This window comes from Coregonus clupeaformis, chromosome 28 (assembly GCF_020615455.1).
Source record: "Coregonus clupeaformis isolate EN_2021a chromosome 28, ASM2061545v1, whole genome shotgun sequence".
NCBI lineage: Eukaryota > Metazoa > Chordata > Actinopteri > Salmoniformes > Salmonidae > Coregonus > Coregonus clupeaformis.
Window position 1 is genome coordinate 22,712,128 of NC_059219.1, and position 135,273 is coordinate 22,847,400.

Consider the following 135,273-nt stretch of genomic DNA (forward strand, 5'->3'; position numbering starts at 1 on the left):
GCCTTCAGCGCCTGCAGTCTCAATAAGAGGAGTGCTGTTCTTCACAGCTGTGCCTTCAGCGCCAGCAGTCTCAATAAGAGGAGTGCTGTTCTTCACAGCTGTGCCTTCAGCGCCTGCAGTCTCAATAAGAGGTGTGCTGTTCTTCACAGCTGTGCCTTCAGCGTCTGCAGTCTCAATAAGAGGAGTGCTGTTCTTCACAGCTGTGCCTTCAGCGTCTGCAGTCTCAATAAGAGGAGTGCTGTTCTTCACAGCTGTGCCTTCAGCGCCAGCAGTCTCAATAAGAGGTGTGCTGTTCTTCACAGCTGTGCCTTCAGCGCCTGCAGTCTCAATAAGAGGTGTGCTGTTCTTCACAGCTGTGCCTTCAGCGTCTGCAGTCTCAATAAGAGGAGTGCTGTTCTTCACAGCTGTGCCTTCAGCGTCTGCAGTCTCAATAAGAGGAGTGCTGTTCTTCACAGCTGTGCCTTCAGCGCCAGCAGTCTCAATAAGAGGTGTGCTGTTCTTCACAGCTGTGCCTTCAGAGGAAAGGCGAGAAAGAATAACAGAGAGAGAGGGCTCTGTCACTCTGCCTTTTCTATTACCTGCCTGACATCCCTCTCTCCACAACCCTTCAATCACAGTTCACATCCCATTGACCTCTGCTGAGAGCCTATTGTAGCCACACACATAGACCGCACACACGCACACACACGCACGCCAACACCACACACGCACGCACACAAACACACACGCTAGAGCAGAGGCGTCAAACATGTAGCCTGGGGCTATATGCCTCCTGCCATCTGATAATGTGTTCCCAATGCAAACCTCTTCCTTTGGAAAAAAAACATGGAGGCTGGAGAATAACAATTCCCATTAATGAAGTTAATGAATTCAAACGTGATGCTACTTAGGCAACGAGACAGCTAATATTCTCTGAACATATACATAGATGTAGAGGGGGAAATATACATTTAGTCATAATTTCTTTAGCTGATGGGCAATGGTCCTGGCATTTGCCTTTACAAAAATGAGAGCGAGAGAGAGAGAGCAAGAGGGGAGAGAGATGGGAGAGAGAGAGAGAGATAGAGAGAGAGAGAGAGAGAGAGAGAGAGAGAGAGAGAGAGAGAGAGAGAGAGAGAGAGAGAGAGAGAGAGAGAGAGAGAGACAAAGAGACAAAGAGACAGAGAGGGGGGGAGTAAAAGAGAGAGAGATGAGAGAGAGAAAGAGTGAGAGAGAGAGAAATATAGTTAGAGAGAGAGAGAGAGAGGGAGAGAGAGAGAGAGAGAGAGAGAGAGAGAGAGAGAGACAAAGAGACAGAGAGGGGGGGAGTAAAAGAGAGAGAGATGAGAGAGAGAAAGAGTGAGAGAGAGAGAGAGAGAGAGAGAGAGAGAGAGAGAGAGAGAGAGAGAGAGAGAGAGAGAGAGAGAGAGAGAGATAGAGATAGATAGATAGATAGATAGATAGATAGGGGTGTGAGTCTTTTTCTTAATAGGACTCCTTCAAACACACCTGCTGCCAGAAACGCCATTTAATGTCAGCCGTCCGTATCGGACCCACACACTGGCCCCTGTCCCATGAGCCTCCAGGGTAAGTTCAAGGTCGGCCTGCCAGGCTGATGCCATGGTCTGTGACTCAGACCGGAGCGGGTGGCTGAGCAGGCTGCCAGTAGAAGATGCCCTCAGGCACAGGTCTGGAATCAGCTTACCCTCACCATCCCAACATTTACCATAAGGGGTAAATCAACTACACATTATAATATACACTGAGTATACAAACCATTAATAACACCTGCCGTTTCCATGACATAGACTGACCAGGTGAATCCAGGTGAAAGCTATGATGTCACTTGTTAAATCCACTTCAATCAGTGTAGATGAAGTGGAGGAGACAGGTTAAAGAAGGATTTCTAAGCATGGATTGGGTATGTGTACCATTCAGAGTATGAATGGGCAAAACAAAAAACGATTTAATATTAGGAAGGTGTTCTTAAAGATGCAATATGTAACTTTTTGGGCGACCCAACCAAATTCACATAGAAATGTGTGTTATAGATCTGTCATTCTCACTGAAAGCAAGTCTAAGAAGCGGTATATCTGTTCTATGTGCAATATTTCTATGCTTCCCGTTCTTAAGTTTCGTTTTTGCATCTTTTACTTTTGTTTTTTTACACCAGCTTCAAACAGCTGAAAATACAATATTTTTGGTTATGGAAAATATATTTCACAGCGGTTTAGATGGTAGAATGATTCACTACACTATATTTGCTTGTTTTGTCACATAAACTGAAATTAGGCTAACTATTAGAATTTTAGCAACCAGGAAAAGGCGGAGCAATTTCTGCATAGTGCATCTTTCATATTTTGTATAGTGTATGTTATAATAATGTTATAAGACATGGTATTAGATTGTGTACATTTTGATTTCAACAAGGGTTTTTGGTTGAAAACTATAATGGCCAAAGGCAAGCCAGACTCTATAACTCTGTGGGTTCCCCAGCCCTACTGGACTGGTAGCACCACCGTACACAGGGAAAGAACTATTCATCTCAATTAGCCCGTTGGACAGTCCTCTGCTACGACTGGGTGGCTACTGGGCTAAGAGATAGAAAAGAAACACACACACACACACACACTTCCTGGTGTGAGCACACTGTTGCATGTGTAATATGATGGATGCGGCTGAATCAAGAGCGCACACGCCTGTTAATATAATCTCATATAATCTGCTATTCTAATCCAATCTAGAATACTCACTGACATTAAAACCATTCATCTCATTGGCAATGGGACTTGGGTGTGTGAGGGCTGCTTCATTCATTCATTCATTTATTCATTCATGTTCTACCCGCTTCTATCCCCCCTGTCCATTGTTGCAGCTGTGTGTCTCTTGATCTAATTTGATAGATCCAACGCCTCACCGATGCAGTCCAGCAATCATTGGTGCGCTTGCTCCTTAATTGGCAATTTCTCCAAGTGCCACACACCCAGTTGGGGGCCAACTATAAATAAACCCAGCGATTGCTCTCTGAGAATAAACCGTTTTTTCCCCACCCTCACACACCCGTCTGACAGCAGCGTGTCGAATGAATGAACCAGGAGGGCGTGCAGGCAGACAGAGAGAAAACGCTCTCCCCCTAAAACATGGGCTTGTCTTTACATTTATTTACTCTGAATACCCGCCGTGGCCTCTCTGCGTAGCTCAGCTGGAATAACTCAGCCGATATTTGCTCTGATGAAAAATGGTTTGCTCCTCTGATTCAAAAGTCAGTTGTCGTTAAAGCAAATTCCCACTGAAGCGTCAGTCTGTTGTATTATTCTCTATGATGTCTCTTCTCATTTCAGAGACACGATATCCATTACGCTATTACAGTATACAGTTGGCTCAACAACCCCAGTGACTGGACCACTGATCTGACATGACAACCTATTCTGAGGTTGTTCCGGTGTATCTGGGAATCAATAGATCAACAGTGCTGTAAATTAGCCTAACCTAGAAGCATTATACTACAACGCACCTGACCGTGGGTGATTCGGTGGTCAGCATGTCACTGTTTTAATTGTGTTTGTTCCCTATAGAAACCATTGGAGGAATGAAATGGGATTGTCACATCAAAACCACTGAGCCTCAGATGAATGTCTTCTTCAGGAAATATGCATCAACTTATACTGCAATGCATTTATTGCCACATAATTAGACAATGTTGACAATAACACCACAAAAAAATGGGGAAGTCTCATGCAGATATGAGAGATGTAAGATAAGAAAAAAACGTTATTGTCCCTCAGGGGACACCGCTGTAAACATATAAGCCATGTTTCGATGTCATACTTGATTCTTATTTAATAGGAGAAAATATTCATCTCTAATAAAATCCTCAATGGTGTCATAACCTTTTCTCCGTCTGCTGCACCCAATGATAGCAGTGTCTAATGTGAATTAATGACTGCCAACATTAGCAGTGATGCATTATCAATCAACGCAGACCTTAGAATGGAGAGGGGGGCAAAAGGTTTCAAAACAAGTCTTCAAACTCACTGAGGCTTATTAGATTAGAAAGAAAGCCATTGTCACTTTGTTTATCCAATAATTTATTAGCCTACATCAGAATTTTGTCAAGTGAATTTTTTTTTTAAATACCAGGTCCCATACCAACAAAGCGTTTCAGAGTAGCAGTGCTGATCTAGGATCTGTCCATATAATTTATTAATTATGATCTAAAAGGCCAAACTGATCCTAGATGAGCACTCCTACTCTGAGAGGCTTTGTGGATCAGAACAGAAAAATGGCTATCCTTATTGGTAGAGTCAATAATAGATATAGAACAATTAGAATGACTGTCAACTGATATATTGTCTATTGGGTCTATAAGGTCTCTCCTAAGTGAAGTATAGTATGAGAGACATTCATCAATATAAACATCAGCTTCAATAACTGGATCCAGGCCAGATGAGCAGATGGCAGAGGTGTTCCCTGGCCTAGATGACAGTACAGGTTTGGCTCTGCAGGACCACAGGGATCCATCACATCTGTGATGTGCTCGCCAGCCCTGATGTTCTGTCCTCATTACTGCTGGATTCCAGAAATAAGGTGTTCATTAATCACCATGCCAACAGCTTTATTACATCACTCTTCACAAGGGGAAAACAGTACAGTAGGGATAAAAAAAAGAAACACTCCAAGAGGAGCCTTTGGAAACAGATGAGCTGGGATGAAAGGAAACAAGGCCCCAAATGGCTTCCTCTGTTCTAGTGGGAGGGGGTCTAGACGGGGTTAACAGTATTTGTGTATTAATGCTGCCTCCTACAGGAACCATTATGACATTGCAACAACCCCAACTACACCAGACCAGGCATTACTTAAACGCTCTTTCTGCTTACATTGCGGTGTTGCTATAGAAAGGAATGACAGAAAATGTTTTATTGTAAGAAGGCAACTTTATTTCACATTATCCAAGATGGGAGACAAGAGGGTAAAAGAGTTACATATATGTTGTCTGATAAATATGAACAGAAGATAAAAATCCCCCCCAAAAAAGCATGTACGTGGGGGACAGTCAAATATGAAGGATAGCCATATGGAAAGTCACGGTAGTCTCCTGAGTGCCGGTAAGAGTCTGAGTCAGTGTGATCAGAATGGCTTTATGTAAGTTTAGAGGCGGGTTTGGGTTTTGTGGCATGATGGTTATGTTCAGGTGTGTGTGTGTGTGTTCAGAAGGGCCTCCCCATGCCCATGCGTGGGTTTAGCGGCGGAGCTCTGTTGGGTGGTGTGATGGCTATGTCCAGGTAGTCTCCTATCTGGAAGCGTTGGGACTGTAGCGTCATGGAGTCATTTTCCCCCTTTCTGCCTGACACAGTGTTGCCGATGTCTTTCACTCTGTAACCATAGAGACCGGGGGTGAGACAACAGTGCTTTCATAATGACATCATCCAATCAAACAACTGAGGCCATGTTTAAATACTTTTAAAAGGCTAACACTAACACAGCCGATTCAACTAATCCACTTCCCACCAAGCTCTTGATTAAAGATAGAGTCAGCAATGCACAAAGCAAACAGCTACGTCAGGCCGACTTCCGCAACAACTACAGTGCATTCGGAAAGTATTCAGACGCCTTGACATTTTCCACATTTTGTTACGTTAGCCTTATTCTAAAATTGATTAATTCATTGTTTTCCTCATCAATCTACACACAATAACCCATAATGACAAAGCAAAAACTGGTTTAGAAATGTTTGCTAATTTATTAAAAATTAATTACAGAAATACCTTATTTATATAAGTATTCAGACCCTTTGCTATGAGACGTGAAATTGAGCTCAGGTGCATCCTGTTCCTATTGATCATCCTTGAGATGTTTCTACAACTTGATTGGAGTCCACCTGTTATAAATGCAATTGATTGGACATGATTTGGAATGGCACACACCTGTCTATATAAGGTCCCACAGTCGACAGTGCATGTCAGATCAAAAACCAAGCCATGAGGTCTAAGGAATTGTCCGTAGAGCTCCGAGACAGGAATGTGTCGAGGCACAGATCTGGGGAAGGGTACCAAAACATTTCTGCAGCATTGAAGGTCCCCAAGAACACAGTGGCCTCCATCATTCTTAAATGGAAGAAGTTTGGAACCACCAAGACTTTTCCTAGAGCTGGCCACCTGGCCAAACTGAGCAATCGGGGGAGAAGGGCCTTGGTCAGGGAGGTGACCAAGAACCTGATTAAGTGAGCAGTGTGTCAAGAAGCAGTGCGGCTTGGCAGGGTCGTGTTTCGGAGGTCACATGGCTCTCGACCTTCGTCTCTCCCAAGTCCGTACGGGAGTTGCAGCGATGGGACAAGACTGTAACTACCAATTGGATATCACGAAATTGGGGAGAAAAAGGGGTAAAAAAAGAAGAAATAATTATAAAAACCGGTTTTTATCATTATGGGGTATTGTGTGTAGATTAAAGAGGGGGAAAAAACGATTTAATCAATTTTAGAATAAGGCTGTAACGTAACAAAATGTGGAAAAAGTCAAGGGGTCTGAATACTTTCCGAATGCACTGTATATAATGGGGAATCTGTTAAGATGCATTACCATAATCTAAATGTGATTTCTGTCATTCTGAACACTGTGGGTGGACCCCCTAATGGTTATGCACCCAACGCATATGGGTCCGGTAAATTCAAATCTTCCCGCTCATGTAGTCCAGCGCCACATTTTCCTAACAGAAACCCAGGTGTGTAGTACTGGACTGGAACAAAACCATGCACACCCTGTGTCCAAGATTATAGAACATGGCTTGACTTGGATCTACAACAGCCCAGTTGCCCTTAAGGTAGACTCAACGAAATTACGTTGCCACGAGCAGCACCGCAGATCCTGCGATGAGCGAGATGCAAGACTTCGCTCTCACACAGTCACACACAGTATCTGCGCATGTGAATGGGTTCGCTTCAAGCTGTTACAGAGAAGCTGAGACTCACGCTTAGTTGTTGCTGAAATTGGCCCACTATGCTGTTTACTTTCTGCATCTACATCATATCGCTGACTCTACCTTTAAGCTAGGACTGTAGTGTAGTATACTAACCTGTAGCCATTTCTTTTGGGCTCGGGATAAACGATGGCGAAACCAAAGTGTGTTCCTTTCTTCCGAGCTTCAGGGTACACCTCCTTCACCAGGCTGGTCAGCTCCTTTAGTGAGGCATCCATCCTTCAGGCGAATAACACAACATCATATATCACCACAATACTCAAAACTATGTAGCCATGGTACCCTGCATAATACACACAACACCATCACCAGTGCTCGACTTGGGCAGGCGCTCACCAGAGCAGAGTGCAGGCACCTAATTTTTTTACTCCTTGAGTTCGTGCACTTCTTCTAGAATAGCGCAAAAGTATTGTGGAGCTCCTGCGCCTAAATATAATATAAACAGAACCGGCACCCAAAATGAGTACCGGCACCTATATTTCAGTCCAAGTCGAGCACTGGCTATCACATGACCCTAGGCGCAGGCAACCACTTATATATTCTCACCATGTGTAGATTTGCAGCTCACTTGAAGGGACTTGTCCTCGTGCGAATTCGTCCACTCTGTGATGCCTGCCACTGTTGGTCGTAAATACCCGCAGCAGAAGAGGACAAGTCTATGGACACACAAACAGTTAGCTAACTGGTTAGCCAGGCTCGTAGCTAGTCTTCTAGAAAATGTGGTAGCAGGAAAAATATTAAATGCCCGTATAGCCGCTTACAGAACTACAACCAATTAGTTTAGTTTGAAGTGGGAGTCACTTGCACAGTTCAAGCAGTGCAGCTACGTTTGCTAGCTAACACAGGCTCGTTAATGCTAGCTACGTTAGCTAATTGCCGTCTCACAAACCAAGCGAAGATAAAGTGCTTATAGCTACCTTTTCCCGGTCGATAGGCTTTTCTGGTATTTTTCGAATCTCTTCTTGTGTGATTCTTGATTCAAGAGCCATTTTAGGGGGTAAATCAATGAATTAATTCACGTTGTTGCTCACTGCAGAAAATATGCAAACACTGTGCCAAATAGTTGTTTCCGTTTCCGCCTTCGCAGCATGATGACGTAGGAAAGGTGCCCAAAAACTTTACAAAACTTTAACGATTGCCGTATAAAAAACATATACGAATAGATTGCAGTTAGGTTAATTTTACAACCACTTTTGATAAACATCTGATCTCTCCAGTCCCATTAAAGATAGTTCTCAAGTGAATGATTGTATTTCTAGTTTTCTCCCAACAGGTGGCGGTAGACAATTATAGCCATTCTTATGGTCAGTGCTAGCCGGAATCCTTGGGAGGCCCATTTACATTTTAGTAATTTTAGCAGACGCTCTCATCCAGAGCGATTTACAGTTAGTGAGTGCATACATTTTCATACTGGTCCCCCGTGGGAATCGAACCCACAACCCTGGTGTTGCAAGTGCCATGCTCTACCAACTGAGATACACGGGTCCCTACCCTAATCTTAACCCCTACCCTTATCCTAACCATAACCATAACCCATATCTAACCGTAACCTGAACCCTTAACCATTTTAAATGTCAACCTCAATGGGGTAGGGACGTCCCAGGGATCCCAGATAGCAGGGACCCCATTCTTATGGGACAGGGGTGCATCTCCATAGTCTTAATCTCCTCTCCTCAATAAGGTTCAGTTACTGTAAGTGGATGTCTACTGAGAATATTCTTTCACTTCCCAGTTCATGTCAATGCAGATAAAGGAAAGGAGAGGTGAAGAAGAAGTCACTATTGAAACTCACATTTGTCTTCATCATTTGTGTTAAGACATAATAATTTTATAGCGATTGAGGTGTGGCTCAAATCTGACATAATGCATGAATTGATTTGTCTGCAGGAGTTTTTTATTTATTTTTATTTCACCTTTATTTAACCAGGTAAGCCAGTTGAGAACAGGTTCTCATTTACAACTGCGACCTGGCCAAGATAAAGCAAGTGTGGACAGTGCATGTCAATATACAGTAGTCTACAAAGCATACCAGAGAGAGTGGGCAATGTAGTGCATGTGTAGGCTATCTATCAATGCTGATCATGTGTGAATTTCTATGTATGAGTGTGTGTGTTTGTAGTTGTGTTCGTGTCTACGTATGCCTCTGCTTATCTACACATACTGTACTGACTCTGTGAGTGTGTAAATGTACTGTATGTACATGATGGGCTCACCTCCGCTTTTGCAGTTGGGTCTGCATTGCAAGCCCCATTGTCTGAGCCTCTGGCCTGGACCTTTGTGTGCGTGCGCTCGGGCAAGGGTGCACATGTGCATGCTTGTGTGTGTGGCATGCCAGCAGGAGTGGGACCGTCCAGTCGTAAATCACCTCTGACCCCTGTTCTCAGATCAGCCCAAACCTCCCTCATCAGGAGTTACACAATACAGCTGTATATCAAACGTGTTTTGCCTTGAAATGAAATGAGTCAACCCAAATCCATCAGGTGACTTCTGGCCTTATAACACAACTAAAGACAACTGTGAGATTACTCTTTGATACAGTTTATCAGTATTCAAACTTCTGTGTATTGAAGAAACTAGAGTCGAGCACGTTCCACCCTCATCTATCACAACTAACTTGGCTGGGATCAGTGGTAATTGTCCACCTACACGGCCGAGACCTGCTGTTTGGTCACATGCAGCTAGAGCCTCTCTCTCCCACTGTCTATCCTTCCCGCTGAGAGAGCCCTCACACTGGCCTCCTCTGTTCTGCTGCTGGCTGGATGACCAGGGTCTACTCTCACTAACAATCACATCCATTTTACCCCTCTCAGCCCCACACCAGAATTCTCATGGATCCACTTGAAAGAATCTATCCGCCACTCTCTCTCTCTCTCTCTCTCTCTCTCTCTCTCTCTCTCTCTCTCTCTCTCTCTCTCTCTCTCTCTCTCTCTCTCTCTCTCTCTCTCTCTCTCTCTCTCTCTCTCTCTCTCTCTCTCTCTCTCTCTGTCTCTCTCTTCTTTCTTCTTTCTTCTTTTCTTCTCCCTCTCTCGCTTTCTCTCTCTCTTTCTCTTTCTCTCGCTCCACTCCTCTCTCTCTCTCTCTCTCTCGCTCTCTCTGTCTCCCTCTTCCACAACAGTGTGTTTTAGAGCCCTCCCGAGACACTGATATCCATTCATTGATATGCATCTGAAATAAGTGATGCTGTTATTTTCGTAATAACCGGATTACGATCAATGGCTACCCCTCCATCTCCTCTCTAAAAAGGGATTGTTTCCTCTCTCCATTTTCTCTCATTCCCCCCGAATCCCTCCGTCCTCTATGTGTTTAGTTCTAATGTATTAACTCCTCTCTTTAGATGGACACAATGGGGCCTTGTAACCCTGCTGGTGTTGGTTCTGCCTCAGGGAGAACAGAGACATTTACTGTAGCTACTGTACCTGAATCTGGTAACATGGTGACTGACTGATGTGAAAAGTGGGGATGGAGAGCGGAGGTAGACACTTCACAGTCTCTTTGAAAGGGTATACTGTAGACTGATTTTGAAGGTAATTTGGTCATTTTAGTGTGTGCTGCCCGGGTGCTGGACGTGTGTGCATGTATGTGTGTGTACGAGTCACTGTTCATTTAGGCTTTCTCTGGGCTGTGAGTGTCTGATTGCTGTATATGGAGCAGCAGTAGATAGGGTATTATGGCTAAAATGCCAAATCTCTCTGCTCACCTGAAGACATGTACTGTAATGGGGTGACATAGATGAGACCTTTGGTTATAATGAGCATACCTCACTGCCTCAACATCTTTGGTATTTGGTATTTTATTAGGATCCCCATTAGCTGTTGCGAAAGCAGCAGCTACTCTTCCTGGGGTCCACACAAAACATGAAACATGACATAATACAGAACATTAATAGACAAGAATAACTAAAGGACAGAACTACATCAATCTAACGTAACACCAAGTCATTTAGTCTCCTCAACTTGTTCAACAGCCACACCATTCATTACCAGATTCAGCTGAGGTCTAGAACTTAGGGAATGATTTGTACTAAATACAATGCTCTTAGTTTTAGAGATGATCAGGACCAGTTTATTCCTGGCCACCCACTCCAAAACAGACTGCAGCTCTTTGTTAAGGGTTTCAGTGACTCCATTAGCTGTGGTTGCTGATGCGTATATGGTTGAAACATCAGCATACATGGACACACATGCTTTGTTTAATGCCAGTGGCCGGTTATTGGTCAAAATAGAAAAGAGTAGAGGGCCTAGAGAGCTGCCCTGTTTGACATTAGAGAAGCTTCCATTAAAGAAAACCCTCTGAGTTCTATTAGATAGATAGCTCTGAATCCACAATATGTCCGAGGTTGAAAAGTCATAACACATATGTTTTCTCAACAACAGGTTATGGTCAATAATGTCAAAGGCTGCACTGAAATCTAACAGTACAGCTCCCACAATCGTATTATTATCAATTTCTCTCAACCAATCATCAGGCATTTGTGTCAGTGCAGTACATGTTGAGTTCCCTTCTCTATAAACATGCTTCTCTATAAACATGCTTTACCACTCTTGGGTAGCGGAATGACTTTGGCTTCCCTCCAGGCCTGAGGACAAAGACTTTCCTCTAGGCTCAGATTAAAGATATGACAGACAGGAGTGGCTATAGAGTCAGCTACCATCCTCAGTAGCTTTCCATCTAAGTTGACAATGCCAGGAGGTTTGTCATTATTGATCGATAACAATACTTTTTCCACCTCTCCCACACTAACTTTACAAAATTCAAACTTGCAATGCTTTTCTTTCATTATTCGTTTTTTATGCTTGAGTACGATGGCTCACTGTTAGTTGTTGGCATTTCCTGCCTAAGTTCGCCCACTTTGCCAGATAAATAATCATTAAAATAATTGGTGAATAAGCCATCTGATTCGATGAAAGATGGAGTTGAATTTGTCTTTCTGCCCATAATTTCAAGTACCCCAAAGTTTTTGTTCCATTATTCTTTATATCATTGATCTTGGCTTCATAATACAGTTTCTTCTTCTTTTTGTTGAGTTTAGTCACATCATTTCTAAATTTGCAGTAAGTCAGCCAGTCAGATGTGCAGCCAGACTTATTAGCCACTTATTTACCCAATCTCTTTCAACCATACAGTTTTTATTCCTCATCAATCCATGGAGCCTTAACAGTTCTAACAGTCAGTTTCTTAACAGGTGCATGTTTATCAATAACTGGAAGAAGCAATTTCATGTCTGGATGGTCCTTATTAATCACATCAGACCAACAAATATTTTAAACATCATCCACATAAGAGTCACAGCAAAATCTTTTATATGATCTCTTATACACTATTTTAAGCCCAGTGTCACGCCCTGACTCAGGGGACGTTTATTTGTAGAGTCAGGGTGTGTATATTCCTTGTTATGTTAAGTTTTCTATGTTAGTGTCTAGATCGTGTAGATCTATGTTGGCCAGGGTGGTTCCCAATCAGAGGCAGCTGTAGCTCGTTGTCTCTGATTGAGGACCATACTTAGGCAGCCATTTGGCACCAGTCTGTGTGGGATCTTGTTCCGTATAGGTATGTTATTAGTCTACCTTGGACTTCACGTATCGTTTGTTTGTTGTTTTGTTCGTGTTCAGTACGTTAATAAATATGTACGCTTATCACGCTGCGCCTTGGTCCGTCTCATCCGTAAACGATCGTGACAGAAGATCCCACCAAATGAGGACCAAGCAGCATGCCCAGGAAGAGAGAATAGCAATGTCTCAGGTGGGCAAATGGTGGTCATGGGAGGAGATATTCGCGGGGAAAGGGCCATGGGCGAAGGTAAATGCCCAGGCAGGAGAGGAGAAACGGCGGCAACCGTGCCGACGACGGACACCCGAGAGGCAACCCCAAGAAAAAATTTTGGGGGGGCACACGCCGTGGACGACGAGGCAGCAGGAGGCAGCGACAGGGCGAATCTGCAGACTAGGAGAGGAGGCCACCAGGTTACGGGGGCTATTGGTCCAGAGGGAGCAGGAGTTAATTGGTCAGAGGGAGGAGCTACAGGAGGCGATAAGGAAGAAGGAGAGTGTAGAGGCACGGCGAGAGGAGCTGGTTAGGCAGCAGATGGAGCGGGGGTTTATAAGTGGTACGTGTTCCCAGTACGGCCCGACCCATTCCTGCTTCCCGCACAAGGCCAGTGGTGTGTGTTCCCAGTACAGTCCAGCCCGTTCCTGCTCCCCGCACCAAGCTAGTGGTGCGTGTTCCCAGTCCGGCCCGGCCCGTTCCTGCTCCTCGCACCAAGGCAGTGGTGCGCGTCGCCAGCCCGGTCCGGCCCGTTCCTGCCCCTCGCACCAAGCCAGTGGTGCGCGTCGCCAGCCCGGTCCGGCCTGTTCCTGCCCCTCGCACCAAGCCAGTGGTGCGCGTCGTCAGCCCGGTCCGGCCCGTTCCTGCCCCTCGCACCAAGCCAGTGGTGTGCGTCGCCAGCCCGGTCCGGCCTGTTCCTGCCCCTCGCACCAAGCCAGTGGTGCGGCGTCGCCAGCCCAGTCCGGCCGTTCCTGCCCCTCGCACCAAGCCAGTGGTGCGCGTCGCCAGCCCGGTCCGGCCCGTTCCTGCTCCCCGCACCAAGCCAGTGGTGCGCGTCGCCAGCCCGGTCCGGCCCGTTCCTGCTCCCCGCACCAAGCCAGTGGTGCGCGTCGTCAGCCCGGTCCGGCCCGTTCCTGCTCCCCGCACCAATCCAGTGGTGCGTGTGTCCAGTCCGGCACGGCCCGTGCCTGTTCCACCGGTGTCTGGTCCGGCACCGGTCAGCTGCTCCACTCTGGAGCCAGAGCAATCCGCTCCACCGGGGTCGGTCCAACTCCAGTCAGCGGATCCACTCCGGAGCCAGAGAAATCCGCTCCACCGGTGCCCAGTCCAGCTCTGGTCAGTGGCTCCAGTCCGGAGCCTGTACAGTTAGATCCACCGTCGTCGGGTCCAGCTCCAGTCAGCGGTGCCAGACCAGGGGCACAACTGGGAGGTGGAGAGAAAGTGGTGGTCACGCCCGGAGCCGGATCCGCCGACGGTGGACCCGGTCCCTGGCTTGGTGCGAGGGGCAGGAACAGGCCGGACCGGGCTGGCGACGCGCACCATCCGAGGCGGAATGCCCACCCGGTCCCTACCCTGTTATGTTTATGTGGCGCGGTCGGAGTCCGCACCTTTGGGGGGGGGGGTACTGTCACGTCCTGACTCAGGGGACGTTTATTTGTAGAGTCAGGGTGTGTATATTCCTTGTTATGTTAAGTTTTCTATGTTAGTGTCTAGATCGTGTAGATCTATGTTGGCCAGGGTGGTTCCCAATCAGAGGCAGCTGTAGCTCGTTGTCTCTGATTGGGGACCATACTTACGCAGCCGTTTGGCACCAGTCTGTGTGGGATCTTGTTCCGTATAGGTATGTTATTAGTCTACCTTGGACTTCACGTATCGTTTGTTTGTTGTTTTGTTCGTGTTCAGTACGTTAATAAATATGTACGCTTATCACGCTGCGCCTTGGTCCGTCTCATCCGTAAACGATCGTGACACCCAGGTTTTGGAACTTTGGCTTTCCTGGATATAGCCACTATATTGTGATCACGGCATCCAATTGGTACGGATACAGCTTTAAAACAAAATTCTACAGGATTAGTAAAAATGCATGTGGATGATCTTGTTCCTGTAGTGTTTGTAAACACCCTGGTAGGTTGATTATTAACCTAAACCAGATTGCAGGCACTGGTTACAGTGAGAAACTTCCTCTTGAGCAGACAGCTTCATGAAACCCAGTCAGTATTCAGGTCCCCAAGAAAGTATATTGTCTCTGTTTACATCACATACACTATCAAGCATTTCATACATATTATTTTGATACTGACTGTTAGCACTTGGTGGCCTATAGCAACACCACAAAAGAAAAGGCTTTAGATGTGCCAAGTGAACCTGCAACCACAACACTTCAAAAACACTTGACATAAGATCTTCTCTAAGCATTACAGGGATATGGCTCTGAATATATACAGCAACACCTCCCCCATAAGCATTCCTGTCTCTTCTATTCATGTTATATCCTTGTATTGCTACTGCTGTATCATCAAATGAATTATCTAAGTGAGTCTCAGAAATTGCTAATATATGAATGTTATCTGATGTTAGCAAGTGATTGATTTCATGAACCTTATTTCTAAGGCTACATATATTAATTTGGGCTATTTTGAGCCCTTTCATGGGATAGCTTATCAGAGATAGACATAATATGGAAAGAGCAAACAAAGCAAGAGAAAAAAATAGACATTCAGCAGTCCGTTAATCAGTTGGTGTGTGTAAGTGTGTGCTGCGGGGTTGAAGCTACGAACCCATAGGCTTGGCTCTATCAACCCTTCCAGGCTTCTGGGAGGGAGGGTGGACAATGAGCCTGTCATAGCGGATGTAAGCAATGTGCCCACGCTCTCTAGCAGCTTTCATGGCTGGGATAAGTTCTTTCCTCTTCTGGCGCACAGCTTCCGGATAGTCCTTGTTGAGGAAGATATATGTTCCTCTCAAGTTCTTGGCTCTTTCCAGAACAGCTACCTTGACCTTGAACCTCAGGGACTTGACCACTATCGGCCTGGGCCTGTCACCTGGGTCGGTGGTGGGTTTTCCAGTTCTGTGAGCGCGCTCCACCTCAATCTTCCTGTTCTCCATCTTCAATTTCCCCAAGATAATTTCCCTCACTTTGTCCTCAGACTCCGTCCAGGTCTCATGTGGAAATTCTGCAATTCCGTCCACAACCATGTTGTTCCGCCTTGATTGTCCCTCGAGATAATCTGATTTTTCCGTCATTGTTATCATGGATTCACATACAGAACTGATGTCCTCTCTCAATGACTAACAGATTGCTGTCATCTTGCCGTTCTTCCATTTAAACTCATCGAGCTGACCCTGGGAGAACTGCAAACTGTTCTTCAGGTCCTGTGCCTCTCTGGTCAGGTCGTCCATTCTTTTATTAGTTGACTCCACCAGTATTTGGACAAAACACTTGAAGCAATTTTCTTGTTGTTGTAACAATTGCTTGTAGAACTCTTTTTGTTCATTTAAAAGATCCTTCACCTGTGATAGAGAGACACCACTGTCCTCAACGGTACTCCCACCGGCTTTGGTCTTTGTCATGGTAGCAACATAGGTCGCAGGGAAGATTGAAAACAACAACAAACAGCACGGATCTAGACAGCCACAAGCCCGGAACAATCCGCGGTCCCAGCCACAATGGTTAACCGCGTCGCGGGATGCATTCAAACCCTCAAGAAAACCCTGCTAGCTTGATAGGAGCTAGCCTACGCCAAACAGCTCCTCAGACCCAGCCTTGGTTGGCAGGATCACTGGACAGATAGCAGCAGTCCCAGCAACTGATGCCAACTGCATCACGGGATCCAAACTCAAAAGGTAGCTAGCTACTAAGAAACGTTTCAATAGACGTTCAAAACATTCCAAAACACAAACCGAGCTCTCCCTCATTCCGCGTTCAACAGGAAGTGAATATACAAATGCTAGACAGTGGAATTGGTGGATGGTGTTAAGATTGTTAGTGAAGATGTCTTTCCAATCTGCCAATAGGGTAAACCAGATTTGGAGTGATCATATGAATGGGATAAATGAAGCAGAGAATCGTGCTGAGGTGACGAGTCCTACACTCCAACATGTGTGTCTATGTATTTGCAAATGGCTAGAGGTTGATCTTTAATGAGATCGGAATGGGACTCATGCCAAGTGTGGAGAAGTGTGAGAAAATGAATATGCACATTAATCCGCCTGTTACACAAAAACATGCCATAGAAATGTAGATAGCCATCTCCACAGGGTGAAAGTTCACATTGGGTCTAACTGATCTGACGAAGTTACAAAATTAGACAGTTATGCAGGCCTTGTTACATGTGCATGGAATGTGCTGCTTCCCACACACATGTACAGAGTCATACACACACATTCACAGTCTCAATACGATACACACTCACAGTCTCAATACGATACACACTCACAGTCTCAATACGATACACACTCACAGTCTCAATACAATACACACTCACAGTCTCAATACGATACACACTCACAGTCTCAATACGATACACACTCACAGTCTCAATACGATACACACTCACAGTCTCAATACAATACAAACTTTTCTCAGATGAGCACATCACATCTGGCTGAGGAGGACATTACCAGTTATCATCGTCTCTTGTCATGCAGCACCAAACCCCACTGTCACCTCACCTCGTTGGTAAACAGAACTGTTGTTGTCGCCAAAAGGAGCCACACAAAGCCATGCCTGTACCCACTACCCACCCCACCTCAGCTCTACCCAGCCCTGTACCCCCTCCTTCCTCTGCCCTCACCAGGGTTTGTGCCCAGTGCCCACCCTTCAGCCACTCTGCTCTGTCCACCCCCAATCTACCATTGAGCATCCGCTCCCAATCTCCAAGAAATAGGAGACAACCATGTGTGTGTGTGTGTGTGTGTGTGTGTGTGTGTGTGTGTGTGTGTGTGTGTGTGTCCTCACTGTGCCCTGCTGTTATCCTGGTGGGGCAGGATGGGGTCGATTAGGGAAACCCAATCTGGTGGGAGCAGTTTGGTAGTGAGGGATAAAAGGGGGGACAGAGAGATGAATAGAAAGGAAAGTGTTTCACTTCGTCCACTGAGCCACTCAGACAGAAGGGGAGTGTTTGGGTGGACTACTGTATACTGCTACAATGCAGTTCAACCAAGGTGCATGAACAAACTGGATCTTGCAAGCACCTGGATGTGGGTGGGATGGGGTTGTGGTGGGGTAGGGTTCAATGTGTTTTTGTGGAGTGTTTAAGTCTAGATTTGGCAAACATTCATAGTGTGTAAAATATACCCTGAGGTCAACATTTTGACTACCTTTGAGTGTAAAGACATCAAGACCTGGTTTGTGCATGCATACACCAAAAACAGTGTAATCACCCAATGTGGGATTTGCTGTTTGGTTAGAACCACAAGAAAACAAAACCTCTTTTGATTGACTGACTGAATGAACTCCTCCTCTCTCAGTCAGTACACACACAGAGACACACACATAAATATATTTGAGTCAAGCAGAGAAAGATGCACATCAGCCAACATCTATGGCTTTTGTGTTTCTTATACATAGGAACATCAGCTCAAGACTCACTCAAACTGCACTTGAACTTGTTGTCGCTCCAGATTTCAGCTCCGCCCCGAAACTGATGTCACGTAGGTGAATCCACAAGTTCAGGTGCGTCTCTGCGAGTGCTCAGAGCACATCAGTTCAATTCAGCCGTAAATCAATGGTCTGCGTCTCACCCTAGACTGTCTCTCCCTGGAACTCTGTTTGATCTGACCATGGCAGAGTGAACCAAGTAGAATAACTTCATGGAGGTTCCCTGAAACACAGGAGAAAAGGTGAGGAAGACAGGTTGGTGTGTTTTTCTGTTCTCTTTCAGCTAAGTGACTTCTTTTTCTCTATTTATTTAATTAGATGGAAAATTAAAAACAATTTGGAGACGTTATGTAAAAAGTATTTTTGTTATTACATGATGGAAGTATTGTGGAGTTGAAAATAATAATTTCATCGTGCATGATGTATTGACTTTACTTATTATAATAATAATCATAATCATAATAATAATAGATTTATTTTATATAGCGCTTTTCATCACACATTGAATCTCAAAATCACTTTAAAAACAACTTATGAAGTGAATAAAAAAATAACACTTCAACTTCAGCCATATTGATATTGTATTATTATAACATGTAAAGCCCATTGATGTGACTATTGGGTGTCTTCGAGAGGTGAATGTAACGTGTAGTCATAATGCAGTTATAAAAACGAAGTATGGCTGTGTAGAGCAGCTGTACACTCTTAGGGAAAAAAAGGTGCTATCTAGAACCTAAAAGGGTTCTTCGGCTGTCCCTACAGGAGAACCCTTTGTAGAACCCTTTTTGGTACTAGGTAGAACCCTTTTGGTTCCAGATAGAACCCTTTTGGGTTCCATGAAGAACCCCAGAGTTCTACATGGAACCCAAAAGGGTTCGACCTGAAACCAAAAAGGGTTCTACCTGGAACCAAAAAGGGTTCTCCTACGAGGATAGCCAAAGAACCCTGTTTTTTTCTAAGAGTGTAGCACAGTAGAAGTGTGGGATGGATCAATAGTTCATTACAATATTGGCACTGCTCTAGCCAAGCAACTGTATTCAGTGCTCTCTCTCTCTCTCTCTCTCCTCCTCCTCTCATCGCTATACTTCCTCTTCTCATCTCATTCTTTTTCTCCTCCCTCTCTATTTAATTTTTTACCTCAACTTTCACCCCCTTTCTCCTCTCCTCTCTCCCCAGTAGAGTGGATTGTTCCTGGGCAGCAGAGGATCGATGAGCTGGGGGACCCTGTACCTAATGTTCTCCTATCTCCTCCTTCCTCTCTCTTCCCTCCAACTCTCCCTTCTTTGATCCGGCCCTCACCCCCTCTCTCCTCTGGTCTCTCCCCAGGGTAGAGGTGTGTGTTCTGGGCCAGAGGAGCAGGAGAGATGACCTGGGGGACCCTGTACACCCAGCTGGCTGGTGTGAACCGCCACTCCACCAGCCTGGGGAAGGTGTGGCTGTCTGTCCTCTTCATCTTCCGGGTCACCGTGCTGGTCCTGGCGGCCGAGAGCGTCTGGGGGGACGAACAGAGCGACTTTGTCTGCAACACCCTGCAGCCGGGCTGCGAGAACGTCTGCTATGACCACTTCTTCCCCGTGTCCCACATCCGGCTCTGGTGCCTGCAGCTTGTCTTCGTCTCCACGCCCGCTCTCCTCGTCGCCATGTACGTGGCCTACCGTAATCACGGCGACAAACGGCAGGTCCTGCAGCAGGGTTCAGTCGGGGGGCGTTGCCGCAGCGACAAGGCCCAGGCAGCCCAGGAGGCGGAGCTAGAGAGCCTAAGGAGGCGGAGGCTGCCGATCGCCGGGCCACTGTGGTGGACATACGCCTGTAGTCTGGTCTTCCGCCTGCTGTTCGAGGGAGGCTTCATGTACGTACTGTGTTAGCCCACTGAGCAAAGCCTAACAAGTCTTTATTTCAGGCAGACAGGTTACTTGAGTGTAGCTCAATGAACCATCTCCATTACCGTACATACAAACACTTAAGAATAAGATGTAGATACACTTCCTCAAGATTCATGACATCACCATGTACAGATGTAGGATCTTAATTTGATCACCCTGTTGCAGGAGAATGTTCACGCAATGCAGGAAATGTAAAACTTGTAGTGTATTTGAGGTTTAAAAAGGCTTCTGAAGTTTGAAAGTTCCACTTTGAAATGTCAGACTTGATTTGCCCTAATGAAAAATATATCAACCCCTACAAAAATGTCCATTAATAATAATCTGCATAATAATTCACATTTCCTGTTGCTGCAGGATTATTTTCCTGCTGTTGCATTTATCTTCACCTTCGTTCTCCAGGTATGCGCTATACGTGTTGTACGACGGCTTCCAGATGCCCAGGCTGGTCCAGTGTGACCAGTGGCCCTGTCCCAACCTGGTGGACTGCTTTGTCTCCCGCCCCACAGAAAAAACCATCTTCACCGTCTTCATGGCCACCTCCTCCTGCGTCTGTATGGCACTCAACATGGCCGAACTGGCCTACCTGGTCGCCAAGGCCATCGCTCGGTGCCTGTCGTCACGGCGCAGAGGGGGGAAACAGAAAGGGAAGGGTGCAAACTGTTCCTCAACCTCCTCCAAAGACAAGAATGAGAAGTTGTTGCCGTCCTCTTCGTCTGGGTCCACCTGCAGCAAGGCGGTGTGAGGACGGGGGAGCTATAGACATAGTGTACATATACACACGCAGACATGCAAAACATAAGTAGCCTATAGTACACACACACACACACCGAATCACAAATATGTGTAAATACTGTGTAGTCCACTCCAGACATGCACAGAAGCTCTCCTTCCCTGCTTCAGTCACTGGAGTAACTACGCCATCTAGTGGCCAATATTCACACACGCCCACTGACCCCTCGCAGGCAAAGACATAGGCCTACAAACAGACAGACAGACAGACAGACAGACAGACAGACAGACAGACAGACAGACAGACAGACAGACAGTTTGTATAGCTCCTATGGAATTGTGATGTTGGTAATGAAGAGATAACATTGTAAATACACTGACAATGGAATTCGCAGAATCACAGTAGAGTACTATGAGTAAACGCTTATGCAATGACCTACAGAGGATGTGTGTGTTTTAAAAACTCCTGAAATAAAATGATTATATATTTTATATACTGTGTGATCATTGAGACACATTTGAGCAAAGCTGCATTTCACAATATGGGTGATGGTGGGTGTTCAGATGATGATTGTCAATCATGTGGTTGTGTTAGTGGGCCTGAGGAAGCACATCCCAGCACTTAATCATGAGATTTTCAGATAGCACAAATGTAAAATAGAGTACTACAAAAAATATATAAAGTGCACAAAGAAGATGTTCAGATAACTCATCTATATGCATTTAGGCCTACTGTTCTCCAGCATAGTAAAGGCCATAATTTCCCCCCTGGGCGCGGAGACGCCATGCACAGTTTTGGAGTCCCGGTGTGGAATTTCGGAAGAGCAGGGTGGCAGGGTGGAGTGGGAGGTGACGGGGGGTTGACGGGTGGGCGACACCCCCCCTCCCCCCACGCGTGCACTCATGGATGGTCACACAATGTGACAGTAGCGATGGCTGGGCACGGGACGCAGCCGCTGCGCTTTGCGGGACCCCATCTCCAGGTTCCACACGCGCCCTTAGACTAGCCTCGCTTTTCTCACCCTCGCGCTGTCTCTCTCTCGCTCTTGTTCGCTCTCTTTCTCTCGCGCACGCCTGGCCTCGAACCCCGCGGGAGAAAAGAAGAGAACGCAGATCTCGACGCTTCCGGGAAAAAGTTTTTGGCCGGCCGCTGTCAAAGGAGATTGGTAAGCTGTCAGAGCTGCGACGATTTGGAGAATGAGAGGGAAGGGGAGGGATCTTTCTACCTGGGGAGGTCTGTAGGATTTTCCAACCCTTTCAAAATTTGGATAGCTTCAGTGACCACCGGATATTGCTTCAAGTGGCCAAGGCTTGGGTAGCCTATCCATCCACCCTGTCCATATGCTTATTTGGGAACGCCAAGTAGCCACTTTTACGCTCGCCAATTCCAATGCAAGTGATGTTGAATTGATTTAGCCTACAATCAATTACTGTATCAATAGGGATTCTGGTAGGATATCTACCACTGCCTAAGGTTTATCTTTTTAAATAGCTTGGGTCAGTGTGGTCAAATAGTTAAATGGTGCGGCTGCTGGAACACAATGCCGCTGATCCGTCAATAGCCAGTGCCAAGGAGCATAATGCGCGTCTGGCAGCTTCTCTATTGTCAGAGGTGACAGACGGTATTTCATCAAAACCTCAAAAGGATCAACACATATAATGTGAAGCTCGACACACACTGTCATTATAGAGGGGCATTGCACCAGTTTGATACCAGTCCGTTATTGAGCAGGCTAGGCCAGGCATAACTGGACCATGGAATCATCTATTGAAATGAATATTGAACTGTAGAAGGCCAGTGATTTGAGTTCAGCTAATATGAGCTACATTCAGCAACAATGCACCACCAATCGATAGATTAGGATACTGTGATAATCATAGTAATCAAATATTTTACAGTAACAGCCTGACTGTGTTTAAACATGAGGAAAATAGGCCCTTTTTTTCAAAGTTTGTAAAAACACTTCATTTCCAAACAGCAGTTTGTAACAGGTAGAGTAATGCCACTGGGGTCAGTTTTTTGTTGTTGTATCTATGCATTGGTGAGATAGAGCCCTCTGTAAATGCATATCAGTTGATCCGGGGCAAATATTTCCCCTCATCAGCAGTTCTGTGTTCTGATGATCCCAGCATTCCTCCCAGGCTGTTATGTACTCATTCAGACTGCCACAGATGGCCAGCCATTGTAACCCGCTTGCCCAGCAACACATAGACAGGCCTATGGATAGATTGTCGACATTCCTCAATTAAATCTGCCTTTCAAAACAAAACTAATATGTCTATCATTGATGTGGCATGCATAGGGTTCATGGTTCCATGTAGTCTGTCCAATTAGAAACCCCAAAGTCACCTATTTCAGAGAAATATAAATTTTGGGGGAAGATGATGTAGGTTTTTGACATTGAAGACATGATACATTTTTATTGGTGGCCTGTAGGCTTGTAGAAGCCAGTATAAATTGCGAAAACATCTTATCTTCAAGATTAGAGTTTTCCACTTATCTCTGAAGTGTCTATATCGTAAGTTGCATGGACAATAGGCATACAAGAGAATGGTCAATTTGGGTATTTGGGTAATGTAAGCATATTTAAATGACATTATAATGTAATTCATAACTGATATGATTTGTTTTTGCTTCCAGGTATTGTATTTCTTTTGAACCACTAGTCGATGGATTTATCACTGACAATACAACAACATTTTAGTAAGTCCACCGTCTTTCACTGCTTTGGGGTGCTTTTTTGGGTCATCGGATATCTGGTCCTTTTTTCATCTGCTTTGCAATGTGTTCAGAAGTTGTCGTGGGCACTGGATTCTCAATTATGGCTGGTTTCAAATTGATAGAACTGTAAAATGTCAGCACTGGGAAAAGCTTTCCTTTCAATTGTTGTTAATGATTCTAGTAGGCCTGTAAGAAGCACAATGGTGGTGCTCAGGATTTTTTATTGGAGCGTTTAATCTCAGTCTCCAGTACTGTGATTAGAGAATGTATTAGAGAAGTATGTGGCCTGTCGAGAGTGAAAGTGATCAAAGCAGCTTGTTAGTCCCGTATGACTGACTCGATGGCGTCGATCCTGTGTCCGAGGGAGACAAGTGTTGTTCGGTGCTCTCCACAGATTTTCTGGGCTGTGGGATGCCACATTACAGAACCTTCAGATAGAAATATATTAGAACAGATATGTCTCCTTTATGTAGAACAGGGAATCATGCCGCCTCCTAAATGCAACCCTGCTGCCTCCTTCAGTGCCAAACGCATTGGCTTTGACTGAGAGATTGTGTGACTTCACAGAGTGATGTCGGGAGAAGAAAGTACATAGGATGGATACATTATGTGTACACAATATGACAGTAATGTTTTCTAATATTATGGCTTCAAACCAGAGGTCAACTCCACCAATGTTTGTTTTGGTTTCTGAACCTGTACATTTTCATTCAAGGTTTTTATTCCCCTCTTTTCTCATGTCCCCCTCTCTCATTTCCCTCCTCCCTTTCCTGTTTCCTTACTCTCTCAGTTGTTACTCACCCGTGCCTGTGCTCCCCCTCTCCCTGGCCTATGCTCCCTCATTCTGTGTGTGTTCTCTCCCCACCTCTCTCCTCCCTCTCATCCCCAGTCGGTGCCTATGCAGCCCTATTCCCTCTCTGTCACTCCCTCCTATCTCCATCTTTCCAGCTTTCCCCCACCTCTCTATCTGCACCTCTCTCCAGCTTCACCCGACCTCTCTCCTGCCTCTCCTCCAGCCTCTCCCCTCTCCCCCAGCCTCTCCCCACCTCTCTCCCCCAGCCATTCCCCCCCAGCCTCTCCCCACCCAGGCCTCACCCAGTTGCTACTCATCCCAGGCTGTGCTCTCTCTCCCCAGGCTAGAAATCGTGTGAAGCATGGGTGACTGGAGCTTTCTGGGTCGGCTGCTGGAGAACGCTCAAGAACACTCCACCGTGATTGGCAAGGTCACTGATTGATTGATTTATACATTTATACAGTTATTTGATTGACTAAAATACATGTACATTACTGTATGTCACCTTATGACCCTTTTATTCCTATGATATATAGCCCCTTATACCCTCTGATGTGACGTTATGTCCCTTGTGTCCAGGTGTGGCTGACAGTCCTCTTCATCTTCCGTATCCTGGTCCTCGGGACGGCTGCGGAGGAGGTGTGGGGTGACGAGCAGTCAGACTTTACCTGCAACACGCAGCAGCCCGGTTGCGAGAACGTGTGCTACGACGAAGCCTTCCCCATCTCACACATCCGCTTCTGGGTGCTGCAGATTATCTTTGTGTCCACGCCCACCTTGATCTACCTGGGACACGTGCTGCACATTGTCCGCATGGAGGAGAAACGCCGCGAGAAGGAGGAGGAGCTGCGGAAGGCCAGCCGGCAGCAGGAGGAGAGAGACCCTCTGTACAGGAACGGAGGAGGAGGAGGGGGAGGAGGGAAAAAGGAGAAGCCCCCAATCAGAGACGAGCACGGTAAAATTCGCATCCGGGGGGCTCTCCTGCGCACGTACGTGTTCAACATCATCTTCAAGACGCTGTTCGAGGTGGGCTTCATCCTGGGTCAGTACTTCCTGTATGGCTTCCAGCTCAGCCCCCTGTATAAGTGTGGTCGCTGGCCCTGCCCCAACACGGTGGACTGCTTCATCTCACGCCCCACAGAGAAGACCATCTTCATCATCTTCATGCTGGTGGTGGCCTGCGTCTCCCTGCTGCTCAACCTGCTGGAGATATACCACCTGGGATGGAAGAAGGTGAAGCAGGGGGTCAGCAACGAGTTTGCGCCCGACCGAATGGCGCTCCCCCTGGCCAGAGACGAGGCGGTGGAGTCCAATATGATCCAGGAGGGGATCGCCCACCCGGCCCTCAACTGCCTGCCTACATACGGTGGCGTGAACGTGGTATACCTGCCCAATGAGCAGGCAAACGCCATGGCCGCCTTATCCGAGCAGCAGGCAGTGGCGGCGGAACTCAAGATGGACCGTTTCCATGAAGACTTCCTGCTGGAGGCTCCTCCCACATCCTTCTACGGCAGCGAGGGCAGCGGCCAGCAGCAGTCCGTGGAGCAGAACTGGGCCAACATGGCCATGGAGCTGCAGACTCTGGACGCTGCCAAGTCCTCCTCCTACCCTCCTCCTCCCTCCTCCCCTTCTCCCCTACCCTCCTCCTCTTCCGACCAGGAGCAGTCACCCCCTCCACCGGACACTGCCCCTCCTATCCCCGACTCCCGCTCCTCCACCCTCCCCCTGGGGGAATCGAGAAGGAGTGAGGAGCACCAGCAGCAGGAAGAAGAGGAAGTGGAGGCGGTGCTGCCACTGGCGCACGGTGATGATGTCATGGTGACCCGGGTGGAGATGCACGAGCCGCCCGTTTTCATAGCAGCGGACGCCCGGAGGCTGAGCAGGGCCAGCAAGACCAGCAGCGTCCGAGCCCGGCCCGACGACCTTGCCGTGTAACACACACACACACACACACACTCTCACACACACACACACTCTCACACACTTTCACACAATCACATACAAACACATGCAGACCCCTATCCACCACCGAACCCCGATGACTCCGGGTTCGATACATGATATATCTATGATGATCAGGTGTCAAATGTTGTGTGAAATACAGAGGCAATGTGGGAGGGGGGGCTCTGGAGTTGAGATGCTCCTGATATTACTCTCTAAAAAAGTGACGTTATCTGGAGATGCAATCGATGAGGTGAGGCATAGCTTGGTGCTTCAAAGTTAAGAGTTGCCAACACGTGTGTGGCGAGAGAACACACACATTCACTGTTTGCAGCGCAGATGCCATGAAAGGGTTAGAGATATTGGACTAACTAGTTGGGGACATTAGCGACATTTCAGATGAACATAATTCTGCTGTTTTCTTTATTCTTTGATGGGAGACATCAGAAGAGGGTTTGCGCTTTCGTTAATTTTTTTATTTTTTTCCCCTTTCTTTTTATTTTCTTGTGATGGACCCTTTAAGATGAAGCCGATGTGTCCTATTGTCTCTTCCTAGTGTCCTGGTGTCTGTCTGTCTGCCTCGTAGCTAGCTGTCTGTCTGTCCGTTCCATGCTCACCCTTCCTATTAAGCTCAATGAAGAGAGGGACGCTCTGACATTATGGTGGAGTGGAGAGAGACGGGGATAGGGTACCTGGGTGGCACTTTATACAAAATTACTTGGTATTTACTTACAAATTACATGGTAATTACACAATAATATCTTATGAAATACTTGTAAAACAAGCACGACTAGGCACATTTTGTTGCCAGGTAGTTAACAATTAAGTACCCTCTGATAATATGTAATGTACTAGTACATATCAGGTTAATACCAGTGCGTAAGGTGACCTGCTACCGGTAACTGTGGTGTGTAGCCATACTAGTGTGTAGCTTCAACCATGTTACCGCCGTGATCCCAACCTGAGGCTTGGTCTTTAGGCTTCACAGGCTTTGTGTGTGTGTGTTTCTGTGACGAGGTGTGAATGAAGGAGTCAGGCGCAAGAGGTAAAATACGAAGTCCAGAGTTTATTCCGTTTACATAAATCAAACGCCCAAAGCGTCAAACGAAACTATTACAAAGGAAAACATCCACCTTGGCATAAACACAGTGAACAGTAGCTCAACCGAGCTACACACTCTCACAACAAACAATCACTCACAAAGACAAGGGGAACAGAGGGAACACTTATACACATACTAATTAGGGGAATGAGCACCAGGTGTGTGTGATTGACAAGACATGACAAGTAGAGTGATGAGAATGGGATCGGTAGTAGCTAGTACTCCGGTAACGACGAACGACGAAGCCTGCCCGAACCAGGAGGGGGGACAGCCTCGGCGGAAGTCGTGACTGTACCCCCCCCCCCGACACGCGGCTCCAGCAGTGCGCCGACCCTGGCCTCGGGGACGGCCAGGAGTACGCGGAGCAGGGCGAGTCGGATGGCGACGGGGAAAATCCCTCAACAGGGAGGGATCGAGGATGTCCCAGCACCGTTCCTCCGGACCGTACCCCTCCCACTCCACGAGATACTGAAGGCCCCCACCCGACGCCTCGAATCCAGGATGGAACGGACCGAGTTTGCCGGGGCCCCCTCACTGTCCAGAGGAGGTGGAGGAACCTCCCGTACCTCAGACTCCTGGAGCGGACTAGCTACCACCGGCCTGAGGAGAGACACATGAAACGAGGGGTTAATACGGTAATCAGGGGGGAGTAACAACCTGTATGTCACCTCGTATATTCTCCTCAGGACTTTAAACGGCCCCACAAAAACCGTGGGCTCAGCTTCCGGCAGGGCAGGCGGAGGGGCAGATTCCGGGTCGAGAGCCAGACCTGATCCCCCGGTACGAACACCGGGGCCTCCCTCCGGTGGCGGTCAGCGTTGGCCTTCTGACGACGCACGGCGCGCTGGAGGCGAACGTGGGCAGCGTCACAAGTCTACTCCGCGCGCCGAAACCAGTCATCCACCACAGGAGCCTCGGTCTGGATCTGGTGCCACGGTGCCAGAACCGGTTGGTAACCTAAAACACATTGGAAGGGTGTTAGGTTAGTGGAGGAGTGGCGGAGAGAGTTCTGAGCATATTCTGCCCATGGCAGGAACACCGACCACTCCCCCGGCCGGTCCTGACAGTAGGTCTGCAGGAACCTACCCACATCTTGATTCACCCTTTCCACCTGCCCATTACTCTCGGGGTGAAATCCAGAGGTCAGGCTGACCAAGACCCCCAGAAGTTCCATCAATGCCTTCCAGACTCTAGACGTGAACTGGGGACCTCGGTCGGACACTATATCCTCTGGTACCCCGTAGTGCCGGAAGACGTGAGTAAACAGAGCCTCTGCAGTTTGTAGGGCCGTGGGGAGACCGGGCAGAGGAAGGAGGCGGCAGGACTTTGAAAAGCGGTCCACAACGACCAGGATAGTGGTGTTACCTTGGGAGGGGGGAAGATCAGTGAGAAAATCAATACTCAGGTGAGACCATGGTCGTTGTGGAACTGGTAAAGGTTGTAGCTTACACGCTGGGAGTTGCCTAGGTGCCTTACTCTGGGCGCACACTGAGCATGAGGAAACATACCCCTTCACATCCTTAGCCAAGGTAGGCCACCAGTACTTCTCGGTCAGGCAGCGCATTGTACGACCGATACCTGGATGACCAGAGGAGGGTAACGTGTGTGCCCAGTAGATCAGACGATCACGGATAAGCGCAGGCATGTACTGCAGCCCAGCTGGACACTGCGGTGGAGATGGATCTGTGCGTAATGCCTGCACTGTATCTGCGTCCATCGCCCATACTACCGGCGCCACAGTGCATGAGGCCGGGAGTATGGGGGTGTTGTCTCTGGGCCTCTCCTCTGTGTCATACAGCCGAGACAGTGCGTCTGCCTTCACGTTCTTCGTACCCGGAATGTATGAGAGTGTGAAATCAAACCGGGTGAAGAAGAGGGCCCACCTGGCCTGGTGAGGATTAAGCCTCCTCGCTGCCTGAATGTACTCCAGGTTATGGTGGTCTGTCCAGACGAGGAAAGGGTGTTTCGCCCCTTCAAGCCAATGTCTCCACACCGTCAAAGCTCGGACAACAGCTAGCAGCTCCCAAACACCAATGCCGTAGTTTGCTCCGCCAAGCTGAGCTTCTTAGAACAGAAGGCACAGGGGCGGAGCTTGGGTGGCATGCCCGAGCATTGGGATAAGACAGCTCCTATCCCTACCTCGGACGCATCCACCTCCACTACGAACGGTAGTGATGGATCGGGATGAGCCAGTACCGGGGCTGAGGTGAACAGACCCTGCAATCTACTGAAGGCCAAATCAGCCTCAGCAGACCAGCGGAGCCGGGACGGCCCACCCTTCATCAAGGAGGTAATGGGAACTGCACCTTGCCAAAGCCCCGAATAAACCTTCGATAGTAGTTGGCAAAGCCAAGGAAGTGCTGCACCTCCTTTACCGTGGTTGGAGTCGGCCAATTACGCATGGCTGCAATGCGGTCTCCCTCCATCTCCACACCTGTGGTGGTAATGCGATATCCGAGGAAGGAGATTGACTGCTGGAAAAACTCACACTTCTCTGCCTTGGCATAAATATCATTTTCCAGCAGTCGGACCAGTACCCTGCGAACCAGGGACACATGCTCGGTGCGCGTAGCGGAATACACCAGGATGTCATCGAGGTAGACCACCACACCGCGACCAAGCATGTCCCGAAACACCTTGTTCACAAAGGACTGGAAAACGGATGGAGCATTCATCAAACCGTAGGGCATCACCAGGTATTCAAAATGCCCCGAGGTTGTGCTGAATGCTGTTTTCCATTCATCCCCTTCCCGAATACGCACCAGGTTGTAGGCATTCCTGAGGTCAAATTTGGTGAAAAAGCGGGCCCCATGTGTTGACTCAATCACTGAAGGAATGAGGGGAAGAGGATAACTAAATCGTACCATCACATTATTCAGTGGTCGATAATCAATTCACAGGCGTAAACCGCCATCTTTCTTCTTCACAAAGAAGAAACTCGAGGAGGCAGGTGAAGTGGAGGAACGGATATACCCCTGGCGCAGGGACTCGATGACGTATGTTTCCATAGCCTCCGTTTCAGCGTGCGACAGGGGATACACATGACTCCTGGGAGGTACAGCGTCTACCCGAAGGTTTATCGCGCAATCCCCCTCCCGATGAGGTGGTCATTTAGTCGCTTGCGTCTTGGAAAACGCGAGTGCCAGATCATGGTATTTGGGGGGAATGTGCACGGTGGGGGTACCGTCTGAACTTTCCACTGTGGTCGCACCAACGGAAACACCTAGACACCTACCCGGACACACACGCGACCACCCCGTAAGAACCCTCTGCGGCCATGAGAAATTGGGGTTGTGAAGGGCTAACCACGGGATACCTAAGACTACAGGGTAAGCAGAAGACTCAATAATCATAAAGGTGATCTGCTCAACATGCGTCTCCTGCGTAATCATGGTGATTGGTACCGTAACTTCCTTAACCAACCCGGACCCTAATGGTCGACTATCAAGTGCTCTGATGGGGAGTGGAATGGTTAGGGGAACCAATGAAATGCCTTGACGGCGTGCAAATGCATTGTCCATAAAATTCCCAGCTGTGCCTGAATCGACTAGCGCCTTACAATGGGAACCTACCAAGTGATCGGGAAAAAATATAGATAAAGTACAGTGCGCCGCAAAGGACTCTGAACACGTTTGGGTGTTCGTTACCTGGGGTGATGCGTGAGTACTCTGCCTACCGCCTCCAGACCCAAAAGTACGTTGACTGCGACGTGAGGTGGATTGTCCCTTCGTGCCACCAGAGTGGCACTGTCACTGTCTTCCTGCGCTCTCTCGACCGGCGGCTCCCCACAGCTCCATCTGCTCTGGGTCAGAGTCGTCCGGAGTGGGAACGGGCAGACCCCTACTAGAACGTCCTCTGGCTGCTAGCAGATTGTCCAGCCGGATGTCCATGTCCACCAGTTGGGAGAACGATAGCATGGCATCCCAGAAGGCTAGCTCCCGTCGGACGTCCTCCCTTAGGTGGCATCGGAAATGGTCGATCAGGGCCCACTCGTTCCACCCGGACCCCGCTGTCAGTGTCCGGAACTCCAGCGCGTAGTCCTGAGCGGTCCTCGTCCCCTGCCTCAGATGAACCAGTCGTTCGCCGCCTCTCGACCCTCAGGCGGGTGATCAAAAACGGCCAGAAAGAGGCGAGCAAACTCCCGTAGTCCTCCAACGCGGTACCTCCCTCGTTAGACACTGTGTTGGCCCACTCCAGGGCTCTCCCACAAAGGCAGGAAACGAGGACGGATACCATCTCCCGCTCTCGGGGCGCCGGCCTGATGCTGGCGAAATACAACTCCAGTTGGAGTAGGAATCCCTTACATCGCGCTGCCATCCCATAAAACGCAGGTGGCCGGGATATCTGGATCCCTCCGGGGCTGGGGTGTAGGTGGCTGGATCCGGTTGACCAGCTGGTCTCGATAGATCGGATCCTCTCCTCTCCAGGCGTTGTACCACCTGAAGAACCCAATCCATCACTTCCCCCAAGCTGGCCAACATCGAGGAATGCTCCTGGACCCTTGCCACAACTCCAGGCATGCAGTCTTCTCCTGCTGACTCCATATCAGATCAGGTGAATGATTCTGTGACGAGGTGTGAATGAAGGAGTCAGGTGCAGGAGGTAAAATACCGAAGTCCAGAGTTTATTCCGTTTACATAAATCAAATGCCCAAAGCGTCAAACAAAACTATTACAAGGGAAAACATCCACCTTGGCATAAACACAGTGAACAGTAGCTCAACCGAGCTACACGCTCTCACAACAAACAATCACTCACAAAGACAAGGGGAACAGAGGGAACACTTATACACATACTAATTAGGGGAATGAGCACCAGGTGTGTGTGATTGACAAGACATGACAAGTGGAGTGATGAGAATGGGATCGGTAGTAGCTAGTACTCCGGTGACGATGAACGCCGAAACCTGCCCGAACCGGGGGGGCAGCCTCGGCGGAAGTCGTGACAGTTTCTGTGTGTGTGTGTGTTTGTGTGTGTGTGTGTTTGTGTGTGTGCGCAATAGATATATTATAGAGTCTTGTTTCAGTGTTTACAACAACATTTAGGCAGTTACATCAGGGTAAATAATATATATATGTAAATATATTACATAGTACATATAGGGTATAGGATATTATACATATAGAATTATGACTTATAAAGAACCCATACTGACGCTTGTGTTTGCAGTGTGTTAAGGAAGTGTGTGTCCTCATCGTAAAGAAATTCAGCAGATTTAAGACTGTAGGCCCCCACTGGTAGTCAGTATGGGAAGTTTCAGTATAGTGCTTAGAGAGTAGGCAATAGAATTGCTAGAAGATAGATTGATAAGGAGTATTATTTAAGGCAATAACATTTATTTGTTTGTTACTGGATCATAATAGCAAAATCAATAGGAATGTGCATTTGCGTATAATTTTTTTCAACTCCTGCCAGTTTTTAAAATCAGAAAATGGCTCTTAACATGCAGTTGTATTTCTTTTAGGTTTCCCTTTTTTTTTTTTTTTATCAATTCCTTTTATTGTCATCTAACATTCAGGAAAAGAGCATAGCTATCGAACAATGTTTTGGACAAATCTCTTTTGCCATTTGTACCTCTTTATGTTTTGAACAAGGGTCAATTCTGTTACTGTGAAACTACAACTCACTGCAACTGACTCACTCAAGCACTTGACCTTTGACCTTGTTATGATGAAATGAAATGTTATCATCCCACCACCACCTGGGGTTATTACCATAAAGCAACAAGAAGCAGGGGGCACTTCAATTTTGGCACTTAAAGTAAGAACAGAAAGTACAGTACATTTCTACAATGTAGATAGGCTGTTTGTTCCCATTTCTCTCTCTATCTCCCCTCCCTTAACCTCACACTCTTCTTTCCTTCCTTCCTTCTCTCTTTCTTTTATTCTCTCTCTCTCTCACACACACACACACACACACACACACACACTCTACATTGGGGTATATCTTGGGATAGAGGGTTTCGACCGAGACCGTGAATGTGCTGTTGCTGTTCTCTGCTGTACAATGTGTTAAAATGCTTAGAGAATCAGGTCTGCTGTATGCTGCGTTGCCACACACACAGAATCCAAGTGCCTCACAAATCGTTTATGTACCATGCACATACAGTACGTAAAAGAAAAGCCACCAGGTGATGGGATCGAGCTGTGATATTGTAATCCAAAATAACAAAACCCGAAGAGTAGGTCAGCTGTCCACCAAAGAGAGAAAACCTAAAATGGCAACCAATAGAACTTCGTCAAGCATTGTTGAAAACAGATTACGGTTCTGTTAACTCACAATTTCTGCTGAGAAAAAGTGTTTATAACCTTATCATTTTGGTTGTTTAAAATTGACACTTTAGCATGTAGATAATGATCTGGACAGTTTAGACAGAATGCTGTTCTAAGATAAAATAACAAAGGACATCTCAAAAAGAGGATGTCTCAATATTTTTGAAAGTATTTATATTTATGAGAAAATTACGAGAGAGAGAAAAGACTACAAATTTGATTTTGAAAAAATATTGCTTCTTTGTTGACTTCTTTGTCAAATAATTACTGGAGAGGTGTCTGGCTAGGTTAAAATTATACTCCATTGTTGTGTCAGGCACATTTTGTTGGACTTTTGGAATCTCTGGCGTGGAGTGAGATTTCATTGGCCAGTGAGGTAGGGAAGGAGATTTAGAAATGCTCGGACCAGATACCCCATTGTATGAAGAGAAGTGCCTTGCGTCTCAACTTTTGTAAGAACATGTTGATGTAAATGTTCATTTACCTCAAATGTTTACAAAACTGTTACTGAATAAACTTTTTGTACCATATCTAACTTGTTGCCTGGGGGTTTTGTTTGGTGAAATAAAATAAATACTTTGGCTTCCCACAATGCAGAAAGAGATAGCAGTTATACTTTTTGAGGACATGGGGGATGGGAAGGGAGGGTGAGAGGAAAGGAAGGGGTGGGGGAGAGAGGAGAAGGGAGTGAGAGGTTGGGAAGACACACAGGCACACGGGTTTCACACTGTGATGAGGAACGTCCATCAAAATTTCATTTAGTTTCCTTTATAACATGCAACTATAGCTAACCTATCTGACAAGCTGTAACCAACACCAATGGGGAACAGTTGGGTGTGATAGTGAAATTCAAGATATCTCAGTCAATTTCAGTACCTAGCCCTTACTGGTTCAGTATTCATAGAGATAAAAATACACTTTGAGGAGGGGCCTGAGGGAAGTCAAGAAATGGATCTGAATCTTGGAGAATTGGGGACATCTGGAGTCAATTTGGTGGATTGAAAAAAAGATGGTGGGAAAAGTCTAGGAGAGGAGGATCTTAATCCTTGGAAGAGTACAGACAGCATATTCCATCCTTAGCTCTCCCTCTCTTTCTTCCCATCTCCCTCTACATACAACTCTCCTACTCTCCTCTCTCTCACTCCCCCAAACCCCACCCTGTACTGTGCTCTCCCGCTACATACCTCCCCTCCCCCCACATCTCCCACTCCCTCAGATCTCTCGCTCTCTCCCCCAAACCCCACCCTGTCCTGTGCTCTCTCCCTCTACTTACCCCCCCCGTTGTTTTATCATGGCCACACTAGTTCATATCATGTGATTGGCAGAGGATTGCCTGGTTAATCGCTGGCTATAGTTCCCCACTCGCCGCTGGCCTCCCCTGCAGGCCTAGCCCACTGACCCTGCTGAGAGCAGCACTTCCTTTATGCTCCTGAAAGCACAGGGGATTGAGCCCTAACAAAAAAAACTAATCGGGGTGAAAACTTTTTTCTCTCTCTCTCACCATACACACACACACCCTCTCTTTCTATCACCCGGGCGCAAGCCTGGCTGTGTGTGTGTGTGTGTGTGTGTGTGTGTGTGTGTGTGTGTGTGTGTGTGTGTTCATGTGACACACACACTCTCACACACACACACACATCAGTCAGGTGTAGGTTAGCTGCCATACTTTTCACTGTGACCCTTTCCAGGGATCGGGGAACACTATTGTTGCTATGCAAACATTAGCACACAGATGAGAAATTGGGTGTATCAGGGATCTGTCTCACAACATTGGTAAGGAGACACCAGATGCTGGGAAACTAGCCAATCACAGAGCTAGATGCCTATAAATAATTTTGCCACTGAGCTTGTCCAGGTAGAAATTGACCTTTGGCACAGATCTAGGACCAGCTTACCATCACCTTAATAACCATTCAGGGGGAACACAAAACTGACTTAAGATCAATGTCTAGGTGCATCTTAGTACATCCTGCTCTGAGGGAGTCACCCCCCACAGCTCACTATGGAGATGAGGGAGGAGCATTCTAATAATGACTGGGCGCCCTTCCTACCTACTGAATGAGTGGTTGAATGGCTTGCGATGTCAAACTATGGTGTTCCTGGGTCAGACAAGAGGAGAAAAGAACAACAGGCCCAACCTTACTTGACAGAAGGGATACATTAATCTGCAATAAGGATAGTCCCATGTAGCTCAGTTGGTAGAGCATGGCGTTTGCATCGCCAGGGTTGTGGGTTCGATTCTCACGGGGGGCCAGTATGAAAATGTATGCACTCACTAACTGTAAGTCGCTCTGGATAAGAGCATCTGCTAAATGACTAAAATGTAAATGTCAAATGGATAGTATACCAGCTGTCATAAACAGTAATGACAGCTTATAACCAGTTTATGTGGGCTCTGGTCCACTATGTGGGGAATAGGGTTTTTATTTTACAGCTAACTGTCTTTTCTACACGTTATACAATACATAGGGAATAGGGTGTATTTTACTGTCGGGCATCTGTGTCTGTCTGGTTTCCAGTGACCCTGGCGTCTTTTATGTCATCACAATGGGCAAAAATGTGGCTACCGGACCATTTAGTTGTGTGGAGGTCCGTGAATGCCATCGTTGTCACATGACCAGTCCCAGACATCTCCTACAAAGAGACCATCCATCCCTTTTATCACCCCATGAACCCCTTCACTCCACTTTACCCCCATAGGATGTGTGTGTGTGTGTGTGGGCAGAAACTTTGGACCATAGACAGAGTGACTGAGTATGAGCTCTGCCCCAGGCCTAAATGTAATGAATTATTATATAAGCCATAAACATAGTGAGCCTACCAGTACCACTGCCAAGTGGAGTAATACTCCTACTGGCATAGTGTTCCCGCCTTGGGAAGGGAACCAACATGCTGCTGTTACGAATATCGATCATTTAGATAGTAAAGTGTCAGCGGCAGCACACTGAATCTTCCCATGACATTGACCTTGAACATGTCTGAACATGTTGAACAAAGTGCGACATCAACATCAGCATCAGCATGCCACTGTGCCATGCAAAGACTTCCCGACATCCCTGATCTGGTAAAAGTCTTTGTACACCACCTAGTGGCCCAGGGAAAAAACACAGCCACGTTGAATGGCTCACGTCAACTGTGCGCTGCGCGCGCAGTCATCGCCATTTTGAAGTACAGCCGCACTTCTCTGGCTGATGATTGAAAGGAGGCACGGTTTCTTCGTTTCTGAAATATTTATGCGAATTCAAAGCTATAATTTCAGCTAAAGTTACTGGATACATAAACGATACTTATTGTGAGGGATTTAATTCGCTCTAAGTATGGCTCACCGAAATCTAAAACAGGTCAACATTCAAAACAACGCACCGTCGCCGAAACCTAGCAGCAGCAGCAGCACACAAAGCGCAACATGGACTCTCCAGCCATGGAGCGAAGGCCGAATGCTGCGGAAGGGAAAATCCCACCACCAAAGCCGTCGACGGCTACCAGCCCTCCCGCAGAGGGGGAGGGCGTAGCCGGAGAGTCGCTGGAGATGACGCTGGATATAAAGAGTTTCAGGAGACCCGGGGAGAAAACCTTCACGCAGCGATGTCGGTTGTTCATCGGTAACCTCCCGACAGACCTCACGGAGGATGATTTCAAAAAGCTGTTTTCCAAGTATGGCGAGGCTAACGAGGTGTTTATCAACCGAGACCGAGGATTTGGCTTCATTCGACTGGTAAGACTTGAGTTTTAGAGTAATCAGTAATATCGAACTCCGTGGTAAAGGAAATTCATTTTGAATGCTGGAATTTAGTCCGCTATAATATCAATAGCCTCTGTTTCCCTCTAGTTAGTTAGGTATTATTTATTACTCAGGCGGATGGGTCTGCCTTACCAGTTGTTACGCCTACACTCCCACCCGAAACCATTGATTTCTTGATGCATTGGGTCCCTTTGAAACATGTTTGAATAGATTTTGGGGAAACACTATAGGTGACAATGCTCATTAATCAATTGAGTGCTTAAAAAACGTTTGAAAGTTTTCTATCAATATCACATAACCTGTGACCTTGTCTTTTAGGAAACCAGGACGCTGGCGGAGATCGCCAAGGCAGAGCTGGACGGCACAGTGCTGGGGAACCGACCTATCCGGATCCGCTTCGCCACGCACGGCTCTGCCCTCACGGTGCGGAACCTTTCCCCTGTGGTCTCCAACGAGCTCCTTGAGCAGGCCTTCTCCGAGTTCGGCCCTGTGGAGAGGGCTATCGTTGTGGTGGACGACCGCGGAAGGCCTACAGGGAAGGGCATCGTGGAGTTTGCCAACAAACCTTCTGCTCGTAAAGCCCTGGACCGCTGTTCTGACGGGGCGCTGCTGCTCACCACGTAAGACAACCAACCGCTGCATTTACTCAGAGTTACCTGTTTTTACCAAATGACCCAAACGTGCCAAATCAATTACAAGCTGTGTGAGTGGTAACTCCCATCTCACGTGTTGTCTCCAGGTCTCCACGGCCGGCCATAGTGGAACCCACAGAGCAGCTGGATGAAGAGGATGGACTCCCAGAGAAGTTGCTGGTGAAATCTGTACCCTACCACAAGTATGTTATACACATGATCTCATATTGGGAGTATTACTCTCTATACCAGCGTCTTGACAACAGGAGATCTATATCATAACCAGTATGTATGTGTTGATTTATTCCCTTGCCCGTCGGTGTGTGTGCACTGTTCCACTTTCCCCATTGTCCACTTGCAGGCCTTAGTCTAGCCACTAACCCCTCTCCTCCCTGTCTCTCCAGGGAGAGGGAGCACCCCCCACGGTTTGCCCAGCCGGGGACGTTTGAGTTTGAGTACTCGTCCCGCTGGAAGGCCCTGGACGAGATGGAGAAGCAGCAGAGAGACCAGGTGGAGCGCAACATCAGAGAGGCCAAGGAGAAGCTGGAGCAAGAGATGGAGGCAGCCAAGCACGAGCACCAGCTCATGATGATGAGACAAGGTACACACGCACACTGAGGAAGACACTCACTTCTCAAGGACAACATTAACATGTAACCTTTTCTGTCATGTGCATATTCAGCATTAGCAGACATACCCATAGGCCTACTTCAAGTGGTGTCAGAAACTGTCACGTGTGAATACAAAAAAAACATGAATACCAAGCCAACCCCTTTCTCTCAGACCTTATGTAATACTAAACAACCCATATTTCTCTCTGTAGTCTTCTCTTTCTCAGACCTGATGTAGTACCAAACAACCCATATTTCTCTCTGTCTTCTCTTTCTCAGACCTGATGTAATACCAAACAACCCATATTTCTCTCCGTCTTGTCTTTCTCAGACCTGATGTAATACCAAACAACCCATATTTCTCTCTGTCTTGTCTTTCTCAGACCTGATGTAATACCAAACAACCCATATTTCTTTCCGTCTTGTCTTTCTCAGACCTGATGTAATACCAAACAACCCATATTTCTCTCCGTCTTGTCTTTCTCAGACCTGATGTAATACCAAACAACCCATATTTCTTTCCGTCTTGTCTTTCTCAGACCTGATGTAATACCAAACAACCCATATTTCTCTCCGTCTTGTCTTTCTCAGACCTGATGTAATACCAAACAACCCATATTTCTCTCTGTCTTGTCTTTCTCAGACCTGATGAGGCGTCAAGAGGAGCTGAGACGTCTGGAGGAGCTACGCAACCAGGAGCTGCAGAAACGCAAGAATATAGAGATGAGGTACGTGTGTCTGTGTACCTCCCACTCTATTCTCTACTCCAGTCATGAGGAGAGTCAGAAGTGTGAGTGTGTGTGTTAAACCTTCTCTCCGGTTCGTAGACATGAGGAGAGGCGTAGGCAGGAGGAGGAGATGATGCAGCGCCATCGAGAGCAGGACGAGATGAGGCGCCAACCAGACGGCTTCAAGCCAAACTATGTGGACAGCGTGAGTTCACTGGACAGACACACAAACATGCACAAACAAATAAACACACAAAAGCCAGACCGGTTCAAGCCTAACTTCATGAACAGTGTGAATACACTGGGATAACAAACACACAGCCAACGTAGACCTTCACATAATTAGTCAGTGTCACTGTTGCCTTCTCATTTCTAGATTTTTGAATACAGAAACTCACTTTTTTTATTTTTTTTTATTCAGAGAAGCAGTGTTCACACTTGCATTCACATGATTCTGCTGAGGGTCTGCATTTATATGGTGATTTTGAGAACAGTCTCTGATATGATAGGGATTTTTAGGGTCCATCAATCATATTGCTTGTTGGGTGCTGAGAAAATATGTTCTGGCCTCTTGTGCCAAACAGTCCTACCACTCTACGTGCACACTGATAATGATCAAGCATACTAGGGATGGGCACGGTTAATCGAATATCAGGATATCTGAACAAATGTTCATATTCAATTACTTGAGTGTTCTTTTAATATTTTTCAGGCCTATTTTAACAGTGAAAAAGCTTTGTCTATATTATGTCGTCCTTGTGACATTTTTACCTACAAGGAAATAGTAGGACATTTGAAATTCTTAATTTAATTAAACGACAAACTTTTGAATGTAGTTTTTATAGTGGTGCGTTGAGCTACTGCTGTGCATTTATCCCTCCAGGCTGCCCTGACTCAGTATGCCATTTCCCACACTTCAAATAGCAATTACAGGCACTCACCTAACAGAGTTTCTACAATACCTGACACAGATCAATGCAAAACACTCATCGGAAACCCTTTTTGTAACAGAATCAGTTCTATCACGGCGACAATCAGACTTCTCTTTCGCTGTTGTTGTTAGACAAACTACCGGAAACGCAGCATGTCCGCTGTTTACCTCTGCTATTTGCATTTTTCGACAATAAAAATGTGATATTATTCGAATAGTAAAATAATTTCAAGTACCCACTCCCAAAGCATACACGAATGCTCAAGTTTTCTTTTCAAATAGTGTCCCATATCACCATAGGAGCATATCTTCTCTAGGTAACTACAGATTACCATAGTGTACCATAGTCCTGTGTGTGAAAGTCTAATGAAAATGGATTATGGGATAGTCTACTACCTATTTAGTGCTATTCCTTATGCAAGTAGCATCTCACAATACCAACATGGCTCTAGGTTTGGTTTTGGTATCTTCCAAGACAAAAACCTAATCTGAAATTGACCTCAAGCCACTTCATTCTCCTTCTGACGGGACTGATAGGTGTAAGCAGTGCAGTGATTGCTCAACCTAGCCCTCCAATGGGCTTAGGGTAGCAGCTGATGACCACTATCTTGTTTACACCCATCTGGTTTCTTCAAATCTGCTAAAACCAAAAGAGAAAGGCCTAGGGGTTTTCATATTGGTTCATTGTTGTTTTACTGTGGTGTTCAGGGTGTCTTTCTCTCCAAACAGATGTCCAGCAGTAGCAACCCTTCTAAGCAGTGTATCCACAATACTAGCCTCACAGCTAGCGACATGAAACACCATGTACAGTGGGGGAAAAAAGTATTTAGTCAGCCACCAATTGTGGAAGTTCTCCCACTTAAAAAGATGAGAGAGGCCTGTAATTTTCATCATAGGTACATGTCAACTATGACAGACAAATTGAGAAAAACAAATCCAGAAAATCACATTTGTAGGATTTTTAATGAATTTATTTGCAAATTATGATGGAAAATAAGTATTTGGTCACCTACAAACAAGCAAGATTTCTGGCTCTCACAGACCTGTAACTTCTTCTTTAAGAGGCTCCTCTGTCCTCCACTCGTTACCTGTATTAATGGCACCTGTTTGAACTTGTTATCAGTATAAAAGACACCTGTCCACAGCCTCAAACAGTCACACTCCAAACTCCACTATGGCCAAGACCAAAGAGCTGTCAAAGGACACCAGAAACAAAATTGTAGACCTGCACCAGGCTGGGAAGACTGAATCTGCAATAGGTAAGCAGCTTGGTTTGAAGAAATCAACTGTGGGAGCAATTATTAGGAAATGGAAGACATACAAGACCACACAGGGGGACCTAGTGAATGACCTGCAGAGAGCTGGGACCAAAGTAACAAAGCCTACCATCAGTAACACACTACGCCGCCAGGGACTCAAATCCTGCAGTGCCAGATGTGTCCCCCTGCTTAAGCCAGTACATGTCCAGGCCCGTCTGAAGTTCGCTAGAGTGCATTTGGATGATCCAGAAGAGGATTGGGAGAATGTCATATGGTCAGATGAAACCAAAATAGAACTTTTTGGTAAAAACTCAACTCGTCGTGTTTGGAGGACAAAGAATGCTGAGTTGCATCCAAAGAACACCATACCTAATGTGAAGCATGGGGGTGGAAACATCATGCTTTGGGGCTGTTTTTCTGCAAAGGAACCAGGACGACTGATCCGTGTAAAGGAAAGAATGAATGGGGCCATGTATCGTGAGATTTTGAGTGAAAACCTCCTTCCATCAGCAAGGGCATTGAAGATGAAACGTGGCTGGGTCTTTCAGCATGACAATGATCCCAAACACACCGCCCGGGCAACGAAGGAGTGGCTTCGTAAGAAGCATTTCAAGGTCCTGGAGTGGCCTAGCCAGTCTCCAGATCTCAACCCCATAGAAAATCTTTGGAGGGAGTTGAAAGTCCGTGTTGCCCAGCGACAGCCCCAAAACATCACTGCTCTAGAGGAGATCTGCATGGAGGAATGGGCCAAAATACCAGCAACAGTGTGTGAAAACCTTGTGAAGACTTACAGAAAGCGTTTGACCTGTGTAATTGCCAACAAAGGGTATATAACAAAGTATTGAGAAACTTTTGTTATTGACCAAATACTTAGTTTCCACCATAATTTGCAAATAAATTCATTAAAAATCCTTTAAAAAAAAATCTCATTTTGTCTGTCATAGATGACGTGTACCTATGATGAAAATTACAGGCCTCTCATATTTTTAAGTGGGAGAACTTGCACAATAGGTGGCTGACTAAATACTTTTTTCCCCCACTGTAGCTGTCCCACATTATATGTATATCATCAGTTCAGATGTCTGTTGTTGTATTTACCTGGGGTTTTGACACCTATTTTACTAAAGTAGTATGGGAGAGGGACGCCAGCAAGAACAAAATAATGCTTTATCTCTGCTGAGTTATCTGAAGTAGTCTACATCCTATAACCGACAGCTTGGCTATTTTGTGGGATTGTTAAGAGGGGAGAGGCTAATGATTGACAGACCTTTTCACCACAATGCTCACTGGTGGTGCTTGTTGAGAGTGTTCCAGAGGAGAGTAACTTAACTTCCAGAGAGTCCCCAGAATAAAGGTTTTCCATGAAGTGATAGGGAAACTTGAAAGTCACAGAATCTGTGGAAATTATAATGGCATGTCTAGAATTGGCAAAGGATGTGTCCTTTGGGATCTTCACTTTATCTAAGCACTTGACAAAAACACACAGGCAAAGAGTTAAGGAATCTGTCATCAGCTTTTTTAGATGGATTTTAATGTCTTTCATTTCAGGCCTAAGTCTTGGTCCCAATTTTCAGTACTTCAATAGTCTCCAGTCAACGTATTGATCATTGCAACTCTGTGACCATGGGTTGGGAAACATACTGACATTCTCAGGAAACATGCATTTATCTACCTAGTCCTTAGTGCACTTGTATTACTGCATGCCTGTGGATGTGATGTGTCTTATGATGTTGCTGCATAATAACTTTTCTTCTCTGTTTCTATTGTGTGTTGAGAGGCCATAGAGAAAGAGGACCGGCTGGAAATATCGTACAAAGCTCCCTCTGCTGTTACAGCCACCCTTACACTACTCTTAGCATTAACTCCTGCTCCTATACAACAGTTACAACTCATACAGCTTAACCCAAAACAACACGCTCAAGGATTAACATAGACCTACTGTCATTACCTTTACACAGGAAAGAGTCTTGGGGTGATGTTAGATTGGCGTCAATCTTAGAACATGCTCTCAAGCCTCACTCACACACATATTTACGAGCCACGCCTATACCTAACACACACTTTTTGTCTCCCTCCATCTCATTTTACATTTACAATTGAGTAATTTAGCATACGCTCTCATCCAGAGCGACTTAGTTAGTGCATTCATCGTAAGATACCTAGGTGAGACAACCACACATCACAGTCGTAGTAAATACATTTTTCCTCAAGTTAAGTAGTGATCAGCAAAGTCAGTGCTATTAGGAAAAGACTAGTGCAAGTTTTTTTTCCTGATGCTCCATCCCCTAACTTACTGCGCTATCGAGGAATGACAAACCAAAAGGGATGGTTGAATAAAACTCCATAAGACAAAGCTGAAATGCGACTTAGAAGTCAGATGTGTGGCAAAAAAATAAGTTTTCTATCAATTAGACACCGCTTTGTATTCCATGTGTCCTGTCATCCTTGTTTAAAGTAATCCGTACTGTTCAGAGCAGAGCGCTCTTGTAAAACATAGAGGATTACAGTACAGTATGTGTAGGTCTACTATTATTAGTGGTACTTGCGAAAGCTAAAGAACCCACTTTAAATATTGTTTAAAAAATTAAAATTAGTTATTATTATTTAGCACGCTACTCCTCTTACAGTTTAAGCTAGAAATGCCATTCAAACTTTAAAATGTGTAGACTGGTCTGGATTAAGATGCTTGCATACTGCTTTTTTTAAATAGCATTTATACTTTTTAAGCTATTAAACTTTTGAGTCCTTCTTAAAAACCCTCATCCACTTTAATGGGATTTCTTCAACATTCTGAAGGTCCCATTGTTTAAAGAAATCCCAGTCTTCCAACATTCTATTCACAGTAAACAATGTGACTTTTGACACATCGGCTACTTTGACCACTTTCCCAAAAAGTTACACAAAAACTTGGATGGTATGAAAGCTTACTCTACTTCTCTGCTTTTCAAATCAAAAACCAGAACAGAAATATATTCTACCAATCAAACGATACAGCTGTTTTAGTAACCACATCAACGACATTCATTAAGATAACCTCCCACTGTTGAATTATCTGTCATAGAAATTTCAGAAATGTTAAACTATAGCACTGAGGGAGCACGTTCTAAGAATTGGACAATTGGTAAACAATGTGACTTTTTACACATCAGCTACTTTGACCACTTTCCCAACAAGTTAGACAAAACCTAGAGGATATGAAAAATTGGTCTTCTCTGCTATTCAAATCGGAACTGAATTATCTTCTACCAATCAAACGATACAGCTGTTTTAGTAACCGCATCAACTACTATCTCTTCACTTTTACAAACTTTTGACCACTTTCCCAACAACTTACATAACTGTATTACATTTTAGTCAGCTTTTCAAATCTGAAATCAGAACAGAAATATCTTCTACCAATCAAATTATAACGCTTACTCTAGCTAACCCATGGCTTACCTATCTAAAACAGGCACTTACTACTGCAATGTAGACTACTGCTACTAGTACTTCTGGGCTACTTACTACTACCTAGTCTCCCCCTGAAGGCTACTGTCCACTATTTATAAATCAGTCACCCCCTCTACTACACCAGACTCAAATTTCCAACACTAACAAACTTCTAAACTTGTACCACTAGGTGCACCATCATATTCCTCTCCCCAGATTATAGCTTAAAACTTTTCTAATTCCTTATGAGTAAAAGTGTAGTAGTCTGAGTAGTAGTCTGAGTGTATTTGTAATGAAATATGTGATCTAACTCCCCCACACTCCAAAGTAATAAGGTTTTTATAGTTGTCTATCAAAGTAATCAGACCAGATGTTTTAATATTTAACTTTGGCTATAATTATTCGCTTCCCTTAAGTAAAACGTTTTACATTTCTTCAACTACCACAAAAATCCGTTTAAAGAGGTAAAGCAAGTCCCACGGTTTTTGTTAATGGAAAATTACCTTCTAGTTGCTTTTAAGTGTTATTTTATTTTTGTAGTAGCGCATACTACTTTAGGGAGCATTGATCCATAAACATTTGTGCGGAAATTGTTCCAGGCAAAATACCTATATCATAATCTGATCAATACACTAGATTTAATTCAAAAATATACTGTACATTTTTTGTTTCTCGTTTAACAGTTCATTATTTTTCCTTATTTAAAGTTCCTTGCATTTAATTAACTCGACATTATAGACAACAAACTTTTGTAATACTGTTGTGTGTCATGTTAATTAACATGACATTTTAATGTCTCATACTGCACTTACCTCTGTACTCAACAGAGAGAGAGTGTGTGTGAGAGAGAGAGTGTGTGTGTGTGTGTGTGAGAGAGAGAGTGTGTGTGTGTGTGTGTGAGAGAGAGTGTGTGTGTGTGTGTGTGTGAGAGAGAGTGTGTGTGTGTGAGAGAGAGAGTGTGTGTGTGTGAGAGAGAGTGTGTGTGTGAGAGAGAGTGTGTGTGTGTGAGAGAGAGAGAGAGGGAGTGTGTGTGTGAGAGAGAGAGTGTGTGTGTGTGAGAGAGAGAGAGAAATAATTTGTTGCCGTGTGTGTTTGTCTGTGATGAGAATTTGTGTGTGTGTGTACTAACAAACTAGATGATGTGCTTGTCGTGAGTGTTGTGTGCAAGCACGTGTGATAAGTGTTTGATCTTCAATGTGGAACATTTGCATTATATTCCAGGTAAGTATATTTCGGTGGAGATGAAGTAACTATAACTAGAACACAGATTCACCCACTACAGATGAGTGAATGCAACCGGTGAAGGATTTCGTTTTTAGTGTCCATCCCTCATTAACTATTTAAATGTAACTCATGATTTGAAATAGTGTATTAATATGGAATATATGATATATTTACTATTTACCCATGTTTAATTTGTGTTAGCTGGCTAGTTTTAAATTCACAGGAAACTCTCAGATCTTGCAACATCTTTAGACATTAAATTGAGGTTGTTGGACTAGGTGTATTCTGTGGTGCTGCAATGTTTAGAATGTTGCTAGTAGAAATGTAATGTGTAGAGCTGACACTGTTCCCTATTACAAGTTAGAGAATGTCTGTTCTAAACAATCCTTTTCTATCTGTAACACTTCTGACTTTGACAATATAACGTAGCATACAGGACTATACTGTGTGTATCATATTTGTATGATTGAGTGAGACAGTTGAGAGGATGTTGAGTGTACTTACTTATTTTTGTGTGTGAGCGCCGGGGGGGCTGTTGAGTGATAATGATGTGTACTTACAGATATGTGTGTATAAGAGAAAGCGGGGGCAGGTTTATGGCATGTCCTTTATGATAAGATATTTTATGTGAATGAGTGTGTGTGGGAGAGAGGGGAGGTCAATGTGTTGATAATGTGTGTGCTTAGTACAGCTTCATTTGGGGGTTTGTGTAGTCTACATATATTTTTGTGTACTAATGTTTAGGTCGTCTGAACATCAATGTGTGGAGGGGATTTATCTACTTTTCAATCTTTTCTTTCATATTTATCAGTAACCCTTATTTCTCTATTAGGCTTAAATTACCTCAACACGGCCACTTCAGTGTTTAATCAACTTTGGACTAAATCCATGTTATATTTTGGCTTGTCCCCAATTAAGTTATATGCTCATCACATACAGACCAATATTGACCTTTTTAAATGGACCTTGAGAATCCATACTGGACAAATAAGTAATTAATTAAGCAAACCTAGGAACTCAGATGATCATTCCATATTTGTTCCTCTTTCACTAAATTCTTACATATCCAATAGAGTATCATTCCACACATAGCTTTTGTAACGCCTCCTTCAGGACTTTTTCTATCACAGTTGTGAGAACATTATTAACCGTATTCCCTGGCTGTTACTTGTATATCTGTGTGAGTGTTGTGCTGTGTGAGGAATCATCCCACACATGTCCTAATGGTCCTAGTAGTTATTGTCCACAAGGTTTACGGGTGCACCACTCTTCTTCACTTCCAGAGAGAACAGGAAATGAGAATGGGTGAACTGGGCCCTCGTGGAGCCATTAATATGGGAGGTAGGGTCATAATGATGACTCAGCACTGACTGGTCCATAAACAACCATGAACTTTCACCTTCGCCCCTACCCCTTTTGGTGTCTACGGATCTAAAGGAACTGGGAAGGTGTTGGCCATATGGCAAGGGTTGCGAAATTCTGGTAACTTTCTCAAAATTCCTAGGGACTGGGATTCCTGGAAAACCTGGGAATTTGGGGAAAGTTACAGGAATTTTGCCGCTCTAGCCATAAGGCAGAAGTTCCCCCTAAGGCCATTGGAAGGCTAGGTGGGGCCACCGCCATATTGTGTACACCTGGCTAGTTCCTTCAGGTCTGCAGACATTACAGGGCTAGGAGCAGGGCTAGGGATATATTGTGAGGCTCTGAACGGGATGGGCTGTGTGAGGCTCATGGTGGCTCCTTCACCACTTCATGAATGTAACCCGGGGCTGCACATCACCTACAAACTGTGTACTGAAGTACTGATACTACGGGGGAAAATATGCTCATGTGGCGTAGTCAGAGAACATACTAATTATGTTTTTGTGTTTGTCACTGATTAGATATGTGTGAGTGTGTTTTTGGAGATTATGAGACTGAAATAATTGTGCAGGGGTTAAAGTTATCCATCACTTGAAGGATTTCGATCATATCTTTTTTTTAAAATAGATTTGAGATTGATTTAAGTTTTAGTCATGGGATTTTTGTTTTAACCCCTGATTCTGTGTGGAGAAACTGAGTACATCAAATCGTAGTAAGTCATGTCTACTTTTTTTTTTGCGTGAATTTTACATGATGACTTCACTACTTATGATCTTTTCGTTATCAGGTCATTTGATATTTAGTAAACTGGTTGAAGGAAACCATTGTTAACTTTAGTCCTTAACATTTTATGATAATTGTATGTAACTTCACTTTTGCACTTTCTACAGACCTACTTATTTATCATGCCACACATGTGGAAAGTTACCTGATTGTAACAATAGATGAGGCCCAAACAGAACCAACATTTGTAGCTTTGAGGGTTTTTAGCAAACATTTTATTGTATCAGCAATAGCCATCAATCCCAACACTTGGTAAACGTTCTTATCTACAAGCTTAGAATAAACCTATCCCTTTGTTTTAATTGTGTGTGTGTGTGCCTACTACTTACATCTGTAATGGTGTGCATTGTTCAATGGGATGGTGGATTATTTAGTTGATTTTGGGGGGGACTTTTTGCAGTATCATTTCTGTACATATATCTCTTCATTTCCAGCAGTCTTTGTGGGTGGGGTCAATTCATAACTAATACAGCTCTGTCTCATGCCGTACTTAGAAAGCATAATTAACTCTTTACTCGTGTTTCTATCTGTAGTTGATGGGAAACATTTTTTTATCGATTTTGAATTACATGTTGACCTACTGATGCTTTTATGGTGTTCTCAAATACCTGTATTGTATGGCCATGAATGGGGTTTGGGATTTGGGTCTGGGGTTGAGTATCTGGCAATGGTGATGTGCAGTCACGGTTTTTAACCTAGAAGCAGAACTGGGCGATGGCGTTCTTTCGCCTAAAATCGGAAATTCAACCAGACGATCTGAGGGCCTCTCACAGCTTGTCCCAAATTGCTATTTTGCTGTAAGGGAACTCTTACTCTATTGACTGAATGGTATGATACACTGCTCCTGTTCCCAATTACCTGTGATTAGTCAATGTTGTAGGCATCTATCTATCTGCTAACGTTGGTTTTTGGTTGTTCAGCTTGTATATAAATACAACTTGACCAATTTTAAGGCGTAGCCTAATGATTATAGGTGCTGTAGACCGATTAACCTGCAATATGAAATCATCAACAAATTATGCAAGTTTTTTTTAAACAATGTTTTTTATATAATATATATATATAGTAAAGAAAAATATAAACGCAACAATTTCAAAGATATTACTGAGTTACAGTTCATAAAAGGAAACCCTCCCCATATAACATGGGAGCAACACTTAACATGTTGCGTATATATTTTTTTCAGTTTATATATAGATATCTCACCACAGAATTGTTTACCCCCAAGGCTCAATATCTGGACTTCTTTTTTCCTATCACAAACTAGGAAGATGACAAATTTGACACCTACATAATTGGCACTGTTTGTGTGACCAACAACCAACGTTAGCTAGCTCTGTCAGCCCTGAGAGATTTTTACAACCACTCTACAACAACAAACAGTGCACACAGGGTGTGATGGGTGGGGTTTACTTCCAGTGTGACCAAACGATGCTACGTTGTTTTGCGTGTAGATGGGTTTAACCCTGCCTCTGTTGCCGGGGCCAGTGTTAACCAGGGACCCCCTCAAATGATGGGCATAGGCATGAGCGGAAGGGCCGGAGCCATGGGCCCCGAGGGAACTCCAAACATGGGCGCACCAAACATGATGCCAGACAATGGAGCCATGGTAATGTATGCGCCTAGATGGGCGCTTACTCTCTTTCAACCTCTTTCAATTTCTCTCACTCTCTCAATCTCGCTCTCCTTAACCTTCTCAATCCTTGGTACTGAATAGAAACTGCAGTGTATTGTTTTCGCATCAGTTTTCAGGTTTTAACCAGCGGTGAGAGGAGATGCCAGAGGCTATTTAGATGCTGCTTATGGATATTACATTCCAAGTTGTTTTGCCAGTGACCTTGATTTTAATAGATATCTTGTCCAGCTGGTCTTTTCTGGCATCTTTTCCCTTACCATTGCAGTATCTTTAATCATAATGTCATAGTATCTCGTGGTGGTGATTTGCAAATTGAGGTTAAAATAATTAAATGTACTCCCCTGACTTCACTGTTCACATCAGGAGGTTAGTGCGGGCTAGGAAAGGGATTCTCATAGCTTATATCAGCTCTGCACCCATAACTAATGGACTGATTCCTCTCTCCCACTTCTGACTCTGCCTGGAACTCCTCTGGTTGCCTACTTTGACGTTCGGAATGCCTTCATTGCCTCGCCAAAACGAACATTATTATTGAATATCCCATCCAATTCTTCTGCATCTGGACTGCTCATAATATCTCCACCAACCCTTTCACTTTATATTGTAGCTGCGCAACGATAGGTTCCCCCAGGGGGCTCCTAATCAGATGGGTTCTTCCCCCATGGGGGGCCGTCCAGGGGTGGAGTCCCCTCAACAGCAACCGGCAGTGGGGGCAGGGCTTATGGGGGCAGGGCCTGGGCCTGCAGTGGGGGGGCCAGCAAGCTTCGGGAGGGGAATCCCCGTTGTGGGAAACTATGACGGGCCTAACAACAAACGTCGTAGATACTGATTGTGTTATGTTTCAAAAATTTAAACGGTGTACCCCAAGGCTCAATATTTGGATCTCTTGCTTTTCCTTTCTCATTATGTAAAATAACTGATTTTATTTTCTCGTCAAATGTTTGTTTTTGTTCTTTTAATTTGGGCTGATTATTTCCCTCAGCTTCTTCATGTGTCCCGAATGTTGACTGAGAAAAAAATACCTTTTTATAGCACGAGCCAGGACCTATGTTGATGTAAAAACACAAATCTTCAATGATGGCCGCCAAAGGCCAATATCAACTGCGATGTATCTTGATGTAGTCAGGTCTGTAGATGGTTTTAGGCCAATATTAACTGTGATGTATCTTGATGTAGGCAGGTCTGTAGATGGCTTATAAACTTCTGTATGATTATGTAATTTCTTGCTTTTTGCTATTAGTGTCCTATCCTGTGATTTGTTTTCAGTAGTTTGTAGTAACAAAAGGGGAAGACCTGCATTGCCTCTGCAATGTTAGCTTACTTTAGGTTCCTCCCATCCATGGAATGTATTTCAGGTACATTGCATCCTGTAGTAGTTGTTTGGCTAACTGCAATAAAACTGTGAAATGCCATTTGTGAATACTAAGTTGATTGAAGTAAAAAAAAAAAACTTTTGTAGCCTCTCTCTCTCTCTTTCTCTCTCTTGCCTTTTAGATATTTTGGGATTTTCTCACCCTCATCCTTAAAGTATTGTGAACTCAATTAATCTCTTAATTTTTCAGAACAGAGAGACAAAAACCTGTCAGTGTAAAACATACACAGCATTACAATTCAGTATATGCAGGCCTATTATTTTTGAATGTAAGATTATTTTCTGTATTTTATTTCAGTATCGCATACTCTACTTTAGGAGTTAGTGGTGTCACGATACCTGTATGGTGACACTAGGAAGTAAAGGAAACCGAACACAAAGCGGACTTACGTAGTCACCCAGAGTCACATTTGTTTATTTGCAAGCTGTAGCACACAATATTTTACAAAGATATGTTTTAAAGGACCATAGAGTTGAGTCTGCTTTGTTTTCTTCTTTGCCAAGGAAAATCTGGTATTCTAGTATCGCGATACTGGTATCAGAACAACACTATTAGAAGTATTGATCCTCAACAAGGCAAAATACGTATATATCGGATATTCTGATCAATACACTAGAGTTTAGTGTGAACCGATAGGCTACTGTACATTTTGTCATTTAACAGTTCTCATTCTTTTTCCTTTTATATGTAAAGGTTCTTGCATTTAATTAACTCATTTAATTAACTCAACATTATAGATCAACTTTTGTAATACTGTCATGTGTTCTGTTAATTAACATGACATTTTAATATCCCAACTCGTGCACTTACCTCTGTACTCAAGCGAGCTAGAGTGTGGAATGAGAATTTGTGTTGCTATGTGTGTTTGTCTGTGATAAGAATTTGTGTTGCCGTGTGTGTAGTAACATAGTAGAATCATGTGCTTGTCTTGAGTGAGTGTGTGCAAGTATATGTGATGAAAGTGTTTGGTCTTCAATGTGTAACATTTGCATTATATTCCAGGTAAGTATATTCAGGGGGAGCTGTAACTACAATACATGACCAAAAGTATGTGGACACCTGCTCTTCGAACATCTTATTCCAAAATAATGGGCATTAATATGGAGTTGGTCCCCCCTTTGCTGCTATAACAGCCTCCACTTTTCTGGGAAGGCTTTCCACTAGATGTTGGAACATTGCTGCGGGGACTTGCTTCCATTCAGCCACAAGAGCATTAGTGAGGTCGGGCACTGATGTTGAGCGATGAGGCCTGGCTCGCAGTCGGCGTTCCAATTCCTCCCAAAGGTGTTCGATGGGGTTGAGGCCAGGGCTCTGTGCAGGCCAGTCAAGTTCTTCCACACTGATCTCGACAAACCATTTATGTATGGACCTCGCTTTGTACACGGGGGCATTGTCATGCTGAAACAGGAAAGGGCCTTCCCTAAACTGTTGCCACAAAGTTGGAAGCACAGAATCATCTAGAATGTCATTGTATGCTGTAGCGTTAAGATTTCCCTTCACTGGAACTAAGGGGCCTAGCTCGAACCATGGAAAACAGCCCAGAACATTATTCCTCCACCAAACTTTACAGTTGGCTCTATGCATTGGGGCAGGTAGCGTTTTCCTGGCATCCGCCAAACCCAGATTCGTCCGTCGGACTGCCAGATGGTGAAGCGTGATTCATCACTCCAGAGAATGCGTTCCACTGCTCCAGAGTCCAATGGCGGTGAACTTTACACCACTCCAGCCAACGCTTGGCATTGCACATGGTGATCTTAGGCTTGTGTGCGGCTGCTTGGCAATGGAAACCCATTTCATGACGCTCCCGACAAACAGTTATTGTGCTGACGTTGCTTCCGGAGGCAGTTTGGAACTCGGTAGTGAGTGTTGCAACAGAGGACAGACAATTTCTACACGCTTCAGCACTCGGCGGTCCCGTTCTGTGAGCTTGTGTGGCCTACCACTTCGGCTGAGCCGTTGTGCTCCAAGACGTTTCAACTTCACAATAACAGCACTTACAGTTAACCGGGGCAGCTCAAGCAGGGCAGAAATTTGACGAACTGACTTGTTGGAATGGTGGCATCCTATTATGGTGCCACATTGAAAGTCACTGAGCTCTTCAGTAAGGCCTTTCCACTGCCAATGTTTGTCTATGGTTATTGCATGGCTGTGTTCGATTTTATACACCTGTCAGCAACGGGTTTGGCTATAATTTGAAGGGGTGTCCACATACTTTTGTGGTTGTGTGTGTGTGTGTGTGTGTGTTATATATAGTGTCTATAACTACAACACAGATTCACCCACTACAGATGAGTGAATGCAACCGGTGAAGCAATTATTTTAGTGTCCATCCCTCATTAAGTATTGTAATGTAACTCATGATTTGAAATATATTATATGTTTAATTTGTGTTAGCTGGCTAGTTTAAAATTCACAGGAAACTCTCAGATCTTGCAACATCTTTAGACATTAAATTGAGATTGTTGGACTAGGTGTATTCTGTGGTGCTGCAATGTTTAGGATGTTGCTAGTAGAAATGTAATGTGTAGAGCTGACACTGTTCCCTATTACACGTTAGAGAATGTCTGTTCTGAACAATCCTTTTCTATCTGTAACACTTCTGACTTTGACAATATAACGTAGCATACAGGACTATACTGTGTGTATCATATTTGTATGATGGGGAGAGTGAGCGAGTGGGGAGGATGTGGTGTTGAGTGATGATGTGTATTTACACAGACATGTTTGTGTGTTTGAGAGAGAGTGGGGGCAGATTAATGGCATGTACTTCAACAAGATATTTTATGTGATTTATTAAGATATGTGTGTGTGTGTGTGTGTGTGAGAGACAGAGAGGGGGAGAGGAGGGAGGTCATAGTGTTGACAATGTGTGTGCTTTGTATAGCTTTATCCTGGCAGAGGTAAGCAGGTTTTAGGCTAAAATGACATTGTACTTCATGATGCTGTTGACCTTAACAAGAGCCCCAGGACCAGTGGAAGCAAAATATCCCCATAACATCAATTATTTCAATTTGAGCCAAAAACCTTATTGCCTCTTCCAGAAGGCTGAAACTTCCAATTGGATCTTCCAGCAAGACAATAACTCCAAGCACACATCAAAATCTACAAATAAATTGTTAATTGACCACAAAATCAACATTTTGCGATGGCCATCTCAGTCGCCGGACTTGAACCCCATTGAAAACCTTGTGGTTTGAATTGAAGAGGGCAGTCCATATGCGCAGACTAAGGATATCAAGGATCTGGAAAGATTATGTATGGAGGAATGGTCTAAGATCCCTCTCAATGTGTTCTCCAATCTAATAAAACATTTTAGAAAAAGGTTCAGTGCCATTATCCTCGCAAGGTGAGATATTGAAGACAAGGGCGGCAAGAATTTGGCCCCAAATTTGTTTTATTACTTGTTAAACAAAATCTCATTATCTGAGCAATTGTATTAGTATAAAATAAAATATTATTTCCCCAAAATAATTTAGCAACAATATAATATATTGAATTTAGATATTTTTTTTTGGTCATATTTATCAAGGGCGCCAATAATTTTGGACCTGACTGTATGTACACTGAATAAAAATATAAACGCAACATGTAAAGTGTTGGTCCCATGTTTCATGAGCTGAAATAAAAGATCCCAGAAATGTTCCATACGCACGAAAAGCTTATTTCTCTCAAATGTTGTGCATAAATTTGTTTACATCCCTTTTAGTGAGCATTTCCCCTTTGCCAAGATAATCCATCCACCTGATAGGTGTGGCATATCAAGAAGCTGATTTTAACAGCATAATCATTACACAGGTGCACCTTGTGCTGGGGACAATAAAAGGCCACTAAAATGTCACAGATGTCTCAAGTTTTGAGGGAGTGTGCAATTGGCATGCTGACTGCAGGAATGTCCACCAGATCTGTTGCCAGAGAATTTAATGTTGATTTCTCTACCATAAGCCGCCTCCGTCATTTTAGATAATTTGGTAGTACGTCCAACCGGCCTCACAACCGCAGACCACGTGTAACCACACCAGCCCAGGACCTCCACATCCGGCTTCTTCACCTGCAGGATCGTCTGAGACCAGCCACCCGGACAGCTGATGAAACTGTGGGTTTGCACAACCGAAGAATTTCTGCACAAACTGTCAAACCGTCTCGGGGAAGCTCATCTGTGTGCTCGTCGTCCTCAACATGGTCTTCACCTGACTGCAGTTCGGTGTCGTCACCGACTTCAGTGGGCAAATGCTCACCTTCGATGGCCACTGGCATGCTGGAGAAATGTTGCTCTTCATGGATGAATCCTGGTTTGAACTGTACCGGGCAGATGGCAGACAGCGTAGCGTGTATGGGTCGTGTGGGCGAGCTGTTTGCTGATGTTGTGAACAGGGTGCCCCATGATGGCGGTTTGGTTATGGTATGGGCAGGCATAAGTTACGGACAACGAAAACAATTGCATTTTATTGATGGCAATTTGAATGCACAGAGATACCGTGGCGATCACATTTTATTTGTCACATACACGTGTTTAGCAGACGTTATAGCGGGTGTAGCGAAATGCTTGTGCTTCTAGCTCCGACAGTGCAGTAATATCTAACAATTTCACAACATATACCCAATACACACAAAAAAGTAAGGAATGGGATTTAAGAATATATACATATATGGACAAGCAATGATAGAGCGGCATGGACTAAGATACAGAATAATATTATACAATAGAATGCAGTATATACATATGAGATGAGTAGTGCAAGATATGTAAACATTATTAAAGTGACTAGTGTTCCATTTCTTAAAGTGGCCAGTGATTTCAATAGGCAGCAGCAGCCTCTAATGTGCTAGTGGTGGCTATTTAACATTCTGAAGGCCTTGAGATAGAAGTTGTTTTTCATTCTCTCGGTCCCAGCTTTGATGCACCTGTAGTGACCTCACCTTCTGGATGATAGCGGGGTGAACAGGCAGTGGCTCGGGTGGTTGATGTCCCTGATGATCTTTTTGGCCTTCCTGTGACATCGTGTGCTGTATGTGTCTTGGAGGGCGGGTAGTTTGCCCCCGGTAATGCGTTTGGCAGACCGCACCACCCTCCTGGAGAGCCCTGCGGTTGTGGGCGGTGCAGTTGCCGTAACAGGCGGTGATACAGCCCGACAGGATGCTCTCAATTGTGCATCTGTAAAAGTTTGCGAGGGTTTTAGGTGATAAGCCAAATGTCTTCAGCCTCCTGAGGTTGAAGTGGCTCTGTTGCGCCTTCTTCACCACACTGTCTGCGTGGGTGGACCATTTCAGTTTGTCGGTGATGTGTACGCTAAGGAACTTGAAGCTTTCCACCTTCTCCACTGCATCCTGAGATCCTGAGGCCCATTGTCGTGCCATTCATCCGCCTCCATCACCTCATCTTTCAGCATGATTATGGACGGCCCCATGTCACAAGGATCTGTACACAATTCCTGGAAGCTGAAAATGTCCCAGTTCTTCCATGACCTGCATACTCACCAGACATGTCACACATTGAGCATGTTTGGGATGCTCTGGAAGTCTGGATCAACGTGTACAACAGCGTGTTCTATTTCCTGCCAATATCCAGCAACTTCGCACAGCCATTGAAGAGGAGTGGGACAACATTCCACAGGCCACAATCAACAGCCTGATCAACTCTGCTGCGAGAGGCAAATGGTGGTCACACCAGATACTGACTGGTTTTCTGATCCACGCTCCGATCCTTTATTTTTTTAAGGTGTCTGTGACCAACAGATCTGTATTCCCAGTTGTGAAATCCATAGATTAGGACCAAATTAATTTATTCCAATTGACTGATTTCCTTATATGAACTGTAATTTAGTAGTCTTTGAAAATGTTGCATTTATATTGTTATTCAGTGTAATTTGGGCAAAGAAAATGGCTCAACAGAATGAAACAAAACTGGTTTAAACATTCACAAAAGTTTTGAACAGGCCTATATTGCAGCAATTACCAACAAAGGCGGGTGCCTACCGTATGCCTACCCAATAAATGACAGCAATATGCTAATGCTATTTATTTTACAACAGGCCTACTTTTAACGTATCTTAAACTAAATACGGATCACCAAATTAAAAAAGACAGTTTGAACTTAGTTTAGCCAAGGTGAATGTCTCAAGGAAACAAAACACTTTTTGTATATTTTAAAGAACTGGTTTAGATTCTTACAATAGGAAAACTAATTATAACCAATACCAAAATAATATTTTCACTATACTATACTGTTGCCATTGTCGTTGGCTAATGGGGATCCTAATAAATCAAATTAAATAAAAATCCTCTAACTTTAATTTTACTTCAATGAAAAAGGCCTCCATCTTCGCAAACAGTAGCCTAGGCCAAGGCTCCTTTCACTCACTCTCTCCCTCTCTACATCAGCAGGCACATGTGAGGTGAGCAGCCGGACCCAGTTTCAGCTGGACATAAGCTATACGTTTTATTGAGTTGCAATTGGCTGACACCGATAACAAGCTTGCGCAGTTCTCATCACCTCACACACACATTAAATTAACAGGACGGTTCCAGTCGGTAAATCAATTTGAATGGCACATACCTGAGACCGTGACAATTATATCTGATCCGAAACAAAAGTCTGACTTTAGGACCCGCTCGGGACATTTTGGGCCTGTTGGACCCGTGAAGACCTCTCTATGGAGGTGTTGTCTGACACGCCACTAGTATTGATGAAATAACAGCATTTCTGTAGCCTGTTGGTATCCTAGGAGCAGGACTGATGCACACTGCTTCAGGGCCATCTGTTCCGTTTAACACACAACATACAGTGAGGGAAAAAAGTATTTGATCCCCTGCTGATTTTGTACGTTTGCCCACTGACAAAGAAATTATCAGTCTATAATTTTAATGGTAGGTTTATTTGAACAGTGAGGGACAGAATAACAAAATCCAGAAAAACGCATGTCAAAAATGTTATAAATTGATTTGCATTTTAATGATGGAAATAAGTATTTGACCCCTCTGCAAAACATGACTTAGTACTTGGTGGCAAAACCCTTGTTGGCAATCACAGAGGTCAGACGTTTCTTGTGGTTGGCCACCAGGTTTGCACACATCTCAGGAGGGATTTTGTCCCACTCCTCTTTGCAGATCTTCTCCAAGTCATTAAGGTTTCGAGGCTGACGTTTGGCAACTCGAACCTTCAGCTCCCTCCACAGATTTTCTATGGGTTTAAGGTCTGGAGACTGGCTAGGCCACTCCAGGACCTTAATGTGCTTCTTCTTGAGCCACTCCTTTGTTGCCTTGGCCGTGTGTTTTGGGTCATTGTCATGCTGGAATACCCATCCACGACCCATTTTCAATGCCCTGGCTGAGGAAAGGTGGTTCTCACCCAAGATTTGACGGTACATGGCCCCGTCCATCGTCCCTTTGATGCGGTGAAGTTGCCCTGTCCCCTTAGCAGAAAAACACCCCCAAAGCATAATGTTTCCACCTCCATGTTTGACGGTGGGGATGGTGTTCTTGGGGTCATAGGCAGCATTCCTCCTCCTCCAAACACGGCGAGTTGAGTTGATGCCAAAGAGCTCCATTTTGGTCTCATCTGACCACAACACTTTCACCCAGTTCTCCTCTGAATCATTCAGATGTTCATTGGCAAACTTCAGACCTTGCGGGCGCTGCAGGATTTCAGTCCTTCACGGCGTAGTGTGTTATCAATTGTTTTCTTGGTGACTATGGTCCCAGCTGCCTTGAGCTCATTGACAAGATCCTCCCGTGTAGTTATGGGCTGATTCCTCACCGTTCTCATGATCATTGCAACTCCACGAGGTGAGATCTTGCATGGAGCCCCAGGCCGAGGGAGATTGACAGTTATTTTGTGTTTCTTCCATTTGCGAATAATCGCACCAACTGTTGTCACCTTCTCACCAAGCTGCTTGGCGATGGCCTTGTAGCCCATTCCAGCCTTGTGTAGGTCTACAATCTTGTCCCTGACATCCTTGGAGAGCTCTTTGGTCTTGGCCATGGTGGAGAGTTTGGAATCTGATTGCTTCTGTGGAATAGGTGTCTTTTTATACAGGTAACAAGCTGAGATTAGGAGCACTCCCTTTAAGAGTGTGCTCCTAATCTCAGCTCATTACCTGTATAAAAAACACCTGGGAGCCAGAAATCTTTCTGATTGAGAGGGGGTCAAATACTTATTTCCCTCATTAAAATGCAAATCAATTTATAACATTTTTGACATGCGTTTTTCTGGATTTTGTTGTTGTTATTCTGTCTCTCACTGTTCAAATAAACCTACCATTAAAATTATAGACTGATCATGTCTTTGTCAGTGGGCAAACGTACAAAATCAGCAGGGGATCAAATTATTTTTTTCCCTGACTGTACACCTGTCATTATCTTGAATGAATGTGGTTTCATTGTCCTCTGTGACACGACATACTACTAATCCACTTGATGGAATCCACGGTGTATTAGTAGAATGAATAAATAAGTGAGACAATGAATGAATGATGCTTGTCCTTCAAGTGGATATTACCTGATGACCATCTCGCACATCTCAAGGCCGCAGCACTGTCCGTCATTCTAAAGGGTGGGTCTGATTTGTCCTGTTTCACTAAAGCATGTACCACATGGAGTCTCTTATTGCATCTGTCTAATAGACACACAAACACAATTGTTTGCTCAATCGATAGCTATGGGTTTGTCATACATAGTAAAGTAAATTAACCTAATCTACCAGTACTCATCATAAGCCCAATTGACATATCAATGTAGTAATGATGGATTGCACACAGGGGTCCCTGCTGTCCTGTTTTACAGATAGAGGCCCAGTGTCGGAACAACCCCATGGGTGCACAACTATGCTCTTTGAAGGCAGCTGGTTTTCATCCTTGTCTAATATCAGGGGATGTATTCAGTGAGGTGAAACATTAACCATTTCAGATTGACATCGACGTTAATGAAAAGAGCTGACATGATTCACTCATCTAAATGACAGACAACCATATCTGTTACATTTCAGTCATTTAGCAGACGCTCTTATCCAGAGCAACTTACAGGAGAAATTAGGGTTAAGTGCCTTGCTCAAGGGCACATTGACAGATATTTCACCTATTCGTCTCAGGGATTCGAACCATCAACTTTTCGGTTACTGACCCAACACCTAACCACTAGGCTGCCTGCCACCCTGTTCTAATCTACACAATGTATTTCTGTCTGTAAAGGTTTGTTTTTGGATTGGGATAGGTAAACTGGTGTGGATGTGGTTTTAATCATATGTCATTGTGTTCCTTTGTTCCCCAGGTGACGTCACCCTACATGCTGCAGATAAGAGACCGGAAAACAGGTTAAAAACAACAACACATACACATTGCTCTTCAGTGTTACCCCATTCCAACTGTTTTTATTATGATTCCCAACAGGTAAGTGTTCATTTTCCCTGTTATTTATTCTTCAACAGTGTTGTCTCTTATTACACTAAATAAAGCTTTCAAAAACCAAGTGTTTGGTGCCTTATTCCTTTATTGATTCATTTCAGAGGTAATGACATGAGTGTATGATTATCATGCTAGTGTTATTGTTATGCTTAAAAATTCTGTTAATTTAAACTTGTTCTATGAATTAAGCAAGCTTTGTATGCGAAAACTCACTTAGGACTGTTAGATTTGATTAGAAAGCAATAAAAGACAGGCCAAATCAACGTTGGTGTCTTGGTCTTGTCTTGGGACCCTCATTGAAACTGAAAACTAAACTCATACTGCTCAAAGATCTCTCGTAACAGCACTGATTCATTTTGAACTGGAATTAATCACATGTATAACTAACTAGTAGACATTTCATGCTCTTATTTGCTGTGGGGGTTGGATCTTAGATTCCTCCAAGACAGCAGATGGCGCTAGTGTAATGCAGTCTTTTAGACGTCTACGTAGTGATGGGAAGTTCGGCTCATTCAGTAAAAAAAAACAATATTTCGACTCACTGTGCAATACAGTGCATTCAGAAAGTATTAAGACCCCTTTACTTTTTCCACATTTTGTTACATTACAGCCTTATTCTAAAATTGATTCAATTGCTTTTTCCCTTATCAATCTACACAATACCCCATAATGACAAAGCAAAAACAGGTTTTTCGATTTTTTTTGCAAATTAATTAAAAATTAAACTGATATCACATTTACATAAGTATTCAGACCCTTTACTCTACTTTGTTGAAGCACCTTTGGCAGTGATTACAGCCTCAAGTCTCTTAGGGTATGAAGCTACAAGCTTGGCACACCTGTATTTGGGGAGTTTCTCCCATTCTTCTCTGCAGATCCTCTCAAGCTCTGTCAGGTTGGATAGGGAGCGTCGCTGCACAGCTATTTTCAGGTGTCTCCAGAGATGTTCAAGTCCAGGCTCTGGCTGGGCCACTCAAGGACATTCAGAGACTTGTCCCGAAGCCACTCCTGCGTTGTCTTGGCTCTGTGCTCAGGGTCATTGTCCTGTTGGAAGGTGAACCTTCGCCCCAGTCTGAGGTCCTGAGCGCTCTGGAGCAGGTTTTCATCAAGGATCTCTCTGTACTTTGCTCCATTTATCTTTCCCTCGATCCTGACTAGTCTCCCAGTCCCTGCCGCTGAAAAACATCCCCACAGCATGATGCTGCCACCACCATGCTTCACCGTAGGGATGGTGCCAGGTTTCCTCCAGATGTGACATTTGGCATTCAGGCCAAAGAGTAGATTATTGGTTTCATCAGACCAGAAAATCTTGTTTCTCATGGTCTGAGAATCCTTTAAGTGCCTTTTGGCAAACTCCAAGTGGGCTGTCATGTGCCTTTTACTGAGGAGTGGCTCCGTCTGCCCACTACCATAAAGACCTGATTGGTGCAGAGATGGGAGAACCTTCTACATAGAGGAACTCTGGAGCTCTGTCAGAGTGACTATAGGGTTCTTGGTCACCTCCCTGACCAAGGCCCTTCTCCCCTGATAGCTCAGTTTGGCCGAGTGGCCAGCTCTAGGAAGAGTCTTGTTGGTTCCAGACTTCGTCCATTTAAGAAGGATGGAGGGCACTGTGTTCTTTGGGACCTTCAATGCTGCAGAAATGTTTTGGTACCCTTCCCCAGATCTGTGCCTCGACACAATCCTGTCTCAGAGCTCTACGAGACCATTCCTTCGACCTCATAGCTTGGTTTTTGCTCTGACATGCACTGTCAACTGTGGGACCTTATTTAGACAGGTGTGTGCCTTTCCAAATCATGTCCAATCAATTTAATTTACCACAGGTGGACTCCAATCAAGTTGTAGAAACATCTCAAGGATGATCAATGGAAACCGGATGCACCTGAGCTCAATTTCGAGTTTCATAGCAAAGGGTCTGAATACTTGTGTAAATATGGTATTTGTTTTTTATTTCTAATACATTTTCAAACATGTTTTCGCTTTGTCATTATAGGGTATTGTGTGTAGATTGATGAGGGGGGAAAATAATTTAATCAATTTTAGAATGACTGTAACGTAACAAAATGGGGAAAAGGGGAAGGGGTCTGAATACTTTCCAAATGTACTGTATATGGGGAGCCACTAGGTGACCCTGCAACTGCATAGTAGCCTACATAATTGGTTAAATAAACATTGTAAACCATAGCTTAGCCTACCTCATTGGCAGTTTGGTTTTCGATGTGTGAGGCACTTTACCCCGGGTCTGTCTGGAGAACACTGAAGGTGACACATTTGAGGAGAGACCGACGGATCAGAGCCTAGTTTCCCAGTTGCGGTGTAACTTAAAGGGGCAATCAGCAGTTACTACATACATTTTGTACTTATAAATTAATGATATGTTGATTCTTGAAGAATTTAACTTATAAATGTATCATGAGTTTATTAGTTCAACTGTCGTTCTCCACCAGAACCCAACATTTACTCAGTTTGTAAACATTTTTTTTTTTTTTACAAACACATTATAGCCTCAACATGGTTAAAACCATAATATTGATATCATGGATGGTCAGTCCTTGCATCCATAGCATTATGAATTTGAGAGTGGTATAATTTCTCCAGCCCCATCCCTCAGCTTTTTACCGACCGAACCAGGGGTGGGGAGGCCGCTTTATTGTTTCTATTGCTGATTGCCGCTTTAAGCATTACGATGGTCGTACCAAATGCATCGTTATTTACGATCCAATTTTAAGTATTTACCTATTTGTACCGGATAAGATTCAGCTTGGGATAAAAATAATCTTGACAAAATGTTAGAAATGCACTACCAGTCAAAAGTTTGGACACACCTACTCATTCAAGGGTTTTTATTTATTTTTTACTATTTTTTACATTGTAGAATAATAGTGAAGACATCAAAACTATGAAATAACACACATGGAATTATTTAGTAACAAAAAAACTGTTAAACAAATCAAAATATATTTTATATTTGAGATTCTTCAAATAGCCACCCTTTGCCTTGATGACAGCTTTGCACACTCTTGGCTTTCTCTCAACCAGCTTCATGTGGAAATCACCTAGAATGTATTTGAATGAACAGGTGTGCATTCTTAAAAGTTAATTTGTGGAATTTCTTTCCTTCTTAATGCGTTTCAGCCAATCAGTTGTGTTGTGACAAGGTAGGGGGGGTGTACAGAAGATAGCCCTATTTGGTAAAATACCAAGTCTATATTATGGCAAGAACAGCTCAAATAAGCAAAGACAAACGACAGTCCATCATTACTTTAAGACATGGTCAGTCAACACGGAACTTTGAAAGTTTCTTCAAGTGCAGTCGCAAAAGCCCTCAAGCGCTATGATGAAACTGGCTCTCATGAGGACCGCCACAGGTATGGAAGACCCAGAGTTACCTCTGCTGCAGAGCATAAGTTCATTAGAGTTCCCAGCCTCAGAAATTGCAGCCCAAATAAATGCTTCACAGAGTTCAAGTCAAAGAAACATCTCAACATCAACTGTTCAGAGGGGACTGTGTGAATCAGGCCTTCATGGTCGAATTGCTGCAAAGAAACCACTACTAAAGGACACCAATAAGAAGAAGAGACCTGCTTGGGCCAAGAAACACGTGCAATGGACATTAGACCGGTGGAAATGTGTCCTTTGGTCTGCAGTCCAAATTGGAGATTTTTGGTTCCAACCGCTGTGTCTTTTGTGAGACGTGGTGTGGGTGAACGGAGGATCTCCGCATGTGCATTTCCCACCGTAAAGCATGGAGGAGGAGGTGTTATGGTGTGGGGGTGCTTTGCTGGTGACACTGTGTGATTTATTTAGAATTCAAGGCACACTTAACCAGCATGGCTACCACAGCATTCTGCAGTGATACGCCATCCCATCTGGTTTGGGCTTAGTGGGACAATCATTTGTTTTTCAACAGTCCAGTGGTCATTGGACTGGAAATTTTAGCTCGACCTGGCAACACTAGAAAGGCGCACACTGCACAATTGTTGTAGAGTAGAAGCTAGGCTAAGCAGACAGAGGTTTCAACCAACATTTCTTTGATAAAACGAACATCTCGACTTTCATAACCATCGCCAATATGTCCAAACTACAGTTGTTTAATGTGTTCGTAACCGAGCGTTTGTCGGCAGCTGCTCTGGAGATATTCGTGGCCGTGGAGAAGACCATAGCAGAGTATCAGGAAGAAATCTGCCACACAGCAGAAGAGAACGAGCGCCTACGGAGGCTGTTGGACATGGTTGTCAAACCAGATATAAAGTTACACGGAGCAGGTTTGTAGCGAGCTAAAGTTGGTGTCACGAAGATATTTGATTTGTAGATTAACGTTACTAGACTAGAGAATTCATGCGTTGTAATATGCGCACCCTGAACGCAACTTTGATTCGCCAACATTGCTTTCACTAATTCAGGGGAGAACGACCCGCCCCCTCCCATTGAAGCCACGTAGTTCAGTACTGCATTAAGAGGCTCTGCATGGTCAATCTGCCATCTGCAGTGGCCATACAGCATTTAATGCGATGCGGCCACCGGAGAAGTCCGAGCATTCATACTTCTTGGAGTTCGGGGAGCTGTCATACGCATCAAATAAATTGGTCTGCACCGCACCACTCACAGTGATTCAGGGTTAATCTCTATAGCCATCCATCAAATTACAAGCAACTGGCTAAACGAAAAGACAATACCTTTCCCCTTCTGAGATGCTGGAGTCCGTTTCCCTGTGCTTGACATACAGTAGCGCAGCCTCAGCCAGGATAGCATGAAGTAAAAAGACTGCACCGTTTTCCACATGCAGCTTCATCCCGAATCTCTCCATTGCCCCCCAGCAACATTATTCTACATTTAGGCTGTTGTTTGTGTGTATTTCACACTGTTGAGGTAAAAATCTGAGTATAATCTTGTATGGATGTCAACCCAATACATGTTCATGACATCGCCATCAATCAACTGCATTACAGTTAAAAACTACTGACTACCACCACCTATTTCTATATGCTAGATATGCTACCAGTTTATATGAATGGGAGTTAGCATTTAACTGTCACTTTTTCTAAACCTGAAAAGTGACAACTTCTACATTTTATGCAGTGAAACACCCAAATATGATTTTAGTAACCACATTGCGGGCCTGTTACAATACATCAATCATGACGGATTTGACAAATATCCACTTTGTTAGATCAGATTTGTTGAATGTGTGCCAATCCAGCGTCCTTCTATCCCCCAATGGTCTGCATTCCATTGACCTCTTTACCACCTCTATCCCAATGACATATATACACTAGATGACTGGTAGGGGGCACTGTGTTGAAGCCACTGTGCCTCCATCTTGGCACTTCGGGAAACTATAGAAAAGCATTTATTAATGTCTACATTAATTTCTGCCACGTTTATTCTATTACAGACACCTTAATGCAAAAATTAGCATTTAATTTTGAGGGGGTAAATACAGGCGAATATATTGATAAGTCACCTTGTCCTAGAGAGATTTACACGTTATCAAAACGTCACGCCAGGGTAAGCCTACACAAAACCCAGCCCTTATTTTAAGTGTTTCTAAAATCCCCAATGTGGAAAAATTAATGGTGGAAAAACGATTGGAGGCATTTCCTTGTTTGACCGCTAGGTTTTATGGGTATTATGACTCATAATGTGGTACTCTAAATTATATGGCCGACCGGTGGCTTCAAAGCCTCTCAATGATCAATACATACAATGCATTCGGAAACGTTTGTTTTTGTTGATATTAGGTGGGGGTCGCTAGCTACAGTATCTTCAACCTAGCCTAGGTTTTAGCAAGCTAGCTGCTCTGTAAGATACCTCGACTTGCTAAAAAGTTATAGAAACAAGTTGAGGAAAAAGAAACAAAACATGTTTTATTGTCACCTGAAACAATATGTTTCTCCTGTCTTGAATGAAAAGGTCATATTTTGCAATCTCAAAATAAATGCGATCTCTGACTAAAGACGGGCTCTCCTCCATTTTGCGTACAAACACCACTTGTCCGTCCAGCAGCGGGGCAAGACTCTGTGAAAAGGATGTATGGCCAATGGAATAATGTCTGTATGTGTACGGGTTTTGAGACGCCATCTAACAAACTTCCTTGGCTTTAAATGCGCTATACCGTGTGCAAGTGACTCATTCCTACGTCTTACCTCAGTTTTCGTGTCCCTGGTCTTTTGAATGGGATTGATGATTATATCATCAAATTCATGAAAACGTGGCCATTTTAAGATATATACAAAAACTATGTGTTTGTGGATGAATTTACTTCTGCTAGATTACTTTCATTAAGTTTTTGCGCTGAAGACCATTAAAAAATGCGTATTGAGTCTTCACAAAGGAAAGAATGGTGTCACGTGATCGATGGCTTTGTCCATTTATATACAGTCATTGGTTGAATCACATGCTGTAGTGTAGACTAACAAAATCGTCTTGTTTTTGCCGAATTGCAACCTGCGCAATTTATATCGGTGCATTCGTAACAACCTAACCATTACAAAACAGAGGCATTTCAAACACAATTACATGTATTTTATTAAGATTATAGGTCAAAATATTGATTTAATGTTTTTTCCCTCCAGACTTCCAGTTACTCACTCCCTCTGTTCCCCCTGAGCAGCAGAACTGTGAGCAGGAGTGGATCCCCAGTCTGGGGCAGGAGGACCCAGAACCCACACAGATTAAAGAGGAACAACAGGAGCTCAGACTCAGTCAGGAGGACTCACCTCAGCCCTCACATCTTTACCAAAACCAAACTGTGGATGACGGAGAGAGGGGTATTCTACCTATCATCATAACTGAAGAGATCGAAACAGAACCTGATGGAGAGGGCTACAGAGTACCAGAACCAACCAGTGATCAGCCCCTCTCAGTTCATCCAGACTTCTCTGCTGCAGTGGAGAAACCATATCAGTGTAAACAATGTGGCAAAAGCTTTACACGTAAGGGAAACTTGACCTTGCATTTAAAGATACACACAGGAGAGAAAGCTTATCTGTGCAAACAATGTGGCAAAAGCTTCATCCAGAAGGGTGACTTGAACAGACATACAAGGGTACACACAGGCGAGAAACTTTATCTGTGCAAACAATGTGGCAAAAGATTCATCCAGAAGCGCGACTTGACCATCCATACAAGGGTACACACAGGAGAGAGTCCCTATCAGTGCAAACAATGTGACAAAATGTTTAACCAGAAGGGACACTTGACCATCCATTCAAGGATACACACAGGAGAAAGACCATATCAGTGCAAAGACTGTGACAAAGCCTTCAACCAGAAGATAGAATTGACATTGCATATGAGAGCTCATACGGGAGAGAGACCATATAGCTGTCCTGTATGCAGGAAAAGTTACATATCATTAAGCTATTTAAGACTTCATCAGCGTGTTCACACCGGGGAGAAACCTTACCAGTGCAAAGAATGTGACAAATGCTTTGGTTATAAACATCGCCTAACATCACATATGAGCACTCATACTAAAGGGCATAAATGATATTACTGCACTGACTGCGGAAAAAGCGTCAGCCTGAAATGAAAACAACAAATTAATACTTTGTCATTGTGATTTTCTTAATACATTCAACTTCTGAATAATTATGTTCTGTTTTCTGGCAATTGACAACAGAAAAAATTAAGTAATGTGTGTGGAGGGAAAAGCATCACTCAGTATCAGCTTTTTAAGATTAATCTAGCTCTCACTTTCAGGGACCGACCCTCCAGGACACTGCTGGCTTCAGGAAGCCCTCACCACTGTATCTACCACAGAGCACACACTTGGATTTCTAAACAACAGGGGTCCTTGTTCAATTGTTTAACAATGACATACAGGATATTTGGGCCACTACCTTCTATCGGCTGCATGTTAGAGTATTAAAGTAGCCTATTACGTCTTTGTTGACTACATAATGCAGCAAATCATTTATGTTTTAATTAAGTCGTTTTTTCAATGGATGTCATAGTGAAACTCTATTTTTCTCTGTTGAACATGATTTATGTGATGGTTGATATTAGGCAGGTTTAATACATCCTCTATCAACTCTATTCCCTGCTTCCTACCCCAACCCTATCCTGAACCATAAGGCAGATGGAAAAATATCTGGGCCCGTTTTCATAAAGGATCTGAGATGAGTGCTGATCTAGGATCAGATTGCCCCTGTCCATTCATTATAATTGACATAAAGGATCTCAGATGAGTGCTGATCTAGGATCAGATCGCCCCTGTTCATTATAATTGAAAAAGCTAAACTTATCCTAGATCAGCACCCCTACTCTAAAACGCTTTGTGAATAGAACCCCTGACCCTGTGTTACTGGTTAGGGTCAACATTTACCTCCTCCCAGCTGGTGTCTCCTGGGACTTGATGTTTTAAAGGTGCACCAAACAGTACAGTATGAAGAGGAGCAGAAACTGCTTCTCCAATAGAAATCCCGTATCACACCTGTTGGTGACGTCATGGTGATGTTGGCTAGCTAAGCTCATGCTCAGAAACATGTAATCGGTTCTAAGGGTCGTCTCGTGCCGAACTACGCATGTGCTGGCTGTCAAATCAAAGGCACTCCTTCCATATAAAGTTGTTGTTGAAGAAAATGAAAACGTGTCAGTTTGTCACAACGAGAAACATTTTAGGTGACAGACAGTGACACATGGACTGACACATTCAATACTGCCTTGCACACTCTTGCCTGCATCTAGCTGTTCTAGGGTGTAATCATTAGTCTAACAGTTGCAAACAAGAGTTTCTATTGGACAAATTCAGGTATGTTTATCCCCGTTTTGTTCTGTTTGCTTCCGTTTAAGAAACGTTTTTCAACAGAATCGGTGGAATGAATACACCCTGATCACCCGTAAACACAGTTCACTTTCATAGCAGCCACTTTGTATTCCTTCTCGCATCTACAGTGGGGAGAACAAGTATTTGATACACTGCCGATTTTGCAGGTTTTCCTACTTACAAAGCATGTAGAGGTCTGTAATTTTTATCATAGGTACACTTTAACTGTGAGAGACAGAATCTAAAACAAAAATCCAGAAAATCACATTGTATGATTTTTAAGTAATTAATTTGCATTTTATTGCATGACATAAGTATTTGATCACCTACCAACCAGTAAGAATTCCGGCTCGCACAGACCTGTTAGTTTTTCTTTAAGAAGCCCTCCTGTTCTCCACTCATTACCTGTATTAACTGCACCTGTTTGAACTCGTTACCTGTATAAAAGACACCTGTCCACACACAATCAAACAGACTCCAACCTCTCCACAATGGCCAAGACCATAGAGCTGTGTAAGGACATCAGGGATAAAATTGTAGACCTGCACAAGGCTGGGATGGGCTACAGGACAATAGGCAAGCAGCTTGGTGAGAAGGCAACAACTGTTGGCGCAATTATTAGAAAATGGAAGAAGTTCAAGATGACAGTCAATCACCCTCGGTCTTGGGCTCCATGCAAGATCTCACCTCGTGGGGCATCAATGATCATGAGGAAGGTGAGGGATCAGCCCAGAACTACACGGCAGGATCTGGTCAATGACCTGAAGAGAGCTGGGACAACAGTCTCAAAGAAAACCATTAGTAACACACTACGCCGTCATGGACTAAAATCCTGCAGCGCACGCAAGGTCCCCCTGCTCAAGCCAGAGCATGTCCAGGCCCGTCTGAAGTTTGCCAATGACCATCTGGATGATCCAGAGGAGGAATGGGAGAAGGTCCTGTGGTCTGATGAGACAAAAATATAGCTTTTTGGTCTAAACTCCACTCGCCGTGTTTGGAGGAAGAAGGATGAGTACAACCCCAGGAACACCATCCCTACCGTGAAGCATGGAGGTGGAAACATCATTCTTTGGGGATGCTTTTCTGCAAAGGGGACAGGACGACTGCACCGTATTGAGGGGAGGATGGATGGGGCCATGTATCACGAGATCTTGGCCAACAACCTCCTTCCCTCAGTAAGAGCATTGAAGATGGGTCGTGGCTGGGTCTTCCAGCATGATAACGACCCGAAACACACAGCCAGGGCAACTAAGGAGTGGCTCCGTAAGAAGCATCTCAAGGTCCTGGAGTGGCCTAGCCAGTCTCCAGACCTGAACCCAATAGAACATCTTTGGAGGGAGCTGAAAGTCCGTATTGCCCAGCGACAGCCCCGAAACCTGAAGGTTCTGGAGAAGGTCTGTATGGAGGAGTGGGCCAAAATCCCTGCTGCAGTGTGTGCAAACCTGGTCAAGACCTACAGGAAACGTATGATCTCTGTAATTGCAAACAAAGGTTTCTGTACCAAATATTAAGTTCTGCTTTTCTGATGTATCAAATACTTATGTCATGCAATAAAATGCAAATGAATTACTTAAATCATACAATGTGATTTTCCATCTCTCACAGTTGAAGTGTACATATAATAAAAATTACAGACCTCTACATGCTTTGTAAGTAGGAAAACCTGCAAAATCGGCAGTGTATCAAATACTTGTTCTCCCCACTGTATGTGCCCTCCTCCTCTCACCTGTTCCCTTCGCTTGTGGATTTCAATGCTCAACACATCAGCTGTATGTGACCAGGCGAAAAAACCTTTCCAAGCCAAACCGTATCATAACCGCTACACACCGCCTAGATCGTTGTCACCATATTAGCTAAAGTAACGCCATAGTCAACATAGCTAATAGAACTAACGCGTTAGTAAACCCGCTACAATCATGCAGTAACTTTACAGCGTAGTCAGTAAGCAGTTTAGCACTTACACCGTCGGGGCCCGGAGGCAATAAATTAGTAAAACCAAAAGCTTACCTTGACTTGGAAGAGTTCCAGTGTTGTGTTGGAAAGTCATAGCCAGCTAGCTAACATAGTATCCCTGTGTTTGAGTAAGCTAAACTAGCTAGCTGCTTTTGCTAGCTAAGTAAGTGAAACTGAAGAAAAAATGACACTCTTGCTTCTCCTTCATTTTGGAAGAAATGTATTTATTCAAAACTGTTCAACTATTGTCTTTCTCTCTCTTTTAGTGAACTACTCACCACATTTTATGCACTGCAGTAATAAATAGCTGTAGCTTATGCTTTCAGTACTAGATTCATTCTCTGATCCTTTGATTGGGTGGACAACATGTCAGTTTATGCTGCAAGAGCTCTGATAGGTTGGAGGACATCCCCCGGGAAGGTGTCATAATTACTGTGTAAGTCTATGGAAGGGGGTGAGAACCATGAGCCTCCTAGGTTTTGTATTGAAGTCAATGTACCTAGAGGAGGACTGGAGTTAGCTGTCCTCCGGCTACACAATGGCGATACCCTACACAGTGCTGTTGAGGCTACCTTCAATGCAAAACAGTGTATTTTAATAAATTATTTGGTGACTTGAATCTATTTAGTATCGTTTTATCTAAAAATGATAACTTTTTAAATGTTTAAAAATATATATTTTATAAAATTCACTGAGGAGGATGGTCCTCCCCTTCCTCTTCAGAGGAGCCTCCACTGGTCCATTCTTGTCCAAAGGTTGCTACCGGCTGCTAAGCTAGGTGTCCCATCCCTTCCAGGTTTTCATGCAAGTATAAAGGATTTATACTCCAGTCTAGTTGGTGGCGGTAATGCAACATTTATTGGATGCCAACCGCCGTTAAACCTCATCGAAGAAGAAGAAGAAAAACGCTAGGCAGAATCAGAGAGAGGTTTCAACCAACATTTATTTGATAAAGCGAACAGCTAGACTTTCATAACCATTGCTAATATGTCAAAACTACAGTTGTTGAATGTGTTTGTTACCGAGCGTTTGTCGGCGGCTGCTGTGGAGATATTCGGGCGCCGTAGAGAAGACCATAGCAGAGTATCAGGAAGAAATCAGCCGTTCAGCAGAGGAGAACGAGCGTCTACGCAGGCTGTTGGATTTGGTTAGCAAACCAGAGATAAAGCTACACAGAGCAGGTTTGTACCAAATACAGTTGTTGTAACGAGATTTGACTAATAGACTAGATTCATGTTTTTTTGTTTTTTTATTTAACTGTTATTTTATCAGGGAGTCGGTTCACGTGCAGGGTTGCCAGGTCTTGCAAAAATGTATAGGACAATGACTACTCAACATGCCCACAAGGCCTGAAAACTAGCCCCAATTTTTGGGGGGCTCAGTAAGAGAGGAGTTGCCATGTTTATCCAATAAACCCTTTTTCCATAACGTTATCGAGCGAATTAAGAAGGAATATCGGCGTAACTACGTAAGAATGAAAATTAGGTTTTCCATCAAAATAATAATTATTGCGAGCTAACGTGATGTATTCGAGAAATTTGAACATGTCGCAAGAGAAAAGATAAATTGCCATTATTAAACTCGCCAGATCATTTTCCATCAATGGATGCCGATTTAACTCGTTTGACTGCTATGATTGTAAATAAATCGCATTTGCGCATGTGTATAGCTATAGATAAATCCTACAGGAGAGTTTGAGTGATGAAAGTTGGACAGAGGATCGAAATCTGCGCAAGAAACACTTGGACGAACTTCAAAAAACGAATGTTAGGCTATTTTCTGGCAATTGTGTCCTTATGTACCATACTACAAACCGTTATAAAAGGCCTAGTTGCGAGATTGGCTTGTCATTGTATAGGCATAGGCTACTGACTAACATCTGGGTTTATGATTGTAATTAAACATTGCCATGGTTTGGTTAGCTAGATGCAGGTAGCCTATAGCCCCTGATAGGCCTAAATCTAATTTCAGGTAGCCAAGGCAAGATGTATGGTGAACTATTTAGCAGCTTGCTTAGTTCAAATGGACAGAATAATTTATTCAACAAATAGTGAGGCGATTTCGAGGTAAGAAGTGCTTGTGTTGCCCAATAGCCTGCTGGAATAGGCTACTAAGGATGGGGTCGTAATTTCAATCACTGAATCAAATATGAATAATATGGATATGAACTAATATGCTTGTCAACAACAGCCACTGTTTTTATTTTTTTCCTGTAGCCTATTCTGACTGACTTAAATCAATCTAATGCATTCTAACAACAGCTGATCCGCAATTGCGATAGAGCTGTGAGATCACAATTTAGAACTTCCAATTTAATTAACTAAACATGGGCATTAATAATTGCATAATAACAAGGCTACATCATCAATAAACTGAAGTTATAGGCTATTTATTAAATCTGTTTGCCAGCTCCAGATAGGTTACACAAGTGGCACAAATCGATTTGCAGTGACTCCAGGTAGGCTACACAAGAGGCACAAATTGATTTGAAATGACTCCAGTGATATCTTAATTTCAACATATTTTTTGTATCAAATGGTAGGAGGCTATAGTAGCCTACAATGGCATAGAAATTAGTAGTCTACTTGGTGGCCAACAGATGCCAATGTGTTATTCTCCACATTTAATGTCAGTTTTTTTATTGTGGACTTTTCCCCGCGAGGGAGTTCCCTAACTGCCATTTCAAATGTCCACTCGCGCAGCGCTTGAGACTCAATAACTGCTGCTCACCCCCTTCCGGCCCTCCCCCTCCCCACCACTCACAAAGCAACAGCCTCCCTCACTGCCTGATAGTCAGCAGCAGCAGGGCACAGTAAAATATATATATATAAAAAAAAAGAGAGAAATGCGATGGCGGCCGCAGTGCAATTTAAAAGTAGGCCAAAAACCTGCAGGCCAAAAACCTGCAGCCCGCGACCAATTTACCCGCAACATCGTTTTCAAAGTAGCACAATTTTCCGGGAAAACCACGGGCATGGCAACCCTGTTCATGTGACACGTTGTGATATGTTAAAGGCAGAGGCAATACGGACACGCCTGGTTCCTAAATTGATGACGTATGTCGCGCAGTTGAGAGTCGAGTGGAGAGGAATGGATTCGGTTGAGTTAGTTCAGTCAGTCGTCCTGGTGAGACTAGTTTATACTGTCTAGCTGTCAACAACAGCATCATTCGGCTAGTTAAAACGTGTAAAAGTGATATTTATTTCGATTGGCGAGGGAGAAATAACTTATAGTATTGGTCACCAATTGGATATCACCATGATATGCCAATTAGCTAACGACGAACTCGATCCGTTGGAATACTGCGTTACTTGCGCTTATTTCAAAGAGCACACCGTAGGCCACGCCCCCAGTGGACATCGCTAGGCATGTTGCAGTGGGACACGTTTTAATACAAAGAAAAGCCTCTCAATTTAAAATGGATCCACCGTGGTTCTGTGTAGCCTAAGTTATGCTAATATATTTTAGACCAGTGTATTGCAGGTAATTTCATCTGACTTCAGTAAAATATATTTGAGTAGTAACCAGGGTAACAACAATGAGTCCCAAACAGTTTCTGAGGCTTTTCTTTGTATTAAAATGTGTCCCCGTGCAGCATGCCTATCTCTGCCCACTGGAGCGTGGTTTACTGAGCGCTCTTTGAAATAAGCGCTCCTAAGCCATATTCCAACGGATCAAGTTCTCACCATACCTTCGTGGATGAACAGTGCAGCCGTATTGTAATTCCCACTGGGCAGCAGTTGCTTCACCGGGCATCTGTATCACATGTCCCTGGCGGTAGCTACTTGGTCAATTTGTTCCATCCCAGTTGATTATATTTCAAGTAGGTTGGCAGCCTACACAATAAATAATGTGTAATATTGGTAGTAACCATCTGGATGTCACCGTGATGCAGTCTACTGCTCAAATGGGGAGAGTTTGCGCGCTGCAACACAACAACACAGGGCACAGTGTGTCCTTCAGTCCTGCTTGCTGAGCACTGCTGTCCTGCAGTAGGGAGAAGGAAGTAGCTAGACAGTGTAGCCAATTGCCAATATCAGGCCAAGGTGACAGCTAAAGCACATTTATTGTAGTGATTTTCACCGAAAATGTACAACTGCAGCAACGTCAAAAAAAATAAAAAAATATGAACAATGGACAATTACTCCGATTAAAAATGGAATGAATCTGGAACAATTTTCCAAGTCCCAACTTCAGCAAACAAGTTTCAAATTCTCGACAGGTCACGTGGGTACAGTAAGGGTGTGGCATGACTGTATACATCTTTGATATTAAGCATCTCAATCACATCGCGTGAGTTCGCATAGGTTGTTTGGTGACCCGTTACTAAACCAAATCCATTCATCCCCACTCAACTCTCGCTGCACGACATACGTCATCAATTTTGGGTACCAGGCGTGTCCGGATAGCCTCCTCCCATGCTAAAGAGATTTGTCTCTTCCTCGATCGTCACTAGATACCCCAGCCACAAAGTCATAAATATCTCCTATTTCTAAAATGTCTCTTCTTAAAACGTGATTTTAAACTTAACCCTAACCACACTGCTAACCTTATGCCTAATCTTACATTTTGACTTTGTGGCTGTGGAAACCCTTCCTCTCTGGCTATACGCACCCTTGGATGAAACTCTGGTTTGCCAACATTGCTTTGTTAAATCATGTGCTGGGGGCTAACCAAAATCTAAAACTGACCCTTACCTTAACCCTAACCCTGAACTTAAACTAATTTAACTAATTTCTGAAATAAAATATAGTTTTGCAGATCAGGAGTGTCCGTATAGCCTTTTCCGTGCTGTATAGTGTAGACTAGTCAAGAAAATATATTTATTTTTGAGCACAGAGAGGCCTTCCAAACAACATTTCAGATATTTTATTAAAGCTGGAATATGTAACTTTTTGGGCGACCTGACCAAATTCACATAGAAATGTGAGTTATAGACCTGTCATTCTCATTGAAAGCAAGTCTAAGAGGCGGTAGAGCTGTTCTATGCGCACTTTCTATGCTTTCCGTTTTTGCGTCTTTTACTTTCGGTTTTGTACACCAGCTTCAAACAGCTGAAAATAACATAATTTTGGTGATGGAAAATATATTTCACAGCGGTTTAGATGGTACAATGATTCACTACTACTTGCTTGTTTTGTCACAAAGAATGTTAGCAACCAGGAAATTACGGAGCGATTTCTGCATAGTGCACCATTTAAGATATTTTTTCCCCCTCCAGACTTCCAGCTACTCACTCCTGCAGTTCCCCCTGAGCAGCAGAACTGTAAGCAGGAGTGGAGCCCCAGTCTGGGGCAAGAGGACCCAGAACCCACACAGATTAAAGAGGAACAACAGGAGCTCAGACTCAGTCAGGAGGACTCACCTCAGCCCTCACATCTTTACCAAATCCAAATTGTGGATGACGGAGAGAGGGGTATTCTACCTATCATCATAACTGAAGAGATCAAAACAGAACCTGATGGAGAGGGCTACAAAGTACCAGAACCAACCAGTGATCAGCCCCTCTCAGTTCATCCAGACTGCTCTGCTGCAGTGGAGAAACCATATAGGTGTCAACAATGTGACAAAAGCTTTACACGTAAGGGACACTTGACCATCCATTCAAAGATACACACAGGAGAGAAATCTTATCTGTGCAAACAATGTGGCAAAAGCTTCATCCAGAAGGGCGACTTGGACAGACATACAAGGGTACACACAGGAGATAATCCATATCAGTGCAAACAATGTGGCAAAATGTTTAACCAGAAAGGAAGCTTGACCATCCATTCAAGGATACACACAGGGGCAAAACCTTATCAGTGCAAAGACTGTGACAAATCCTTCAACCAGAAGATGGAATTGATATTGCATATGAGAGTTCACACAGGGGAGAGACCATATAATTGTCCTGTATGCAAGAAAAGTTACATGGCATTAAGCTATTTAAGACTTCATCAGCGTGTTCACACCGGGGAGAAACCTTACCAGTGCAAAGAATGTGGCAAATGCTTTGGTTATAAAGGAAGCTTGAAGTCTCATATGAGCACTCACACAAAAGCTTCAGCCTGAAGTGAGAACAACAAATGATTACTCACGTGCATTTCTTGTTACATCCAACTTGTAAATAATTTGATGTTCTATTTTCTGGCACTTGACAACAAAACAAATGTAGTTATGTGTGTGGAGTGAAAAACATCAGTATCAGATTTGTAAGCTCATTTTAGCGCTCACTATTTTCGGATACCTACCGGCCAGGACAATGAGGGAATTTGACTGCTGGCCCGGGTGAAAAGTGATTGCATCCGTTTTGAAACCAGGCTGCCTCACAGGCGTGAGCCACTCCTCCCTCACTGTGTTTGCCCGGTCACATGACAGGCCATAGCCCGGTGCACCACGGTTCAACCTAATCGAACTCCCTCACTGCTGGCTTCAGGAAGCCCTCATTGTTGTGTCTACCACAGAGCACACATTTGGATATCTAAACAACAGGAGTCCTTGTCCAAACTTTTGACTGGTACTCTATGTATGTATATATACAGTACCAGTCAAAAGTTTGGACACACCTACTCATTCCAGGGTTTTTCTTTATTTCTTACAATTTTCTATGTTGTAGAATAATAGTGAAGACATCAAAACAATGAAATAACACATATGGAAACATGTAGTAACCAAAAAAAGTGTTAAACAAATCAAAATATATTTTATATTTGAGATTCTTCAAAGTAGCCACCCTTTGCCTTGATGACAGATTTGCACACTTTTGACATTCTCTCAACCAGCTTCATGAGGTAGTCACCTGGAATGCATTTCAATTAACAGGTGTGCTTTTTTAAAAGTTAATTTGTAGAATTTCCTTCCTTAATGCATTTGAAACAATCAGTTGTTTTGTGACAAGGTAGGGGTGGTATACAGATACGCCATCACATCTGGTTTGGGCTCAGTGGGACTATCATTTGTTTTCAACAGGACAATGACCTAACACATCTCCAGGCTGTGGAAGGGCTATTTTACCAAGAAGGAGAGTGATGGGGTGACCTGGCCTCTAGAATCCCCCGACCTCAACCCAATTGAGATGGTTTAGGATGAGTCGGACCCCAGAGTGAAGGAAAAGCAGCCAACAAGTGCTCAGCATACACTACCGTTCGAAAGTTTGGGGTCACTTAGAAATGTCCTTGTTTTCCATGAAAACATACATGAAATTAGTTTGAATAGGAAATATAGCTAAATAAATAGGAAATGTAGTCATTGACAAGGTTTTAAATAATAATTGTGTCCTTCAAACTTTGCTTTCGTCAAATAATTCTCAATTTGCAGCAATTACAGCCGTGCAGACCTTTGGCGTTTTAGTTGTCAATTTGTTGAGGTAATCTGAAGAGATGTCACCCCATGCTTTCTGAAGCACCTCCCCCAAGTTGGATTGGCTTGATGGGCTCTTCTTACGGTCAAGCTGCTCCCACAACAGCTCAATAGGGTTGAGATCCGGTGACTGTGCTGGCCACTCCATTATAGACATAATACCAGCTGACTGCTTCTTCCCTAAATAGTTATTGCATAGTTTGGAGCTGTGCTTTGGGTCATTGTCTAGTTGTAGGAGGAAATTGGCTCCGATCAAGCGCCATCCACAGGGTATGACATGGCGTTGCAAAATGGAGTGATAGGCTTCCTTCTTCAAGATCCCTTTTACCCTGTACAAATCTCCCACTTTACCACCACCAAAGCACCCCCAGACCATCACATTGCCTCCACCATGCTTGACAGATGGCATCAAGCACTCCTCCAGCATCTTTTCATTTGGTCTGTGTCTCACAAATGTTCTTCTTTGTGATCCGAACACCTCAAACTTCGATTTGTCTGTCCATAACACTTTTTTCCAATCTTCCTCTGTCCAGTGTCTATGTTCTTTTGCCCATCTTAATCTTTTTATTGGCCAGTCTGAGATATGGCTTTTTCTTTGCAACTCTGCCTAGAAGGTCAGCATCCCGGAGTCGCCACTTCACTGTTGACGTTAAGACTGGTGTTTTGAGGGTACTATTTAATGAAGCTGCCAATTGAGGACCTGTGAGGCGTCTGTTTCTCAAACTAGACACTAATGTATTTGTCCTCTTGCTCTGTTGTGCATCGGGGCCTCCCACTCTTCTTTCTATTCTGGTTAGAGCCAGTTTGCGCTGTTCTGTGAAGGGAGTAGTACACAGCGTTGTACGAGATCTTCAGTTTCTTGGCAATTTCTCGCATGGAATAGCCTTCATTTCTCAGAACAAGAATAGACTGACGAGTTTCAGAAGAAAGTTATTTGTTTCTGGCCATTTTGAGCCTGTAATCGAACCCACAATTGCTGATGCTCCAGATACTCAACTAGTCTCAAGAAGGCCCGTTTTATTGCTTCTTTAATCAGCACAACAGTTTTCAGCTGTGCTAACATAATTGCAAAAGGGTTTTCTAATGATCAATTAGCCTTTTAAAATGATAAACTAGGATTAGCAAACACAACGTGTCATTGGAACACAGGACTGATGGTTGCTGATAATGGGCCTCTGTACACCCATGTAGATATTCCGTTAAAAATCAGCCGTTTCCAGCTACAATAGCCATTAACAATGTCTACACTGTATTTCTGATCAATTTGATGTTATTTTAATGGACAAAACATTTGCATTTCTTTCGAAAACAAGGACATTTCTAAGTGACCCCAAACTTTTGAACGGGAGTGTATGTGGGAACTCCTTCAAGACTATTGGGAAAGCATTCCAGGTGAAGCTGGTTGAGAGAATGCCAAGAGTGTGCAAAGCTGTCATCAAGGCAATGGGTGGCTGTTTAAAGAATCTCAAATATAAAATATATTTTGATTTGTTGAACAGTTTTTTTGGTGTTTTTCATGTGTTATTTCATAGTTTTTATGTCTTCACTATTATTCTACAATGTAGAAAATAGTAAAAAATAAAGAAAAATCCTGGAATGAGTAGGTGTGTCCAAACTTTTGACTGGTGCTGTGTGAATGTATATATATACAGTGGGGAGAACAAGTATTTGAAACACTGCCGATTTTGCAGGTTTTCCTACTTACAAAGCATGTATAGGTCTGTAATTTTTATCATAGGTACACTTCAACTGTGAGAGACGGACTCTAAAACAAAAATCCAGAAAATCACATTGTATGATTTTTAAGTAATTCATTTGCATTTATTGCATGACATAAGTATTTGATACATCAGAAAAGCAGAACTTAATATTTGGTACAGAAACCTTTGTTTGCAATTACAGAGATCATAAGTTTCCTGTAGGTCTTGACCAGGTTTGCACACACTGCAGCAGGGATTTTGGCCCACTCCTCCATACAGACCTTCTCCAGATCCTTCAGGTTTCCCAAAGAATGATGTTTCCACCTCCATGCTTCACGGTTGGGATGGTGTTCTTGGGGTTGTACTCATCCTTCTTCTTCCTCCAAACACGGCGAGGGGAGTTTAGACCAAAAAGCTCTATTTTTGTCTCATCAGACCACATGACCTTCTCCCATTCCTCCTCTGGATCATCCATATGGTCATTGGCAAACTTCAGACGGGCCTGGACATGTGCTGGCTTGAGCAGGGGGACATTGCGTGCGCTGCAGGATTTTAATCCATGACGGCGTAGTGTGTTACTAATGGTTTTCTTTGAGACTGTGGTCCCAGCTCTCTTCAGGTCATTGACCAGGTCCTGCCGTGTAGTTCTGGGCTGATCCCTCACCTTCCTCATGATCATTGATGCCCCACGAGGTGAGATCTTGCATGGAGCCCCAGACCGAGGGTGATTGACCGTCATCTTGAACTTCTTCTATTTTCTAATAATTGCGCCAACAGTTGTTGCCTTCTCACCAAGCTGCTTGCCTATTGTCCTGTAGCCCATCCCAGCCTTGTGCAGGTCTACAATTTTATCCCTGATGTCCTTACACAGCTCTCTGGTCTTGGCCATTGTGGAGAGGTTGGAGTCTGTTTGAGTGTGTGGACAGGTGTCTTTTATACAGGTAACGAGTTCAAACAGGTGCAGTTAATACAGGTAATGAGTGGAGAACAGGAGGGCTTCTTAAAGAAAAACTAACAGGTCTGTGAGAGCCGGAATTCTTACTGGTTGGTAGGTGATCAAATACTTATGTCATGCAATAAAATGCAAATTAATTACTTAAAAATCATACAATGTGATTTTCTGGATTTTTGTTTTAGATTCCGTCTCTCACAGTTGAAGTGTACCTATGATAAAAATTACAGACCTCTACATGCTTTGTAAGTAGGAAAACCTGCAAAATCGGCAGTGTATCAAATACTTGTTCTCCCCACTGTATGTATATATATATATATATATATATATATATATATATATATATATATACACACACTTTTTATTTTATTATTTTATATATATATATATAATGGACAACAACACTTATGATCCTACTTCCAGCTTATACATACTATATACATTTTACGGACACAGTATATTTTACAATAGTTATCTTTTGTTTGTTTTTAGTCCCATCCTTCAGCTATCCTCAACCCCTCCCATCTATCTCTGAAGACCATCCAGTTTTGATTTCTATTTGCCATATATTTTCCAACTGTGCTGTTTCACAAAAGTTCTGAACCAATATACTTTTTACGGACACAGTATATTTTACATTAGTTAGCTTGATATTTTAAGTCCCACCCTTCAGCTCCACTCAACCCCTCTCCTCTCATCTATCTCTGAACACCATCCAGTTTGATTTCTATTTGCCATATTTTTTAACTGTGCTGTGATGTTTCAGAAAAGTTCTGAAACTTTATATTCTCATAGTTTCTAAAGATTTTAAATAAAAGTAAAAATTTTGCTAAGAGTATTATTATATTATTGATCATTTTAAACATTTTTTTGTTTTTGTTTTACATTTTAAACATTTCAAAACATTTTAGACATTTAGCAGACAGACAATTGATCGATTGACTATGACTTTTAAAATCACCCGGCAGTGCTATTTCCAGAGTTAACTCCAGGTAAATGTTGCAACTCTTCAGCCATTCCTGAACCTGTGACCAAAAACAAGCTACATATGGACAGTACCAAAACAAATTATCTAATGATTCCTGTCTCTTCACAGCAAAATCTGCAGAGCTGGGATGGTTGTATCCCCCATATATATAACATTCTATTGGTTGCAAGAATTTTGTATAATAATTTAAATTGAAAAACACAAAGTTTTGAATCCGGTGTCGTTTTGTGTATCAGTTCATAAACCATGTGCCATGGAATCGGTACATCGAACATCTCTTGCCAATTATTTTGCAATCTATATGGCACAGCTGTCAATTTTTTGGTCCTGAAATCAAACTGGTATACATTTTTATTTATCACAATTTTCTTTAACCAATTTTGGTCTTTAATGTAGGGCCGACAGACAAGTTCCTTATTGTTGTAATGTTTGTTCTGTCTTTTCTGGTGGATTAAACTGAAATTGCAACCAACTTTCTATGGCTTGTTTTAAAAATAGCGATATTTTGGAGATTATTTCATTTTCAAATAACCGAAAGTGAGAGGTTGTAATCTGAATAAAGGATAAAAAGGCCATTCTTGAATATGGGGTGAGACATTCTTAGTATTCTGCAAGAGAACCAGTTCGGATTTAAGTATAACTTTTGTATGACTGAAGCCTTTAGTGAAAGGTCTAATGCTTTAATATTTAATCATTTCTGCCCTCAGAGTTCATATTCATTATATAAATAGGCCTGTTTAATTTTGTCTGGTTTACCGTTCCAAATAAAATGGAATATTTTTTGCTCATATAACAAGTCGCTAGTTGTAGGCCATAAGCAAACTGGGATATGATTTAAGAGTTAATCTGTGATTTTTCCACAAATAGACAGGTATTTTCCTTTCCATGGTTGCAAGATCTTATCTATTTTTGCTAACTTTCTATTCAAATGTATTGTAGTGAGATCATTTATTTATTTCGGGATATGAATACTGAGTATGTCCACTTCACCGTCAGACCATTGTTTTGGGTAAACTACACAGTAATGTAAACGTTGTATTTACTGGTGATCCAATACATAATATAGTACATTTATCATAATTTGGTTGTAATCCAGAGAGGTTAGACAAATTATCTAGATCCTCTATGAGGCTGTGGAGGGATCCAAATTGTAGATTTAAAAGAAAACATTAATCATCAGCGTACAATGACACCTTTTGTTTTTAAGCCCTGGATTTCTAGCCCCTTGATTATTATTGTTAGATCTGATTTTAATAGCTAACATTTCGATGGCCATAATAAATCAAATCAAATGTTATTTGTCACATGCGCTGAATACAACAGATGTAGACCTTACAGTGAAATGCTTACTTACAAGCCCTTAACCAACAATGCAGTTTTAAGAAAGAATACCAAAAGAAATCACACAAAAATACAATATAAAATAATACGCATAAGAGACGGGTAACAGCAACATGTACAAAATAAGTTACAAACAAGGTGAAAAAACACACAAAATAGCACGGATGGTTAAGAGTCCACAAAACGGCAGCCATCCCCTCCGGCTCCATCATAACAGCAATAGATATGCCGATAGTGGACAATCTTGTTTTACTCCTCTTGACAGTTTAATACTTTCTGAGAAGCAGCCATTATTTACTATTTTACACATACAGTGAGGGAAAAAAGTATTTGATACCCTGCTGATTTTGTACGTTTGACCACTGACAAAGACATGATCAGTCTATAATTTTAATGGTATGTTTATTTGAACAGTGAGAGACAGAATAACAACAAAAAAATCTAGAAAAACGCATGTCAAAAATGTTATAAATTGATTTGCATTTTAATGAGGGAAATAAGTATTTGACCCCTCTGTAAAACATGACTTGGTGGCAAAACCCTTGTTGGCAATCAGAGGTCAGACGTTTCTTGTAGTTGGCCACCAGGTTTGCACACATCTCAGGAGGGATTTTGTCCCACTCCTCTTTGCAGATCTTCTCCAAGTCATTAAGGTTTCGAGGCTGACGTTTGGCAACTCGAACCTTCAGCTCCCTCCACAGATTTTCAATGGGATTAAGGTCTGGAGACTGGCTAGGCCACTCCAGGACCTTAATGTGCTTCTTCTTGAGCCACTCCTTTGTTGCCTTGGCCGTGTGTTTTGGGTCATTGTCATGCTGGAATACCCATCCACGACCCATTTTCAATGCCCTGGCTGAGGGAAGGAGGTTCTCACCCAAGATTTGACGGTACATGGCCCCGTCCATCGTCCCTTTGATGCGGTGAAGTTGTCCTGTCCCCTTAGCAGAAAAACACCCCCAAAGCATAATGTTTCCACCTCCATGTTTGACGGTGGGGATGGTGTTCTTGGGGTCATTGGCAGCATTCCTCCTCCTCCAAACACGGCGAGTTGAGTTGATGCCAAAGAGCTCGATTTTGGTCTCATCTGACCACAACACTTTCACCCAGTTCTCCTCTGAATCATTCAGATGTTAATTGGCTAACTTCAGACGGGCCTGTATATGTGCTTTCTTGAGCAGGGGGACCTTGTGGGCGCTGCAGGATTTCAGTCCTTCACGGTGTAGTGTGTTACCAATTGTTTTATTGGTGACTATGGTCCCAGCTGCCTTGAGATCATTGACAAGATCCTCCCGTGTAGTTCTGGACTGATTCCTCACCGTTCTCATGATCATTGCAACTCCACGAGGTGAGATCTTGCATGGATCCCCAGGCAGTGGGAGATTGACAGTTATTTTGTGTTTCTTCCATTTGCGAATAATCGCACCAACTGTTGTCACCTTCTCACCAAGCTGCTTGGCGATGGTCTTGTAGCCCATTCCAGCCTTGTGTAGGTCTACAATCTTGTCCCTGACATCTTTGGAGAGCTCTTTGGTCTTGGCCATGGTGGAGAGTTTGGAATCTGATTGATTGATTGCTTCTGTGGACAGGTGTCTTTTATACAGGTAACAAGCTGAGATTAGGAGCACTCCCTTTAAGAGTGTGCTCCTATTCTCAGCTCATTACCTGTGTAAAAAACACCTGGGAGCCAGAAATCTTTCTGATTGAGAGGGGGTCAAATACTTATTTCCCTCATTAAAATGCAAATCAATTTATAACATTTTTGACATGCGTTTTTCTGGATTTTTTTTTTGTTATTCTGTCTCTCACTGTTCAAATAAACCTACCATTAAAATTATAGACTGGTCATGTCTTTGTCAGTGGGCAAACGTACAAAATCAGCAGGGGATCAAATACTTTTTCCCCCTCACTGTAGGGTTACTATACATAACTTTAACCAATTGTATAAGAGATTCTCCAAAATTGAAATATTCCAGGCATTTATATATACATTCCAATCGAACATAGAGTTCTATTGTTTCCAGTACTTGTCTTATATTAAAAGAAACGTCCTCTCACTGTCAACTGCGTTTATTTTCAGCAAACTTAACATGTGTAAATATTTGTATGAACATAACAAGATTCAACAACTGAGACATACACTGAACAAGTTCCACAGACATGTGACTAACATAAATTGAATAATGTGTCCCTGAACAAAGGGGGGCGGTCAAAATCAAAAGTAACAGTCAGTATCTGGTGTGGCCACCAGCTGCATTAAGTACTGCAGTGCATCTCCTCATGGACTGCACCAGATTTGCCAGTTCTTGCTGTGAGATGTTACCCCACTCTTCCACCAAGGCACCTGCAAGTTCCCGAACATTTCTGGAGGAATGGCCCTAGCCCTCACCCTCCGATCCAACAGGTCCCAGAAGTGCTCAATGGGATTGAGATCCGGGCTCTTCACTGGCCATGGCAGAACACTGACATTCCTGTCTTGCAGGAAATCACGCACAGAACGAGCAGTATGGCTGGTGGCATTGTCATGCTGGAGGGTCATGTCAGGATGAGCCTGCAGGAAGGGTACCACATGAGGGAGGAGGATGTCTTCCCTGTAACGCACAGCGTTGAGATTGCCTGCAATGATACCAAGCTCAGTCCGATGATGCTGTGACACACCGCCCCAAACCATGACGGACCCTCCACCTCCAAATCGATCCCGCTCCAGAGTACAGGCCTCGGTGTAACGCTCATTCCTTCGATGATAAACGCGAATCCGACCATCACCCCTGGTGAGACAAAACTGCGACTTGTCAGTGAAGAGCACTTTTTGCCAGTCCTGTCTGGTCCAGCGACGGTGGGTTTGTGCCCATAGGTGACGTTGTTGCCAGTGATGTCTGGTGAGGACCTGCCTTACAACAGGCCTACAAGCCCTCAGTCCAGCCTCTCTCAGCCTATTGCGGACAGTCTGAGCACTGATGGAGGGATTGTGCGTTCCTGATGTAACTCGGGCAGTTGTTGTTGCCATCCTGTACCTGTCCCGCAGGTGTGATGTTCGGATGTACCCATCCTGTGCAAGTGTTGTTACACGTGGTCTGCCACTGCAAGGACGATCAGTTGTCCGTCCTGTCTCCCTGTAGCGCTGTCTTAGGTGTCTCACAGTACGGACATTGCAATTTATTTCACTGGCCACATCTGCAGTCCTCATGCCTCCTTGCAGCATGCCTAAGGCACATTCACGCAGATGAGCAGGGACCCTGGGCATCTTTCTTTTGGTGTTTTTCAGAGTCAGTAGAAAGGCCTCTTTAGTGTCCTAAGTTTTCATAACTGTGACCTTAATTGCCTACCATCTGGAAGCTGTTAGTGTCTTAACGCCCGTTCCACTGGTGCATGTTCATTAATTGTTTATGATTAATTGAACAAGCATAGGAAACAGTTATTTTTCTGCTGAGTTTATTATATCCAATGTATCGTCCATGTAAAAAACATATCTGATTAGAATGAATAATATCCAACAATACCTTTTTAATTCTATGCACTATGCATTTTGCGTAGTGTAAGGGGCCTCCAATTTCTTTAATGGGCTGGATCTTTACATTTACCACTTGGGTCCTGTTTCAGTAATAATTAAATCAGACTGTCTTGTTGAGTATCTGATAATCTACCATTTTTATAGGAGCGGTTAAAACATGCTAATAACGGTACTCTGAGTACATCAAAAAAGGTTTGGTATTATGTATGTCTTAGTAAAGTTGTTTTTTCAATGGATGTCATAGTGGTGTGGGCAGTCATAAAAAATATTCACGCGAGTAGACCAGTGATTGGCCAGCTCATCCTCCTCTAGAACGCTGATTGGCCAGCTCATCCTCAGGAGTATGACATCATACTCAATGGCAATCATTTTTAAACGGTCCGTTTGAGATAAAAGTTTGAGGTGGGTTTTTTAAAGTGTTTTCTCTCCAATTTATGCTTTGGCCACATACGAGTATATGACGAGTCAACAACATTATTTGGGTATGAGTTAACAGAATATGAACTTTCAAAAGTTCGGTTTTTCACTGGACAGTTACTGTAATACATCCTCTCTATCAGCTCTATTCCCTGCCTCCTACCCCCAACCCTATCCTGAACTGTAAGGGGAATGCAAGAATATCTGGGCCCGTATTCATAAAGCGTCTCACATGAGTGCGGATCTAGGATCAGATCGCCCCTGTCCAGTCATTATAATCTAAAAGGCAAAACTGATCCTGTATCAGCGCTCCTACTCTGAGACGCTTTGTGACTATTGGCCCTTACCTAGCTACAGATTGGTTATGTCACATTATCTGGCGTACAAAGATTTTTGGTGTCCATTACTGGCCGTTACAGGAAAGCCCCACACAAACTGCCTCCATTGATTTTTTTAACTAACCTGTTCTTGTCAATACTTTCTTCGTTCTCGATTCGGTGAACATTTCTTAGAAATGTCAATTTCCAGTTTCAGGTGATTCTACAAAAACAAGTGAAAACTCAGAAAGATATTAAATCCATGGTTTCTATCGTGCAAGGAGGTGCCTCGCCATCTTAGCTGCCGCACATCTAGCAACTAGTCGTTTCTATGCGAAGCATCAACGGCCACGTGTAGAAGTAGATGCCAGCGTGTTACACAGTGTGACCAAAACAAAGATCTACACACATGCAAGAGGCATATCTCACTCTCTACAAAACATGGATGTAGTATCTTTCTGAATTTTCGCTGCTGAGAACAGGTTAGTTGAAAAATCTATGGCGGTGGCTTCTTTCGGGCATTCCTGGAACGCCCAGTAATGGACATAAAAAATAACCAGCATTCATAACCATCATCAATATGTGCAAACTACAGTTGTTGAATGTGTTCGTCACCGAGCGTTTGTCGGCGGCTGCTGTGGAGATATTCTGGGCTGTGGCGAAGACCATAGCAGAGTATCAGGAAGAGATCTGCCGTTCAGCAGAGGAGAACCAAGGTTATGTATGTAACCACGGTTATGTGAGCTATTGGATCCCTCCAATATGGTATCCTGCAATAAGGTATCCTTCCGTGCAGCAGGATACATTCCGAGGAAGGATTTCAAATTAGTCCTGTGTACCGGGTAGTGCTGAGGCTGCGGCTGAACGCCCTTAAATAGCTGCCGCCACACTACTTCCACCTCGTGTCCTTTTTCGAGGTGCCGTAGATCACCGACAAAGAGGATTGGAGTGATCCAATAGCTCACGTAACCATGGTTACATACGTAGCCTTCGTTTTGTAGCACTATATTGGATCACTCCAATATGGTATCATAATACCAGATGAATCTGTGAACTAAGGGCCAGAAAGAGAGCAAAGTGCTCAGGGCAGTCATAGTTGCTGTGTCCCTCCGTCCTCCCTCAGGGAAGCGGAAGCAACACCCAGCGCAGCCGTCCCGACCTCATTGGCGGGAGTAACATTGACTCGATAGTACCTAGAAAAGGTGCTATACGATGCCCAACTGGCCGAGGTGAAAATGTAATTGAGGGAAACTCCTCAGAGCAGGGCCCACAATGTGGCTACTCCTCTAGTAGAATGTGCCACTACAGTAGACGGCAGACGCCAGCTGGCCAGCTGATATACTGTAGTAATATTGTCCACAATCCAATGTGAGAGTCTTTGTATCGATAGGCTCTGGCCCAGAACTCTCTCACTATAGTAAACGAATAGCCAATCAGACTGTCGTATTGCCTGTTTCTGTGTAAAGTAAGTGTCCAAGGTCCTGGCCGGGCACAGCACACACTTGGGGAAAAACACCCACCTCACCCGAAGCCGTGGGAGGGGCATACAGTGCATTTGGAAAGTATTCAGACCCCTTCCCTTTTTCCACATTTTGTTATGTTACAGCCTTACTCTAAAATTGATTAAATACATGTTTTCTTCATCAATCTACACACAATACCCCATAATGACAAAGCGAAAACAGGTTTTTAGAAATGTTGGCAAATTTATATAAATACATTTTAAATATAGCATATTAACATAAGTATTCAGACCCTTTGCTATGAGACTCGAAATTGAGCTCAGGTGCATCCTGTTTCCATTGATCATCCTTAACGATGTTTCTACAACTTCATTGGAGTCCACCTGTGGTGAATTCAATTGATTGGACAGGATTTGGAAAGGCACACACCTGTCTATATAAGGTCCCACAGTTGACAGTGCATGTCAGAGTGAAAACCAAGCTATGAGGTCGAAGGAATTGTCCGTAGAGCTCCGAGACAGGATTGTGTCGAGGCACAGATCTGGGTAAGGGTGCCAAAAAAATTCTGCAGCATTGAAGGTCCCGAAGAACACAGTGGCCTCAATCACTCTTAAATGGAAGAAGTTCGGAACCACCAAGACTTTCCTAGAGCTGGCCGCCCGGCCAAACTGAGTAATCAGGGGAGAAGGGCCTTGGTCAGGGAGGTGACCAAGAAGCCAATGGTCACTCTGTCAGAGCTCTAGAGTTCCTCTGTGGAGATGGGAGAACCTTCCAGAAGGACAACCATCTCTGCAGCACTCCACCAATCAGGTCTTTATGTGGCCAGACAGAAGCCACTCCTCAGTAAAAGGCACATGACAGCCCACTTGGAGTTTGCCAAAAGGCACCTAAAGGACTCTCAGACCATGAGAGACAAGATTCTCTGGTCTGATGAAACCAAGATTGAACTCTTTGGCCTGAATTCCAAGCATCACGTCTGGAGGAAACCTGGCACCATCCCTACGGTGAAGCATAGTGGTGGCAGCATCATGCTGTGGGGATGTTTTTCAGCGGCAGGGACTGGGAGACTAGTCAGGATCGAGGGGAAGATGAACGAAGCAAAGTACAGAGAGATCCTTGATGAAAACCTGCTCCGGAGTGCTCAGGACATCAGACTGGAGCGAAGGTTCAACGACCCTAAGCACACAGCCAAGACAATGCAGGAGTGGCTTCGGGACAAATCTCTAAATGTCCTTGAGTGGCCCAGCCAGAGCCCGGACATGAAACCGATCTAACATCTCTGGAGGGACTTGAAAATAGCTGTGCAGCGACGCTCCCCAGAGCTTGAGAGGCTGCAGAGAAGAATGGGAGAAATTCCCTAAATACAGGTGTGCCAAGCTTGTAGCGTCATACCCAAGATGACTCGAGGCTGTAATCACTGCCAAAGGTGCTTCAACCAAGTACTGAGTAAAGGGTCTGAATACTTATGTAAATGTGATATTTCAAATTTTCTAAAAACCTGTTTTTGCTTTGTCATTATGGGGTATTGTGTGTAGATTGATGAGGGGAAAAACAATTTAATCCATTTTAGAATATGGCCGTAATGTAACAAAATGTGGAAAAAGTCAAGGGATCTGAATACTTTCCGAATGCACTGTACAAGTTTTGCTCAAAGCAGCCAACCAAAGTAATGTAGTTAACGTAAGTTCAATCACAAAGGCTGGTCTGAGTGAATCTCCTCAGTTTCATTCAGTAGTACAACACAATTCACATTGCATTTTATCATGGGCATAGTGGTGGATGAGCTACCTTTTCTGGTAAATACAGGGCCGAGTGTTGTCACTGGGTTTCCGGTCCGCCAATCTGAAAGACAAAAAAAATATGTTTATTTTACTAGCTAGCTAAGTTGATGACTAAAACTATAAGATCTATAGTAAAATACCATAACCCACAGACCTGACTATAGCAACGGTAAAATAGACTGTGCTTTGGTCTATCTGCCCATCTAACATCCTACTATGTGGATGGGACATTTCTGCTGGGATGGAGGAATTATCTGGAATGCTCAACTAGATGATCAGGACAGTCTAGGTTACCATTTGCCCGAAGAGGTGAAGTATTGCAATGAGCTATATGACTACTTCTGATTCTAATTCTCAACAGGAAAATTAAAACCCTCAGCCATAAGGTCACTGAGGAGGACCAACAGTGATAGGGGGATCGACTGAAAGGGATGTAACATAAGGATTTTGGGCACTGGCCAGCAGACCACAATTTCTACATTCAGGTCCTAAATCTGTGGCATGCGATGTTTGTAAAGGCAAAATTTCAATACAAAGGTCACAACAGTCATTATGCTAGCGTACTGTATGCTGGTTTTCTTTTTACTTGTAAGGAGGGTAATGTGCATTGTACACGTAATTACAGTCGGTGGTTATCTATACTGAAAAAATATATAAACGCAACATGTAAAGTGTTGGTCCCATGTTTCATGAGCTGAAATAAAAGAGCCCTGAAATGTTCCATAGTCACAAAAAGGTTATTTCTCTCAAATGTTGTGCACACATTTGTTTACATCCCTGTTAGTGAGCATTTTTCCATTGCCAAGATAATCCATCCACCTGACAGGTGTGGCATATAAAGAAGCTGATTAAACAGCATGATCATTACACAGGTGCACCTTGTGCTGCGGAAAATAAAAGGCCACTAAAATGTGCAGTTTTGTCACACAACACAATGCCACAGATGTCTCAAGTTTAGAGAGAGCTTGCAATTGGCATGCTGACTACAGGAATGTCCACCAGAGCTGTTGCCAGAGAATTTAATGTTAATTTCTCTACCATAAGCCGACTCCAACTTCGTTTTAGAGAATTTGGCAGTACATCCAACCGGCCTCACAACCGCAGACCACGTGTAACCACGCCAGCCCAGGACCTCCACATCCGACTTCTTCACCTGCGGGATCGTCTGAGACCAGCCACCCGGACAGCTGATGAAACTGAGGAGTATTTCTGTCTGTAATAAAGCCCTTTTGTGGGGAAAAACTCATTCTGATTTGCTGGGCCTGGCTCCCCAGTGGGTGGGCCTGGCTCCCAAGCCAACCCATGCCTGCGCCCCTGCCCAGTCATGTGAAATCCATAGATTAGGCCTAATTTATTTATTTCAATTGACTGATTTCCTTATATGAACTGTAATTCAGTAAAATCGTTGAAATTGTTGCATGTTGCATTTATATTTTGTTCAATATAGCTAATTTTCATAAGCACCTAGCTAACCACAGACATCTGACCTAACCAAAATAGCTTGTTAGCAGCTTGCAAACAGGGCTTACCTCATCACACTGCTCCAGCGATGCACGTGTGCTTATCGGAGTAGTGGTTACAACCCGGTACATAGCACAGAACCATCCGTGCTTCTGATCGACGGAGAGACCTAAGGTTAGCTAGTTCGCTGCAAAGGCCAGAGGGTAATTAAAAAATTATAGTAATTTTAAAATGCTACGGTAGCTAGCTAGGTCATTTAAAAAATGGTAAGAAAAAAAGAAAGAATACACACGAGAAATACAGGATATCAACTAAAAAGGCTATAATATCTACTTGCCAGGTTACTTGTCGATGACTTTGCATGGAGAAATGTGCCTTGAGGGATGACGTCAAAGCTTGCGACAAGATGTGTAGTTCTGTATGATAGCCACATTAGCGTTTCATTTTTGTGGGGTTAATTACAGGTGAATATATAGATAAAAGTTACCTTGTCCGAGAGACATTTGGCGGTTATCAAAACGTCACGCCAGGGTAAGCCTACACGAAACACAGACCTTACATGAAGTAGTTCTAAAATCCCTGACGGAAAAACCATTTCCAGGTTTTACCGCTAGGTTGTCATAATACCCATAAAACCTTGAGGTCAAACAGGGAAATGATTCCAATTGATTTTCCACCTTTCATTTTTCCTATAGGGGATTTTAGAAACACATCAAATAAGGGCTGTGTTTCGTGTAGGCTTAACGTTTTGATAACTGTGTAAATATCTCTAGGACAAAGTGGTATATATATTCGCCTGTATTTACCCCACAAAAATTAAACACTAATTAGTTACTAACATGGCTTTTATTAAGAACTACAATTCCCTATGGGAAAAATGAATGGTGGAAAAACAATTGGAACCATTTCCCTGTTTGACCACTAGGTTTTATGGGTATAATGATACCGCCACTGTGGGGCTCTATATCAACTTTAATGAGAAGGTACTAAAAGACTAGGCAAAGGCATGAAAAAAAACGGTGTCTTGGGACCCACATTGAAACTGAGGGCAAACTCTGCTTAGTCCAGGTAATGTGGCTCAAAGATCTCGTTGTACCATAACAGAAAATATTTTGAAATATACTGACTGACAACAGTTAGAAATCTAAACTCAATTTGGTGTGAGGGTTGGGTCCAGTAACTGTTTTTTCCATTAAATGCTCCAAGACAGCAGGTGGCGCTAATGTAATGCAGTGTTTTCTTTTCACCGACCAGTTTATGTGAAATGAGAACACTGTCAATTGTTGTTCCAAGGTCGCTACACAGAATCAGAGAGAGGTTTCAAACAAGATTTCTTTGATAAAACGAACAGCTACACTTTCATAACCATTGCCAATATGTCCAAATTACAGTTGTTGAATGTATTCGTCACCGAGCGTTTATCGGCGGCTGCTGTGGAGATATTCGGGGTCGTGGAGAAGACTATAGCAGAGTATCAGGAAGAAATCTGCCGTTCAGCAGAGGAGAACGAGCGTCTACGGAGGCTGTTGGACATGGCTACCAAACCAGAGATATCGTTACACAGAGCAGGTTTGTTGTGAAATACAGTTGTACGAGATTTAATTTGTAGACTAATAGAATAGATTAATGTGGCACGTTGTGATATGCCAAAGGGGAGGAGAAGTGTGTAGCTTCATCCCAATATGGCGACTGGATTAAGGCGAGTGGAAAGGAGAGGGTATATCAAAAGCGCTCTGGTATAGGTTAGACGGTTTTGATTGGTGTTTTTTTCCCGTCGGTTTCTTACCATGCAACTCAACTACTTTATTGAGCTAAACGCAAGAGTTTGGATTTCTGTTTTTAAGCCAGAGGATGAGTCTGAGCATTGGTGGAAAAAGTACAAAATTGTCATACATGAGTAAAAGTAAAGATACCTTAATAGAAAATGACTCAAGTAAAAGTGAAAATCACCTAGTAAAATACTACTTGAGTAAAAGTTTAAAAGTATTTGGTTTTAAATATACTAAAAACAACCTAGTGGTCCTCTGTAGCTCAATTGGTAGAGCATGGCGCTTGTAACGCCAGGGTAGTGGGTTCGATCCCCGGGACCACCCATACGTAAAAATGTATGCACACATGACTGTAAGTCGCTTTGGATAAAAGCGTCTGCTAAATGGCATATTATTATTATTATTAAGAACCGCTGGGTCTCGAGGGACCCCCTTTAAGCAAAATTCTAACAGTGTAATTAATACATTTCATATATGCTATTACTAAAATAATCATTTGGTTGTGTTCTTGATGGTGTTAGGTAACATTAGAGAACGATCCCCCCATTTCAAATAACAAAATAGCATTTTCATTATTTTATGTTGATGTAGGCTATGTAAAAAGACAAATTCAACTGTTAAATCAATTTTATTTGTGGAGTGCCTTTGTTACAACTATGAAACAGAAACAATCTGCGCTGGAACATGGTAACAGCTTGATTTTCTTTACAAAATACTAGGGCTGGGTGATATGGCCAAAATATCATATCAAAGTATTTTTCAAATGTTGATGGTATTTGACGGTACTTTATGTTTTTGAATAATACAAGTTATACATTTGCTTTACGAGTAGTGTGTGACCCTAGGGTGGCAACACATACATTCCAAGTGATTTCAATGGGTCTTGCTCCATTCTGATTGTTTTATACTGTTCAATTAAACTTCAACCAAAACATTATTTCCTGCACTCATTTGAGATCATTTCCACACTGCCACATAGGGCTGCACGATATGGGCAAAAAATGGAGGACTTATTTTTAACCAAATGTTGCAATTGTGATTTGACTTGCGATTTAGATCAACACTTGGGTCAACTGTTGGAATCATGGACAAATAATGATTATTCTAATTATATAAATAGTGGCCACTTTGAATACAGTGTTGTTCGACATGACAACAAATGAAAATGCCAGGAAGGAGTTACTGTGACAGGGTAGGAACCAAAGTGATGGTCAGTGTTTCCTAGGGGACCCTATAATCTTTCTCTTAGCTACTTCATGTAGGTAACATATTCAAGCTTTGCCTATTCCTCTTTGATTTAGAAGATACTGTTGCACAAACAAAATGCTGATTTAGCCTACACCATCACTGGTATCAGGCTGTATAGCTAGCTACGTTTGCTCTGACTCAGTACATTACATTACATGTTTTTGTAGGTCAGAAGTGTCCGTATAGCCTTTTCTGTGCTGTAGTGTAGACTAGTCAACAAAATAGTATTCTTTTTGAGCACAGAGAGGCCTTCCAAACAAAATTACAGATATTTTATTAAGATAATACATTAAATAAATATTGATTGAATATATTTTTTCCCCTCCAGACTTCCAGCTACTCACTCCCACTGTTCCCCCTGAGCAGCAGGAGTGGAGCCCCAGTCTGGGGCAGGAGGACCCAGAACCCACACAGATTAAAGAGGAACAACAGGAGCTCAGACTCAGCCAGGAGGACCCACCTCAGCCCTCACATCTTTACCAAATCCAAACTGTGGATGACGGAGAGAGGGGTATTCTACCTATCATCATAACTGAAGAGATCAAAACAGAACCTGATGGAGAGGGCTACAAAGTACCAGAACCAACTAGTGATCAGCCCCTCTCAGTTCATCCAGACTTCTCTGCTGCAGTGGAGAAACCATATCAGTGTAAACAATGTGGCAACAGCTTCACACGTAAGGGACACTTGACCATCCATTCAAGGACACACACAGGAGAGAATCCCTATCAGTGCAAACAATGTGGCAAAAGGTTTAACCAGAAGAGCAACTTGACCATCCATACAAGGGTACACACAGGAGAGAGTCCCTATCAGTGCAAACAATGTGGCAAAATGTTTAACCAGAAGGGACACTTGACCGTCCATTCAAGGATACACACAGGGGAGAGACCATATGAGTGCAAAGACTGTGACAAAGCCTTCAACCAGAAGATAGAATTGACATTGCATATGAGAGCTCATACAGGGGAGAGACCATATATCTGTCCTGTATGCAAGAAAGGTTATATCGCATTAAGCTATTTAAGACTTCATCAGCGTGTTCACAAAGGGGAGAAACCTTACCAGTGCAAATAATTTGGCAAATGCTTTGGTTATAAAGGAAGCTTGAAGTCTCATATGAGCACTCACACAAAAGCTTCAGCCTGAAGTGAGAACAACAAATGATTACTCGCATTGTGAATTTCTTGTTACATCTAACTTGTAAATAATTAGGTTCTATTTCCTACCACTTGACAACAAAACAAATGTACAGTGGGGAAAAAAAGTATTTAGTCAGCCACCAAAAGTTCTCCCACTTAAAAAGATGAGAGAGGCCTGTAATTTTCATCATAGGTACATGTCAACTATGACAGACAAATTGAGGAGAAAAAATCCAGAAAATCACATTGTAGGATTTTTAATGAATTTATTTGCAATATATGGTGAAAAATAAGTATTTGGTCACCTACAAACAAGCAAGATTTCTGGCTCTCACAGACCTGTAACTTCTTCTTTAAGAGGCTCCTCTGTCCTCCACTCGTTACCTGTATTAATGGCACCTGTTTGAACTTGGTATCAGTATAAAAGACACCTGTCCACAACCTCAAACAGTCACACTCCAAACTCCACTATGGCCAAGACCAAAGAGCTGTCAAAGGACACCAGAAACAAAATTGTAGACCTGCACCAGGCTGGGAAGACTGCATCTGCAATAGGTAAGCAGCTTGGTTTGAAGAAATCAACTGTGGGAGCAATTATTAGGAAATGGAAGACATACAAGACCACTGATAATCTCCCTCGATCTGGGACACCATGCAAGATCTCACCCCGTGGGGTCAAAATGATCACAAGAACGGTGAGCAAAAATCCCAGAACCACACGGGGGGACCTAGTGAATGACCTGCAGAGAGCTGGGACCAAAGTAACAAAGCCTACCATCAGTAACACACTACGCCGCCAGGGACTCAAATCCTGCAGTGCCAGACGTGTCCAGGCCCGTCTGAAATTTGCTAGAGTGCATTTGGATGATCCAGAAGAGGATTGGGAGAATGTCATATGGTCAGATGAAACCAAAATAGAACTTTTTGGTAAAAACTAAACTCGTCGTGTTTGGAGGACAAAGAATGCTGAGTTGCATCCAAAGAACACCATACCTACTGTGAAGCATGGGGGGTGGAAACATCATGCTTTGGGGCTGTTTTTCTGCAAAGGGACCAGGACGACTGATCCGTGTAAAGGAAAGAATGAATGGGGCCATGTATCGTGAGATTTTGAGTGAAAACCTCCTTCCATCAGCAAGGGCATTGAAGATGAAACGTGGCTGGGTCTTTCAGCATGACAATGATCCCAAACACACCGCCCGGGCAACGAAGGAGTGGCTTCGTAAGAAGCATTTCAAGGTCCTGGAGTGGCCTAGCCAGTCTCCAGATCTCAACCCCATAGAAAATCTTTGGAGGGAGTTGAAAGTCCGTGTTGCCCAGCGACAGCCCCAAAACATCACTGCTCTAGAGGAGAACTGCATGGAGGAATGGGCCAAAATACCAGCAACAGTGTGTGAAAACCTTGTGAAGACTTACAGAAAACGTTTGACCTGTGTCATTGCCAACAAAGGGTATATAACAAAGTATTGAGAAACTTTTGTTATTGACCAAATACTTATTTTCCACCATAATTTGCAAATAAATTCATTAAAAAATACTACAATGTGATTTTCTGGATTTTTTTCTCATTTTGTCTGTCATAGTTTACGTGTACCTATGATGAAAATTACAGGCCTCTCTCATCTTTTTAAGTGGGAGAACTTGCACAATAGGTGGCTGACTAAATACTTTTTTCCCCACTGTAGTTGTGTGATACAGGTTTTGGTTTTTCCATTGATGTTTTGAGGTTGGACTTTAGCATGTATAGCACTTTAGTTAGTCAGTATGTGTTACACCTGTGCTGGCCCACGTGATATTTAAGAGTGGCTGGCCCAGTGGTCCAGTTGTCTTGAGAAATGTGGCGGTCCGGTCAACACCTTTTAGTTGGCTCTCCCTATTTGATTCATAGAAAAATGTTCCTTAAAATGTTCCTTTGTCGGATTTTCCCTGTTTATATTTTTGCTAAACTTTTTGGATTGCTTCGTGTCTTTAAGTCTGGTTTGGGTTTTTCTTTTGTTTGCCTCTTCTTGGGCGCTCATGGTGGGTGTCATTGAGGTTCCAGTTGTTGTGGCTAGTCAACTTAAAGTGGACACCCCCACGACTGTCTTTCAGAACCCCTCCTAAAACCCTGCCTGTTTTGGTTGTTGTCAGTGACTTTTTGTTAGTTCCCCCTTCTGTTTGAGCGACATTATTTGGTTTTCTAGCTGAGGAACGTAACAGTGTGTGTGGAGTGAAAAGCATCAGTCAGTATCAGATTTGTAAGCTCATTTTAGCACTCACTTTTTTCAGATACCTACCCGCCAGGACAATGAGGGAATTTGTTTATGCTGGCCCGGGTGGGCGGAGTTTGCACCAGGTGAAAAGTGATTGCATCCGTTTTTGAGACCAGGCTGCCTCACGGGCATGAGCCACTCCTCCCTCACCGCGTTTGCTCGGTCACATGACAGGCCATAGCCCGGTGCACCACGGTTCAGCCTAATCAAACTCCCTCACTGCTGGCTTCAGGAAGCCCTCACTGTTGTGTCTACCACAGAGCACACACTTGGATTTCTAAACAACAGGAGTCCTTGTTCAATTGTAGCCTATTACGTCTTTGTTGACAACATATAATGCAGCAAATATTTTGTATGTTTTAATAAAGCTTTCTTTTTAAATGGATGTCATAGTGAAACCCTCTTTTTCTCTGTTGAACATGATTTCTGTGATAGTTCATATTAGGCAGGTTTAATACATCCTCTATTCGCTCTATTCCCTGCTTCCTACCCCAACCCTATCCTGAACCATAAGGCAGATGGAAAAATATCTGGGCCCGTTTTCATAAAGGATCTCAGATGAGTGCTGATCTAGGATCAGATCGCCCCTGTCCATTCATTATAATTGAAAAAGCTAAACTGATCCTAGATCAGCACCCCTACTCTAAAACGCTTTGTGAATAGAACCCCTGACCCTGTGTTACTGGTTAGGGTCAACATTTACCTCCTCCCAGCTGGTGTCTCCTGGGACATTATGTTTTAAAGGTGCACCAAAGACAGTACAGTATGAAGAGGGGCAGAAACTGCTTCTCCAATAGAAATCCCGATCACACTTGTAGGCGATGTCATGGCGTCATTGGCTAGCTAAGCACATGCTCAGAAACACGTAATCGGGTCTAACGGTCATCTCACCCCGAACTGCGCATGTGCAGGCTGTCAAATCAAAGGCACTCCTTCCATATAAAGTTGTTTTTGATAAATTAAAACTAGGGGTGTAACGATCCATCTACTACATCGATGTATCGATTTATATTCCTATGATCCAACTACATCGATCTGTGCTCGGCGAGTTGGCCTTTTGGACAACATATATCAATCTAACATCGTTTTAAAATGTAATAAATAGATTGTATCGATACTAGGAAATAACCCATTGGATTTAAGCACGTCAGACTTTATATGGATGTTTTTTCTTAGCACTTTTAATGATAAAGGCTTTAAACATTACTCGATTCAGTCTGCCTATCCGTGACGTCATCGCCCGCGCCAGCAGCAGCGCAAAGGCGCAAAGACAACAAAACATAGCATGGCGGACGACAGAGGAGAAGCCGACGAGCGAGAAATTATCAAGCCACCATTGCGGTCCTTACAAGAAACAGGAATCTAGGAAACTTCACCTGCACTGTCCAGTATCCAGGTATTTATTTCAGTCACACTGGTTGAATTTTTGGCTAAAAGGTTACTGAATCGATTTCAAGTCACTGAATCGTTTCGGATCGTATCATTCTAAATGAACCAATATCGTCCTTGAATCGTATCGACAACCACGAATCGTGATACAAATCGAATCGTTGTTAAAACGAATCGTTACACCCCTAATTAAAACGTGTCACTTTCACAAGGTTGGAGTAATAACATGTTAAACTACTTAAGACATTGGCTCGAATCAAGGTTGTGCCTTTAGATTGAGAAAATTAACAACTATGGAAGATTTTTTCAATTCACCTCTGCTTGGTCTGTTTTGCAAGCGTCCCGGAAGACTCGAGATGTTGCGCCTCTGGGTTTTACGCCTCGATCACACCGACAGCGTCATTGCATTTTGGTACACCAGAACTACATGAATTTCCAATGGAACACTGCGTTTGCCTTGCAGCATTGCGTTGCAAAGGCAGTTGCAGTGCTTTCTGTGTGGTGCATACATTGGATTTATCGAACGTATGCATCAAATTGGATGTGTAGATGGCTTGAAGGAAATGGTGGCAGAAGATGAAAGTTTAACTTTTGTTGCACACATGCAGATGATGCTGCGTACCATTTTGCCCAATGACACTGTAGGTGTGTTCAAGGCGTTAGAAACTTTGGGGGTGCACAACAGTAGTAGGCTTGATTACCAACAATGACGAGACCGCCTACAGGGAGGAGGTGAGGGCTCTGGGAGTGTGGTGCCAGGAAAATAACCTCTTACTCAACGTCAACAAAACAAAGGAGATGATCATGGAGTTCAGGAAACAGCAGAGGGTGCACCCCCCTATCCACATCGACGGGACCGCAGTGGAGAAGGTGGAAAGCTTCAAGTTCCTTGGCGTACACATCACTGACAAACTGAAATGGTCCACCCACACAGACAGTGTGGTGAAGAAGGCGCAACAGAGCCTCTTCAACCTCAGGAGGCTGAAGAAATGTGGCTTGGCACCTAAAACCCTCAAACTTTTACAGACAGACAATTGAGAGCATCCTATCGGGCTGTATCACCGTTCGGCAGACCGCATCACCCTCTGGAGAGCCCTGCAGTTGCGGGCGGTGCAGTTGCCGTACCAGGGCTCTCCAGAGGGTGGTGCGGTCTGCCAAACGCATTACCGGGGGCAAACTACCCACCTTCCAAGACACCTACAGCACCCGATGTCACAGGAAGGCCAAAAAGATAATCAAGGACATCAACCACCCGAGCCACTGCCTGTTCACCCCGCTATCATCCAGAAGGCGAGGTCAGTACAGGTGCATCAAAGCTGAGACCGAGAGAATGAAAAACAGCTTCTATCTCAAGGCCATCAGACTGTTAAATAGCCATCACTAGCACATTAGAGGCTGCTGCCTATTGAAATCACTGGCCACTTTAAGAAATGGAACACTAGTCACTTTAATAATGTTTACATATCTTGCACTACTCATCTCATATGTATATACTGTATTATATTCTATAATATGCTACTGTATCTTAGTTCATGCCACTCTGTCATTGCTTGTCCATATGTATATATTCTTAAATTCCATTCCTTACTAGATTTGTGTGTATTAGGTATATGTTGTGAAATTGTTAAGATATTACTTGTTAGATATTACTGCACTGTCGGAGCTAGAAGCACAAGCATTTCGCTACACATGCAATAACATCTGCTAAACACGTGTATGTGACAAATACGATTTGATTTATACAGAAATCGCTCCGCCATTTATTGGTTGCTAAAATTGTAATAGTTCGCCTAATTTAAGTTCATGTGACAAAATAAGCAAGTATAGTGTAGAGAGTCCTTGTACCATCTAAACCGCTGTGAAATATATTTTCCATAACCAAAAACATTGTATTTTCAGTTGTTTGAAGCTGTTGTACAAAATCGAAAGTAAAAGATGCAAAAACGAAACATAAGAACGGGAAGCATAGAAATACTGCACATAGAACAGATCTACTGCTTCTTAGACTTGCTTTCAATGAGTGACAGATCTATAACTACTATTTCTAAGTGAATTTGGTCGTGTCGCCCCAAAAGTTACATATTGCAGCTTTAATGAGAAGGTACTAAAAGACAAGACAAAGGCATGGGACCCATATTGAAACTGAGGGCAAAACTCATCTTGGTCCAGGTAATGTGGCTCAAAGATCTCGTTGTACCATAACAGGAAATATTTTGGAATATGCTGACTGACAACAGTTAGAAATCTAAACTCAATTTGGTGTGGGGATTGCATCCAATAACTGGTTTTCCATTAAATGCTCCAAGACCGCAGGTGTCGCTATTGTAATTCAGTCTTTTTTTCACCGACAACCTTTACTGAAAGGAAAACACCGTCCATTGTTCAAAGGTCGCTATCGGCCGGTACGCAGAGTCAGTGAGAGAGGTTTCAACCAACATTTCTTGAATAAAACGAACAGCTAGACTTTCATAACCATCGCCAATATGTCCAAACTACAGTTGTTGAATGTGTTCGTCACCGAGCGTTTATCGGCGGCTGCTGTGGAGATATTCGGGGCCGTGGAGAAGACCATAGCAGAGTATCAGGAAGAAATCTGCCGTTCAGCAGAGGCGAACGAACGTCTTCGGAGGCAGTTGGACATGGTTAGCAAACCACAGAAAACGTTACACAGAGCAGGTTTGTAGCGAAATACAGTTGTAACGAGATTTGACTTATAAGAGACTAGATTCATGTGGCACGTTGTGATATGCCAAAGGGGAGAAGCTAAACTGACATGCCAAAATTGATGACGTATATCGCGCAGTTGAGACGAATGGATTCGGTTGTCAGTCGTCCTGATGAGACAAGTTTATGCTGGCTAGATGTCAACAACCGCATAGCTGTAGTTAAAACGTGTAAAAGAAAGTGATGTTTATTTCGATGGGCGAGGGAGAAATAACTTGTAGTATCACCATTCTAGATATCACCGTGACCTGCCAATTAGCTAACGTAACGACAAACTCGATCCGTTGGAATACTGCGTTACGAGTGCTTATTTCAAAGAGCGCTCCGTAAGCCTCGCCCTACCCAGTGGGCAAAACTAGGTATGTTGCACTGGGACACATTTTAATATGAAAAAAAGCCTCTCATACATTGGATCCGCCGTGGTTCAGTGTAGCCTAGTTATGCTAATATATTTGAGACCAGTGTGTTGCAGTTAATTTCGTCTTTGACTTAATAAGTAAAATATCTTTAAGTAGTAAGTAGAACATACAGTGCATTCGGAAAGTATTCAAACACCTTCCCCATTTTCCCCATTTTGTTACGTTACAGCCGTATTCTAAAATTGATGAAATAATTTTTTCCCCTCATCAATCTACTCAAAATACCCCACAATAACACAGCGAAAACAGGTTTTTAGAATTGTTCCAAATTTATTGAAAGTAAAAAACAGCTATACATAAGTATTCAGACCCTTTGGTATTAGACTTTCCATTGATCCTTGATGTTTCTACAACTTGATTGGAGTCCACCTGTGGTAAATTCAATTGATTGGACATGATTTGGAAAGGCACGCACCTGTCTATATAAGGTCCCACCGTTGACAGTGCATGTCAGAGCAAAAACCAAGCCATGAGGTCGAAGGAATTGTCCGTAGAGCTCCGAGACAGAATTGTCGAGGCACAGATCTGGGGAGGGGTACCAAAACATTTCTGCAGCATTGAAGGTCCCCAAGAACACAGTGGCCTCCATCATTCTTAAATGGAAGAAGTTTGGAACCACCAAGACTCTTCCTAGAGCTGGACACCCGGCTAAACTGAGCAATCGAGGAAGAAGGTCACTGACAGAGCTCCAGAGTTCCTCTATGTAGATGGGAGAACCTTCCAGAAGGACAACCATCTCTACAGCACTCTTCCAATCAGGCCTTTATGGTAGAGTGGCCAGACGGAAGCCACTCCTCAGTAAAAGGCACATGACAGCCCGCTTGGAGTTTGACAAAAGGCACCTAAAGGACTCTCAGACCATGAGAAACAAGATTCTCTGGTCTGATGAAACCAAGATTGAACTCTTTGGCCTGAATACCAAGCGTCACGTCTGGAGGAAACCTGGCACCATCCCAACGGTGAAGCATGGTGTTGGCAGCATCATGCTGTGGGGAAACCTGGCACCATCCCTACGGTGAAGCATGGTGGTGGCAGCATCATTCTGTGGGGATGTTTTTCAGCAGCAGGGACTGGGAGACTAGTCAAGGGAAAGATGAACGGAGAAAAGTACAGAGAGATCCTTGATGAAAACCTGCTCCAGAGCGCTCAGGACCTCAGACTGGGGCGAAGGTTCACCTTCCAACAGGATAACAACAACGACCCTAAGCACACAGCCAAGACAACGCAGGAGTGGCTTCGGGACAAGTCTCTGAATGTTCTTGAGTGGCCCAGCCAGAGCCCGGACTTGAACCCGATCGAACATCTCTGGAGAGACCTGAAAATAGCTGTGCAGCGACACTCCCTATCCAACATGACAGAGCTTGAGAGGATCTGCAGAGAAGAACGCCCCAAATACAGGTTTGTAGCGTCATACCCAAGAAGAATAGAGGTGGTAATTGCTGCCAAAGGTGCTTCAACAAAGTACAGAGTAAAGGGTCTGAATACTTAATAATGGAATATTTCATTTTTTAAATAATAAATTAAAATTTCTAAACCTGTTTTTGCTTTGTCATTATGGGGTATTGTGTGTAGATTGATGAGGGGGGGGCGACAATGTAATCAATTTTAGAATAAGGCTGTAACGTAACAAAATGTGGACAAAGTCAAGGGGTCTGAATACTTTCCGACTGCACCATCGTATACTAGCTGAATTATTGGGATCATCTGATTACCACCAGTGTTTGGAATACATTGAGCTCGTTGACAAAAACAGACCATGGGACGCCTTTTCACACAGAGATTTATTTGTCAAAGGTCCATGGTGGGTCTGTGTAAACTATGCGATTATATTGGAGACAGGTTTATAGCAGTGAATGTCATCCAATTGTTTACTGTTATAGTATTTCTAAGTAGCAGCCATATCAGCCAGGGAAACTAATTGAAAGAGCATTCAGATGTTTCTGCCTGACTGGTGCTCTTTACCTGAATTGTTAGGATTTTCTTGTGATCACAACAAAAACACTTATTTTGCTCAAATAGAGAGATAATTAAATTGTGTTTCTTTAAAAAAGAAGGGCCTGACTGACATGGACTTTTCCTCACCTTATTCTCCTTGTGGTTATCCATGGTTGTTGGTTACTCAGATAAAAATGGAATGAATCTGAACAATCTCCCAAGTTCCAACTTCGGCAGAGAAGTTTCAAATTCTCCACATTTAAGCGTCTCAATCACATCACGTGAAGGGAACCACCAAGACTCTTGCTAGAGCTGGACACCCGGCTAAACTGAGCAATTGAGGAAGAAGGGCCTTGGTCAGGGAGGTGACCAAGAACCCGATGGTCACTGACAGAGCTCCAGAGTTCCCATAGGTCGTTTGGCGACCCGTTACGAAAACAAAAGAGAACTACTGTAGCTAGCTGGGGAGGGCTGGTTACAATGACTGACTGAACAGAATCCGTTCGTCGCCACTCCACTCGCTCTACGCGACATACGTCATCCATTTTGTGCACCAGGCGTGTCCGTAAAGCGTCTCCCATGCCAAAGAGCTTCGTCTCTTCCTTGGTCGTCACTAGTTACCACAGCCACAATGCCATAAACCCCGCATATTTAAAATATTTATCTTTAAAATGTTAACCTAACCTTAACCACAGCAGTACCCTATCCATAAATTAAGATCAAGAAGCACATTTTCGCTTTTCGTGATTTTTTTGCGATTTAGCCAATTTTGACGACGTGGCTGTGGTAACTAGTGGAAACCGTTTTCCTCTCTGGCTATGCTGCACCGTTGAACGCAACTCTGGTTCGCCAACATTGCATTGTTAAATCACGTGCTGGGGTAGCGGCTATAAGGACACACCTGTCCTGTAAACAACTAACCAAAATCTAAAACTGACCCTTACCTTAACCCTAACCCTAACCAAACCCTTAACCCTAACCATAAACTTAACCTAATTCGAACTAATTCTGAAATTAAATATATTTTTGTATGTCAGGAGTGTCCATAAAGCCTTTTCCATGCTGTAGTGTAGACCAGTCAACAAAATAGTCTTATTTTTGAGCACAGAGAGGCAAAAATTACAGATATTGTATCAAGATAATAAGTCAAAATATTGATTTGAATATATATTTTCCCCTCCAGACTTCCAGCTACTCACTCCCACTGTTCCCCCTGAGCAGCAGAACTGTGAGCAGGAGTGGAGCCCCAGTCTGGGGCAGGAGGACCCAGAACCCACACAGATTAAAGAGGAACAACAGGAGCTCAGACTCAGTCAGGAGGACTCACCTCAGCCCTCACATCTTTACCAAAACCAAACTGTGGATGACGGAGAGCGGGGCACTCTACCTATCATCATAATTGAAGAGGTCAAAACAGAACCTGATGGAGAGTGCTACAGAGTACCAGAACCAACTAGTGATCAGCCCTTCTCAGTTCATCCAGACTGCTCTGCTGCAGTGGAGAAACCATATCAGTGTAAACAATGTGGCAACAGCTTCACATGTAAGGGTCACTTGACCATCCATTCAAGGACACACACAGGAGAGAAATCTTATCTGTGCAAACAATGTGGCAAACGCTTCATGCAGAAGGGCGATTTGGACAGGCATGCAAGGGTACACACAGGAGAGAATCCATATCAGTGCAAACAATGTGGCAAAAGGTTTAGCCAGAAGGGAAGCTTTGACAGTCCATTCAAGGATACACACAGGAGAGAGACCATATTCGTGCAAAGACTGTGACAAAGCCTTCAACCAGAAGATAGAATTGACATTGCATATGACAGCTCATACAGGGGAGAGACCATATAGCTGTCCTGTATGCAGGAAAAGTTACATCACATTAAGCTATTTAAGACGTCATCAGCGTGTTCACACAGGGGAGAAACCTTACCAGTGCAAAGAATGTGACAAATGCTTTGGTTATAAACATCGCCTAACATCACATATGAGCACTCATACTAAAGGGCTTGAATAATATTACTGCACTGAGTGCTGCAAAAGCTTCAGCCTGAAAGTAATTGTGAATAATTATGTTCTGTTTTCTGGCAAATGACAACAGAACAAATTGTGTAATGTGTGTGGAGGGAAAAGCATCAGTCAGGATCAGATTTGTTAGCTGAATCTAGCTCTCACTTTCAGGGACCGACCCTCCAGGACACTGCTGGCTTCAGGAAGCCCTCACCACTGTGTTTAGCACAGAGCACACACGCCTGTTCTCCGTATACACAAATTACAATGGTATGAAAGAACAGTGACCTCACCTTCACCAAATACCTGCATGTGGACGGCATGGCTCTGGTTTCTTGCCTGGAGGCAAATCCAGCTCAAGTTTCTCCCAGTTAATTGATGGCCTTGTGACATGGTTTGACAATAGCTTAATTGACGTCAATTTCACCAAGACTAAAGAACTATGCCTTGGTGGTAAGATGCGGAATAACGGGAGCCCCTCTCTCGAAAGAGAGCGCATGTCACCATGAAAGGACAGGACGTGGAGTAAGACACCGATTTTAAATACCTGGGGACGATTTTAGACCACAAACCCAACTTCCAGGAAAACACTGACCTCATTTACAAGAAGGCAAGGCAGCGTCTCTTCCTACTTAGGAAGCTAATACGTTTGAATGCAAGCAAACACACACTACCATGGTGTAAAGATACCTGATCAAGAGTGTTCTCACCTTCAACATCTCCACCTGTTATGGGAACCTCTCGTTCAGGGACAGGAGTAAACTGGCACAAGTTGTCAATCAGGCCAGCAAAATAGTCAGCAGCAAAACAGCCACAACTCCAAGAACTGTACACACAGAACATTACAAGGAAAGCACTGCATGTATCCTTCCAAATGCTGCCGTCCGGTCAGAGACTAAAGGTAACACTCGCACGGTAGAATGGCTGGAGAAATCCCCTCCGCAGTGACAATTCTAAATAAGACTCTGATGAACTGACATGTTAAATGCTTTGTGCAATGTTTGTTTTGTCTGTTTTCATCATTTTAATGCAAGCCAGAGCGCCAAAGACACGTCCATTCTGTGCAAACTTAATGGACAACAATGTTTTCTAATCTCATCTTTCTAAACAACAGGAGTTCTTATTAAATTGTTTAACAATGACATACAGGACATTTGGGGCATTATCATATATGTTTTGACAGCTGCATGTTAGAATATTGATGTAGCCTATCACATTTGTTTTGACATAATGCAGCAAACAAACTACCTTTCCAGTTTAACCCCCTAGAGTCCATTGAAGCAGCGGTGCGTCAATATAAGTAACATAATAAAAAAATAACCCATAAAAATCTGATTTATCGTATTTATTTATTGGAATGCGTCTCAATCCGCCTATGTCGCACTTCCGCATCTGCGGTGAAAGGTGGCAGAGCTAGAGCGGTGTTTGTCAGACCATGAGACATCACGAAAATCGGTCTTCTCACGAAAACATCAATATCGGTGTAAACAATGTGGCAACAGCTTCACATGTAAGGGACACTTGACCATCCATTCAAGGATACACACAGGGGAGAGATCATATCAGTGTAGAGACTGTGGCAAAGCCTTCAACCAGAAGATACAATTCACATTGCATATGAGAGTTCAAATCAAATTGTATTGGTCACATACACATATTTATCAGATGTTATTGCGGGTGTAGCGAAATGCTTGTGTTCCTAGCTCCAACAGTGCAGTAGTATCATACAGGGGTGAGAACATATATAGTAGCTGTCCTGTATGCAGGAAAATTGACATCGCATTAAGGTACACTACATGACCAAAAGTATGTGGACACCTGCTCGTCGAACATCTCATTCCAAAATCATGGGCATTAATATGGAGTTGGTCCTCCCCTTTGCTGCTATAACAGCCTCCACTCTTCTAGGAAGGCTTTCCACTAGATGTTGGAACATTGCTGCGGGGACTTGCTTCCATTCAGCCACAAAAGCAATAGTGAGGTTGGGCACTAATGTTGGACGATTAGGCCTGACTCGCAGTCAGCGTTCCAATTCATCCCAAAAGTGTTCGATGGGGTTGATGTCAGGGCTCTGTGCAGGCCATTCGAGTTCTTCCACATCGATCTCGACAAAACATTTATGTATGGACCTCGCTTTGTGCACGGGGGCATTGTCATGCTGAAACAGGAAAGGACCTTCCCCAAACTGTTGCCACAAAGTTGGAAGCACAGAATCGTCTAGAATGTCATTTTATCCTGTAGCGTTAAGATTTCCCTTCACTGGATCTAAGGGGCCTAGCCCGAACCATGAAAATTGACAGAAATTTGACAAACTGACTTGTTGGAAAGGTGGCATCCTATGACGGTGCCACATTGAAAGTAACTGAGCTCTTCAGTAAAGCCATTCTACTGCCAATGTTTGTCTATGGTGATTGCATGGCTGTGTTCGATTTTATACACCTGTCAGCAACGGGTGTGGCTGAAATAGCCAAATCCACTAATTTGAAGGGGTGTCCACATACTTTTATATATAAACTCAGCAATAAAATAAACGTCCTCTCACTGTCAACCGCGTTTATTTTCAGCAAACTTAACATGTGTAAATATTTGTATGAACATAACAAGATTCAACAACTGACACAAACTGAACAAGTTCCACAGACATGTGACTAACATAAATGGAATAATGTGTCCCTGAACAAAGGGGGGGTCAAAATCAAAAGTAACAGTCAGTATCTGGTGTGGCCACCAGCTGCATTAAGTACTGCAGTGCATCTCCTTCTCATGGACTGCACCAGATTTGCCAGTTCTTGCTGTGAGATGTTACCCCACTCTTCCACCAAGGCACCTGCAAGTTCCCTGACATTTCTGGGGGAATGGCCCTAGCCCTCACTCTCCGATCCAACAGGTCCCAGACGTGCTCAATGGGATTGAGATCTGGGCTCTTCGCTGGCCATGGCAGAACACTGACATTCCTGTCTTGCAGGAAATCACGCACAGAACGAGCAGAATGGCTGGTGGCATTGTCATGCTGGAGGTTCATGTCAGGATGAGCCTGCAGGAAGGGTCCCACATGAGGGAGGAGGATGTCTTCCCTGTAACGCACGGCGTTGAGATTGCCTGCAATGACAACAAGCTCATTCCGATGATGCTGTGACACACCGCCCCAGACCATGATGGACCCTCCACCTCCAAATCGATCCCGCTCCAGAGTACAGGCCTCGGCGATAAACGCGAATCCGACCATCACCCCTGGTGAGACAAAACTGTGACTCGTCAGTGAAGAGCACTTTTTTCCAGTCCTCTCTGGTCCAGCGACGGTGGGTTTGTGCCCATAGGCGACGTTGTTGCCGGTGATGTAAGGCAGGTCCTCGCCAGACAACAGGCCTACAAGCCCTCAGTCCAGCCTCTCTCAGCCTATTGCGGACAGTCTGAGCACTGATGGAGGGATTGTGCGTTCCTGGTGTAACTCGGGCAGTTGTTGTTGCCATCCTGTACCTGTCCCGCAGGTGTGATGTTCGGATGTACCGATCCTGTGCAGGTGTTGTTACACGTAATCTGCCACTGCGAGGACGATCAGCTGTCTGTCCTGTCTACCTGTAGCGCTGTCTTGGCGTCTCACAGTACGGACATTGCAATTTATTGCCCTGGCCACATCATGCCTCCTTGTAGCATGCCTAAGGCACGTTCACGCAGATGAGCAGGGTCCCTGGGCATCTTTCTTTTGGTGTTTTTCAGAGTCAGTAGAAAGGCCTCTTTAGTGTCCTAAGTTTTCATAACTGTGACCTTAATTGCCTACCGTCTGTAAGCTGTTAGTGTCTTAATGACCGTTCCACAGGTGCATGTTCATTAATTGTTTATGGTTCATTGAACAAGCATGGGAAACAGTGTTTAAACCCTTTACAATGAAGATCTGTGAAGTTATTTGGATTTTTACTAATTATCTTTGAAAGACAGGGTCCTGAAAAAGGGACGTTTTTTTTTGCTAAGTTTATATAGTGTATCTAAGATGTCATCAGCGTGTTCACATGGGATAAATCTTACCAGTGCAAAGAATGTGGCAAATGCTTTAGTTTGAAAGGAAACTTGAAGTCTCATATGAGCACTCATAAGAGGATACATAAAATCTTCAACCTGAAGTGAATCTGAAGTTTAAACAATAAATTCATACTTTGTCATTGTGAATTTCTTGACACATCCAACTTGTGAATAAGTTTTACATTCTGTTTTCTGGAAATTGATAACAGAACAAATTGTGTCATTTGTGGATGGGAAAGCATCAGTCATTATCAGATTGGTAAACTGAATCTAGCTCTCACTTTCAGGGACCTCCCCTCCAGGACACTGCTGGCTTCAGGAAGCCCTCACCACTGTATCTACCACAGAGCACACACGCCTGTTCTCCGTATACACAAATGAAATGGCATGCAAAAACAATGACCTCACTCAAATATGCAGACGACATGGCTCTTGTTGCTTGCCTTGAGGGCATTTTAAACTTCTCCCAGTTAATTGATGGCCCCCTGACATGGTTTGACAATGTTTGACGTGCTCCAAGACGTCAGGTGGCGCTAATGTAATGCAGTCTCTTTTACACTGTCCACGGTTGGTGAAAACACATCACGTGACGTTGTTTTTACAAAGGTACCAAGTACCGTAAACACGCTAGGCTGAAGCAGATAAAACAAACAGCTAGATTTTCATTGCCTTCGCCAATATGTCCAAACTACAGTTGCTGAATGTGTTCGTCACGGAGCGTTTGTCGGCGGCTGCTGCGGAGATATTCGAGGCCGTAGAGAAGACCATAGCAGAGTATCAGGAAGAAATATTCCGTTCAGCAGAGGAGAACGAGCGTCTACGGAGGGAGATGGACATGGTTATTAAACAAGATATAAAGTTACACAGAACAGGTCTGTAGCGAGTTAACGTTAGAGTTGTAACAATATTTTACTTGTAGAATAATGTTGCTAGACAATGTATGAGGCACGTTTTGCTATTCGCTCCCTGAACGCAACTCAGAGGAGTAATCATTAGTACATTTGAACAAATTCCGGTAGGTCCCTTCCCGTTCCGTTTGCTTCCGTTTAAGAAACGTTTTGCAACAGAATCGGTGTAATGAATAAACCCCTGGTTTGCCAACATTGCTTTATTGAATCAGGTGCTGTAGTGTAGACCAGGGGTTGCGTTCAGTACGACAGAAAGGAGTGCAACGTTGAATTAAATGGAAACGGAACGACTAGTTGAATTATGGCGGCTCAGAGGGCAGTTACCATAGTGATGCAGGACTTTTTGCGATTTCAGACTGAGGGGATTCGGTTGAACCGGTAGCCCGGCCGGTGAGGGAGGCACGCCCTACTAAAATCTAATGGTAATCTGCGCTGCTCGGTCATATTGTCAACATTTTACATTTACATTTTAGTCATTTAGCAGACGCTCTTATCCAGAGCGATTTACAGTTAGTGAGTGCATAGATTATTTTTATTTTTTCATACTGGACCCCCGTGGGAATCAAACCCACAACCCTGGCGTTGCAAACGCCATGCTCTACCAACTGAGCTACATCCCTGCAACAATGGAGCATTCAGAAACATACATCTCTTCTCCATAAAATATATGTTCGAATTTTCAAACTAGTTTTCATTGGGAAGGCAGATAAATCGTTTTTATCCAAAGCAATCACTTATGCATGTCAAAACAGAATCCTACTCATTACTCCACGTGCTTAACCTACATTACTTTTGTTTTGAGGCAACTTTGCTCATCGGCCAGAATGGGACACCTGGCTCACGCCCGGGAGGCAGCCCGGTTCCAAATTGAATGCAATCAACGTAAAACCCGTTTCACCAGGAGCATGCATCGAATCCCCTCATGGTCACACCCGTATGTATCAGGCAATACCGCCTAGCGGTTCGTTTGAAAGTTTTCTACGTTGCGGAACGGTTTGTCTTGTACGTTCTTGAACAGACTTTGAGATACGTTTGTTCTGTTCGGTGGGTGTGCCGGGGTGTGGCTTGAAGCAATAAGTGACGTATTTAAAGGGCAGCGGTGCATTTTGAACCCACAACCCAACCTTTTTCCATTCAATTGAACGTTCAGCATCGTTTCCGTTCAATTTAACATTAATTTACGTTTTTATGTACTGAACGCAACCCAGGCAGAAGAACTGCCACAGGCGCTTTTAAGAACTAGCACAGACCTCGAACAAAGTTGTTTTTCTACTAATTTTGGAAAAACTTCAATTTGGGCTCAGAATACTTTCCGCTTCTTATATCGCCCCACATTTACTCCAGTTACTGTGTTTGGGGAGAATCAGTAATATTCAGTCACATCCTATGGCTGTCTCATAGTCACCAATGCGATATCAGCTGAACAGACAGTTGATCTTTTGCATTGAAGTATATGGCTACCACTGTAAGTAGACACTGTTTCAGAATTCGTGGGCAGTGCAGCATAGGTTCGAGAAAAAGTCAATGCAAAACAGGCCCTATTAAATTCAAACGATATGTTTACAGGTCCACAGCAATTTGCAATTGTTGTCTTTCATAACCTTTTTGTCTGTCAGTTTCGGTCAGATTCTATGGCTCTTTCATAGTCACCAATGCGATAACAGCTGGATCTGGGGCCTCATTTATAAACTGCGGGTACTTGCAAAATATACCACAAAACATGCGTGCACTAGTTTTCACATAAAAGTTGGCATTTATAAAAACTGAAGTTGACGTGAAAATGAGCTCACCTTCCCGCAAACTTTAGACCATGCGTACGCACACTTTCTAGTGGTTGAAGTATTGCATTGCAAGTAGATTAGTATTTTGTGGAAAAGGGGCATATGATGGACACGCTTATTCATAACAATAAACCGGTTAATAACAAGATGCAATAATTTTTCATTAGTGAGGAGAGAAAGTCTATTTAGTTTAACTTTTAAAATAATTAGAAATAGGTACAGTGGGGAAAAAAAGTATTTAGTCAGCCATCAATTGTGCAAGTTCTCCCACTTAAAAAGATGAGAGAGGCCTGTAATTTTCATCATAGGTACACGTCAACTATGACAGACAAAATGAGAAAAAAAAATCAAGAAAATCACATTGTAGGATTTTTAATGAATTTATTTGCAAATTATGGTGGAAAATAAGTATTTGGTCAATAACAAAAGTTTCTCAATACTTTGTTATATACCCTTTGTTGGCAATGACACAGGTCAAACGTTTTCTGTAAGTCTTCACAAGGTTTTCACACACTGTTGCTGGTATTTTGGCCCATTCCTCCATGCAGATCTCCTCTAGACCAGTGATGTTTTGGGGCTGTCGCTGGGCAACACGGACTTTCAACTCCCTCAACGATTTTCTATGGGGTTGAGACCTGGAGACTGGCTAGGCCACTCCAGGACCTTGAAATGCTTCTTACGAAGCCACTCCTTCGTTGCCCGGGCGATGTGTTTGGGATCATTGTCATGCTGAAAGACCCAGCCACGTTTCATCTTCAATGCCCTTGCTGTTGGAAGGAGGTTTTCACTCAAAATCTCACGATACATGGCCCCATTCATTCTTTCCTTTACACGGATCAGTCGTCCTGGTCCCTTTGCAGAAAAACAGCCCCAAAGCATGATGTTTCCACCCCCATGCTTCACAGTAGGTATGGTGTTCTTTGGATGCAACTCAGCATTCTTTGTCCTCCAAACACGACAAGTTGAGTTTTTACCAAAAAGTTATATTTTGGTTTCATCTGACCATATGACATTCTCCCAATCCTCTTCTGGATCATCCAAATGCACTCTAGCAAACTTCAGACGGGCCTGGACATGTACTGGCTTAAGCAGGGGGACACGTCTTGCACTGCAGGATTTGAGTCCCTGGCGGCGTAGTGTGTTACTGATGGTAGGCTTTGTTAATTTGGTCCCAGCTCTCTGCAGGTCATTCACTAGGTCCCCCCGTGTGGTTCTGGGATTTTTGCTCACCGTTCTTGTGATCATTTTGACCCCACGGGGTGAGATCTTGCGTGGAGCCCCAGATCGAGGGAGATTATCAGTGGTCTTGTATGTCTTCCATTTCCTAATAATTGCTCCCACAGTTGATTTCTTCAAACCTAGCTGCTTACCTATTGCAGATTCAGTCTTCCCAGCCTGGTGCAGGTCTACAATTTTGTTTCTGGTGTCCTTTGTCAGCTCTTTGGTCTTGGCCATAGTGGAGTTTGGAGTGTGACTGTTTGAGGTTGTGGACAGGTGTCTTTTATACTGATAACAAGTTCAAACAGGTGCCATTAATACAGGTAACGAGTGGAGGACAGAGGAGCCTCTTAAAGAAGAAGTTACAGGTCTGTGAGAGCCAGAAATCTTGCTTGTTTGTAGGTGACCAAATACTTATTTTCCACCATAATTTGCAAATAAATTCATAAAAAATCCTACAATGTGATTTTCTGGAGAAATAAAATCTCAATTTGTCTGTCATAGTTGACGTGTACCTATGATGAAAATTACAGGCCTCTCTCATCTTTTTAAGTGGGAGAACTTGCACAATTGGTGGCTGACTAAATACTTTTTTTCCCCACTGTATATTTCCTAGGCTAAATTCCTCACCTTTTTGCGATGGTTTCATACTCACGAGGTAGCCTATAGGCCTACAACAAGGATACCATTCGTCCCATCTCTCATTTAGTTGGACCCACTTCACAGCAGTCAATAGATAAGCAACAGTATTTCAAGTATTTTGCAGTATGCCATCCGATCCGGAGCGCAGGTTATTAAGGTGTGGGTTCCTTCTGTAGCTTATGTCTGAATACTGTAATTTCTAATTTCTTCAGTAGACAATATTGGCTTTATACACATACCTTTTCATAACCATTGTAAAATAAATTCTTCACCTTTTCTGGCCATGATGGGTTCATATTCACGAAGTAACCATAGCCTCCAACAAATTACCATGTGTATCTCTCATTTAACTGGGCCTATTAGATACGCTATTATTTCAAGTATTTTGCTCTATACATCAGAAAGGAAGTGTGGTTTATAACACAAAGTAGAATTTAACAAGTGAACAGACAGTTGATCTTTTGAATTGAAGTGTGTATGGCTACCACTGTAAGTAGACAATGTTTCAGAATTCGCGGGCAGTGCAGCATAGGTTCGAGAAAAAGTCAATGCAAAACATTAGGCCCTATTAAAATTCAAACGATCTGTTTACAGGTCCACAGCCATTTGCAATTGTTGTCTTTCATAAACTTTTTGTCTGTCAGCCTAGGCCTACAGCAAATGTCACTGCAAAAGTTGAACATTCTGCCATCAACTCCAAAGACATTTGATCAAGTTCGCTATTGCTATTTCCTTTAGAAAATTGCCTCGGCCTAATTCGAATACTTTTAAAGTATACAGCAAATAAGGGCGTTATTGTCACCATACAAGGTGAATGATGGGCGTTTTTCAGGCTGAGTTTTAATGCTCGTTCACGTTCAGGACAGGTCTGATTTATAACAGTAACATGCGTATGTATGGCGTGTGCCAAGTTGATCAATCTAAATATTTGTGTATGTGCGCAATCATTTCAGAAATGGCGCACGCGGATATTTAGTGTGAAATTTTGCAACGGTTATAAATGAGGCTAGTCTACTTATGCGCCAACCAGAAAATGTGAGCCAATGAGGAGTCTCGGTTTCTATACTGTCTCTGGTGTAGATGCTTCATTCATAACCAAGTGGGAAGGTGGTAATTACTAGATGTGAAGTGGTAAATACGAGTTGGATGCATTCACATGCTTTGAAATAGTTGAGAAACGACGATTGGCTAATGGCAAACAAGCTGCTTCAACCATAAACTAAAAGTACAGCTATCATGCTCACAAACAAATTATTGTGTTCAAAAACCATATTCATAGATTGCTTTTTTATAAATAATGTTTTGTTGTTGCATTTACCGGCCAAAAATGCCAATATTGAGATACTTTCCTTAATGTGTGACGTCAGAGTTCAGCATGTGGGATAAATGGGAGATCAGGAATGATAGATGAATTTCCCACTAGTAATTACCAGTTGGAGGGACCCCCCAAAAATAAACATTTTAAAAATAAGGAACAAAAATCAATTTAAAAAAAAAATGCACTCAGAACCCTACTGGGGACCTGACAGGACGGAACTGCTCCAGCCAATACTCTGTGCAGCCCCTCGCCCATGACATCCTTCAATCCCAAGAAGTGTTCAGCTGCAGATATGATGATATCGATCTTTCTTGAGTTCTTATCCACTCCGGCAGTCGATAAATGCAAAGTCCCCCTTTTTCACGACGAGGGTATCTGGATCCTGCACCTGGAGAACGGCACCCACAGCACTAGACTATGGTGTCTCCACCATGGCAAGCGACCCACTAGCACTTTCTTTCACTCTTTTCGCTGCCTTGGCATAAGAGACACTGGACAGCTTATCCTGGCAATCTCAGCCTCCTTCACCCTTACAGGGAGCTCATGTTCATGCTTCCCACCAGTGTAGACTAGACAACATCGTCTTGTTTTTTTTTAGCACAGACAGGCCTTCCAAGTAGAAGTACAGATTTCTTATTACGATAATAAGTCAATATTGATTTAATGTATTTTTTTCCCTCCAGACTTCCAGCTACTCACTCCCACTGTTCCCCCTGAGCAGCAGAACTGTAAGCAGGAGTGGAGCCCCAGTCTGGGGCAGGAGGACCCAGAACCCACACAGATTAAAGAGGAACAACAGGAGCTCAGACTCAGTCAGGAGGACTCACCTCAGCCCTCACATCTTTACCAAAACCAAACTGTGGATGACGGAAAGCGGGGTATTCTACCTATCATCATAATTGAAGAGATTAAAACAGAACCTGATGGAGTGGGCTACAAAGTACCAGAACCAACCAGTGATCAGCCCCTCTCCGTTCATCCAGACTGCTCTGCTACAGTGGAAAAACCATATTGGTGTAAACAATGTGGCAAAAGCTTTACACGTAAGGGAAACTTGATCTTGCATTTAAAGATACACACAGGAGAGAAACCTTTTCTGTGCAAACAATGTGGCAAAAGGTTTAACCAGAAGAGCAACTTGACCATCCATTCAAGGACACACACAGGAGAGAAACCTTTTCTGTGCAAACAATGTGGCAAAAGGTTTAACCAGAAGAGCAACTTGACCATCCATTCAAGGACACACACAGGAGAGAATCCCTATCAGTGCAAACAATGTGGCAAAATGTTTAACCATAAGAGCAACTTGACCAGCCATTCAAGGATACACACAGGGGAGAGACCCTATCAGTGCAAACAATGTGACAAATCCTTCAACCAGAAGATAGAATTGACATCACATATGACAGCTCATACAGGGAGAAACAATATAGGTGTCCTGTATGCAGGAAAAGTTACATCACATTGAGCTATTTAAGACTTCATCAGTGTGTTCACACAGGGGAGAAATCTTACCAGTGCAAATAATGTGGCAGATGTTTTAGTTATAAACATAGCCTTACATGACATTTGAGCAGTCACACTAAAGGGCATACATGATATTACTGCAGTGAGTACAACAAAAGCTTCCACCTGAAGTGAAAGTGAAAACAACATGATACTTTTATATCATTGTGGATTTCTTCTCACATCCAACTTGTAAATAAATGTTATGTTCTATTTTCTGGCACTTGACAACAAAACAAATTGAGTTGTGTGTGGAGTGAAAAACATCAGTCAGTATCAGATTGGTCAATTTATCTAGCTTTCACTTTCAGGGACCTACAGTGCATTCGGAAAGTATTCAGACCCCTTGACTTTTTACATTTTGTTATGTTACAGCCTTATTCTAAAATTGATTTTGTTTTAATGTTCCCTCATCAATCTACACACGATACCACATAATGACAAAGCAGAAACGTTTTTTTTGAAATGTTAGCAAATGTATTAAAAATTAATAACTGAAATATCACATTTACATAAGTATTCAGACCCTTTACTCAGTACTTTGTTGAAGCACCTTTGGCAGCGATTACAGCCTTGAGTCGTCTTGGGTATGACGCTACAAGCTTGGCACACCTGTATTTAGGGAATTTCTCCCGTTCCTCTCTGCAGATCCTCTCAAGCTCTGTCAGGTTGGATGGGGAGCGTTGCTGCACAGCTATTGTCAGGTCTCTCCAGAGATGCTCGATCGGGTTCAAGTCCGGGCTCTGGCTAGGCCACTCAAGGACATTCAGCTACTCCTGTGTTGTCTTGGCTGTGTGCTTAGGGTCGTTGTCCTGTTGAAAGGTGAACCTTCGCCCCAGTCTTAGGTCCTGAGCGCTCTGGAGCAGGTTTTCATCAAGGATCTCTCTGTACTTTGCTCCATTCATCTTTGCCTCGATCCTTACTAGTCTCCCAGTCTCTGCCGCTGAAAACATCCCCACAGCATGATGCTGCCACCAACATGCTTCACCATAGGAATGCTGCCAGACAATTTTGTTTCTCATGGTCTGAGAGTCTTTAGTTGCCTTTTGGCAAACTCCAAGCGGGCTATCATGTGCCTTTTACTGAGGAGTGGCTTCCGTCTGGCCACTTTACCATAAAGGCCTAATTGGTGGAGTGCTGCAGAGATGGTTGTTCTTCTGGAAGGTTCTCCCATCTGCACAGAGGAACTGTAGAGCTCTTTCAGAGTGACCATCGGGTTCTTGGTCACCTCCCTGACCAAGGCCCTCCTCCCCCGATTGCTCAGTTTGGCCAGGCAGCCAGCTCTAGGAAGAGTCTTGACGGTTCCAAACTTCTTCCATTTAAGAACGATGGAGGCCACTGTGTTCTTGGGGACCTTCAATGGAGCAGACATTTTTTGGTACCCTTCCCCAGATCTGTGCCTCGACACAATCCTGTCTCGGTGCTCTACGAACACTTCCTTCGACCTCATGGCTTGGTTTTTGCTCTGACATGCACTGTTAACTGTGGGACCTTATATAGACAGGTGTGTGCCTTTCCAAATCATGTCCAATCAATTGAATTTGCCACAGGTGGACTCCAATCAAGTTGTAGAAACATCTCAAGGATGATCAATGGAAACAGGATGAACCTGAGCTCAATTTCAAGTCTCATAGCAAAGGGTCTGAATACTTATGTAATTAAGGTATTTCCAGTTTTTTATTTTTAATACATTTGCAAAGAATTCTAAAAACCTGTTTTCGCTTTGTCATAATGAGGTATTGTGTGTAGATTGCTGAGAATTATTATTTTTTCAATCCATTTTAGAAAAAGGCTGTAACGTAAAAAATTTGGAAAAAGTCAAGGGGTCAGAATACTTTCCAAATTAGTATTTTTTTGGTAACACTTTACACCTAGTGTCATAACAGCTGACATAACCCTGCCAAGAAATTACTTTTAGTTTGAAAGTTTGTTTCTTAAATCCTTTGTTGTTGTAATGAATTCTTTAATATTTTTTTCCCATCATATTTTAAATACATTTGAGAAAATACACTTTATGACAGTCAAGAAGCACTATGACCATCCTGTGTCACTATACTTGGACTAAGAAAATACACTTTATGACACTGTCAAGAATTATTATGACCATCATAATCATATTAGCCAGATATGCCCATCAGGTACAGTAAATGCTCTTATGTCAGTCATCAGTCAAATAGTTGTCTTGTCCTGCTCCTAAAATCTGCACCTGCATTCATCAGTCATCAGAAACAGACTATTGGGGTAGGTGCATGTCTGACATCAATGTGTGCACAATTACAATGATCATTTAATATGATACATTTGAGAAAATGTTATATAAACATAAACAAGTAGGCTATGGTGTAATGGAATGTTTTGCCTTGTTCGTTTTGTGGGTTTTGACACTCTTATGTAGTTGTCATAACCAGCCATAAAATAACGCAATATATGTCACAACAGGTATAAATATGTGTTATGACCATTTTATTACAGGTTATGACACGTTATGTGAGCTGTTATGACATGGTTATGACCGTGTCATAACGCGTTATGACGCTAGGTGTCAAGTGTTACCCTTTTGGGTATATTATCAACTGCAGCTAATGATCCTCAGCAAAAACACACGGCCGTGAAAGAGTTCACAGAGAAAGCAAATGAAGGTAAACGAAAAAATTTAATGAAATGGAATGATAAGGTAGACCAGGGGTGTCAAACGTACGGCCCGCGGGCCGAATGAGGCCTGCAAACGGGTTTAATCCGGCCCGCGAGATGATTTTGGAGAAAAAAAAAAGTATAAAAATGCGCTGCAATTTTTCAATAAAATAAACTGCTGTTCCAATTGCGTCCACTGGATGGCGCAATAGCAATTGTGTTAAGCAAGCAAACGGTTTATACCGGGGCAGAGCAAGTAGGTCAAGCACGTGCAGCCAATGAGTTACTTTGTTTTGCCCGCGATATTTATTACGGCTTCTACTTTTAACATTATGTGCTTTGGCACCCTCATTGCCCCAATATGTCTCTGTCAAAAAAGAGAAAAGTGGACGCAGAGTGCAGTGTTCCAAGAAAAATTGTCATCCTATTTATTCACGGAATTGAATGGGAAAGCTGTATGTTTGGTGTGTTCAGAGCATGTTGCAGTGCTGAAAGAATATAACCTTCGTCGTCACTATGTGAGTCTTCATGCCGACAAATATGACAACTTTCAAGGACAGCGGAGATGAGAAAAGGTGAATGAACTGTTGGCGGGTCTGAAGAAACAGCAGTCTGTGTTTACTCACAGCCGAGACATCAGTGACGCTGCAGTGAAAGCTAGCTACCTCATTGCTAATGAAATCGCAGTGGCTTCAAAACCATTTAGTGAGGGTGAATTTGTAAAAACATGCATGATGAAGGCAGCGGAGATTGTGTGCCCTGAAAAGCGGCAGGCTTTTGCAAATATCAGCCTGACAAGAAACACAGTTGCAGACAGGATTTCCGATCTTTCAGTGGATTTGGACAGCCAGTTGAAGCAAAAAGTAAAGTCATTTATTGCGTTTTCGGTTGCAATTGATGAAAGCACGGACATTACAGATGTTGCACAACTGGCCATTTTCATCCACGGAGTTGATGACACATTGACCGTCACCGAGGAGTTCGTGGAGTTGGTGCCGATGACAGATACAACGACAGCAGCTGATATTTTTACCGCACTCGTCGGCACGCTGGACAGGGTCGGAGTGGACTGGTCCCGCACTGTCAGCCTGGCTACAGATGGTGCGCCCTCAATGATCGGGAAAAAAGCAGGCGTTGTGACAAAGTTCAGAGAGAAAGTGCAATCTGCAAATGGAGGACGTGATTTTTTGACTTTTCACTGTATTTTGCACCAGGAGGCTTTGTGTTGCAAGTCATTAAAGATGGATAACGTCATGAAGGTGGTCATCCAAACTGTTAATTTCATCCGATCCAGAAGCCTGAATCACCGTCAGTTTGACAGCCTTCTCAGAGAGAAAGACCACATCTATGGCCTGCCATACCACACTGAGGTAAGATGGTTAAGCCGAGGTGCTGTGCTGAGCGTTTCTTTGATTTACGAGAAGAAATTGAACAGTTCATGGAAGAAAAGGGCAAACCAGTGTTAGAATTTCATTCCGCAGAATGGATGCAGGACCTTGCATTTATGGTGGATGTTACAGAGCACCTGAATAACTTGAACAAACAGCTGCAAGGGCGCAACAAAGTTGTATTATGACAGCATACGTTCTTTCAAGTTGAAGCTGTCATTGTGGGAGACGCAACTTGCCGGTGGTGATGCAGCTCACTTCCCCTGTCTGAAAAATGTGTGCGCGACCCAACATGTGGCAGACATGAAGCGGTTCAAAGATAAAATAACGGGACTGTTACGGGAGTTTGAGCAACGCTTTCAGATTTATGTTTATGTTTTTATGTTGATGTGCTATTGTTTTTAATTGATTTTATTTTATTTGTATATTTAACCTATTCTTGACTCTGTGGTTCTTGCACTTGTTTGGGGAACAGGATTTCATTATTTTTATCTACATTTCTGCCTGAGAAATGACACCTGATATAGTTCTGTGATCTGTGAAACAGTTCTGTTAATGACTGAGGCATTGTGTGTTTGTGTGTTCTTTTTCTTTAGAATTTTCAAATAAACTTGACGTGTTTTATGATTAATAGTGATGTTGTGCTTGTACTATTTTGGACACACTGTCCTCAGGCTCCAGCTTTATGTTGTATGTTGATCGTATTAAAACAAAGAAAACAATCTGAAGTTGTTGTTTTTAAGTTATATATACCATGATTTTTCCGGTCAGGCCCACTTGGGAATAGATTTTCCTCCATGTGGCCACTGAGCTAAAATGAGTTTGACACCCCTGATGTAGACTATGGCAGTTGAACATGTGTTGTTGTTAGGCCTACTGACGGTTGATACTGATAGTGGCTAATATATAACATGATAGAAATAGGGAACAGAGAAAGTCGGAGTGATCTATAATTAAGACATTCGAGATTTCCCGTCCCTGATTTGCTTCCATTCAGCCACAAGAGCATTAGTGAGGTCGGGCAATGATGTTGGGCGATTAGGCCTGGCTCGCAGTCGCCGTTCCAATTCATCCTAAAGTTGTTCGATAGGGTTGAGGTCGGGGCTCTGTGCAGGCCAGTCAAGATCCTCCACACCTATCTCGACAAACCATTAATGTATGGACCTTGCTATGTGCTGGAAGTTTCTCCCATCTCCACAGAGGAACTCTAGTGCTCTGTCAGGGTGACCAAGGCCCTTTTCCCCGATTGCTCAATTTGGCCGGGCGGCCAGCAATAGGAAGAGTCTTAGTGGTTCCAAACTCATTCCATTTAAGAATGATGGAGGCCACTGTGTTCTTGGGGACCTTCAATGTTACCGAATTATTATTATTATTATTATATTTTTTTTTTTGCTTTGTCATTATGGGGTATTGTGTGTAGATTGCTGAGATATATTTAATCCATTTTAGAATAAGGCTGTAACGTAACAAAATGTGGAAAAAGTCAAGGGGTCTGAATACTTTCCGAAGGCTTTTTATATATAACATTATGTTTGGTAGCAAGAATTTTGTATAATAATTAAATAACTTGAAGTGTTGAATCATGCGTTGTTTTGTATCAGTTCATACACCATGTGCCATGGAATCAGTACAACGACAATCCTGTAGCAGCTATTTTGCTGTTACAGGAGGAGGTCGCAGTTCCGGAGCGTCCCACTAAGTGTATTTTCTGGAAGATAAAATTGAAATTGTAACCAGCTTTGTATAGCTTGGTTAAAACCTCTTAGATGTAAAGTCGCATGTTTAGGGGACCTGCGTGGTTCTGGTACTGGTTCCGACCGACATTTTCGGGTATACATCGATCTGTGGACACTGTAGATCGAAATGGCTTGCATTGAGCGATAGCCCTGGTTCCCACTCCTGTTCTCCGTATACACAAATTACAATGGTATGAAAGAACAGTGACCTCACCTTCATCAAATACCTGTATGTGGACGGCATGGCTCTGATTTCTTGCCTGGAGGAAAATCCAGCTCAAGTTTCTCCCAGTTAATTGATGGCCTTGTGACATGGTTTGACAATAGCTTAATTGACGTCAATTTCACCAAGACTAAAGAACTATGCCTTGGTGGTAAGATGCGGAATAACGGGGAGCCCCTCTCTCGAAAGAGAGCGCATGTCACCATGAAAGGACAGGACGTGGAGCAAGACACACATTTTAAATACCCGGGGACGATTTTAGACCACAAACCCAACTTCCAGGAAAACACTGACCTCATTTACAAGAAGGCAAGGCAGCGTCTCTTCCTACTTAGGAAGCTAATACGTTTGAATGCAAGCAAACACACACTACCATGGTGTAAAGATACCTGATCAAGAGTGTTCTCACCTTCAACATCTCCACCTGTTATGGGAACCTCTCGTTCAGGGACAGGAGTAAACTGGCACAAGTTGTCAATCAGGCCAGCAAAATAGTCAGCAGCAAAACAGCCACAACTCCAAGAACTGTACACACAGAACATTACAAGGAAAGCACTCCAGGTCTTCAATGACCACACCCACCCACTGCATGTATCCTTCCAAATGCTGCCGTCCGGTCAGAGACTAAAGGTAACACTCGCATGGCTGGAGAAATCCCCTCCGCAGTGACAATTCTAAATAAGACTCTGATGAACTGACATGTTAAATGCTTTGTGTAATGTTTGTTTTGTCTGTTTTCATCAATTTAATGCAAGCCAGAGCGCCAAAGACACTTCCATTCTGTGCAAACTTAATGGACAACAATGTTTTCTAATCTCATCTTTCTAAACAACAGGAATCTGATTTATTGTATTTATTTATTGGATGTGTCTCAATCCGCCTATGTCGCACTTCTGCATCTGCGGTGAAAGGTGGCAGAGCTAGAGCGGTGTTTGTCAGACCATGAGACATCACGAAAATCGGTCTTCTCACGAAAACATCAATATCAGTGTAAACAATGTGGCAACAGCTTCACATGTAAGGGACACTTGACCATCCATTCAAGGATACACACTGGGGAGAAACCTTATCAGTGTAAAGACTGTGGCAAAGCCTTCAACCAGAAGATACAATTCACATTGCATATGAGAGTTCAAATCAAATTTTATTGGTCACATACACATATTTAGCAGATGTTATTGCGGGTGTAGCGAAATGCTAGTGTTCCTAGCTCCAACAGTGCAGTAGTATCATACAGGGGTGAGAACATATATAGTAGCTGTCCTGTATGCAGGAAAAGTGACATCGCATTAAGGTACACTACATGACCAAAAGTATGTGGACACCTGCTCGTCGAACATCTCATTCCAAAATCATGGGCATTAATATGGAGTTGGTCCCCCCCCTTTGCTGCTATAACAGCCTCCACTCTTCTAGGAAGGCTTTCCACTAGATGTTGGAACATTGCTGTGGGGACTTGCTTCCATTCAGCCACAAGAGCAATAGTGAGGTTGGGCACTAATGTTGGACGATTAGGCCTGACTCGCAGTCAGCGTTCCAATTCATCCCAAAAGTGTTCGATGGGGATGATGTCAGGGCTCTGTGCAGGCCATTCAAGTTCTTCCACATCGATCTCGACAAACCATTTATGTATGGACCTCGCTTTGTGCACGGGGGCATTGTCATGCTGAAACAGGAAAGGACCTTCCCCAAACTGTTGCCACAAAGTTGGAAGCACAGAATCGTCTAGAATGTCATTTTGTCCTGTAGTGTTAAGATTTCCCTTCACTGGATCTAAGGGGCCTAGCCCGAACCAAGAAAATTGACAGAAATTTGACAAACTGACTTGTTGGAAAGGTGGCATTCTATGACGGTGCCACATTGAAAGTAACTGAGCTCTTCAGTAAAGCCATTCTACTGCCAATGTTTGTCTATGGTGATTGCATGGCTGTGTTCGATTTTATACACCTGTCAGCAACGGGTGTGGCTGAAATAGCCAAATCCACTAATTTGAAGGGGTGTCCACATACTTTTATATATAAACTCAGCAAAAAAAGAAACGTCCTCTCACTGTCAACCGCGTTTATTTTCAGCAAACTTAACATGTGTAAATATTTGTATGAACATAACAAGATTCAACAACTGAGACATAAACTGAACAAGTTCCACAGACATGTGACTAACATAAATTGAATAATGTGTCCCTGAACAAAGGGGGGCGGTCAAAATCAAAAGTAACAGTCAGTATCTGGTGTGGCCACCAGCTGCATTAAGTACTGCAGTGCATCTCCTCATGGACTGCACCAGATTTGCCAGTTCTTGCTGTGAGATGTTACCCCACTCTTCCACCAAGGCACCTGCAAGTTCCCGAACATTTCTGGAGGAATGGCCCTAGCCCTCACCCTCCGATCCAACAGGTCCCAGAAGTGCTCAATGGGATTGAGATCCGGGCTCTTCGCTGGCCATGGCAGAACACTGACATTCCTGTCTTGCAGGAAATCACGCACAGAACGAGCAGTATGGCTGGTGGCATTGTCATGCTGGAGGGTCATGTCAGGATGAGCCTGCAGGAAGGGTACCACATGAGGGAGGAGGATGTCTTCCCTGTAACACACAGCGTTGAGATTGCCTGCAATGATACCAAGCTCAGTCCGATGATGCTGTGACACACCGCCCCTAACCATGACGGACCCTCCACCTCCAAATCGATCCCGCTCCAGAGTACAGGCCTCGGTGTAACGCTCATTCCTTCGATGATAAACGCGAATCCGACCATCACCCCTGGTGAGACAAAACTGCGACTTGTCAGTGAAGAGCACTTTTTGCCAGTCCTGTCTGGTCCAGCGATGGTGGGTTTGTGCCCATAGGTGACGTTGTTGCCGGTGATGTAAGGCAGGTCCTCACCAGACAACAGGCCTACAAGCCCTCAGTCCAGCCTCTCTCAGCCTATTGCGGACAGTCTGAGCACTGATGGAGGGATTGTGCGTTCCTGGTGTAACTCGGGCAGTTGTTGTTGCCATCCTGTACCTGTCCCGCAGGTGTGATGTTCGGATGTACCGATCCTGTGCAGGTGTTGTTACATGTGGTCTGCCACTGCAAGGACGATCAGCTGTCCGTCCTGTCTCCCTGTAGCGCTGTCTTAGGTGTCTCACAGTACGGACATTGTAATTTATTGCCCTGGCCACATGCCTAAGGCACGTTCACGCAGCTGAGCAGGGACCCTGGGCATCTTTCTTTTGGTGTTTTTCAGAGTCAGTAGAAAGGCCTCTTTAGTGTCCTAAGTTTTCATAACTGTGACCTTAATTGCCTACCGTCTGTAAGCTGTTAGTGTCTTAATGAACGTTCCACAGGTGCATGTTCATTAATTGTTTATGGTTCATTGAACAAGCATGGGAAACAGTGTTTAAACCCTTTACAATGAAGATCTGTGAAGTTATTTTGATTTTTACTAATTATCTTTGAAAGACAGGGTCCTGAAAAAGGGGACGTTTCTTTTTTGCTAAGTTTATATAGTGTATCTAAGATGTCATCAGCGTGTTCACATGGGATAAATCTTACCAGTGCAAAGAATGTGGCAAATGCTTTAGTTTGAAAGGAAACTTGAAGTCTCATATGAGCACTCAAAAGAGGATACATAAAATCTTCAACCTGAAGTGAATCTGAAGTTTAAACAATAAATTCATACTTTGTCATTGTGAATTTCTTGACACATCCAACTTGTGAATAAGTTTTACATTCTGTTTTCTGGAAATTGATAACAGAACAAATTGTGTCATTTGTGGATGGGAAAGCATCAGTCATTATCAGATTGGTAAACTGAATCTAGCTCTCACTTTCAGGGACCTCCCCTCCAGGACACTGCTGGCTTCAGGAAGCCCTCACCACTGTATCTACCACAGAGCACACACGCCTGTTCTCCGTATACACAAATGAAATGGCATGCAAAAACAATGACCTCACTCAAATATGCAGACGACATGGCTCTTGTTGCTTGCCTTGAGGGCATTTTAAACTTCTCCCAGTTAATTGATGGCCCCCTGACATGGTTTGACAATGTTTGACGTGCTCCAAGACGTCAGGTGGCGCTAATGTAATGCAGTCTCTTTTACACTGTCCACGGTTGGTGAAAACACATCACGTGACGTTGGTGTTACAAAGGTACCAGGTACCGTAAACACGCTAGGCTGAAGCAGATAAAACAAACAGCTAGACTTTCATTGCCCTCGCCAATATGTCAAAACTACAGTTGCTGAATGTGTTCGTCACGGAGCGTTTGTCGGCGACTGCTGCGGAGATATTCGAGGCCGTAGAGAAGACCATAGCAGAGTATCAGGAAGAAATATTCCGTTCAGCAGAGGAGAACGAGCGTCTACGGAGGGAGATGGACATGGTTATTAAACAAGATATAAAGTTACACAGAACAGGTCTGTAGCGAGTTAACGTTAGAGTTGTAACAATATTTTACTTGTAGAATAATGTTGCTAGACAATGTATGAGGCACGTTTTGCTATTCGCTCCCTGAACGCAACTCAGAGGAGTAATCATTAGGACATTTGAACAAATTCCGGTAGGTCCCTTCCCGTTTCGTTCCGTTTGCTTCCGTTGAAGAAACGTTTTGCAACAGAATCGGTGTAATGGATACACCCCTGGTTTGCCAACATTGCTTTATTGAATCAGGTGCTGTAGTGTAGACCAGGGTTGCGTTCAGTACGACAGAAAGGAGTGCAACGTTGAATTAAATGGAAACGGAACGACTAGTTGAATTATGGCGGCTCAGAGGGCAGTTACCATAGTGATGCAGGACTTTTTGCGATTTCAGACTGAGGGGATTCGGTTGAACCGGTAGCCCGGCCGGTGAGGGAGGCACGCCCTACTAAAATCTAATGGTAATCTGCGCTGCTCGGTCATATTGTCAACATTTTACATTTACATTTTAGTCATTTAGCAGACCCTCTTATCCAGAGCGATTTACAGTTAGTGAGTGCATAGATTATTTTAATTTTTTCATACTGGACCCCCGTGGGAATCAAACCCACAACCCTGGCGTTGCAAACGCCATGCTCTACCAACTGAGCTACATCCCTGCAACAATGGAGCATTCAGAAACATACATCTCTTCTCCATAAAATATATGTTCGAATTTTCAAACTAGTTTTCATTGGGAAGGCAGATAAATCGTTTTTATCCAAAGCAATCACTTATGCATGTCAAAACAGAATCCTACTCATTACTCCACGTGCTTAACCTACATCACTTTTGTTTTGAGGCAACTTTGCTCATCGGCCAGAATGGGACACCTGGCTCACGCCCGGGAGGCAGCCCGGTTCCAAATTGAATGCAATCAACGTAAAACCCGTTTCAACAGGAGCATGCATCGAATCCCCTCATGGTCACACCCGTATGTATCAGGCAATACCGCCTAGCGGTTCGTTTGAAAGTTTGCTACGTTGCGGAACGGTATGTCTTGTACGTTCTTGAACAGACTGAGAAACGTTTGTTCTGTTCGGTGGGTGTGCCGGGGTGTGGCTTGAAGCAATAAGTGACGTATTTAAAGGGCAGCGGTGCATTTTGAACCCACAACCCAACCTTTTCCATTCAATTGAACGTTCAGCATCGATTCCGTTAAATTTAACATTATTTTACGTTTTTATGTACTGAACGCAACCCAGACAGAAGAACTGCCACAGGCGCTTTTAAGAACTAGCACAGACCTCGAACAAAGTTGTTTTTCTACTAATTTTGGAAAAACTTCAATTTGGGCTCAGAATACTTTCGGCTTCTCATATCGCCCCACATTTACTCCAGTTACTGTGTGTGGGGAGAATCAGTAATATTCAGTCACATCCTATGGCTGTCTCATAGTCACCAATGCGATATCAGCTGAACAGACAGTTGATCTTTTGCATTGAAGTATATGGCTACCACTGTAAGTAGACACTGTTTCAGAATTCGTGGGCAGTGCAGCATAGGTTCGAGAAAAAGTCAATGCAAAACAGGCCCTATTAAATTCAAACGATATGTTTACAGGTCCACAGCAATTTGCAATTGTTGTCTTTCATAACCTTTTTGTCTGTCAGTTTCGGTCAGATTCTATGGCTCTTTCATAGTCACCAATGCGATAGCAGCTGGATCTGGGGCCTCATTTATAAACTGCGGGTACTTGCAAAATATACCACAAAACATGCGTGCACTAGTTTTCACATAAAAGTTGGCATTTATAAAAACTGAAGTTGACGTGAAAATGAGCTCACCTTCCCGCAAACGTTAAACCATGCGTACGCACACTTTCTAGTGGTTGAAGTATTGCATTGCAAGTAGATTAGTATTTTGTGCAAAAGGGGCATATGATGGACACGCTTATTCATAACAATAAACCGGTTAATAACAAGATGCAATAATTTTTCATTAGTGAGGAGAGAAAGTCTATTTAGTTTAACTTTTAAAATAATTAGAAATAGGTATATTTCCTAGGCTAAATTCCTCACCTTTTTGCGATGGTTTCATACTCACGAGGTAGCCTATAGGCCTACAACAAGGATACCATTCGTCCCATCTCTCATTTAGTTGGACCCACTTCACAGCAGTCAATAGATAAGCAACAGTATTTCAAGTATTTTGCAGTATGCCATCCGATCCGGAGCGCAGGTTATTAAGGTGTGGGTTCCTTCTGTAGCTTACGTCTGAATACTGTAATTTCTAATTTCTTCAGTAGACAATATTGGCTTTATACACATACCTTTTCATAACCATTGTAAAATAAATTCTTCACCTTTTCTGGCCATGATGGGTTCATATTCACGAAGTAACCATAGCCTCCAACAAATTACCATGTGTATCTCTCATTTAACTGGGCCTATTAGATACGCTATTATTTCAAGTATTTTGCTCTATACATCAGAAAGGAAGTGTGGTTTATAACACAAAGTAGAATTTAACAAGTGAACAGACAGTTGATCTTTTGAATTGAAGTGTGTATGGCTACCACTGTAAGTAGACAATGTTTCAGAATTCGCGGGCAGTGCAGCATAGGTTCGAGAAAAAGTCAATGCAAAACAGGCCCTATTAAATTCAAACGATATGTTTACAGGTCCACAGCCATTTGCAATTGTTGTCTTTCATAAACTTTTTGTCTGTCAGCCTAGTAGGCCTACAGCAAATGTCACTGCAAAAGTTGAACATTCTGCCATCAACTCCAAAGACATTTGATCAAGTTCGCTATTGCTATTTCCTTTAGAAAATTGCCTCGGCCTAATTCGAATACTTTTAAAGTATACAGCAAATAAGGGCGTTATTGTCACCATACAAGGTGAATGATGGGCGTTTTTCAGGCTGAGTTTTAATGCTCGTTCACGTTCAGGACAGGTCTGATTTATAACAGTAACATGCGTATGTATGGCGTGTGCCAAGTTGATCAATCTAAATATTTGTGTATGTGCGCAATCATTTCAGAAATGGCGCACGCGGATATTTAGTGTGAAATTTTGCAACGGTTATAAATGAGGCTAGTCTACTTATGCGCCAACCAGAAAATGTAACCAAGTGGGAAGGTGGTAATTACTAGATGTGAAGTGGTAAATACGAGTTGGATGCATTCACATGCTTTGAAATAGTTGAGAAACGCCGATTGGCTAATGGCAAACAAGCTGCTTCAACCATAAACTAAAAGTACAGCTATCATGCTCACAAACAAATTATTGTGTTCAAAAACCATATTCATAGATTGCTTTTTTATAAATAATGTTTTGTTGTTGCATTTACCGGCCAAAAATGCCAATATTGAGATACTTTCCTTAATGTGTGACGTCAGAGTTCAGCATGTGGGATAAATGGGAGATCAGGAATGATAGATGAATTTCCCACTAGTAATTACCAGTTGGAGGGACCCCCCAAAAATAAACATTTAAAAATAAGGAACAAAAATCTATAAAAAAAAAAATGCACTCAGAACCCTACTGGGGACCTGACAGGACGGAACTGCTCCAGCCAATACTCTGTGCAGCCCCTCGCCCATGACATCCTTCAATCCCAAGAAGTGTTCAGCTGCAGATATGATGATATCGATCTTTCTTGAGTTCTTATCCACTCCGGCAGTCGATAAATGCAAAGTCCCCCTTTTTCACGACGAGGGTATCTGGATCCTGCACCTGGAGAACGGCACCCACAGCACTAGACTATGGTGTCTCCACCATGGCAAGCGACCCACTAGCACTTTCTTTCACTCTTTTCGCTGCCTCGGCATAAGAGACACTGGACAGCTTATCCTGGCAATCTCAGCCTCCTTCACCCTTACAGGGAGCTCATGTTCATGCTTCCCACCAGTGTAGACTAGACAACATCGTCTTGTTTTTTTTTTAGCACAGACAGGCCTTCCAAGTAGAAGTACAGATTTCTTATTACGATAATAAGTCAATATTGATTTAATGTATTTTTTTCCCTCCAGACTTCCAGCTACTCACTCCCACTGTTCCCCCTGAGCAGCAGAACTGTGAGCAGGAGTGGAGCCCCAGTCTGGGGCAGGAGGACCCAGAACCCACACAGATTAAAGAGGAACAACAGGAGCTCAGACTCAGTCAGGAGGACTCACCTCAGCCCTCACATCTTTACCAAAACCAAACTGTGGATGACGGAAAGCGGGGCACTCTACCTATCATCATAACTGAAGAGATCAAAACAGAACCTGATGGAGAGGGCTACAAAGTACCAGAACCAACCAGTGATCAGCCCCTCTCAGTTCATCCAGACTTCTCTGCTACAGTGGAAAAACCATATTGGTGTAAACAATGTGGCAAAAGCTTTACACGTAAGGGAAACTTGACCTTGCATTTAAAGATACACACAGGAGAGAAACCTTTTCTGTGCAAACAATGTGGCAAAAGGTTTAACCAGAAGAGCAACTTGACCATCCATTCAAGGACACACACAGGAGAGAATCCCTATCAGTGCAAACAATGTGGCAAAATGTTTAACCATAAGAGCAACTTGACCAGCCATTCAAGGATACACACAGGGGAGAGACCCTATCAGTGCAAACAATGTGACAAATCCTTCAACCAGAAGATAGAATTGACATCGCATATGACAGCTCATACAGGGGAGAAACAATATAGGTGTCCTGTATGCAGGAAAAGTTACATCACATTGAGCTATTTAAGACTTCATCAGTGTGTTCACACAGGGGAGAAATCTTACCAGTGCAAATAATGTGGCAGATGTTTTAGTTATAAACATAGCCTTACATGACATTTGAGCAGTCACACTAAAGGGCATACATGATATTACTGCAGTGAGTACAACAAAAGCTTCCACCTGAAGTGAAAGTGAAAACAACATGATACTTTTATATCATTGTGGATTTCTTCTCACATCCAACTTGTAAATAAATGTTATGTTCTATTTTCTGGCACTTGACAACAAAACAAATTGAGTTGTGTGTGGAGTGAAAAACATCAGTCAGTATCAGATTGGTAAAATTAATCTAGCTTTCACTTTCAGGGACCTACAGTGCATTCGGAAAGTATTCAGACCCCTTGACTTTTTACATTTTGTTATATTACAGCCTTATTCTAAAATTGATTTTGTTTTAATGTTCCCTCATCAATCTACACACAATACCACATAATGACAAAGCAGAAACAGTTTTTTTGAAATGTTAGCAAATGTATAAAAAATTAATAACTGAAATATCACATTTACATAAGTATTCAGACCCTTTACTCAGTACTTTGTTGAAGCACCTTTGGCAGCGATTACAGCCTCGAGTCGTCTTGGGTATGACGCTACAAGCTTGGCACACCTGTATTTAGGGAATTTCTCCCATTCCTCTCTGCAGATAATCTCAAGCTCTGTCAGGTTGGATGGGGAGATTTGCTGCACAGCTATTGTCAGTTCTCTCCAGAGATGTTTGATCGGGTTCAAGTCCGGGCTCTGGCTAGGCCACTCAAGGATATTCAGAGACATTCAGGTACTCCTGTGTTGTCTTGGCTGTGTGCTTAGGGTCGTTGTCCTGTTGAAAGGTGAACCTTCGCCCCAGTCTTAGGTCCTGAGCGCTCTGGAGCAGGTTTTCATCAACGATCTCTCTGTACTTTGCTCCATTCATCTTTGCCTCGATCCTTACTAGTCTCCCAGTCTCTGCCGCTGAAAACATCCCCACAGCATGATGCTGCCACCAACATGCTTCACCATAGGAATGCTGCCAGACAATTTTGTTTCTCATGGTCTGAGAGTCTTTAGTTGCCTTTTGGCAAACTCCAAGCGGGCTATCATGTGCCTTTTACTGAGGAGTGGCTTCCATCTGGCCACTTTACCATAAAGGCCTGATTGGTGGAGTGCTGCAGAGATGGTTGTTCTTCTGGAAGGTTCTCCCATCTCCACAGAGGAACTGTAGAGCTCTTTCAGAGTGACCATCGGG

The 135,273-nt window shown here is 43.5% G+C and overlaps 9 protein-coding genes and 1 pseudogene across 10 annotated transcripts; 9 read left to right on the forward strand and 1 right to left on the reverse strand.

The window, feature by feature from the left end:
• Positions 1-4,893: 4,893 nt before the first annotated feature.
• Positions 4,894-8,034, reverse strand: LOC121542434 (histone deacetylase complex subunit SAP18). The gene is made up of 4 exons (XM_041851829.2): positions 7,869-8,034; positions 7,498-7,607; positions 7,048-7,170; positions 4,894-5,352 (listed from the first exon to the last, which is right to left on the reverse strand). The coding sequence occupies exons 1-4, from the start codon at positions 7,938-7,940 to the stop codon at positions 5,187-5,189; spliced, it is 471 nt and encodes a 156-aa protein (XP_041707763.1). The 5' UTR covers positions 7,941-8,034; the 3' UTR covers positions 4,894-5,186.
• Positions 8,035-18,016: 9,982 nt separating this feature from the next.
• Positions 18,017-21,142, forward strand: LOC121542435 (gap junction beta-2 protein-like). Its single transcript, XM_045208430.1, has 3 exons — positions 18,017-18,333; positions 19,418-19,940; positions 20,374-21,142. The coding sequence occupies exons 2-3, from the start codon at positions 19,456-19,458 to the stop codon at positions 20,714-20,716; spliced, it is 828 nt and encodes a 275-aa protein (XP_045064365.1). The 5' UTR covers positions 18,017-18,333; positions 19,418-19,455; the 3' UTR covers positions 20,717-21,142.
• Positions 21,143-21,651: 509 nt separating this feature from the next.
• LOC121542436 (gap junction alpha-3 protein-like) lies at positions 21,652-26,316 on the forward strand. The gene is made up of 4 exons (XM_041851830.1): positions 21,652-21,869; positions 23,345-23,407; positions 24,561-24,648; positions 24,798-26,316. The coding sequence occupies exons 3-4, from the start codon at positions 24,580-24,582 to the stop codon at positions 26,151-26,153; spliced, it is 1,425 nt and encodes a 474-aa protein (XP_041707764.1). The 5' UTR covers positions 21,652-21,869; positions 23,345-23,407; positions 24,561-24,579; the 3' UTR covers positions 26,154-26,316.
• A 10,379-nt stretch (positions 26,317-36,695) lies between these two features.
• Positions 36,696-51,282, forward strand: pspc1 (paraspeckle component 1). The gene is made up of 9 exons (XM_041853111.2): positions 36,696-37,248; positions 37,594-37,895; positions 38,015-38,110; positions 38,312-38,508; positions 39,162-39,246; positions 39,346-39,451; positions 47,373-47,430; positions 49,689-49,843; positions 50,478-51,282. The coding sequence occupies exons 1-9, from the start codon at positions 36,940-36,942 to the stop codon at positions 50,697-50,699; spliced, it is 1,530 nt and encodes a 509-aa protein (XP_041709045.2). The 5' UTR covers positions 36,696-36,939; the 3' UTR covers positions 50,700-51,282.
• A 13,428-nt stretch (positions 51,283-64,710) lies between these two features.
• Positions 64,711-68,599, forward strand: LOC121543905 (zinc finger protein 239-like). The gene is made up of 2 exons (XM_045208403.1): positions 64,711-64,903; positions 67,214-68,599. Exons 1-2 carry the CDS (start codon positions 64,711-64,713, stop codon positions 68,128-68,130), a joined length of 1,110 nt encoding a protein of 369 aa, XP_045064338.1. The 3' UTR covers positions 68,131-68,599.
• Positions 68,600-72,225: 3,626 nt separating this feature from the next.
• Positions 72,226-96,961, forward strand: LOC121543320 (zinc finger protein 239). 2 transcript variants are annotated; one of them, XM_041853114.2, is made up of 4 exons: positions 72,226-72,542; positions 76,583-77,416; positions 91,479-91,483; positions 96,803-96,961. In XM_041853114.2, exons 1-2 carry the CDS (start codon positions 72,371-72,373, stop codon positions 77,413-77,415), a joined length of 1,005 nt encoding a protein of 334 aa, XP_041709048.2. In that variant the 5' UTR covers positions 72,226-72,370; the 3' UTR covers position 77,416; positions 91,479-91,483; positions 96,803-96,961. The 2 variants fall into 2 exon arrangements, with proteins under 2 accessions (XP_041709048.2, XP_041709047.2); XM_041853113.2 differs by lacking the exons at positions 91,479-91,483; positions 96,803-96,961 and having other exon boundaries at positions 72,227-72,542; positions 76,583-77,917.
• On the forward strand, positions 93,896-96,809 carry LOC121543322 (zinc finger protein 239-like). The gene is made up of 2 exons (XM_041853116.2): positions 93,896-94,199; positions 95,976-96,809. The coding sequence occupies exons 1-2, from the start codon at positions 94,007-94,009 to the stop codon at positions 96,722-96,724; spliced, it is 942 nt and encodes a 313-aa protein (XP_041709050.2). The 5' UTR covers positions 93,896-94,006; the 3' UTR covers positions 96,725-96,809.
• Positions 96,962-102,785: 5,824 nt separating the features above from the next.
• LOC121543319 (zinc finger protein 567) lies at positions 102,786-108,848 on the forward strand. Its single transcript, XM_041853112.2, has 2 exons — positions 102,786-103,106; positions 106,692-108,848. Exons 1-2 carry the CDS (start codon positions 102,914-102,916, stop codon positions 107,288-107,290), a joined length of 792 nt encoding a protein of 263 aa, XP_041709046.2. The 5' UTR covers positions 102,786-102,913; the 3' UTR covers positions 107,291-108,848.
• A 3,303-nt stretch (positions 108,849-112,151) lies between these two features.
• On the forward strand, positions 112,152-119,126 carry LOC121543324 (annotated as a pseudogene).
• A 9,896-nt stretch (positions 119,127-129,022) lies between these two features.
• LOC121543323 (zinc finger protein 239-like) lies at positions 129,023-134,263 on the forward strand. Its single transcript, XM_041853118.1, has 2 exons — positions 129,023-129,289; positions 133,306-134,263. The coding sequence occupies exons 1-2, from the start codon at positions 129,097-129,099 to the stop codon at positions 134,064-134,066; spliced, it is 954 nt and encodes a 317-aa protein (XP_041709052.1). The 5' UTR covers positions 129,023-129,096; the 3' UTR covers positions 134,067-134,263.
• The last annotated feature ends 1,010 nt before the right edge of the window (positions 134,264-135,273 follow it).

Excerpts from the sequence above, each read along its gene's own strand:
- LOC121542434 (XM_041851829.2), bottom strand. The coding sequence starts at position 7,940 with ATGGCTCTTGAATCAAGAATCACACAAGAAGAGATTCGAAAAATACCA. Across the intron at positions 7,608-7,868 it reads AGCCTATCGACCGGGAAAAG|ACTTGTCCTCTTCTGCTGCG; the intron begins GTAGCTATAAGC and ends GTGTGTCCATAG. Across the intron at positions 7,171-7,497 it reads GAGCTGCAAATCTACACATG|GATGGATGCCTCACTAAAGG; the intron begins GTGAGAATATAT and ends ATTCGCCTGAAG.
- LOC121542435 (XM_045208430.1), top strand. The coding sequence starts at position 19,456 with ATGACCTGGGGGACCCTGTACACCCAGCTGGCTGGTGTGAACCGCCAC. Across the intron at positions 19,941-20,373 it reads CTGTTCGAGGGAGGCTTCAT|GTATGCGCTATACGTGTTGT; the intron begins GTACGTACTGTG and ends TTCGTTCTCCAG.
- LOC121542436 (XM_041851830.1), top strand. The coding sequence starts at position 24,580 with ATGGGTGACTGGAGCTTTCTGGGTCGGCTGCTGGAGAACGCTCAAGAA. Across the intron at positions 24,649-24,797 it reads ACTCCACCGTGATTGGCAAG|GTGTGGCTGACAGTCCTCTT; the intron begins GTCACTGATTGA and ends CCTTGTGTCCAG.
- pspc1 (XM_041853111.2), top strand. The coding sequence starts at position 36,940 with ATGGACTCTCCAGCCATGGAGCGAAGGCCGAATGCTGCGGAAGGGAAA. Across the intron at positions 39,247-39,345 it reads CGCAAGAATATAGAGATGAG|ACATGAGGAGAGGCGTAGGC; the intron begins GTACGTGTGTCT and ends TCCGGTTCGTAG. Across the intron at positions 49,844-50,477 it reads TGCCAGACAATGGAGCCATG|CTGCGCAACGATAGGTTCCC; the intron begins GTAATGTATGCG and ends TTTATATTGTAG.
- LOC121543905 (XM_045208403.1), top strand. The coding sequence starts at position 64,711 with ATGTCCAAACTACAGTTGTTTAATGTGTTCGTAACCGAGCGTTTGTCG. Across the intron at positions 64,904-67,213 it reads TATAAAGTTACACGGAGCAG|ACTTCCAGTTACTCACTCCC; the intron begins GTTTGTAGCGAG and ends TTTTCCCTCCAG.
- LOC121543320 (XM_041853114.2), top strand. The coding sequence starts at position 72,371 with ATGTGTTTGTTACCGAGCGTTTGTCGGCGGCTGCTGTGGAGATATTCG. Across the intron at positions 72,543-76,582 it reads GATAAAGCTACACAGAGCAG|ACTTCCAGCTACTCACTCCT; the intron begins GTTTGTACCAAA and ends TTCCCCCTCCAG.
- LOC121543322 (XM_041853116.2), top strand. The coding sequence starts at position 94,007 with ATGTCCAAATTACAGTTGTTGAATGTATTCGTCACCGAGCGTTTATCG. Across the intron at positions 94,200-95,975 it reads GATATCGTTACACAGAGCAG|ACTTCCAGCTACTCACTCCC; the intron begins GTTTGTTGTGAA and ends TTTCCCCTCCAG.
- LOC121543319 (XM_041853112.2), top strand. The coding sequence starts at position 102,914 with ATGTCCAAACTACAGTTGTTGAATGTGTTCGTCACCGAGCGTTTATCG. Across the intron at positions 103,107-106,691 it reads GAAAACGTTACACAGAGCAG|ACTTCCAGCTACTCACTCCC; the intron begins GTTTGTAGCGAA and ends TTTCCCCTCCAG.
- LOC121543323 (XM_041853118.1), top strand. The coding sequence starts at position 129,097 with ATGTCAAAACTACAGTTGCTGAATGTGTTCGTCACGGAGCGTTTGTCG. Across the intron at positions 129,290-133,305 it reads TATAAAGTTACACAGAACAG|ACTTCCAGCTACTCACTCCC; the intron begins GTCTGTAGCGAG and ends TTTTCCCTCCAG.